The sequence below is a fragment of the Pollachius pollachius genome, assembly GCF_949987615.1.
Source record: "Pollachius pollachius genome assembly, chromosome: 10".
In the NCBI taxonomy this organism is placed as follows: Eukaryota; Metazoa; Chordata; class Actinopteri; order Gadiformes; family Gadidae; genus Pollachius; species Pollachius pollachius.
The window spans coordinates 16,258,969-16,372,872 of NC_136943.1; the positions used below are offsets into that span (position 1 = coordinate 16,258,969).

General features: G+C 43.6%; 4 protein-coding genes across 6 annotated transcripts; 2 read left to right on the plus strand and 2 right to left on the minus strand.

The window, feature by feature from the left end:
• Window positions 1-7,791: 7,791 nt before the first annotated feature.
• exosc3 (exosome component 3) lies at window positions 7,792-11,423 on the minus strand. The gene is made up of 4 exons (XM_079744483.1): window positions 11,166-11,423; window positions 10,472-10,621; window positions 10,051-10,202; window positions 7,792-8,186 (listed from the first exon to the last, which is right to left on the minus strand). Exons 1-4 carry the CDS (start codon window positions 11,388-11,390, stop codon window positions 7,979-7,981), a joined length of 735 nt encoding a protein of 244 aa, XP_079600609.1. The 5' UTR covers window positions 11,391-11,423; the 3' UTR covers window positions 7,792-7,978.
• Window positions 11,424-17,970: 6,547 nt separating this feature from the next.
• On the minus strand, window positions 17,971-40,531 carry tgfbi (transforming growth factor, beta-induced). The gene is made up of 17 exons (XM_079744553.1): window positions 40,379-40,531; window positions 40,131-40,229; window positions 34,090-34,154; window positions 33,416-33,573; window positions 32,764-32,928; window positions 31,966-32,112; window positions 29,570-29,711; window positions 28,904-29,116; window positions 28,220-28,357; window positions 27,764-27,906; window positions 24,179-24,315; window positions 22,804-22,934; window positions 21,566-21,690; window positions 20,920-21,022; window positions 19,697-19,776; window positions 19,358-19,382; window positions 17,971-18,841 (listed from the first exon to the last, which is right to left on the minus strand). The coding sequence occupies exons 1-17, from the start codon at window positions 40,495-40,497 to the stop codon at window positions 18,780-18,782; spliced, it is 2,052 nt and encodes a 683-aa protein (XP_079600679.1). The 5' UTR covers window positions 40,498-40,531; the 3' UTR covers window positions 17,971-18,779.
• An 11,586-nt stretch (window positions 40,532-52,117) lies between these two features.
• stard15 (StAR-related lipid transfer (START) domain containing 15) lies at window positions 52,118-64,266 on the plus strand (the record flags this gene model as incomplete). 3 transcript variants are annotated; one of them, XM_079745325.1, is made up of 7 exons in its annotated part: window positions 52,118-52,180; window positions 52,307-52,721; window positions 60,005-60,152; window positions 61,647-61,750; window positions 62,501-62,618; window positions 63,495-63,547; window positions 64,054-64,266. In XM_079745325.1, the coding sequence occupies exons 2-7, from the start codon at window positions 52,575-52,577 to the stop codon at window positions 64,264-64,266; spliced, it is 783 nt and encodes a 260-aa protein (XP_079601451.1). In that variant the 5' UTR covers window positions 52,118-52,180; window positions 52,307-52,574. The 3 variants fall into 3 exon arrangements, with proteins under 3 accessions (XP_079601451.1, XP_079601452.1, XP_079601450.1); XM_079745326.1 differs by lacking the exon at window positions 52,118-52,180 and having other exon boundaries at window positions 52,196-52,391; window positions 52,575-52,721; XM_079745324.1 differs by lacking the exon at window positions 52,118-52,180 and having other exon boundaries at window positions 52,196-52,721.
• Window positions 64,267-70,831: 6,565 nt separating this feature from the next.
• Window positions 70,832-109,935, plus strand: arap3 (ArfGAP with RhoGAP domain, ankyrin repeat and PH domain 3). Its single transcript, XM_079744697.1, has 35 exons — window positions 70,832-71,021; window positions 81,633-81,810; window positions 82,018-83,004; window positions 83,113-83,153; window positions 83,641-83,723; window positions 84,685-84,752; window positions 85,424-85,681; window positions 86,629-86,698; window positions 86,862-86,982; window positions 88,459-88,643; window positions 88,854-88,960; window positions 89,591-89,790; window positions 93,626-93,711; window positions 94,014-94,196; window positions 95,056-95,191; window positions 96,197-96,301; window positions 97,045-97,201; window positions 97,356-97,458; window positions 97,791-97,986; window positions 98,481-98,544; window positions 98,758-98,921; window positions 99,938-100,150; window positions 100,472-100,577; window positions 100,722-100,869; window positions 101,683-101,751; window positions 102,067-102,141; window positions 102,299-102,416; window positions 102,635-102,763; window positions 103,008-103,144; window positions 103,937-104,019; window positions 104,432-104,473; window positions 105,675-105,738; window positions 107,027-107,164; window positions 107,430-107,468; window positions 109,415-109,935. Exons 2-35 carry the CDS (start codon window positions 81,737-81,739, stop codon window positions 109,928-109,930), a joined length of 5,265 nt encoding a protein of 1,754 aa, XP_079600823.1. The 5' UTR covers window positions 70,832-71,021; window positions 81,633-81,736; the 3' UTR covers window positions 109,931-109,935.
• The last annotated feature ends 3,969 nt before the right edge of the window (window positions 109,936-113,904 follow it).

A 113,904-nucleotide genomic window follows, 5' to 3' on the forward strand; every position in this document is an offset into this window, starting at 1 on the left:
CCCTTCTCTCCTTATTATCCTCCCCTTGCTCTATTTCCATCTCTCACTTCTCTGACTTGCACCGCCTCTCCTCTGCATTCACCTTTCCTCTCTCCCTCTATTACTTTATCATATCTCTTCCTTATCCTTGCCTTCCCAACTCCATAAATAATTCCTATCGGTCCTACTGGTCAACTCAGGCAATAGTCATAATAATAATATAATAACGATAATTATATTCAGTGATATTTGAGGGCAGTAATATCTTCATCGCTCTGCTGAAATGCACCAGTGCTTTCTACCGTAGGTGTGATATTGGCATTGTGCGAATGGATATGCAATATGGATGTGATGATTATGACATACTACGTTTTATGCTGAATATTCCTGTATGGTTGACTCTGTAGTAGCCTTTCTCTTGCCGTAATAAACCTCGGACCTCATACCGATCCCCACATTACATTGCCTCAAACTGCATTTGGTCCTCAATAAATGAGGACATCAACACTGTCCTCTAAAGCAAAAAATATGGCCAGCTGGGCAGTGGTCTGTACTGAGCCAAACCTACAGCTGCGTGACTCACTTTTTCCACATTAGTCTGATCATTCTGGCATGTATTCATCAGGTTTGCTCAAGATCCCCTCAGCGGGACTGAAAACTGCTGTTCAGGAGGTTTGGAGCCTTTTGTCTCTGGCCTTCGCCCGTAATCCGGAAACCAATCATTTGATCCCAAACCGTGGTGTGTGAGGTTACTGTCTGCACCCCACTGCCAAGTTGTTTCTTAGACACTAGGTCAGGCAGTGTATGGGACTGTTGTGGTATATGTAGTATATGCTTTGATTGTTCTCAGCATCGCTGGTAAGACTTTACAATAAGGGGACATTAATTAACCATTAAGATTTGTTAATGCAGTAATAAGCATGAACTAATTAACATTTAACTAATGTTTCTAATCCTTTACTCCCACTAACAATAACGTCTTTCATTAACTGGTGATAATGATTGCCCCTGTTGTAAATTGTTACTGCCTCACTTTCTACTTAGCTTTGGATAAGAGCATCCTTTATGCTTTTTCGACTTTTATGACCTATAAACGTTGTTATATAGATTTATAGTCATGTTGGTTTAACCATACTGAAGTGTCAAATAATGCCGTACATGCATTTAGACATGTTCCCTGTTGACCGTCTGGGGCGGCTGTGCAGAGCACTAAACACTAGGGACGCCGGTTGCGATTTACTTCCGGGATTTATCTACGTAGAACAATCCGGATTTTCCATGTATGGTAATGCTACAACATGCTCTTCCGGAAGGTAACCAATCACAACGGAGTGGGATTGGCAGGAGGGGGCCAAGGGGGCGGAGAAGAACGAAGCCGAGTGTTGACAGAGAATGCTGAAAGCAAACAGATGAGAGGAAGAGTTTCCCGAAAATTGACATCGTTTTTTGTGCTGTGATTCGTGTCAGGTTGCTCTATAGGAGTCATTAATAAGAAATTAAGACCAGAAAAGTAGTATAATAGGAGATCAACATAAATTAACGGAGGTTTTTGGATTGAATCCCAGAAGGACAGGTGTCTCTTTAGCTGACGAAAAAGTTTTGTCCACGTGAGATAAGCATTTTCCAAGAAACTCCTCCTCATGATTGCTCGGAATAACAGAGCTGTAACTTCACTATGGATGTCCTTATACGACATTCTGTGTCGACACCACAGCAAACCTGCTCACACCTTTGTGGTACACTATGAAATATATATTGGTTTTCTGCAATATGGAGCACAACTATGTCCTACATATGGAAAAATATAGATGTATATTTATTGAATATTAATTTATTCATATATATGGAAAACTATATAAATATATAATAAGTTTTGATCTTTTTTCGGACTATCCTCTTCGGATCTCGTTCAATCAAATGAACAAATATTTTTGAGTCGGATAGCTGATTGATGAACGACCCACTCGCAGATAAGGATCATACGTACCGGATCATAGAAATAATGTGAGTCATATATACTATAGAAATTGTTTGGTTAAGTGGGATTGTAATTATTGGTACAATGAACTCCTCCTTATGCATGCTTGGAATAATGGGGCTATAACTTCCCCATTGAGTTTATTATACAACATCCTGTCTGGGCACCAGAGCAAACATACTCACACCTTTTTTGTTCTATTCATAGTACAACTATGTCCTACATCCGAGAAAAGCAGCGTTGTGTCTGCATTAACATTATCTGGTTTCAAACAAGACTGTTGTTTTTCCAAAATGTATCACGATATGTATGTATGTATGTATGTATAAATAAAAAACACTCCACTTCTCCATGTTGATAACAGCATTACAATTAGAAAAAAGAATGGGACAAAAATAAATCATTAGTTGAGATTTACTGCGAGTTAACTCTGACATTAACATTATCTGGTTTCAAACAAGACTGTTGTTTTTCCAAAATGTATCACGATATGTATGTATGTATGTATGTATAAATAAAAAACACTCCACTTCTCCATGTTGATAACAGCATTACAATTAGAAAAAAGAATGGGACAAAAATAAATCATTAGTTGAGATTTACTGCGAGTTAACTCTGACATTATTGCGATTAATCACGATTAAATATTTTTATAGTTTGACAGCACTAATATTTAAAAGAATATGATGTCAATACTGGCTTTGATGATATTATTATTATGAATCATATCACCCACACACAAAAACATTCAAGCATTTGAAATCACACAAAACTATTTATGTAGCTAAATAGACCTATTAACGTATACTAATTTCAGTATTGCATAATATTGCAATTGATGGAAATAGAAAGCATGCAAAATAATTCATATTTCTTGTAACATGAAATATTTTAAAAGGAGGGGAAAAGCGTGTGAATTTTTTATTTGTTAAAGTGTTCATTGCCAATACTCGAGTTCGAGGCCTTATAACCAACCTTTTAAAATAACGCATGCCATTGAAAAGTCACACGCAGTGGTTGAGCAAAGAGTGCCGGCCCTCCCTTTATACACAATTATTCAGGCCATGGCCAGTGGGAAACAGTGGAAATAAAAAGTATGCAACGCTGCTTATGATCCCAGTGTGTTTATTTAGTCTAAATGAAACATAACTGGAAAACATTATGTTTTTCCAAGATTTCTCTAAATTAGCCAAAAATAATATAAAAAATACATGATCTATGGACTTGTATGATCTTAAATTTAGCAAAGATCTTACATAACATAAAAAATTACCGACTTGTGCGGAAATCCAAATCTTTCAATATTCCATCAATAACAATTTCACTTGAAAATGGGTAAGGGACTGGAAACTACTCTGGGACGTAGAGATCACCCCTTAGGAAATGTTATATTTTGGGTCGATATCTCAAATAATGACATCAGAGTTCAATTTCAATAAAGGCACGTTCATGGTCCTGGTGATAGCGAGACGCCTCATCATTGATGATGCTAACGCTTAAGCATGTCCCCGACAGCGACCGTTCATGTGCACTGCGTTCGGAATCTAGAAGTTCTTCACAGAAAGTTTTTTTTATCAATAAAAAACGGTCAGAACTAAACAGAATTTAGTAGGATCAGTTTCAAGTTTGAACACCTTTATTTCCTTGTAGCCTATCACCTTCTCGTTCACTAGAACTTTCCGACGTCGCAAAAAATATTTTCCCCATAACTCCCAGTCATGTGAACGTGCTATAAGTGCTAATTATTCAATTCCCTCGCAAGTCCGTGTCAAAAGGAGACAGGAACTTAAATCCTGCCATTCACGTAAAGGACACCTCCCTTAATATGTGTTTGGTGAGCATATCTCATTACATGATGTCACAGTGTCAATTGAAAAAATATTTATTGCTCTCAGGTGTAATGGCCAATTTTGCCAGCAGATGGAACAAATAAAACACAAAAACGGCATCTTGTGTGTTTGTGTGTGTGTGTGCGTGTGTGTTTGTGTGTGTCTGTATCTTTGTGTGTGTCTCTCCCTGTATGTCTGGGTGTGCGTGTGTATCATGGACCTATTAAAGAAGTGTGTATGGGGAGAGTGGCGTTGGTAGGTTGTCACACATGGCTTAGCCACTAGATGGCGCTGGTAAAAACACGTTAGTAGAGAAATGTTCGGAATTACTGTGAGAGCAAATCTATGTTGGAATATCAAAGCAGAGCAGCATAACCTTGAGGTGAGATAACTAACTGTTTTTCATGTCTAAAAGTTCATTTTGAGACATGCAATGTTTTTAGTCTAACTCATTACACAATAGGGTATCAACAACATAATTAGTACCGTTTAAAAGTATAATGAGAGAGCTACAATTTAGTTAGCTTTCTTCGTAGCTATGCTAAAATATTTGGTTGCTAGCAGTGAAACTAACTAGCAGTGTAATTTGGGGTTGGTTGTCACAAATCTGGAGCACATTCTTGGCACATGCATGCATGCAATGATATAGCTTGTCCTTTTGTTCTTTTTAGATAAGAGAATGGGAAGAAATTATGTCAGGAAGATAAGTGATGGACAGACAGCGGCAGATGTGATACTCAGGGCAGTCAGGGAGGTCAGGATGGAGAACAAATCCATCAGGAGCACTGCAGAGAAGTTTGGTATAAATAAACACACACTTGCGAGATATTGCCAAAAAATAAGTCAAGCGGGGATGGAGGAGGATTGTGTTTGCCCGTCCCTGCCAGTAGGTTACCTCAAAAACTGAATAGTTTTCTGTGAAGAGCAGGAGAGTCAGGTGGAAAGATACATTTTGACTGCAGCAGCCATTTATTTTGGCCTCTTTCCTGTCGAAGTGCGGAAAATAGCATATATCTATGCAGTCGCCAACAATGTGCCTATTCGGCAAAATTGGGCTGAGAAAGAGATGGCTGGCGCAGACTGGTTTTCTGCACTTCTAAAGAGACACCAGTTTCTCTCGATCAGAACACCAGAGGCCACTAGCTTGGCCAGCTAGGAACATGCCAACGTTGTGCCTTTGACAGGCACAATGTCGGCATGTTATTCAATAATCTGGAGTAAGTGATAAGACAACACAAATTTCAGCCCCAGTCAATATGGAACATGGATGAAACTGGCACAACAACAGTACACAGGCCTAATAGAGAGGTAGCCAGGAGAGGTAACAAACAAGTGGGGTCATTGACCTCCGCCGAGAGGGGAGCCATACCTGTGCGATAGGCCCATACCTCCATATTTCATCTTCCCCAGAGTCCACTTCCATGACAATTGTCCACTTCCATGACAATTCTTTGACCCCCAGGAAGCATAGCAGGGGCATGTCCATCTTGCTGGATGAAGGAAGACCACTTCGTCCACTTTCTAAGGAATTTCATCAACCTTACCAGGTGCAGCAAGGAAAGGCCATGCCGCCTGCTCCTGGACAACCACAGTTCGCATTTATCAGTGGATGGGCTAAGTGTAGCCAAGGAAAATGGAATTGTAACGTTGTCCTTCCCCGCCCCCCCCCCCCCCCCCCCCCCCCCCCATTGCTCCCGACGCCTGCAGCCCCTTGATGTCTCTGTTTATGACCCTATGAAGACGTATGTCAACAAAGCCTCATCTGCCTGGATGCTGAACAACCCAGGACCAACCTCTTGACCCCCTTCCTGCACCTGTGACTAACAACCCTCTTGACCCTCCTCAAGCATCTGTGACTGACCAACTTCTTGACTGACCCAAGTCTAAATGCCCCAGCGGCTGCTTATGAGGTAGACATTATGACAGAGAACATGGATTTCAGCACAACCGAGTTAGACCCTGTGGTGCCAAGAACAAGTAGCACTGGTGTGTCTCCAGAACAGCTGAGGCCATTCTCAATGGCCCCACCCAGAAAGACCATCAGAAAAAGCAGGGAAGTTTATTCTTGTTTCCTGTGGCCGATAAGAAGAAATCATCTAAAAAGAGAAGGATGCAGCCCAGAAATGATTTCTCCTCTGACGAAGAGGATTGTTTTTGTCTGGCATGACGTGCAGGGGTGGGCCCACAAGGAGTGTAAACCTGCTCTGCCAGTTTTACACAGAGTTTGAATTGAATTGTCTTTAGGCTGTCAATTGTTAACTTCTGTTATGGGCATATATGGGTCAAATATAGCTTCAAGTTTTCATGAAGACAGACACACATACCTTTATTCTTTGTGTTCTGCTATCTTCAGCCTTATTTTATCTATTATGCAGGTTCATGCACACACACACACACACACACACACACACACACACACACACACACACACAAACGCACAAACTTTTTTTCATTCATCATATTGTTTTTTTTGAGCACTTCATCCTATCACCCTGGTGCTTTATTCAAAATAGTCAAATTGTACAATTAATGTAAATTAACTAAGAATTTGTAAATATTTACGTAAATTAAATGAAAATTAATGAAAACATGTTGCCTGTTCATTTGAAGTTCAAATGAAACTTTTTACATAATTTTTAAGAATATCTCACTTTGTGATTTTTATTCCATCATAGTTGTCACATTTGCACAAGCTGCATTTGACAGCCCACATCCTTTTAACCGAAAAGCAGAAACAGGCCTCTCCATTTGTACCCGACACACGAGGCTCCCTTTGTGTCCTGAAAGGGAATTTGTGCAGGGCATGTTTTTTGCGGAAACTAATCTTTGGCAGCTTGGGGAATGTCCACAATGTTGTTTCAGTGGGTTAAAGGGAAAGTATGCAACTTTGGCTACTTCTTCGCTGTTTTCTTGGTTTGCGCTCGCATTGAGCTTCCCCTACAGTTTCGGAGGACATATTTTACAACACTGTCGTAACAAGTCGTTGACGACCCTTCCCCATCCACTGCGAGAGAGAGAGCGAGAGAGAGCGAGAGCGAGAGCGAGAGAGAGAGATGCCGCTCGTCGTAATGGCAGAACATGGAATCTGTCAGGTTAATTTCAGGACTTTAAAAGCACCTACTGACTTCCTCTAACGAATTAACGAGTCAAAATGTTGAGATGGACGGTATTTGTTGTACCAGGGCAGTACGTTAGTGTCTTTTTCTTTCTTTCACGCTATACATTTTGAAAGACTTTATGTGTTACAATGAACCCATCCTCTTTTATAGTTGACGGGGAGATGTTATATCCTAGATTAGAATTGTTTTATCTTTGGTTGTTGGCAATCGGTTCAAGGGAAGCTCGAACTTGAAACAAATTCAAGGGTACAAAAAACATCTCCTGCGCATCACTGCAAGACTGCCTATCACTGCTGATATGGAGCAGAACTTTGCTAGTTGTTTAGATTTTCTGCTACAGAGCCCTGCCAGCCTTAAGGGGGAACTTTGCAACTTTTTTGGCTTAATTTACCAGGTTAAGAGTCATTGTGATGGTTCTATAAAGACCTAATTTTACCTTGAATAGATCGGAACCCCAGTGCAAATGTTCCTTTTCTTAAGCAGCATACATTTATATAATAAAGAAGGTTCTATATACAGGCCTATGTATATTTTACTATTTGTTCCATCTAAAGCAGTAAAGTAAGTCTTATACACAACATATTGTAAATTTTACAAATTTGGCTCTGAAATAGAAGGTGCTCCATTCACCCAAACCTTCTAAACCTTTTCTAGAAATAATCGTGCAGAATTAATAGTGTAATTTATTCAAAAGTAGAAAATAAAGCAATATGTACAGCAAAATCATGTCACAAATCATTGTTCTAATCTTTGAAAAAAACAACTGCCTGGCTAGGACAGGTCACCATTTCACACGCTCTGCACCTGCCTTGGTTTTTCTCTCCTCATATCCCCCTTTTAGTCTGTGCTCTCACCTGTATCCCCCCCCCCCCCCATTTCTGTGTATTTCTCCTTTTCTTCACCGTCCTTTATATTTCTCCATTTCCCTCGCTCTCCCTCCATTTATCTCTTTTTGTTGATCTCCCTCCCTATAACCTGCCTATCTGGCCATCCCTCTTTTCTCGCTGGCCTGTCTCTCTCTCTCCTTCCCTTACTAAAAGACCAAACCAAAAGAGCAGTCGAGGAGGGCTCCACTAGAGGTTTCCGTCGGCCACCCTCTTGAACAGGGTGCGTCTCTGCTGAGCCGTCATGTTCTCGCTGCTCTCCAGAAGGTTGGCCACGATCAGCGTCTTCTGGACCGTGGCCGCCCTTACCCACAGTCGGCCGTTCATCCCCAGCACCAGCTCACACGGGTACAGCTTCTCGAGGTCCTTCAAAATCTCATTCTGGGGGGTCAGCAGTCTGGGGAAGGAGGGTGGATAGAGGGAGAGAGAGAGGTGGAGGGAAGGGAGAGAAAGGTAGAGATGAAGAGAGGCGTAAAGAAATGATGGGGGGAGAGAGGAAGGCAGGTGGAGGAGATGTGAAGTGAGCAAACAGGCACAGGGTGTGGTGGTCAGTTTACACGACACATGTCAAACACGCATTTTACATATTGAATAAGGGCGGAATTGTACCCGATAGTGCCATCAGACATGGGAGTGTCCCTGCAAATGTATGATGAATAGATACATCATCCCACCAGCCTACCCAGTGGACTGTTCCAACTTGTAGGCGGATCTATCCATCATTCATGATCTGTTTGGACAACCCCACTTGAGACATCGCAAATGGGTAGAACTTTGGAACTGGCTCATAATGGTTTGTCAACATCCCACCTGGGTTTAAATTGGGGCAGGTATGGTTAAAACAAAATCAAATAGAGCATAACAGTGGCTTTTTCTTTAGAGTTCGGGAAGTACATTTCCAATTCATTTTTACTTTTGACTTTTTGTAAAATCCTTATATTAAGAGTTTTAAGCCTGGAACCAAGCCAATGGTTCGTCAAGGTAGTCGTGCCCATTAAACGTTTGAATTGGGGCAAAAAATAAATTGGAAAACAGAAGATAATGCAAAAGGTACAAGACTGTGTACATTATTTTTGTGAACGAGTGAAGGAACTCCTCAACCTCTGCTGACTGCAGTCACCGTGTAACAACGATACTCGTTTTTAATACATGTGAATTCAGTCTTGTATTCCAGTTACGTATTCATTAAACATTGTGCATTCCTTTGCTTTTATACTACCCAAATTACTAAAAAGCACTGTTAGTGCTATATCATATATTTCTGTACTTTTATTTTTATCATATTCTATATCAACATATTTTTCAACATGTACAGCTCATTTGCTCTAACCACAACTCAAACTTTACATTAATCTAAATCATGGTTGCTGCGGTAAGCGATCGAGTTCAGTAGCTGTATGCAGTCATTCACTTCCGCGTGTCCAGTAAACGCTTCCTCCTTCACAAAAAAACGAGCCGTTGCCCCGTTTAACTTGTGGCTTCTACAGGAGCAAATACCATTAATTCCCAATATAACGGCACATGGTTGATATAAATTGGATGGTGACGACATTAAGGCTTTTAATCAAAATCTCTATGATGAAAATGTATGGGATTTTTACTTCCGGAACCACACTGTTGCGCTCTATATGGCCTGTTTGCTTAAGCTGTTGAACACAGCATAGGGTAAAATACAGTCACTGATGCGTGGGCTGCTCGTTGATTGGCATGTGTCACGGTGGGAAGAGACGTGTACAATAGATGTAATTATCCACATGGTACGGTTGACCAATTGCAGGCAGTGGTGTATTAGAGTGTGTGGGAAAAGCTAAACTACTTCGTCTGACTCAGCAGATATATAGAAAAGGGAATGGGAGGTGAGTGCCACACTCAAGGCTGCGTGTTTGGCGGGGGTGAGGCCGTGAGGCTTCCCACACCCCTATGGTCTAACGCTACGGTGTGTGTAGATCGCAAAGCAACGTCTCAGCGGTGGTTTATTTGCCCTGCCGTCAGCCTCAGAGCGAGGGTTAGGCTTCCTGGACCCCGATATCCCGAACGCGTTTGCGCAGCGCGTTCACTCCACAACATTGCTCTTTATAGCGCTCCTACATTACGTCGGTACTAAAAAGTGTCACAACATTGCCGTGGGTCGTAACCATGGGGATAAAATGCCCAGCACCCCTCCTAAAACTCTCAGCCCAAAACACATTTCTGAAACTCCTTCACTTCCCAGCACTCAACAGCAGCGCCTCGCAGAGAGGGGCTGTCTCGGGGGTCTGTACCTGCGCACAAGTCCAAGAGACACCTTGAAGAGGAGGCCCCCGGCCCCGAACACCCCCAGGCCGTTGGCCCTTCCCGAGCTGTCAATGCACACCAGCTCTGGCTCCATGTCCTTGTTGGCTATGAGGAACTGAGCATAGACCAGGTCCCCCACCTTGGGAGGTCACCACACACACACACACACACACACACACACACACACACACACACACACACACACACACACACACACACACACACACACACACACACACACACAGTTTATCTCGATACAAGTGCTTTACACTCTTTCCACATTTTGGATTTACATGATAATTTTACACTTTGACAGGCTCATTAACTGTTAATCATGTCAAACCTTTTCGAAAAAGTCATTAAAATATGTCTTGCCATATACTTATAAGTAGTAATAGTCATACCAACCTGCACGTTAGGCCTGTTCCTCTTGGTCGCACCCTCGAACGCCAGATATGAGAGGGAGGCTTGCTCGCTCCCCCCCACGTCCACCTTAAAGACATCCCCTGATTTGGTCGTTACGATGCCAATCACACTCTCTCCTTTGACAGGAACGTACTGTTGGAGAGATAGATCGATTTCCATTAGTTAGGACCAACAGAATCTGCAATATGTTGTGGTTACCGTCTGCTCAACACTAGATCTCAAAGAAAAAAATCTGCTCGTCTTTGCACCTCCTTAAAGAGAGTGAAACAGGCAAAGGTTTAACATGGAACACACGAGGTAATGTCAACAGTGTTGTAATTATTATTCCTCCTAGCTAATGTATGATATTGGTTAGAGTTGAAGACTCCCAGCCAAAAGAATGTGACTTTGAACCCCAATGTTCAATCCTCTCGAGCAAGAAGACTAAGGGCTCATTCTGCTCCTCAAAGACCTGACTCAATGATGGTCAAACCTCTAACCTGTGCTGACACAAACGTCAAATGTTCAAGGATACATAGCTACAAGGCATTATTTACCATAAACATGTTTCGTAATGATTTTCGAAAAGGGGAACAATACAGAAGGTAAAGTAGGTAAATAACCCAAATGAGCTTTGCATCTGAAGACCAATCATATATTTAGATGTAATCATTTCATTATCAAAGTTGCAGTTCACCCGTCTCTGTTGAGAATCCACCCAGTACAGGTTAGGGTTTTTATGCCGCAGAACTCCACTTTTACAGACGACAACATCGTCTCCATTCCGCCGCAGTCCGGGGCCACAGATTATCTTCTCATCTTTTAGAGTATCGGTCAACGATATTGTATCAGTTTTAATAAAAGTAAACACATCTCCTGGCAATAGTACTGCACCAACTTTAATTTTTAAGCACGATTCCATGGCTTTGCTCTCATACGTTTGCCATGTGTTGTACAGACATCGGGGACAGCAATAACTGTGACACATGAAAACGAAGTAAAATCCTACAAGTAATGCAGCGTCCCCTACAGCAAAGGAATGGAAATAGTGGTTCGAAAACCAGAGGGTTTTGTTGAAGGACATCTTCAAGATGGGCCGGATGTCGTCCGTTTTTTTAAACTCTTGTGATAAAAGTTACTTATTTTACGTTTTGAATAACTACACCAAAAAAACAACAACGAGGAAGAGGTTAAATTGGGTTTACTGAAATCACAACGATTACAATTACAATACACCGAACTGGTATTGCTTTCATGAGGTGACTTAAGCAGAATAAGAAAGCGCCCTCTTCTTATCCTCACTCTGAGCCCTACTAAGGTAGAGTTTACACTCTTCTCAATCTGCGTTCTTGTATGTATTTGTGTTCTTGTGTCCCTATGAAACGTCGTATTTTGCGGAGCAACTACTGTCCCTCCCAATACACAAGTTTGCATATCGCAAATAACGAGAAAGGTCTAGGCAGGGCTGTAATTAAATTAGGCCCACTACACCATTCTTAATAAAAGGCGTATTAACATCCGGGGGCGTTCTAACTTTCATCTTTTTCTCGTCTATTTTATTTGCAGTAGCTACTACAACGAATCTAAATGAGCATTTAACGCTGAATTTGCTTAAAAATTTTAGAGTATTATGTAACTAAGTAATTATTTATGGAGTGATTATCAAAACAAACAAAGAGTTTTCCAAATAATGGTTTATTATTTATTTAAAAATAAAGATATATTTTTACTCCAGTGGTAGTAATTATTCAAATTACTAATTTAGAATTATTCTTTACTCTATGAAGATAAATATCAAATGCTAAGCAACGGAAGTCACTGGCTTTTGCAGTGTTTACCTACCTGTGGGCTATAACAATAAATGTACTGCATATAATGAAAAATGTACGTTCTTCAATGTCAATGCTGTCAGGAATCACTCATGTCATAGATGTAAACTTTTATTGCATGACACGGTAAGAACTATTTAGTTTGGCAGTATGGTTCCAGTCTTTTCTGTTGCTCCCGGCTGTATGATTTAAAGCATGGCATAGACATGTGAGATACAGAATACAAACAGCATATCAACATTTGCATCAGACATCTCAACCTATTGTATAACTTAGATACCATACAGAACAGAACCAACGCAGGTGGAGGCTTGGGTGTTGGTGGGCGAAATTCGGCTCAGCTTAACCTCGCAGAGTATGTGTTTGAGATGATCTTAAATTTACCGCCTATCATTGTATGTGCTTTTAATAGGACCGCTTTAGCAGTCAGCTGATAGGGGCACTACTTTAAGTAGCTCCAAAGGCGGAGGAACATGACAAATCACAGTAGTTCAAAACAGTTTGAACAAGTCTGGGAACAAGACTGCCAAAAACAGTAGTTCAAATAGTCTTGGTACTTTCAAGCCACACACACCCCCACACTTATTTGTTTATTTTTAATTAATTTGACGGTTTAATGCAGTTACCATTTGACACAGACACATGTTATTTTGCCCCCCAATAGTTATTATGCCACCAGAACATACAAATATTGCTAACTTTAAAATCAATGCTAAGCGAGGTAGGTTAAGTTTTAATCGATTATCAACTCCGGTAACAATACCAGTATGAATCACTACAGTATGAAAAATGACACAAATTATACTTCTTTTTAAAAAATAATGTATGTGTTTGGAAGATTTTCTGCTTCCCTCCTCACCTCACAGACCCAGAGCTACGCCCCTTCATTTGCCCTTTCATTTTCCCAATCAGCCCATGTCAATCCGTTAATTACTCCCTACCCTGCCACAGACTATTTAGGCCGCTCCTGTGACTAAGACCCTTTCCTTTGTTCAGAGACAATGAACATCTTAAGAGCGGTGCCTTCGAACGCCTTGTGTGCGTATACTAAGACATGCGAGTTTGTTTTGTGGTCAATGAATTTCGTTATGTAACCTTATAAGCTTGTTGGAAGATGTATTTAACTGAATTTGTGGCAATGCATTGTGGAGTTGTGTTGATGCACGTTTTGTTTGCTTCCTAGAAACCACAAAGATCCTACCTTAGCCACACACCTTAGCCACAAGCACATCCTACATTAGCCACGCACACCTAGTTACACATTATCATCCAACCTACACATTCCTACACACATCCATACAGTCCTGCCCGCACCTTTGGGCAATAAAACCTATAGACTTGGAACTCTTACTGGGCAACCCTGCGTTCTCACCGACACCCCCATTGGTCTCAATCCAGCATTGGACATTCCCAAAACCTCCTCTTCACTGCCTCTCAGACACAGTAGCTATCAGAGCAGTCGACGGACGACAATGGCGGAGGAAAAGCATGCCAACAACTGTGTAAAAAAGGTAATAAAATAAACGGAAGCAGTATGAAAGGGGTAGTTATTTTTTTATTATAAATATACATTTCATTTTGGATGAGTAGAACTGTCTGTATAAACAATGTTTTGTTCTCATTTACACAGCTCACCAAAGCCAGCCCCAGAGGCAACGTGATGCTTTTCGCTACTGTGGCATCACCACATATTTGTTTAAACTAATCAAACATGATAAAGAGAAAAGGGTGTTTTTTTGTATGGCAACGTCTCCGATTCACTTGGACGTGAAACTTTCTTTTAGGGAGCAGCACGTGACTGTATTAATGTAACAGAACAGAAGAAAGCAAAAAATAACCTTAAATCACCGCCTATGCAAATGACATGTAATTTTCAATCAGTTGACCCATGTTTGGTGGGAGCAGTTATACTGTGTAGAGGTAGCTGGATACGTACAGAGGTGGAGTTGTAACGATCACGGGGCAAGGTAGTGGACCCAAAAGAACGACAGGCTAACGGAACAGGTGTTTATTGAGAATCCAGGGGGGCTGGAGAATGGTGGGAACCCGGTACGGGTCCAGTGGGGTCCTGACGGAGGGGCTGGGGGCCGTGGAACTGGGGACGGCAGGTGTGTGGAGTTGATGCCGGCAGGTGTGTAGAGCTGAATGAAGGGAAGACTGGGTCCCACTAGGTGGCAGAAATGGACGGCGTGACAGTGGTGCTATTTTTTTTGTTCTCCACAAATAATTATGTGCACTTTGTTTATAAACGTTTGTTCATGTTGGCACATTGAATTTACAATAAAAACTTTATTTTTGCTATTTGCCTTTTAAAAAACGATGCTTTAAAATTGAGTAATTTACGGTGGGTAGCATATTGCTTGGTATGTCATACATGCTTCAATTTGGAATCAAACCCGGGTCTCACAGAGGGCAGGTAGGAAACATGTTCTACCACTCATACAATAATTGCTTACCTTTCGCACATCATTCAGGGATAAGCCTTTTGATGATGCATTCACCTCATAAATTATGACGCACCAAATACATATGACGCTATTAATAATAAAAAGATTTGTATCTGTATTGATATCGGCGATTTTGGCCGCGTACTTGGTATTGGATCCAAACCACTTTTTTTAGTATACGCTACCTTAGGGCCCGAGGCGGTTACGCAGCACAATGGGGGACACACTTATAACACTTTAGCTCCACCTTGTGGTCTGGCAACGATAAACCGCATGTTCTGTTCGTCTTCATGGTCTTCTATAATTGTTATCTTAGTTTCACATTCCGTTTTCATCATATTTTCTTGAACTGTGAATTAAATGTGTGGCTAAATCCGCTCATCTCATTGTTATCGAGTACTTTTCCATTGATCTTGTTTTGGCCTATACCTCTTCTTTGTTTTCTGAGATAGCATTATTCATTGACATAACATGATAAATAATAAATAAATAAATTATTTTTCAAGTAGTTAATCTAATACAAATATTACATGATATTGTAATATAATGATTGTGTTCACTATAATTATTTACTCCTAGGATCCACAGTGTGTTCCACATACACTAACCCTAATAGGTCAGGCTGACCCCATCAGCAGTCGTTATCACAGACTAGGCTGTATATTAGGAGCAAGGAAGGTGATAAAAAAGAGCTGCAAACAATCTATTGAACACAGTACGTTTCTGTAGTGTCCACATTGGTTGCCAGAGAGATAATTCAACAAATAACGAAAGTAAAGTGCCTTCGAAGCAAAAGCGCAAAGGCGAATATATCTTTGGGACCAGAAAGATCAGCCCAGGAACAGTCAGCAATAAACTTATTTGCTCATAATGAAATTATTTCATGCCTCACAATTTTTTCACTGAGATGCCCTCGGTTAACCAGAGCAAAGTGGGGTTCACATAAGTACACCGATCGACCTGTTTAGGGTTATTTACTTTTAAATACTTAATTTAAAAGATGATTAAACATTTGTGATTTGATATCCAACAGTTTCATTCAATATGTCGTTCTGCTTAGTGTACTGCAGCCTGTGTGCGTCTGTTTGGTCCTTGTATCTGCAGCGCCCCTACAGTATAGAAATGGAAACACAGGTCCGAGAGGGACCACTGTAGAGAGGTATGTAGGACTTAGTACTGATTTGTGTACTGCATGTCTATGTGTATTATGACCGTGTAGTGTGGCTGTACCGCTAGTTCAAAGGTACGTGTATACTTTGAGAAGTAATCTGTATCATGTTGTATAATCATGTAAACAAAGTAGGGGAGTTTGAACGGTAAAGTGTGATTTAAGAGATAAACGATTGTGATTATTTTCGTGAATTTTATATTTGGCCAGGAATTTCTCAAGGTTAATCTAGTTCAGGTGGTCAATGCTCATTGTTCAAATTTATAATATAATGGAAAATTCCTATTTTTTCCCAAAGCTCCAATAGTCATTCAAACTGTTATTTATTGATGCATTATGTTTAATGTGAATGGTTCATTTAAATAATCACCATGTGTTTTTATCAAATTTAGAGTGTTTATTGTGTGTATATTGGTAAAGTGTATACTGTCCATTTTTTCATTTGAAAGTAATAGTTGAAGTCAGCAAATTTTTTAATATTCTTAATAAAAAAGCAAGAGAGGGGTTTTGCTTTAAAGCAACACGAGAGGTTCATCTGAGGACAAATGTCCTCAGATGAGTCATCTCTCACATTTTCACTTACGAGGATGGTTGCTGCAGTGAAAGAAAGGATATTGGCCTACAGAATACGAAAATACAAAAAGCAAATCTGATTGGTATAAGAAGTTGTATCCAGCAGAGAGCGCCTGCTTTAAGTTACTCTAAAGTTTGGACTAAGATTAGGCTATTTAATTAATATTGCTAGGATTATCCCTACTTCTAGAGTTGCAACCGTTATTTACCCTTGCTAGTTTTCATTTATACATTTGTTTCTGTTAAATGGCCTGTTAAATGTTAAATCTTAGCAAAGAAAAGGGGCCTAAATTAATCGCGCCACACACTGGATGTATGAGTTGATATAGGCTATTGATTTCTAGAATGATTCCAGCAAACCTAATTTGGTAAGCATATCTATAATTCATGCTTTACTTCATGCTCCAAAAAGTGACCAGCTTTTCTCTCATATGAGGAGGATATAAGTGGGATAGTATCTCTTTAAAAAGCCTAACCTTAGGCAAACAGTTTTAAGTTCTCTGAGAACCATAAACCCTAAAGTAGGCCACGGTAGTGCTGAAGCCGGACTCACTAATGGACAGTTCAGCCGGCAGATGTTGCTTGGGTCACCGCGGGTTTGAGGAACGGCTTCTGTTTCCTGGAACTCAAACATCTGCAGAATAGACTAAGTAAGTGATCTGCACGGCTGTCCGTCCAACACACCAGTCCCAACTGTTATCTCACGATCGCAGTAAAAAGTAAAAGGGGAAATATTTCAGCCCTGCCTCAGCTGTAGGCCTATAGCCTACTTATTTAAAGAATACAACTTGGATTTGGCTGTTAATGAAGTATACACATTTATGTTCTGTTTTAATCCTTAATAATTGTGTAGGCCTTTGTTTGGCGCGCTCCAGTGGCTAGATGAAATTTATAACCTTCGTATCCCTTTTCTTTCGTTCAGAGTAGGCTACAGAGAGATCGGAAGTCTAGACAGATCGGGATCCATTCTCTGTTGCCGAGATCGGAGCCGGTTGAGTCACTCATGGAAAGAAATATAAACTTGCACGGTGGATGATGATGTGTAGTAGGGTTTAGTGTATCACCACATGTCGGCCACATGTGTTCAATAACAGACGAGGCCTTGGATCTGTTCCGGCTGTAAAACAAGAGGGGGACCTACAAGCCTGGGAACGCAGATGAATGCTAAGTCGTCATCAATAACTAATTTATTTAAGAGCTTATTTTGTTTGCAAGTAATTAAGCACAGGGATACTTATAAAATTGTTGCATGTAGCCTACGTCACGCCCACACACACGTACTAGATCTCGACACAAACATTCCATACACACATGCCGAACATGCAGCCTTACGAAGGGGACACACACACACACACACACACACACACACACACACACACACACACACACACACACACACACACACACACACACACACACACACACACACACACACACACACACACACAGGAAACCCACTCAGAGGTCCGCAAGCCCAAGTACTATTTCCTTTGGACGTGTGTGGTGTTGACATCACATGAACACCATTAACATGTCATACAGTAGGCCTATATCCCAGCACCTCACGGTTATTGCTCTTTGCGCTCGGGACAACTGCTGACGGACGGAGAAAGGGCATGATTTTATTTATTTTAATGGCTTGGGATGTTTTTGCCTACGATTCACCATCACCTTTGTGACGTTGATGTAGGGGTCAAATTAATCCACGTTGAAATCTGGGACTACAAAATTGCCGTTTTTAATTAGAATTGCATATTGATATTCTATGCGAGGTCATACACCCATAGATATTTCAGTGACAGTATTTTACAGATGAAGAGGACATGTGCATGGAATAATAAGAGTGAAATCATCAGCTATATCAAATAAAAGAAACTTAGAATTACGTAAAAACCACAAGCTACATTTTTCTCCTTAACTCTTTTCAATAGTCTCAACTTAAACCATGCAAACATGCTAAATACAATGCTTTATAAAAAAGACTTTCTCGATTTACACTTAAGATATTAAAAACTTATTTTGATGGCTATTGTTTGGTCATAGCTATTTTCCCTGATTTGGCTAACAACAATAAATGAAAACATTTATTAAGCGTCATTTTGCAATTTTCTAATTTATAAACAAGCCCTCATTCCATAAGTTAACCACATGCAGGGTTATAGAAGACGTCTAGTTCACGAATATTTACGACTTGATTTCCCTATATTGGTTGTTAGGACGAAATTGGTGGTGGCGGTTGGGGTGCAGTTCAGCTGTTCGGGGACAGGGGCGGGCTATTTCTCTTGTTTCAGATTCTACTGTCTTTGCGTCATCGTTCTGCTGGAGCGACTCTTCATCACCTTCTGGAAGAGGTCCTCTGAAACCACATTTAAACATGATTGAAACAGTTGAACAGTTGAAAACGTTTGGCCTCTATAAGGTAACACCAAATGTACTTTATTAATCCCAGACAGGAAATGTTGGTGCAGAAATAGAGTGCAGTAAAAATAATGAAAGATATTTTAAAGGATTCAAAGCAATTATATGCAAATAACTGCACAAAATATTAGAAAAAAACGTATGTATTATGAGTTTCAGGTATCGAGAGAGAGTTTCTAGATATGTTGTCGCTGATGGTGATAGCGTGGTAAAGGACTATGAGAGTTTTGTTTTGTACAAACTAAACTCCAATTCCAAGGTGTATTAATAGGTGTAGTCAGACATTTTAGTAGTCCAGCAGCAGCCTTACACTATTAATGTATGATGAAATGTAATGTATGGCTCATCTCCATAATTCTTGTTTCAATATTTACACGTGTGTGCTCTGAATTCTGGCACCTCGCAATCTCATATGTTTTTAATTCATTGACATGTCAAACAGATGCAGACTCACCATTCTTGAAGCCTCGGAGGATTGACTGTGAGAGGAAATTCAAACAGTCTTTAGATGGCCCTCAATAAGTTATGTCCTATGCCACATCCTCTAAATGTTTCCTATTTGTTTTATAACATGATATAACAATGATAAACTTGATTTCAGCAGCTCTATATTGCTTTTTTTAGGAATAAAGTACAGCAATCTAAACTTAATATTCGTAGAGCTTAAAACAAAGTTTACAAAGGGCTTCAAAATACACAATAAACATAAATACGTAGATAGAAAATCCCAAAAGTAATTTGTGGGTCCTAAACTACAGTAATGCTAGCCATAATATAGCCATGTTATACGTACAGGAGCCTTCCTCACTCTTGACGAAGCCGATCTGACTCCTGGTGCTGGCCCATCCGATTGTTCTCTGTCTACCCTAGAGGCTGGGTTGTGAAAACAACACAAAAAGGGAGGTTAATAAATGTCCTCTTAACAATGGTGAAGGGATTAAATCTCTCTTTTGACCTTTGTGTCACTGGGAACCTCCCAGTATAACTAGTCCCAAGACACATAGCCTTTGTACAGCCTTTATACAACACAATAGAAAGAGCTCTTTAAAAGCCCAATGTACCCTAGCTGGAAACATGTTTGTGTTGTCTTGTGGTCATGTGACTTACTTGTGGTGTAATGTCATTTGTTAGTGTGGTGACAACTAAAGGTTTCTGTCATCATGTGACATGTAATATGTTGCGTTCACCTCGCTGGAAATTATGGGGAAAACATTTTCGCGACGTCGGAAAGTTCGCATGAACGACACCTCATGACGCTGTTATGATTCTACTTCCGTTCGGCAACTCAGGCTAAATTTTGATAACCGAGTTGCCTAGTTGGTGACGTATGGTTTACTAGTGACGTGCATGAACATGGCAGAACATGAACGTTTTACTCAATATAAAATAATCAACCATCATATAACATACTTTACTATTCATTGACGTTGTAACCGTCTGTTGGCATCGACCTTGCTCAGTTTTAAACGTTGTGTACTGGTAAACTAGCTCTAGATAAGGGCAAGTGTTGCCTTCCATACAGTGGTAATACAACGTGTTTCTCATAAATATAAGCAAAAGTAGGTAATAGGCTACAAGGAAATAAGGGCGTTCGTACTTGAAACTGATCCTACTAGGTTCTGTTTAGTTCTGACTGGTTTTTAACGGATAAAAAACCCCTGCTGTGAAGAACTTTTAGATTCCCAACGCAGCCCACATGAACGGCTTCTGTCGGGAACACGCGTAAGCGTGAGCATCATCACTGGCGAGCCGTCTCGTTATCACCAGGACAGTGAACGCGCCTATACTCCTGGATGCTAGTGATGTCATCATGTGATGGTGAGGTGACATTCTCCTTGATGTTAGTGATGTCATCATGTGAAGTTGCGGTGACATACTCTTTGAGGTTAGTGATGTCATCATGTATTGGTGCGGTGAAATACTCTTTGAGGTTAGTGATGTCATCATGTATTGGTGCGGTGAAATACTCTGTGATGTTAGTGATGTCATCCTATGATGTCATGGGTCGGAACTCACGGAGGGGTTCGATGATGGAGTTGACCGCATGGACGACTCCGTTGGTGGCCATCAGATCCGCCTCCACCACTGGCACTCGGTTCACATACACCGTGTAGTTAAGCTGAAAACAAACGGCTAAGATTCAATATACACACTCAAGCAAACAGGTACGATTTAACATGCACACTCAAGTTTCAAGATACACACTCCAGCTTCACTGAACACTGTGGTTATGCTGAAAACAAACAGGTAAGATTTAATGTGCACACTCAAGCCTCAAGATAAACACTTAAGCTTCACTATACGCCGTGGGGTTATGCAGAAAACAAGTTTGATATCAAAGCATTGTACAGTGCTACACACTGGTGGTGGTGAGTGAGGTGCCCCCTTCAATGTAAAGCGTCTTTGAGGGTCTAGAAAAGCGCTATATAAATTCAATCAATTATTATTATTATTATTATTATTACATGCTATGTACAATACTTTAAAAATACTCCATGAGCCACACTTTCAAGATACACAAAACGTATTTTGAATATCAATATGATATCCGTGTGGTGTGTGTGTGTGTGTGGGGGGGGGGTCCTCATGGAGCATGTTTGCATGGTTTAAGTTGAAAAACAATTTAAACATGTCCACCAAAGTGGAGGAGAAAAGGGCCTACCATTCCCATCTCCAGCCTCTCTCCCAGCAGCGGCTGCATTCGAGTGTTGGACGTCACTCCCCCACTCACCAGCATGCCATCCCCCATATGTAACTTCAGCACCTGGCTCAGCTCCTGCCTGTTTTCTGGAGCAGATAGACAGACAGACAGGCAGGCAGGCAGACAGACAGGCAGACAGGCAGGACGACAGATACATAGACAGGGAGGGAGGCAGCCAGACACAGACGGAAAAACAGGGATGCAAACAGACAGACAGATAGACAGGTGGACACAGACAGACAGGCAGCAAGGCAGGGCGACACACAGACAGGCAGATAGACACATACACATACACAAAAGCTGTTAATGATGTCATGCAAAAAAAATAACATCCCTCATAACACCTTGGGACAACCTATTTACTCTGTGCTCTGTGAGTCTCTCCTCCAGGCTGTATTTCCATAGCCACGGGACACTGCTCTCTAAACAGACTCTAGTCTTGCTCCTCAATGCCTTTATTAGGCTAATATCCTACGTTCGTTCCTCCGGGTACAACAACAACAGCACTCGCACTCTCCAGCCATCCAGCTGTTCTGCCCCGGCTGAGGAATACAAATTGACGTGCTTGGGGGACTGTTGCTGTAAACCTTTAGCGCGACCGGAGTCATTGGCGCAAGGGCTGCCGTGTATAAACAACACAAGGCAATATTGTGCAGCTATTCTTTTTCCTTCCTGTCTTTTCTCCATTAAGTAATGCTTAAACCATTCATAGCCCCAGGCCGTTCCAACCCCACCACCCCCATAGTGCTACCATCTCCCCTGTGGTTTTCTGGACAAAGCCCATCCACTGTTTCCCACCCTGTCCACACAGTTCAGGTCCGGTCGGGATAGAGGGACCCCGGTGGCCCTGGAACAACTTGGACAACTTTGGCTCCCTAACTTATTTTGGTCAGAAAGTTCGACCCCAGCTCCTTATGTTGTTGTGGATCAGCTCCACTGCACATCGGTCTGACCCAATAAACATCTGCCTGTGATATCAATGTTCCAGGGAAGTAGCCAGTAGTTTGCCTGTGGCGTCTAAATCAACAGTCTGGTCAAATATAAGTTCATATACATATATATACATATATATATATATACCTTTTTCCCTTCACGAATTTTCATTTTTCACTCAAAGAGTTGCAGTAAAATATCTAGAGTTTAGGAGCCAGCGTTCTCCCGACACACCGATGGGTGACGTGGCCCTGTGGTGGACTTACGCAGGAGTCTGTTGAGCTCAGGTCTGGGCATAGCGTTGAAAGCGTCGTTGGTAGGAGCAAAGATGGTCAACAGATTCTGTTGGTTCATCAGCTCCGTCATACCAGCAGTCTGGAGTGCCCCTGTCAGCAGACTGGAGATAGAGATACAGAGAGGAAAGTTTCACCTAAGATAGATAGAAAGATGATCCCCAAAGAAATTCTAGTTTTTCAGTCGCATGGAAATCAATGTTTTTCAGTCGCATAGAAATTCACATGACAGGACATTCAGAACAGATTAGGGACCAAAAAAACCTGTTAAGAGACAGGTAGTGATTAGCAATAGCCTAATAGTAAAACATATATATCTTTAAGGTAGTAGTAGTAATGATGCAATTGTTAAGAATGTATCAATGTGTTTTTACTTTCAGTGGGCTGGGACTAAAACTGTCTTTACTTTATGCCCTCATTTGCTTTTTAACTGGGGAAATTAAACAATGTAAATCCTACTTTCTCTATTGGGGAAGCATTTAAGTGTGGCCATACTGCACAGCTGTGTGATTATGTCTTGTCTCATGACTATTAAAGGATCAAAGCATGGTGACAGTTAACTCCAAAATTAGGGCCAGACCTTTACTAGGATTTATCATTGTTATGTTTTTTTTGTCTGATTTTAACAGCTAGTTGAGCTCTTATAGATAATTACACTCCAAAATGCAGTGTGACTATTATCTTGTAGAGGCAATACAAAACAGACATATTTTATCATATAAACACTTATCTTCCCTCCCTGTTCCCTTACAGCGGTAAACCAACAACACACAAAGGACGTCACCTCAAAGATAATTTCTGTTTTATTTTAACAGTTCAACAAACAACCAAACAGACTAGAGACGTGTTATTGCCGGCAGATAATACGTCCAAACAATAAGTCTTGTGATTACAAAATATCCTCCTGGTTCTTCTAACCGATCCAAAGTCAAACCACTACCAACCAACGATGTTGTCGGGTCAACCATAAAGACTTTTTTCCTGAAGTATAAATCACTGCATGGTGCTCGATCCCGTTACTTTATGAGGACAACAACACAGGGAAAGTGAAATGAAAAGAAAATCCAAGGCAGCAGTGCATATGCCCTGACCCGTGGATCAAGGAGCGATGCTGTTAAAACCTCACTCTACAAGAATTACCAGCAAGACCATAAAACAGCCATAAAGAGACCTGGGGGGGGCATTCTTCATACCAAAAAAATAGAAACTTTGCGCTTTTATGACAGAGTAGTAAATTACCAACCCTGTTGGTCATCCTTCCCTGACCTAAACCCGAACACGCAGTAACCCTCTGAAAAAACGAAAAAACATAAAAAATAAGCTCTTGAGCTGGTCGACTGCTCCATACCTGAATCGGTCGTCTGCCTTCAGGACATCCATGATGGTTCCCATTGGTGGGGTGAGGACCTTGTCCATAGTCAACATGCTGCCGAAGCGGCCCATCTTGTCGTGGGCTGCGATGCAGGCGTTCTCAATGCATAGGTTCTGGACAGAGACACGGGAACCAAGACATCAAGGTCAAACCACTCAGAGGTAATTCGTAGCTTCAGATGCACCCGATGAAGCGGATTAGTCGATTGACAGGTCTCTTAGCTTTTTGAACATATTTTGCGTCAAATTAGGGTTATGTCTAGGATTATGGGATGCAAATGTGAACCAATAGTTAACCTATCTATATCGGGGTGTCAAAACATTGATGTAATGTTTTCCTCTTCAACCAGGTGTCCTAATGATTGCTAATGTTTGGTTACTTGCAAATTGCAATGGATTTTTTTAATAACTTCAATAGTACATAATTATAATTTCACATTGGATGTCAATCAATGCCTGTAAAGAGCCATGGTCAATTAAAACTATATAAACAGGGACCGATGTTCAGATCAGACGTGATATTGGCACAAGCAAATAACCCCCCCTCCCCAAAAGACTGCAATCATTCAGACTTCAACAAGACTGAACACAACGAGAGGTAACGAAGGGCATAGTAATGTAGTATTTATTTCAGGCTATGCCAAGTTGCCAAGTCTTTCCCTCAACTCCTTGAAAGGTTCTTTAATACTGTCGCCAAAATAACATCCCAAATAAAGAGATGACGAAACAGCATAGGGGCCAAGATGATCTAGTACACAGTCTGGTGGCTAAGGTGTTCCCAGCCAAAAGGTTCTGGGTTCAATCCCCAATATCTGCTGCTTAACCTTAGAAGTCCTTTTGAATGAGATTCCAAACCAACTACCTGTTCCTTAATGAATGTATCTAAAATAGGATTCACTGTAAGTTTCTTTGGAAAAGCAACATCTACTAAATAGTACAGTCCCTAGTACACTTTCTACCTTCTGCTCCATTGTGTACTTTAACCACTAAGTGAGTTCTTGGCTGGGTAACCTCCTCTTGTCTCTGCCCTGCCCTGTGGTGCGTCTCTTCCTGAAAGAGAGCTAAGGATCCCATCGTCTCAGAAACAAAGCAGTAGTGAGAGGCCACAGAGGGGTCACGGGTGCTCCTGTGGTGAACACTGGTGTCCATTTTGTCATTGCTTGTCGGTAATAAAACACACTCACCCACACACTGTAGACCCCCTCCCCGCCCCCCCCCACACACACACACACACACACACACACACACAGACAAACACACATAGAGTCTGGAAAGGATTAGCAGTCTTGGGACAGAGGAAGTATGTTGTTGGCTGCAGTGCTCATTAATGAGTGGTAACACGATTCTCTCTGACACCCAGGAGACCCGTGAACAATGCAGAACCTCTCTTCTTATGGGCTGCTACAACACACCGCAGATCCCAGCACGGGGATTCTCCAACATCTTTAAAGCTATGTCCGCCTTCTGCCGGTTTCCTAAGCTTTAGGCATGAGCTTGAAATGTCTACTCTAGCTAGAGTGCATTGTAGCATCGAGGAGTAAGCAAGATAATGGAAGTAGCTAGGAAAATAGGTATGATAAGGGAAGCTACGCAAAGGGTAGCTTAGAAACGTTGAGGGTTCATCAAAAATCAGGATTTTTTTTAAATATACACTTAAATTGTCACATTAGGATGCAATCCTTATCTTTTTCCAGCATTATATAAAAAAACTAGTTAATTTGATAAGCCTATAGGCTTGCATCTGAAAAGAAAATTGTCAAATGGAAAAAAATGTGGGTTGCGTTTTATAGACCAAATTAAAGCCGTTGGTACCGCCGCCACGCTGTAAAAGGAAATGTTTTCCTGCTCCGTCCCCTGAGTCTTGGCACATGAATCACCTATCTAATCAACGCTAAAACAGTAAACATGTGTAGATAATGAGCCTATTTCCACGGAAGAAGCTGCGTAATCAAAGCAGTTGCGTCTAAGATAAAAAAAATAATGGAATAAAGCTTATGTCAAATAAATAAACAAGCGTATAATGAGACGTTCTTGGCATTGACACCACCAGGTTTACTGTTGTTCTTTGTGGTTCTGTTCCTGCTGAAGCCGAAATTCAAGGCACATGGTTATGTGCATGTGGATTAGAAGTAACATTTCACAGGCCACTTCAAAGTGTCTAACAGAGTTAAACCGTCCTCTAAAAATCCCAAAAGATTTATCAAGTTATGTCAATAAGGTTGGCCTTGGGCATACGAAAATACTTCTTTAACAGGTTACGGAAAAAAATCGAACTGACAAACTCTTTTAACCAAACATTTGCATGTGAATATGGTTTGAGAAAGTCCTACACAATTGTCAAATATGATTCAATGCCTGGACTGGTATACAGTACATACAGTATATACAGTACAGGAACACATTTTTTGTATTATGCCTCAAGGTAAATGTTACTCTTATGTCACCGATAAAAATGTGTCCCATTTCTGGAAATAAATGTTGTTAATGTCGGTAATCTAGTACAGCAGATACTTTTAGCAGCTCACAGGGCAAAGACAAACACCATGCCATCGTGGCGATCAAAGTAGGTTATGTTGTCTTTTGCAATTACATTTAGCAGACGCTTTTATCCAAAGTAACTATTCCAAAGTAACAACCATTCAATCACACAGTCACATAGCGACTGGGGAGTCAACCATGCAAGGCGACAGCCAGCTCATTGGGAACAGTTAGGGTTAGGTGTCTTGCTCAGCGACACCTCGATACTCAGCTAGGAGGAGCCTTGGATTGGCCTAGCAACCTTCTGGTTACAAGCTCCACCTCCTGAGCTAAGTCTCCCCCAAGTCTTGTCTTTCAGTCTTTGGTTAACCATACGGCTTCCTGTCGGCCATAATTCTCTCATTCATTTTTCTAGCTACCTCATAAAGAAAATAAATGAATGAATGACGGAAAAATTACCAATTCAACCACATCAAAAGGCTTGTCAGACGGATACATAACATAACATCCACTCTTGGAAAGTCAGCCTTCCCAACGGGTTTCTGGCATCAGGAGAAAGTCTTCCTGTTTGACTGACGATCAGTCAGATCACCAGATCTCACCAAATAACCAAGCAAACAAGCAAGTCTGTGAGAACAAGCCCAAAGTCACTTACAATAAGCAGATGTCGAAACACTACAACCGATACTCCTGAGAAAGACAAAGGGCACCATTTCTCCTAAAACTGGCTACCGTTTCCAACAAGCATCAAAGACCAAGGACAGACCTAACTAGCAGCAGCAGAGGAACACCATCCAGGAGGGGTTCCCTATACGCCAGGGAAAGAAAGGGTGAGTCGGAGAGGAGGAAACACAAAGAGAGAGAGAGCGATAAAGGGAGAGAGAGAAAGGGGGAGATGGAAATAGGGCGATATGGAGAGATCGGGAAACAGGGAGAAATGTAAACAGAGAGACAGAAAAACGAATGACTAATCCAAATGCACAGCTCGTCCAGTTGTATATTGTAGCCGCACTGGGTTGAAGTCTATTACTGCAAATGTAATGTGACATTGTGATGATGGATTTGCGGTGAGGCTTCTACGTACGTTGCGGTACACAAAGACCCTGAGCTTGAGCCCCCCTAGGGTCTCGAGCTCCTGGCCGTGGTAGATAGACTTGGAGCTCAGCTGGGTCTTCAGGACATGGTTGTTCATCAACTTCCTCATCTCTCCGTCCATCGTCAAGCTCTCTAAAACCACACAACATCAGGGGTTACGATACATTCGGTTAGCACAACATAGAGCTAGCTCAACATAGGGTTAGAGTATATAAGGTTAGCACGATATATGGTTAGCAACATGAAGTTTGGTTAGATAGGGTTAGCACAGTATAACATAGACTAGGATACACACACACAAACACACACAAATGAAAACACAAAGATACACACTGAACACAGTGAGAGAGAGAGAGAGTTTGTGTGTGTGTGTGTGTGTGTGTGTGTGTGTGTGTGTGTGTGTGTGTGTGTGTGTAAAGGTCAAGCTAGAGGAGGGGGGCTGGACCTTTGAAGGCATCGTCCTGGGGGGCCAGCAGGGTCAGGGCCTCTGTCCCAGACAGAAGGGGTCCCAGGCCAGCGTCCAAAAACATTTGGTGGGCCTTGGTTACTGCAGAGCCCTCCATCAGCTCCAACAGGGTCTTAGCTAAGGACGAGACAAACCAGTTACAGACGACACCCACTACTACTACTACTACTTATACTACTATCTCCTATTACAACAAGCTTGTACTTCCAACTACTTACTACTTCTACTTCAGCAGTAGCTTTCCCAGCGGAAAGGTACTCGGTTCGATCCCCAAGGCCAGCAGCCAAACCCCTAGGCTTTCTTTCCTAGACGCTTCCGCACCGCACTACCAACCCCCTGCTGTGACCGTTTTACGATGTCTGCACAAGCCCTTCACATGTCGGAGTCGACCCCATTTTCGAAGTGTGTGGGAGCAGGACATAGTGTTCCTCCCTCCAAAGGGCCACAAAACGGAGGCGGAAGGAAAGTAAATAGGACAGGGCTTAAATACTACTGTAAGTCCCTTTGGATAAAAGCATCTGCTAAAATAACAAAAACAGTAGTGAAAAGAAATAGTACATTATTACTACACAGTATAAAGTAGAGAAAAATAGTATATATTGTCCGGTGCTCGCGCAATCGCGGTGGTCTACCTACCTGGGAGATTAGGCAGGGCGCTCATACCTGAGTCGGGGATTAGCAGCTCGTTGATGTAGTGGATGACGCCGTTGGTTCCCAGCTGGTCGGTCTTGGTGATGATGGCTTTGCCGTTGAGGGTCAAGTGATCTCCGTCGCAACCCACCTCCAGCACTGTGCCCTGCAGGGTCTCCATGGGCATGCCTGTGACGATGGACTCGGCGCACTGCATGTGCTTGAGGATGTGGTAGTTGAGCAGGTCTGCGAGGGGGGGGGGGGGAGATCAGTGGGGTTAGGAGTCAAGGGATCATGGGAAGACTATTGAGTCGTAATCAGTCTTTGAAAAACGGTGTCTATGTTACACTTCCTAAAGGTATTGCTGTGCAAAGGTGAGTGTGTCTGTTTGTCGTTATTTGTTGTGTTCAGAAATCGGTCTTTGCTTATCTGGGCGTACCTCTTTGTGCAAATAATCAGTCTCTATTTACTGGATGTATGTGCAAGTGTCTGTGTTTTTCTTGTATTTGTGCGTGATCTGTCAAAACTGCATGTGTGTGTCTTTGTGCATGTGCACTGTCCAATATGTGTATGCGTGTGTACGCGTGTGTTTGTGTGCACTGGCTTCGACCGGGGGACCAAACTACCCCTGGAGGAAGCGCCGTCACACTGTGTTGTGATGAGAAGCAGGCCTACTCAGCTGTCATGGGTTCTAGTCACCTCTCAGAGCCACAGGGTCTCCCAGGATGCGGTTCAGGGTGTCTGGGGGGATCTTCTCGAAGGCTTCGTTGGTCGGGGCGAACAACGTGTACTGCCCCTCACTCTCCAGCATGCTGGTCATCCCTGCTGCTGCCAAGGCCGTCTACACATAAACACACAAACGCATGCACGCGGAGCACACACACACAAGCACCCACATGGGCACGCATGCCGAGCACACACACACACACACACACACACACACACCCACACACACACACACACACACACACACACACACACACACACACACACACACACACACACACACAAACACATACATAGCACTGAGACCACAGTAAGCTTTTTTATTTGAAATTTTTTTTTTGTCCTATGTCATTCTTAGGTCAGAAAATGCTTACAACCCACAACCTCACACACACACACACACATACACACACACACACACACACACACACACACACACACAGACACACACACACACACACACACTGTTTTAACCCAACATCTGCCACTAATAAAAATGAGTGAAGTTTGACAGTGGCTGCAAATCCTGAGTCGGTTCCTATTTTACGTTTTTTTTAACAGGGACAATGCACATACAGTGGGGCAAAAAAGTATTTAGTCAGCCACCAATTGTGCAAGTTCTCCCACTTAAAAAGATGAGAGAGGCCTGTAATTTTCATCATAGGTATACCTCAGCTATGAGAGACAAAATGAAAAAAAAAATCTAGAAAATCAAATTGTCTGATTTTTAAAGAATTTATTTGCAAATTATGGTGGAAAATAAGTATTTGGTCAATAACAAAACGTCATCTCAATACTTTTTTACATGCCCTTTGTTGGCAATGACAGAGGTCAAACGTTTTCTGTAAGTCTTTACAAGGTTTTCACACACTGCTGCTGGTATTTTGGCCCATTCCTCCATGCAGATCTCCTCTAGAGCAGTGATGTTTTTGGGCCTTCGCTGGGCAACACAGACTTTCAACTCCCTCCAAAGATTTTCTATGGGGTTGAGATCTGGAGACTGGCTAGGCCACTCCAGGACCTTGAAATGCTTCTTACGAAGCCACTCCTTCGTTGCCCGGGCGGTGTGTTTGGGGTCATTGTCATGCTGAAAGACCCAGCCACGTTTCATCTTCAGTGCCCTTGCTGATGGAAGGAGGTTTTCACTCAAAATTTCACGATACATGGCCCCATTCATTCTTTCCGTCACACGGATCAGACGTCCTGGTCCCTTGGCAGAAAAACAGCCCCAAAGCATGATGTTTCCACCCCCATGCTTCACTGTAGGTATGGTGTTCTTTGGAGGCAACTCAGCATTCTTTCTCCTCCAAACACGACGAGTTGAGTTTTTACCAAAAAGTTCTATTTTGGTTTCATCTGACCATATGACATTCTCCCAATCCTGTTCTGGATCATCCAAATGCTCTTTAGCAAACTTCAAACGGGCCCGGACATGCACTGGCTTTAGCAGGGGGACACGTCTGGCACTGCAGGATTTGAGTCCCTGGCGGCGTAGTGTGTTAGTGATGGTAGCCTTTGTTACTTTGGTCCCAGCTCTCTGGAGGTCATTCACTAGGTCCCCCCGTGTGGTTCTGGGATTTTTGTTCACCGTTCTTGTGATCATTTTGAGCCCACAGGGTGAGATCTTGCGTGGAGCCCCAGATCGAGGGAGATTATCAGTGGTCTTGTATGTATTCCATTTCCTAATAATTGCTCCCACAGTTGATTTCTTCACACCAAGCTGCTTACCTATTGCAGATTCAGACTTCCCAGCCTGGTGCAGGTCTACAATTGTGTTTCTGGTGTCCTTTGACAGCTCTTTGGTCTTGGCCATAGTGGAGTTTGGAGTGTGACTGTTTGAGGTTGTGGACAGGTGTCTTTTATACTGATAAGGAGTTCAAACAGGTGCCATTAATACAGGTAACAAGTGGAGGACAGAGGAGCATCTTAAAGAAGAAGTTACAGGTCTGTGACAGCCAGAAATCTTGCTGGTTTGTAGGTGACCAAATACTTATTTTCCACCATAATTTGCAAATAAATTCTTAAAAAATCAGACAATGTGATTTTCTGGATTTCTTTTTTTCATTTTGTCTCTTATAGCTGAGGTTTACCTATGATGAAAATTACAGGCCTCTCTCGTCTTTTTAAGTGGGAGAACTTGCACAATTGGTGGCTGACTAAATACTTTTTTGCCCCACTGTATATATAATTGAGCAAGATTATAGCCAAAAGGCTTATTTAGAACTGTTGTCAAACCCTCAAATATCAATAGCTTATATGCCGGCCTTTCCTGAACATTTGATAAAACAGAGCAATGAGTGGCTGCTTGACTCGTCGACTGGTGATTGAGGGATCGATGGGTCGGCGTTCATCGGTTGGGCAACACTCACGCGCAGGGTCTCCAGGTCGTCATCTGTATCGATGAAACTGTGGACGTTGTTGGAGATGGCTGTAATGACGCGGTCCACCACGTGCACTATCCCGTTGGTGGCGTGCTGGTCGGTCTTGATCAGCCGCGCGCAGTTCACCGTCACGATCTGCAGGAAAGAATCATCGGGTCAGTATAGAGTCAGTCTGTCCATCGATTTGCTTGCCTGTATATCTATCGATTGAGCGATAGCTAGGTAGATAGACCAATCTATCTATCTATCTATTTATCCGTCAATTTCTATATCCCTGTATCTCTCTTCCGAGGTATCTATCTGTCTTTCTGAGTATCTATTTATTTATCTATCTATCTGTCTAGCGACCTGGCTACCATCTGGCTAAGCTCAGATAGTAGAGCGGGTGTACTTGTAACCGGAAGGTTGCTAGTTTGATCCCGATACCTCCTAAATGAGTGTTGAGGTGAGCTTATGCAAGTCACTTAACCCTAACTGCTTCCGACGAGCTGGCTGTAGCCTTGCATGGTTGCGTCAATGTGTGAATGTATGTATGGAAGTCCCTTTGGATAAAAGCGTCTAAATGTATCTGTCAGGCTTGCTTACTGTCTATCCAGTAATTTTGTCGGACTGGTTATCAATGTATTTATTTGATAATCTAATACTTTATTTATTTATACTTCTATTTATTTTAAATGAGTTGAACTTTACAGTTACTGGCTACCAGGGGTTTCAATGAGCCTGATTTGATTCCAATTGAAATGACCTCCCCCGTCGTCCTCTCCCCCTCCCCGTGGATCTCCTCACCCCGTTGGGGTAGTGATGGATGTGCACGTCAAAGTCCTGGTACATGGAGGTGAAGGAGGAGCCGTGCTTGAGGTCCTCACTGGTCAGCCTGCGGTCCACCATGTGGTAATGGAGCGCGTTGAGCAGCTCGATGTTCACGTTGCTCACCAGAGCATCCAGGATCTCCTGAAGGGGGCGACGCAAACGCAGAGCATGGAGAGGGTTAAAGCGGAAGCCTTTCTCCGTTTTCTTTAATTGGGGAAGTGCGCTTCACGTGCGTTGCGCAATCATTTCTAACAACAACTCCATTTCCATTTGCGGCGAAACAAGCATGGGGCAGTAGCCTACTCTCTCTTGTATTAGAAAATGGCAGGACGTGACGGTACACCTTTAAGGTGTTAAGGGGGTAACACATGCTGAGCCTTCATCAAAAGCAAGAGGTGGTTTAAGGGGAGTGTGTAAGTGTATGCTCAGGTACATGCACAATGCCAAGAATTGCTTATGTGTTTGAACGGAAGTGGACGTGTACTTAACACACGCACACACACACACACACACACACACACACACACACACACACACACACACACACACACACACACACACACACACACCACACACACACACACACACACGCACACACACACATTTGAGAGGGGGGGATGATACTTACATGGGGCAGGGCAGACCAGGCATTGTTGCTGGGGGCGAAGAAGGTGACGCTGCCAGGCCTGTCGATCTCCTCCTTCAGGTTGGCCCTGTCGGTGTACATCTGGGTGGTGGAGGCCCCCACCATGCCCAGGGTGCTGTATATGTCCACCAGGGGGAGCGCTGGGTTCAGGGAGGGGGATCAAAACGTTATCTCATATAATCTAACGCAATCTGATCGCATACAATGTAATCTATTGAAGAATATTCTATTCTGATCTAATCTGATCGAATCTGATCGAACAAAACCGGATTAGATTTATTGAATCTGTTTCTTTTTATATTTTATTATTGTTACCTAATGTAATCCAACCTACTGTAATCTAATGTGAATTTACATGATATAACATAATCTGATGAGATTCAACCTAATCTAACATAATATGATCCGATTTTATCTTCATTCATCTCATTTGATCTCATCTGATCAAATGTAACCTAATTTAATGTAATCTGATCAAATTGTATTGAGTTGAATGTTATCAAATTAAATCTGATCATAACCGCATCTCATTTTATTTTAGGTAATCTAATATCAGATAATGTCATATAGTTTGATATAGTGTAGTGTAATATGATATAATCTTATACAATATAATAATAAGTAATATAAAGCAGCCCTGCTATACATTCTCTTACCAGCAGGGCAACCCTTTTCTCCTGGGATCTTCTCGTAACCAGGGCAACACTCGTAGCTGATCACCCTGCAGACGGAATGGGAACAAAAGGTCAACACACCATAGTAACCTCAGCATAGAAATCTTACAATCTCATAGAAACCAAACCATGATAACATGATGAACACATCTATCCATCCCCTTCATCACACACATGGAAAGGTGGCATCGATTACACCGGACGACGCGGGTTCCATTCCAGAGGAAGGCCATTTTGCTGGGATAAGACGGCATTTTTTCCGAATACTGGCCCTTGCTGTAAGGGTTTTTGTTAAATGCTCTGACTAACAGAACCCAGCTGTGCACTAACAAATTATTCAGCATTTTGTACACCACTGGAAATCAAATGCATTTTAATATTGCAATATCTGTACTGCAGATGATTTGATCCAATACAGTCCAAATCTGCCAATGGGGGATATTTGGGAGATATAGAGTCTATTTTTCAATACACACAATATTCTCTCTCTCTCTCCCCCCCCCCCCTCTCTCTCTCTCCCCCCCCTCTCTCTTTCTCTCTCTCTCTCTCACTCTCTCTCGCTCTCCCCCCCCCCTCCCCCCTCTTTCTCTTTCTCTCTCTCTCTCTCTCTCTCTCTCTCTCTCTCGCTCTCTCTCTCTCTCTCGCTCTCTCTCTCTCTCTCTCTCTCTCTCTCTGTCTCTCTCTCTCTCTCTCTCTCTCTTGGTGACTCGTAAAATACTAATTTCCTCCAGGAAAGCAGAGGAATCTGCAGAAGGTAACCCGGTGGCGTGGGGGTCTCCAGGGGAGACTTGTGGTGAGGAGACCCAGGAGCTCCAGACCACAACACCAGCTGGGCCGGGGAGACCAGCTTTCTATCCTTGGGTGTCTGGCTCATGGCCGCTGGAGCCGAAGAGACCCTCCAGCGTCAACGCATTCCTATACGGTCCTAGCTGTTGTTAGTCTGTGTGTGCATGGTATATATACTGTAGAGGCATTGGTATATATACTGTAGAGGCATTGGTATATATACTTTAGAGGCATTGGTATATATACTGTAGAGGCACTGGTATATATACTGTAGAGGCATTGGTATATATACTGTAGAGGCATTGGTATATATACTGTAGAGGCATTGGCTAGGATAGGAATCTCCTTTGAAATGGAAATATCTGAAACGATCTGGAGCAACCTTTCAGGACTGACGTTTTCCAATATTTGGAATGTATTTTGGATTTGTTTCTTTAGGAACATAAATCTTCATTTCATATGTGTGCGGTGTAGTGAATTTTGCGAGTTACTATATCACAATTTCGTATCATATCGGAAAGCAATACCATAACAGTTATTATATATTCTAAGATTTAATGACTTTAACTAGACTTTATCTATGTTTGATTAATCTAGATGACCTTACTTTAACTACCTTATATCATCTCATTGCAGCAATGGGAAACTATTATGAGTTCAAAATATTATTGCTTAAGAAACCGTAGTAAACAACTAGCTGAAGAGGAAAGAGTGTAAGTGATAACAATTAAAGACACTAAGACCCCACACGTGAACATCTTGCTCTCATGAGGCCATATATCTGCTCAAAACATCACACGAACACACACACACACACACACACACACAAAGTACACAAAAGCATGCACTGCTGGGTCCTCCTGGAGCACGGCATGCACATGCTACACGCCATGATCACAGGATGGAAAAATACTGTAAACAGCCCACATGTCAAGACACACACACACACACACACACACACACACACACACACACACACACACATACACACACACTGCAAAGATGTCAGCAATCAGCTCCTGTGAGGGGGTAGGAATGTTTTGAAGATGTCGAGAGAAGGGGGGTCAGGGGGGATGGGGGAGGTAGAGGAAGAGAGGATGTCAGAGGGGGGAGGAGGAAGGGAGAGATGGGGATTAATAATGATGAAAGAAAGAGATGGGAGACTGGGTGAGGTAAAGGGAGAGGGGGAGGGAGGGAAAGATGGAGAAATAGAGAGAAGAAGGTTAGAGGAAGAGAGAAGACTATGAGAGCGGTTGGAATAGAGGGGGGGGGAGGGATGGAGAGAGAATGGGGAGACCAAGGTAAAAGCAAAACCGAGAGGGAGATGAAGAGCAGTGTGTGTGTGTGTGTGTGTGTGAGGGAGGGGGGTGCACTAAAGTGGTGTCTAGGGACGGAGCCAGGCTGATGGAGGAACCAGATGGGGGAACCTGACACATGGTCTCCACACAAACACAAGTGGAAGCCCCGGATCTCAGACAAAGTCAACAGGCCGAGGGCCCCCGAGTGCTGGGCTCTGCTGGGCGGCCCCCGGTACTGCGGCCCCCCCGGTACCAGTCAGCGCTGAGGCTGGAGAAACCCAGACGGAGATGCTCAGGTCCAGATGCACACGGCCGTGTGGAGTTGGAAGCTCTAGCTAGACTGAGGGACACTGGTGAGGAGAACGGGCCGTTAAGAACCAGCAGGCCACGCTGAGCCCAATGATGGAGACGGACCTGCAAGCAGATCATCCTGTCCCCGTTGAAAAGGGATGAGTTTGACTCGACCGTAAAAACAGACACAACACCATCGAGATGGGCCCTATCCAGCAAGACCGGGATCCAAGCGGAATGTGGCTTCGGTAAATGATGATATCTAGTATCTAAACATCGAGCAGATATTTCCAGAACTATGGTGCGATTTTGCGATAAATTCCCGCTTAAAGCAAACAGTCGTCAGACCCTCGAGGTGCCAAGCATTAACACAAAGGGAGAATGGGTCATATCAGTTGACTGAAGATGAAGCACTTCATGTGAGTGCATGTCTTGCCATGCTTGTGTTTGTTTACGTCTGAGAGGGGACAGCAGAGAGAAAGGGGTTTCTGTCAGTGCCAACTGTTCCATAGCAACGTTACAACTATCAGTTTGACCTTTAACCGCCCCCCCCAAACCTATCCCACCTCAACATCGCTCTACTGGAACCCCCCCCCCCCCCCCCCTCAACACAGCGCAGTGCCCGGCCCAGACACACAAAGACCAGGATTGTTCAGAGCAGAGCTTCCTAACACACCGCTAACCTTGTCTGTCCCTGCCCCTCCCACCATCCCCCAGTGGTGCTAGGCCGTCTGTAAAAGTCATTTAATAACCTCTGACAGAATGTGCGGGTTCTTTGTGTTTACCCAGGTCTTTTTGTGTTTTTATTTTTCAATGATGCTCTCTAAGACTCTGTGGAAACGTGAATCCAGTGTGTGTGTGTGTGTGTGTGTGTGTGTGTGTGTGTGTGGGGGGGGGGGGGGTCTCACTCCTTCTGCGATTGATGTGTGTGTGTGAGTGTGTGTTCAGGGCATCCGTTCAAACCTCGGCTACTTTCCTAACCTTGTCCTTTACAAGCAGCCATCCAGTCCAGAAACGCCTGCGGCTAAACCCACCCACTTCCTCTTGGTTTCCCCATTTCCTGTTGATATGAAATGAATGAATCACAGTAACTGCCATCAAAGTGAAGTTTACACTTCACCAATTCCTTCCATACTGGAGATAAGAGGCAAACACAGGAGTACTGTAGTTTATAAACACATATGCAGGCCCGCTCACATGCACACACACACACACACACACACACACACACACACACACACACACACACACACACACACTCACACACACACACACTCACTCACACACACACACACACAAACACACACACACTTAAATGGTTTCTATTGGACTCGATGAATGTGCAGATTAATCAGACGTCAGACTCTCCTCCGCCGGGACTGGCTGGGGGGAGGAGGGGGTCGGAACCCACCAACCCTTTCCACCGAAGCACAGCCCCGTGCCTACCTAACAAGTAACATCTGCACACACACACACAAGCTTCAGGGTTAATACCAATGCCAATCTAAACAGCCATACACTGACAAGGCACACTCTGTCTATCTTGCTCTCTCTCAGACACAAACACACACACACACACACACACACACACACACACACACACACACACACACACGAGGCAAGACAGAGGCTTTTACAGGTGACTTTTACAGGTGAGAGATTAGATAAATAAAGTGAACTGTATAAATTAATTAAAACAGCAGGGAAAAGAGGAGGGCTGGGGGGGAGTAGAGGATAAAGTTGTCTGGAGAGGTGATACAGGGAGGGGAGAGGGGGTGAGAGGGGGGGAGAGAAGTGGAGAGTCGATTGGGGAGGAGAAGAAAACGAGCTGCAAAGAGAAATTATTTAAAATAAATCAAAAGAGGCAGAGGGAAGTATTAACTGAATAGAAACAAACAAGGAAAAAATAGAACAAATGACGAAGGAAGATGGATAAAGGGAACAGCATGAGTAAAGAGGAACAGATACATTATATTACAGCTATGGTGGTGAATCATTTATGCTGACTGTCCTTTTTCATAACACAACCTCTTACAGATGTGGTCTTAGCCAGCCAAAAACACTGGAAAGAAACTGAGTTACGACCACAGTTTACGGCCCTGGTCGCTGTCAGAACCAGCTTTATTGTAACAGTGTTAGCCAAGATGCTATGACAGCTTCCCTTCAACCACCCTGATCGCTAACTAACAGACTAACCGTTAAGAACGATTTTCCTACCTCTGTTTATTTTGCCAGGGTATACTGTATAAGGAAAATGCCCCCCCTTCTTTTTTTCACAGATTTCATTAAAAGTTAATGGAGCATCACTGGATTTTATGCGCAACTTAAGCAGAGTTTCCAAGAGAGTAATAAAAGGAATAATGGCTGCCACTCTCGAATACCCGCGTGTTTGCAGTCATTATCACATTCATAAGATCAGAGTTAGAACCACAGGAGGCCTGTCTCCCTCTCGCTTTCTCTACCGCCCTCCCAGTTCCTCATATTCCTATCTTTCTTCTCAGTCTCTCTCTCTCTCTCCATATCGCAATTTCTCTCTCTCTGTCTCACTTTCTGTCACTGTCTCTCCCCATCCATATTCATCTTTATTTCTCTCTCTCGCCATCTCTATCTCATCTCTGTTGCTTTTTCTAATGTTTAACTTGTTGTTATTCAGGATGCAGGTCTGTAAACACTCTGGGGCAAAGCAAAACCAACGCTCATGCCGACAAGCACATACATACATACACACACACACACAAGCACACACATAGGGTCAAATATGTTTCATTGTGTCCTGTGGCACAGCTGGGCATCTGTTGTCTCCCCAAACTCAGATGCAGCCTCATTAAAATGTGTGTGCGGTGTGTGTGCTTATGTGTGGTTGTGTGTGAGAGCCTGTGTGAGCGTTTGTTTGCGCGTGCATGTCAGTGTGTGAGAGCGGGTTTGTGCATGTGAGCGTGTGTGTGCGAGTTGAGAAGTCTGTTTTATAACCAGCACTATAAATCACCGTGTAACATGGAAAGCATAAGCCTTAAATTATAACACCTCAAGTCGATACATTTTCGGATGTAAAATGTTCTTTCACTGCCAGTATAATAAATTAAGGAGAATTATTAAAATACACAACATTATTTCTTTGTTTGTAATAATTAGTTATCACAAATATATGACGCAATTCGCTGGCGTTGGGCCTATGGGTGAATGCGTTGCGCTATGCCACAGTGACATGACGGAATGTTCTTCCAATTGACAAATTAGTAATTAGTAACGTCATTCAGATGGGCTCTCTGGCAGAGGAAAGTTGGCAAAAGTGAACGAGGAATAACCTCCGGGGAGCTTGGACATTCCTCGGTAAAATTCCTTCCGTTGGAACCGCAGAGAGAAACAAACATTCAGAATACAGCCATGAGTTGCCGGGCGGTCGGCGACTAATTACACCAGATTTGTCAGATTTAATTTGAGATAAGATCATGGCATACTAAACCAAGGCTTAATAGGCCCATATTATACAAAAATAGAGCCGTATCAAATATAGGTGTTATTTATAAACACTTTCAATATTAAATCAATCATACATTATGAATATGAGTAATAAGTAACTCAATAAGTAACCAGAATTGAGTCACATACTACTTAATGAGAAATACATCTGTAGTAAATTGCACTCACGCCGGCTTGCCGCAGATCTTGCGTTGATACCACTGCTTACAGTTGGTGAAGTACTTCTTATCTGTCCCCTGGATCTTCTGCATGGCGCAAACATTGGGTCTAAACCAACAACAACATAGCGGTGGAATACAAGATTAGACATTGGGGAAACTACACGCAGAAAATCATTATTTATTCTTTACTTGAGGGGGATTCACTTTACGCAAAACTTTTACGCACGGCTTTTTTTGTTTTCTTGGGGGACTTACCCATGTGGCCTGCCTCTTATTCTGCTATGCATTAAAACTGCCTGGTAGGGAGATTTAGCACCAAGGCATATCGTCGCAATCAAGGTAAAGGCCAAAGCTAACAAAGTAAGATGCTTCATTTCGGCGACTAAAACGGAGCCCTTCTCCTCCACCCTCTACAATCCAGACAGCTCCACCAGCGCACCAACAGCTGTATTTATAGCACGGGTGTCTCTGGTGGGGGGAGGAGCCTCGTGCATTACTTCAGGATTGGAAAGACATGAAATATAAAGAAAAACGTCTCTATGTAATAAAGCAACAATCACCAACAATGCCAAGGATATATTTTCATTCCATTCATATTGTTGACCTCTATGAAATAGATAATGGCATGTTATTAAGAACAGAGGTTAATGAATTGAGACTATCAATGGTCACCTATAGTAATTATCAAGATCGTTTTCACGAATCATACTTTAGTTTCATATCTATAGACTTTAGAGTAATACCTAAAGTCAAACGCAGACAAGCTGAGATCTGGGTGAACGGTGATTTCACTTTCTTTCGATTCATGTTGATTTCGACGCAACAAATCGGTGAAAACTAACTCAGCAGTAGTAAACTGTAAAAAAAAACAAAAAAAAAAACACAGTGTCATTCAGGGTTTAAAATCAATACCGTGTAGAATGGCCACTGCAGAAACACACTTCATAAATCCAATTCTGATTTTTTTATCTAGACGAGCAAAGACAATTACTTCGGTTGAAATAGGAAACAGGCGTAACTCCACCCCATTTCGGTTGTTGGTTTCCGTCCATGGTTCTGTGCTGTCTCCCTTCAGAAGTTCTGTTATAACTAGTATGAAGGCTGGATCGCAGATTATTAGCAAGTGTATGAAACTATCATTTAAAGGATTGTGGTTGAGTTAGTACCCTTTAACCAACACAGCTGCAGCTCAGGAAATATTCTGCTTGGCTGCTAAAATGGTAAGTGATATTTAAAATGATCAACACAGTCACCTATTCACAGAAAAGAAAGGAGGGTGTGGGAAATATCTTCAACAACGACGAGAAAAATACCCAGTCCTTTATAATCTGTGTTCCCTGCACAATTACTCCGTTCTCTCTCTCGTATGCCTACAACAGTTGTCGTGTTTGTGCTGCAGGCTTATAGATCAGAAGTTGCCAAAGGAAAAATATATAAATATGTCTTCCCTCGTAGCTGAGAACTACTTTAAAACTTCTCCTGGGCCACCAGTACAAAGAAAGCTTATCTGTCTAGGAATTGGATCCCAACCACACAGAGGACTATGAATCTTCTTTGGTACAAAGGTTGTCAGATTTAAGCCTGAAGTGCCTGGAAAACACTTGGGGAAAGTACATTCAATCACTTTTTGTTTAGTTTTCCAAAGCACAATGGCTCTTGAGCAGAGCATCTGTGCGGCTGGTCGGATTCCAGCAGTCAACAAAAAACTTTTTTTCCTGGTCAAATTTTAATTGTCAATAGTTGACCTAATCACATTGTCATGTTAAATGAAATAATCAGTAGCCAACAGAAATAAAGTTTGGTGTTCCCTGTCACACACAGTTAAAATTGGCCAAAAGTAAAAACATCGGTTGAAGCCTTCTTGACTGCTGGACTGTATCAAGCTAAACGACAATTATTTGGACAACTTCTTTGAGACCATCTGTGTTGACTTTTATACAGATAAATGAAAATCATTCAAATACAAAATTGTGGATGACCTATACTCTGGCCTCACGGCTAAACCCACTCAGCCAGTGGGTTGAGAACAAGAAGAATACAAAAAACGTTTTGTATTTTAACACCAGTGTGTCACCCACGCAGGCAGTCACACAACCATTTACAATTTGGCAGTCCAGAGAGAGAGAATACAGCCAAACATACACTGAATCTGGAGTATCATGAACTGGAGGAGGGTAGAGGAAACAGGGATGGAGAGAAAGAGAGGGAGAGAGAGAGAGAGGGATGGAGAGAAAGGAGAAAAAGAGGGAGAGATTACTAATGTTACAACAAAGGGCTGAACTCCTACACATACAGTTTTAACCTGAATGGAAACATCTATTAAAACCTTTATGATGGAATATCCTTATGGACGTCCTCAGGTTTTTTTCTTCTTCCACGTACTTCCTAGCAGGCATCACGGGGACCCGTCTCAATCTGTTAGCCCACTCAGCAATACACCGCACCTCAGGGATTGTAACAACACAGTTCAGGGAAGATTTACAGCCTGTCCGAGGGATTTGACTTGAAACTGAACTAATATCCTCGGAATTGGATGCTTTCGGAGTGGCAGTTCTTATCGTGCTTCTTACAGGGTGCAAAAGGTCAATGTCTTTCAAGATATATCTCGCGTGATTGGGTGACTTCAACACACACACACACACACACACACACACACACACACACACACACACACACACACACACACACACACACACACACACACACACACACCCCAACAATGATGACAGAGTAGAAAGAAGTATGAATGTATCACAACAATAGTTGCCTAATGTCCCATTTCTAAGTTGTCTTTTATCCTATAATGTGTTCGGACAGATGCTCAGCAAAAACCTAGAGTGAGGGACATAAGAGCAATAAAAATGAATAAAGTACAAAATCTACCATTGCCTCTATTTAACTTGAATAGCCAAGACACAATAGGAGGCCGGAGAAAGAAATGTGAGCGTTTCTAAGACAAAAGTCTGTATCTGACCTCAAGGTCATGCTTGTTGAAATTGACAATTGAAATTTAGCGTTTTTAAATGCCCCTCATGGAGTCCAATGACTTCATCAGACCCCAGACCTTTCTTTTTCCCAGACATCTCCGTCTTGTCTCAGCCACAAACCACCGCACACTGAAAATGAGGAAAAAATCCAAACAACTATCCTGTGAACTTGTTCCACTCTCTATTACTAATCTTAAATGACTCACCAAGATCTGATTCAGAACTGTATTCAGTGACTGTGAGATTAAACCCAGTTTGAAGGCCCATATATGGTGGGCGGAAGGACACGTTACCGGTTGAATCCAATAGAGTACCGCCCACCAAAAGGTTTGGTTGCATTCGGTTGCCTCTCACCACTATTTCCCTGCAAGAGCGATCATTATAACACACTCAACGCATGGTGCACTGGAGCAAAACGTCTGTCTAGTAGACCTTCACTGCTAGAATACAGTGTAGGTTTGGGCTGCTCCTATTGGCAAGCAGCCAACGGACTTGCGTTGTAGTGGTCACATCCCATGGGCCAAAAGTAAACAGACTCTATTGTACAGAGAAGATACAGGGCGGATATCTTCTGCTCCATCCATACTCCATCCGTACTCGTCCATACTATTTTACATCTAACCATTTTGACATCTGACCTAATTCCCCTTTCCCATTCATAAATTAAGTTTATTCAGCACCAAACCATAATCCATGGTTTGTGTTAGTCACACATAATGCCATCATACTCACAGAAACCACACAGAAGAGCTTAGCCAGCTTTTGTTGAAGGATGTTCCTCACCCCCTGCCCTTCCCTTTTGCCTCTCTGTTCCCCAGAGAAGAGAGTGGGTTTATAGACACACTGTAATAAATGTTTTGGTAAAGACCTTCAAAGTATGGGGGGTCATTTTGATTCCACAGTGGGCGTGGAACCAGAAAGGCAGCTGGTAGTTTATAGAACAGAAAATAAGTTCACCATAGCTGGAAGGGCAGGGGGAGGGAGGGAAAGAGAGAGGGAGGGAGGGAGGGAGGGAGGGAGGGAGCGAAGATGGACGAACACTATTAACACTTGAACCCAAATTGGAGGAAAAAACTGAAGTGCTTTACCGAAAAGTTGACCCTATCAGGCAGCAGGAAGTCCGGTAATAGGGGATCAGTGTGTGGAAGGTTTGGCCTCATGGAAATTAGGCCTTCCCATAGCCTGGCCACACGCTCTTTCTCAGCTCAATTCAGAGGGCTTTATTGGCACGGGGAACTTAACGTTGCCACAAGACAAATACAAAAAAACGAATATCCAGGAAAAAATTAGACTATGTTACAGAAAAGTTTAAGCATCGTAGGGTTGACGATCTCTCTCTACCTCTCTATGTGTCTCTAATTACCTTACTCTCTTTCTTAAGACATTTATTTATGTATATTCTTTGTTTCTATCTTTCTGAAAATCATATCCTCTTTCTCATCTGCCTCTCATTTTCTCTCTCTCTCTCGCTACCCCTTCTCCCCCTCTCTCTCCTCTGCTCTCTACCCTCTCCCACTCTCCTCTCACTCTGTCTCTCTATCCTGTCTTGCTCTGCCGCTCTCTCTCTCTGTCAATCCTGAACACTGACGTTGAACAACCATTGGTGTGTGTGTGTGTGTGTGTGTGTGTGTGTGTGTGTGTGTGTGTGTGCATCTCTGTGTGCATGTTTGTTGACGGTTGAAGCTGTATTAGTGAATTTATTTAATTCATGAAACTTAAATGAAAGCTTAAATGTTCAAATACATATTTTAGAATATGTAGGAATAATATTATTTGTGTGTTCTAAAATAGCTATACAGTGTGTTTGTGTATGTTTGTTGGTCTTTTATATATGCATACACCATAGCTATTGTCTTTCCGGATTGCCCAAATACACTTCACAACACATTAAAAAATTCCCAAATAACATTTTAAACTAACAGATTTTCTTGTCAGTGAGCTAATATTTTCCATGGAGCGTTAGCCAGGAGTGTGTAGTGCTATGGGTGTCCACTCTACAGGGGGCAGACCAATAAATCTACCCCACCAACACTGCTTCCCTCCCTGGGTATCATAGCACTCCATTGACTGGGAGGTATTTTGTCGTCAGCCCTTTCCTATATTGGTTCTATTGAAGTGGTGAAGGTTGAGGAGCCTCTAGGCAGAGATGGGGTGGCCATGGAAGACCTGTCTTTAATCCATTGAACTAGAAGCAGAAGACAGATATTTGTCTCGGTGCAGTTTAGAGTTTGTGACTCTAAACTAAAGGACATCTGCATGCTAGCAAGTAATGCTAGGTTAAACTGTATATATTTTATTATTGCACAAATTTCTTAAATTTTATGCATTGTTAATAGTGAATGGAATTGATACATTGATATATTCATTAATCATGCAAAGTACTTGCATGATAAGTTTTCACTTTTGTCCGTTTTTTGATATACTCGACTTGAGTTATACTTCTGACACATGTTCCATATTTATGGAGTTTCTGTGTTTCTCTCCGAGTCATATGTGATTCTTAGGCTCATTATATGTGACGTATGTTAGTCTAATTTAATACCCCTAATTGCTGGCATAGTGTGAAGGCTGTATGTGACTCTGCCACAGACTGATCAAAATAGTAACCTTAAAACAAATTGAAATAGGATGGACACATTTACACAAATCACTGAAGTAACGGATGCATAAATCAACAAATCAGGGGGCAGAGATTGCCATACAACATGAACATTCCTTCTTTATGATGTATCAAATGTCTCGCTCAATTTGTCTGTTTAGAAGTCAGATTGAATAATGACTCATTTTAATTCAACGTAGCAAAACTCAAATTAAACAAAAGCCCTGCTGTCATTACGTGAGAAATCTCTAACTTTTCAAGTAACTCTTACTTCAAGATATCATCTCTTTTACTGTTTTCACCTTCCAGTGTTGACCCACGTCTAACCTACCAGCATCTCAAAAACACAGCCACTCTGTCATCGGTTGGGCCTTCTCCTATGCACCATTCTACATTAGTAGAAGTTTTCAAGACAGTTTACCTTGCCTTGCCTGTTTTTGTACTTAATACTAACATAAACCAACTGGAGAACAGCTGCCAACCCTGTTCCGAACCTTTATTCTAACCTTTACCCTTACCCTAATCATGACCTTAACCTTATGTCCTACTATTATAATAGCAGGCCTGTCGGACAAGTTGCTTCTCAACAGTTGGTCAAGTGTGCATCTGCAAAGCAGCCCGTCGCTCACACACACACAGCACGCACGCACACATACACACACCGCACGCACGCGTGCGGTGTGTGTATGTTCAGGTTAGACGTTCTGTCTATAGACTGTAGAAATTACGATAAAAGTGAAAAGACAATTTCTCACGTTGACAACGCAACGGCATCAAGTTTATTTTATCATATAAAAACCGTTAAATTCAAACATTGCGCCGACCACATTTCAACAAACATGTCTTGCGATCTTCAGGAGACAGCATCCCTATAACACAAAACAAAAACATGTCAATAACAGAAATATATCTATCAGGAGCGTAGGAATGAGTTTAACATTGGGGGGGGACACATATCGGAAACCTGACAGATCCGGTATAATTTTTAGGTGAGACAAATGCGCCTGTCTCCGATATTGGAGGGGACACGTCCCCTCCGTCCCCCCCGGTTCCTACGCCCTTGATATCTATAGAGTCCACCGCAAGACTACATTTTGTTGCTAAAATGTAATATTACTCTTCTCCTTGAGCCTCCAGAAATGTTGTAACACTTTGTTGCTCAAATTGAATATTACCCTCCTCCTTGAGCCACCCGAATTGTCTTGCATTATTGATATCCCCCCTCCCCATGCTGACTGTTTTATTTGTTTATTTTTCTAATGTTTCGTGTGCAGGCTGTGTGACTGTAGGCTACTGCTGCCTGTCTAGGCGAGGTTAAAAATAAAAAAAACATCTTAAACTCTCACGTCAGGTAGCCAATACACAATCTGCAATCTTGGCCTTGCACCCCACCTCCTCCCTCTCCCCCACACAAGCCGGTGCTTTATTTCACTGAAGTTACGTAGGTTTCTGCCATAGCTGTTGTTGCACTTAGTTTATTTCACTAAGGGGCTTCTGTAAACACACATTTTCAGTTTCAGAAAAAGCTGTTTGTTATTATTATCTTCAACTAAGCAATAGAAGTTGCCATGCATTTAAATATGTCAATGCACTTTGAGCCTTGAATAACAGTAAAAGCTATTGAATAATTGATTTGCATGCATAGAATACTCCACCTTCCATTGAACAATTACCTCTGTTACCCAAATGATATTGACTCATTTTATAATGTAATCAAATGCTCACACACTAGCTGCTTTCACACATTTGTGTAAGTCCGGATATTCTCCTGCTATTTTCCTGATGAGCCGCATATGTGAACAACATATCCTGACATTTGTACCCTGAAAATCACCTGAATAATACTATCCCTGATTCAACTACCCATTCTTTCTCCGGTAACGCAGTCGTTCGCGACGCCGATCTTCTTCGTCAGTTCTTCTATTTTTCTCTAACTCATGCTCCAATCTTTCATCAATCGATGCATCATTTCAGCAACATTTAAGATGATCGCGATGAGTTATGCCCGTTCTGTCTTCATGCTGTCTGTGGTCAAACCAAAGCTAGAGTGACTCTAGTTTGAATTATCCCTCTTCTTGCGAACTTAGACCCTACGTCATATCCCACTCCTTGTAAGCCCACCCCCCTAAACCCCCCATTGATTCTACTGATGTCTGAACGATATCGATGTCCGCATATAAAGCATAAAGTGTGAATCACCCTCAGGGTCAAATCTCCTGATATACAAATGCGACGAAAATGCGAAGGACATGTGTGAAAACGGCTTTTAAGAAGAAAATTATTATGCTCGCTTCATAATGTAAGGATAAAATGATTGCTTTATTACGTAATAGTTGAACCAAAATGTTAAAAGTTGTAACATTATGGGCAAAATGTTATTACATTATGCACTCAGAAATGTGTTACATAATCCACCAGGGTTTCCACGTTATAGGAATGGGTTAAATTAAAACTAGGTGGATGAGCGTGCACGCAATGCACACCCGCGGAAACTCTAGTCCTCAATAAAACCCTAATCATAATAGTAATCACTGTGGTGAACATTTTCAGCTTAAATTATATTTTCTCACCCTGCTTCATGACCATTAACACAGGTAACCTTCAAATCGTACCATCCGCTTTCTCTGAACCTTGTATTACATGGACTGTGCACGATCGTCTGAGACATACCTCTCTTGTAGATCATGCACGATGATTTAGAGAGAAAGTGAACCCCATTTGGGTGAAAACCAGTTTACCAAAAGGATCTTGCTTGATCCTCTCTTCTTCTTACTGCATTCATCCTGACTGAGATCTGTTGTTTTGTCGATGATACTCCTCCTTTCCTTTCACTGCCTTTCACCCCTTTGGAGGAGTGAAGTGAACTTAAGTCCCACCTGTTTAAAAAAAGATGTACCACAGAGATTTATACTTGGCCCTCTCCTCTTCTCACTGACATCCTAACAGGGAGTTTTCATTATGCCGATAGTAGTCTGCTGCTGCTGGATCGGCATCATTCGTACTCTCCATGTCTGTGCTGAAATGATCTTGAAGTAATAATAGTCTCAAGACAGATAGACAGACAGGCCGACAGACAGACAGACAGACAGACAGACAGACAGACAGACAGACAGACAGACAGACAGACAGACAGACAGAGAGGCCGACAGAGAGGCCGACAGTGAGTCAGTTGATAAATTATAAGCACACACACACACACACACACACACACACACACACACACACACACACACACACACACACACACACACACACACACACACACACACACACACACTAATAGCGGCTCTTTTGTGATCAAGGTTTTCTGGCAGACAGCTGTCTAGACCTGTTGCCACGGTAATAGCTGCTTTTTATCAACAGTAGTCAAAGCTATGTTTCAATCTTATGAACATGAAACATTTGTTACAGTTAATTCTGCTTTTGCTATTTCCCCTTTCTCCATTTTTGTATCCAAGGGTCCTTTTTTATTTAAATAATATTTGTCATTCTATGATAAAGGGAGGATTTCCTTGCCTTCCATTGCAAAAGTTCACCAGGTTAAATGGCTTGCAGGTTTCAACTCTTCAATAAATATTCTGGGATGATTTTCTTGGTCATGTGTGGGGGATCTGGCAGAGAATGCAGGATTGTGTTTATTGTTACCGTGCAGATGAGTTCTCCTGGGAAAACATCCTTAACCTTAAACACTAACATGTGTCAAGGTGCTTAGTGAATTCTTCCTCTTTGAACGAGGACCCCGCAAAGTCAGACATTCCAACAGGGTACCAGTAGACACGTTGTCAACATGTTGATGTAGGCTGTTTGTGTAGAGTTCACTAGGTCTCCTACCACAAACAGATGGTACATCAGTGAGTGTGTCTGTTGTACACAAACAGCGCCTAGTTGGTCAGTTGTTCGGAACAAACTGTTGTTTATTAAAAGTCAGAGTACATTAATAATCCATTAATTAACTTTAGAAAATGCAGTAACAAGCATCAACATTGATCATTAGAATAGGGGTTAGGGGTAGTGGGTTAAGGTTAGGGTTAACCCCAAACTTAACCATATTAAATAATGTACAAATGAATAAGTCAACATGAACACTATTTCCTTAGTTAACATGAACACAATTAGTAAACATACAATAAATTAGTTAAGGGTTACTGCACGAGAGTAAACTGTTAATTAACTCATGTTGACTAATGCTATTGTAAAGTGTAAACACAATAACATTCTCTCACTCTCAAATACCAAGAACCCATTGCCCTAGTATCTGTGTCTTTAGACGCAAAAGAGGAAACATACTATGATCTTACAAAGCCAGAGAACAAGGCTTTTACTTTAATGCAAAAAATAAGTTACCAGAATTTTTACCAGCAATTTAATCAAACTATACATATACAATAATAATAAATAAATACAATGTTGTATAATGAGATACGTAAGATAAAAGTACATAATAGTATTGTATTTTATCTATTATACATATTTTCTACAGCTCTGACCTGACATTTGCTTTCCTAGCTACCATTCAACAGGGCTGGCTTTGGACATGTGCAAATAGTCTAAACTGTGAAAGGTAAACAGTGAGGATGACTATATGCAGATGAAATGCTAATGTTTAATTCATCCAACGTGACGCAGCTAAATCCGGATCGGTTCCAACGGCCTGATACATTGTCTGTCCTCGGAGCGCCCAGCCATCTAACCCCTCACCTGCTGCTTCCTCCAGAGATCCCTCTGGAAAAAGTGTTACCTCAACTATCGCCGGGAGGATCAAAATGAATGAGGAAGGCAGTTGTACTAAGAAGCACAACTAGAAAACATCCTACTTAGCTCGCTAACCCACTGGAAAGGTTCATTAACCAGAAAAGATAAATTGAACTTTACTACCCCAAACAGGATATTCTGGTGTCACAGCAAATATGTAGCTGTTATAGCTATTTGAAAGTTCAAAAGATAACTCTAAATCTAATAATCATCCTGTCTGCTAACAAAATAACGACATAAGGACTAAAAACTATGGACCTATCAATTTGAAATCAAACTGAGGGAAATAGCAAAACCCTGAAGGGCTGATTATGGCTCCTCGTCGACGCAACGCAAGGGGGTTTACGGACCCCTTACGTCCTTGCGGGCCCTCCTTGCGTTGCATCGACATGGAAACTGAATCAGCCCTTAAAGGACTTCAAGGGTTTTACCTCTGCTCGATGCCAATGTGTTGAGTCGAAGCAGTCACCCCCTTGGTTGGGAACGCTCATTAAGAGAGTTGAGTCTAAACAAGGTCTTAAATGGTTTGCCTGATGTCATCCAGAGCCAGGCTGATGGATGATGTCCTACTACCGCCATGACATCACATGACTCGTCATCAGCTGCACTGCTGATAGGACAGATTGTGTGGTGTTTATTTCCATCCGCTTGAGAGTTTTGAGCGGGGAAGGTGGGTGCTTAATAATCGGAAGAAGAACAGGGCAAAGCTGGCATGCTCCTGTTCTGTCCGCACATGTTTCAAAGCAATTCAAAGCAGTTGTTTTTAGGATTTGTGATCACTCCGGACAAATACATCCATGTGAAGGTTTGTCTCACCACGTGTCATCAGGTGGAATTACTAATGACAAATTATAAAGTCAACTAGAATCTGCCACTTAACACTGTAGGTGCTGGGCTTCATGGTTACATAAGGCGTGCCTAATGCCCTATAGATCCTAGAACAAGTGCAGCTTTGTGCCTCGGAGGTCCGGTTACCAGGCAGTATGCTGAGAGGTCAAAGGCCGCCCATAGAGATGGAAGTAGGATTTACCAGTTTACGTTATTTTACATTGCGTGTCTGGGATCACGTCACATGACACACATACATGACATATGAACATGTTCACACATGCAGCACACATGTGTACGCAGACTCCATACACACACACACACGCACACACACATACACACACACACGACACACGACCCGCACACACACACACACACACACACACACACACACACGACACACGCCCCGCACACACACACACACAAACACATACACACACAAACAGACATAAAATACGCACATGTGCTGGCCTGCAACACAGACTGGCACACTCACTCCCTCACACGCTCACTTTTTTCCCCACACACCTTTTCTGTCTTTATCACAAACGTTTCTATGTCAAGTGTGCACAGTGCCCTCTGCCGGTCAGAGCCAAGTTGCATATTTAGTTCTAGTCTCGCATCAGTTCATATTTAATGTGATTTGTCGTGATACCTCGTGACGCCTAGTACAGTGTGGACAGCACGGTGTGTGGTATTAGATACGCATTCGCAGACAAGGAATAACCCTTGGGAGCCGTCACCTGATCTGTTATCCATCAGTCAGTCTGACTAAATGCAGCGAGCGTGTTCAAGTCTCCGCCTTCACCTGGAAACCGGGGAGGTATCCGTTTACGTGTCGCCTCACCTGGTCTATTCAACGGCGTTCTTGGTTGTGACGAATGATACCAGGTGAGGACTCGCAGACCCGGAGCACCCACACACCTGCTAACGGAGCAAAGAGAGAGGGACACACATCCAGGGAGGTTTAGTGGTGGTTGAGTAACAGTTTATTATTTTTTTTTTTTGCACTTTCAGTTGACTGTTTGGACTACCGGAAATATCTGCTTGCATTTCACTAGCATTCACCGTGCGTGAATTACACCGTGTTCCCCTCCGGCAAGTAAGTTGCGATTTGTTTTCGTTCGGTTGGCCTCAGTTGGTTAAAGAAAAAAAAAGAGAGAGAGAGAGAGAGGGGGGGGGGAGCAAATGCAAGGAAAAACGGCGGTGATTCGGCGTTTTAACAGCCAATAAAAAGGCCTGTTTTATTTTGTATTATTGCAACTTATATTGTATCCTGCACAAGATGCCTGTCCAAATCCCGGACGACACGGATTTCACTTCTTTCAAAGAACAATGCGAAAACCACGAGGGATGGCTTGCCCGCTACAACAAGGGAGGCGTGACCGTGTGGTGCAGAGCTGAGGAGTGCAACACGGTGCAGAAACTCAAGGCAAGTAGGGTGCATCTCTCCCGGTGCTGCCGCACTCCCCCTCGCTGCACTGCGGCGCCGCTGTATGCTCGAAACACAAAGATCAGTTTGAGGCTCAGCCCACGCTGGTAGCCTGGACTTAGGTAATGGTCCTGAACCCCGGAACCAAGATACAGATACCGAAATCGTCACATCACTAGTTATCATAGAGTAGCCTATCGCTCATACTCGTATTTATTTATTTATGCATGCATGTATGTATTTATTTATTTTTATTTGTTTGTTTGTTTGTTTATATCTAGCAATCTATCTTTCTACTGTATCTATGACTCATCTCGTTGTTTGACAGTATTTTCATGGTTTTGTTTCCCCTACAGAAGGTTCAGAACTACTCATTCCAAAACACATGAAAGTGTAGGCTATTACATCTCAACTGAGTCCCAAAACGACATCAGAGATGTACGTTTGGTGGACGTAAGAGATAAGAGACACCATCTCTTAAATTTGTGAACCTGGAGGCAGTAAATGCTATTCTAGGTTTAACTTGGTAAAGAACAACAAGTATTGATTGGTTATCAGAATTTGATCAATTCACTTATTGCTTGTGATTGTTTTTAGCACTAGATGGTAGGTCATCTCTGTTGATGTCATCTTCTTTGCGTTAGGTCATAGATCATCTCTCTGGTGATAGGTCCGGATAATTTGAGATTGAGCCCCGGAAGGACTGAACACTGATCTTGCTGTGAACTAGCCTGACACTTACTTGTCCAAACTTTTGTAATGTTTTAAAGACTAGGTGCTTGTAAGCGAGGTATCGCTGCACAATTTAAAAATAAGCAGACGCTTCTTGCAGGTTGACAGCAAATCAGTAAATAAGTTTCACAATATTACAAAAATAAGGAGTACAATAAAGGCGAATTAAGGTAAATAAATCTGCAAATTAGGTAGACTTTAAGGTAGCACCTTATGCTTACGCTATTCTGTGTGCTGAAGGAGTGATCACTAATGCCACTAATGGAAAAGTCAACAACCAAATGTTGGGAACTTACCTCTCGAGTATTCCCGACTGACCACACCAGCAAAAATGGGCATCCCAAAAACAAATTCTAGACTAGCTGACAGCGAAGATTAGGCAGAGTAGCCTAGCCTAGCAACAAAGAACACCAAAGGGGCATAGAATAGACTAGCCTAGCCCCCCCCCCCCCCCCCAGCCTGTATTGACCAAGTGACTGTACAGTAATTGACACACCTTGGTAATCCACAATTGCATAATTATAAGTAAAGTACAGATTTATGTTGTACATCACTTTAACAAGGCTGTTAAAAAATATGGACGCTGTGGATGTCATTTTTTTATTTTAAACTGATGAAATGTTTCCAACCAAACAAACCACAAACAGTCTTCACCTCTATGGTCACATGAGGTCATGACCAGTGTTCATGTGACCGGGTATGATCCTAGCGACCTCTACCAGTAATATCAGCGACCATCCTCATCTGTTGGTTTCTGTAGTACAGGGACTCTTAAATTTTCAATTCAATTTTATTTGTATAGCCCTTAATCACCATTACATTAGTCTCAAAGGGCTTAACAGGCCAAATACTTATGACACCCCCCTTTACCCAAGCCCCCACAAGGGCAAGAAAAAACTCCCTTGAATTAGCAAGGAAGAGGGATCAATAGTAGGGGGATCCCTTCTTCCAGGGATGGTCAGGAGTGCAATGGGTGCCATAATTGGCATATAGGTAAATACATGCACATCATATTAAATTGGTGATGTGGTGCTGGCCGGTTAACCATGAGGAGAGTCCAGGCATCCAGTCCAGTCACCGCAACACACTAGAACAGCGATCAACGATAGTCTGCACCGCAGGCAAACACACACACACACATACTCCCTGACTCACAAACACAGAGCGTAAAATGGTTAGGGTAAGGTTAGGGATGTGGCTAGCTAGACATATGATGCGTGCCTAGAGGGTAAATGTTGAAACTCATTAAAGTCAGTGCAAGGTAAAAGTCGTCATGTTTCATTCACAGGAATGGTCAAGGCATCCAGCTACCTGTATGTGGTCTAGCGTTTCTTTGTTTTTGAATAATATATATCACAACTTATGGCATCATTGACACGTAGCACGGAGTCTCCGCTAATAGAATAAGCAAAATCTGAATTGACTTGATGCATGACGTGTCACGTACAGCCCACATTATGCAAGGCTCATGCTGAAGGTAATGCATTAGAAAGCACTGGACAAGATAGTGTAATAGCTAGGGATGGGAGATTAACTCCCAAGTGAAGGGTACTGGGTATATCCCCATTGTCTAGACAAGCCTGCCTCTTTGTTCCAAGATACCCAAACTCTGCTCCTTAATTGTGTGTCTGAATTCCCTGTAGGTCGCTTTGGATAAAAGCGTCTGGTAAATGCCATCTACTGTTGTTATTGTAGATAATGGAGGCTGTAAGACAAGGTTGGACTTGCGAAAAGGATGAGCTCTTAATGCCTCAAGTTGGCTGGAATCATACCCCCCATCTTGACTTAGTTTTTTATATAAGTGTCATCAAGACACCCTTGAGAAATATGATTTTATGCAGGGGGTGATCAATCTACAAACCAGGTGGGCTTTTAGGCAGCAACATATGCTAGCCTAGCAGCAAAGAACACCACAGACTAGCCTAGCCAAGCAACAAAGAACACCAAAAGAGCACAGACTAGGCTTGCTAATCACCAAATGACACCAAAGTAGCAGAGCCTAGCGACAAAGTACACCAACGGAACACAGACAAGCCTTTCAGAATGGAGCAACAAAGGTACAGACTAGTCTAGCATTAATGGATACCATAGGGACACAGGCTATTTTAGCTCTGCATCATAGAGCACCATTGGTACACAGATTAGCCTAGCCTGGCTTCAATGAATACCATAGGGACACAGACTAGCCTAGCCTGACTTGGCTAGCCGAGAGCACCAACACAGCCTAGCCTACAAGTGGTGAACTCCATGACAATGGAGCCTAGCCAGGCTAACGGCACAGAACACAACAAAAGCACAGAACATAGAAACAAAGATTAGCTCAGCCTGACAGTGATGAACACAACAAGAACACTAGCATAGCCATGTTAAATGCCTCAGGTCTCTCCAGGAGTCTGCAGGCCACGGATGAACACATCAGCTTGCTGAAAGATTCAGGTGGAAAAGAGGATGGTCACTAGTGAGCTGGAACTTGAGTACCGTTAGTGTTGCTGAACCCCAGGGAGCCCTGCCAAGTTCTCTTCCAAGTAGGTTTTCTTACGTTACTCAGTTCCCACAAAAACACTGCCATGGCTTATTCAGATTACTTAATTGATCCGGGGTGACATGGTTGCTGGTGCTGAACTAAACTTCTGTGGTCCCTTAAAGTCTCCCATTAACATTCAACATAATGATAACGAAGAAAAGTATATAGATGTATCTAAAGCCAAAGTACAAATATATCGCCGCCACCTGATATTCTGGTTGTACTGGTTTAGCTCAGTGTTGGTTAAACCAATAATGTTTGCAGTATCCAAAACAACCTAATTATCAAAAATGGATGTTTCTGTCTTAATGTGATATTCTGGGAAAATGTTGGCCCCTAGACCTATTATGTTCAGTTCCCCTAAGACAGGGCCAAGACAATGAGGATGATTTTAGGAACGGGTTGAATAATTCAGTTGGTCTTACAGGAGCAGCCAGGCGCATCTTCTCATACATTAAATATTAAATGTTCGGCAGGCGGTGACAACACTACATACCAACGATAAGAGGGAGACAGTGAAGAGAAATTTGGAGGTTGTTGGTGTCATTGAACATTCTGACAGCTGGATGTGATGGAGGTGCCTTTTTTGCCTTAAAAAAAAGAAGTAGTAGTTTACATCTTCTGTTCAGTTTCAATCGGTTAAAGCTTGGGTTTAGACATACACAACGTTCCATTCTTGTAGTGCTCCGTATCGTTAGAGAATATCATTATTTCACGAGGTAATTCCATACTAATAATAAAACATAACAAATAATAATTCCCATAACTCCTGTATCACATTAACTATGATGTGAGTGTCCTTGCAAAATTGCTTTAGAGCTGTCTTCTTTTTATTTTTGAGAGGCAGAGAAATGGATTCATTAATGTTTAAGGGGGGTGCAGGAGAAGCGTGCTGATTGAGTTACATGCGGACTGTCTTTGCTGGGTTAGCCGGCTACAGTGTCTGATAGCTGCCGCTCAGGCCAGGGTACAGTAGGACACCGAATCGACCCTCATGAGATTACAACAGTGGAAAATGTTACAACCTACTTCCTCCATCCACTTGAATTCCACCACCGACCCACACCCCAACCCCCCTCACCGGAGTTTCTTCTTGCAATAAGCAGAATGAGGTCCTAAGTAGAAAACAGTTGTGTTGTTTGTTAACATAAACACTGTGTTGTGTTTAGGGTTAGGGTTAGTTCAAAACACATTGTTAAACAAATGGGGGGGACTGCAATTGTCCAAAACTTTGACTCTCAGTATTTAAACAGGTTTGTTTAAAGGAGACATACTATGGTGTTTTCCCAACAAGTAAACATTGTATTTGAGTTCCAGAAAACATGTTTTTGAAGCTGTTTGCTGGAAATAGCTTTTAGGAAAGAAAATCTTGCCTACCGCTATTCCCCTCTGTTTCAGTCCCTTCAGAATGCGCTGTTTCTGGTGTCTGTAGCTTTAATGCAAATGAGCTGCTGCCCATTGACCAATGAGCTGTTAGACTGAACCACAGCGTGGAGGAGAAGGGATTGTTGCCGTTTGCGGACTCCTGGAGCTCTATATCTATATAATATAATAATAATAATATTATTTATGGGTATTTATATAATATTCCTATATCTAAAATCACGACCAAAAGCTATGTGCGTCTCGGATGATATTATGAATCATAAAGACTGTTATGACGTCTCTGGTACGTCCACGACAAGTAAAGACTCGTAGTGGGGGATATCAACCATGCCTTGGTTGAGAAGAATTGGGGGAAAGGAACTTGGGCCTTGACTCTCTGAAGTCCATGAACTGCGACATGGAGGAGAAAGGGATTGTACTCCGGGAGCTGAGCTGCCGGACTGCCGCCGGGCTCCCCGCACCAGAGCTGTCTGGCATCTCCGGCGGGGGGAGCTCGGCGGCAGTCCTCCAGGGAAAGGGATTGTACTCCCCGAGCTGAGCGGCCGGGCTGCCGCAGAGTTCCCCCCGCCGGAGCTGCTCGTCCGCTGGTCCGCAAAATCTTACCTGTGCTCTGATTGGAGGGGAGTGGGGAAGTGGGCGGTAACATTCAACTGTGAAAACGCCCCCTTCCTATGTAGGAGGGGGCGCCGAAACTGACTTGCTCGTTTGGTAACCGTAGGCGGAGTACTTTCAGAAATGATTATCTCACTCAAAAAATCATGAAAATACTTTTTTCAAAGTTTGTATGAAATATATTTATTCCCTCCTCTATTGTTGTTTTCTCTGTCTCTGTCTCTTTTTCTCGCTCTCTCTGTCTCTTTCTCTCTCATATCATTAATAAGTAACTCTGATCAAGCATTATTAACCCTGCAAGAACACCAGTGCTCTGCGTCGTTTCTCCGTTATAACTGAAGAGACGTTAGACTGATGAATTGCTCAGAGGAGATAACGTGCTGCTTGGCTTCAATACGTCTGCACAGTAATTACCAGTGTTGGGGAGTAACGGAATACATGTACCGGCGTTGCTTATTCAGAATACAAATTATAACTAACTGTATTTCGTCACAGTTACAATTTAAATTGTTGGTAGTAAGAATAGTTACATTGTTGAATGTTGCTTTCACACCAACAGCATTTAGTGCGCACTAAACGAGTTTGGTCCCTTTGGTTCGCTACGTTTGCGTTGGTGTGAATGCAACCACCTCCCTTCGATGTGAACCAAATCAGCCGCCCGAGACCTCCCTGAGCAGCTGGTCTCGGTTCGCTTCCAAACGGACCTTGGTCCGTTACGGTTCGCTTGAGATGGGAAAGCGAACGCAGCTCGGTCCGATCCAGCTCTACAAAGCATACGCCCCTTTGGACGTAACAGGCACCCGCTCAGCCGCGCGCATTATGGGAGTTATTGTTTGATTAGCGGTAACTCCAAGACTAGCAGCAAATTGTCGGACCGTTGAGTCGAGGCTCAACATGGAGTCAAGAGGAGACGGATTGTCTATTGGGTATTTGGACAGACACTCACATAAAACGCATGCTGGAAAACACACATAAAAATGCTGATGCATTTAACACATTCAGCACCAGGATGAGGGAGAAGGAGTTCGACCGGTCCACAACTGTATGAAACAAATCAATATCACAACGAGTGCAGCCCGCTGGATATCCATGATTATTTACTTTCACAGACGCTTTCCCCCACTTTTTTATCTTTACCCCGCCCCAGACCTTTTTGACGAATGATTTCTCTCTCTCTCTCTCTCTCTCTCTCTCTCTCTCTCTCTCTCTCTCTCTCTCTCTCTCTCTCTCTCTCTTTATTTTAAGGTGATTTTATAGGCAACACCTATGCACTATACACGCTCAGTGAAATGTTTTTTGGGTAATAGCAAATATCTTTCGCATAAACATACCCTTATAGTCTTTACTCCTCTACAGCAAATTATATAATATAGTGCACTTTCAGGGAGACTTGGGCCTAACACATTCAGCCAGTTTAAACAGAAGAACACACCAGAATAGGCCTGTTTAGTAAGCAGGATTTGATGCCGCATTCCTACACTTATAAAATGCAATTCAATGTGGAAGTAATCCAAGTATTCAGAATACAATACTCAGATTGAGTGATGATACGGAATACGTTACATATTACATTTTTGGACATGTATTCTGTATTCTGTAACTGGATACATTTTAAAAGTATCCTTCCCAACACTGGTAATTACCCATTATATTGTTGTAGACCGTCTGCATCAAGCGGCCTCTGCCTCATTATGAACAAATGGCACTACAGTGCTGAATCGCCACTGCTGAATACTGCTCCATTTTCCCTTCCGTTTTGTTGATTTGGCCGACTAAGTTTTTATCCAAAGCGACTTATAAGCAAGGCTGGTCAATTATAAGCATGCCGTCAGGATTGAAGTCGCTACACAGTTAACAACATACTTCTGCATTACCTAGACGTGAAAAACGCAACCAAAAAAACACTGCAGAGGAGCTATAAGAATCAGAGTGAATTTATTAATTCGTTTTTGTTTCTTGTTCTGATGAGTTGTGAAGCCTTCAATTAGAATCCGCGTTTTAAAGGCCTCTCTCTCTGCACGGGTTTCAGATGCGGATCACGTGTAAAGACGTGCGGGCGGATACGGTGTATGACGTCCTCCATGACACCAGCTACCGCAAGAAGTGGGACACCAACATGATTGACACCTACGATATCGGACGACTCACCGTCAATGCAGACGTTGGCTACTACTCTTGTAAGGCTCACCATTTATTTACAAAGTGTTGATTTGCCTTCTATTTCTGGGGCGGTTGATGTGTACTTTGTTAACCAGTCTGGCTGTTTGGATATAAACGTTTAGGGGTTTACTTGACTGGTTGTTTGAAAGCATTTATTATATTGTAAAGGTGTAGTTTGTTTCCCCTTCTGGCCTGTTAGGATTCAGGGCAGTTTGGAAAACAGCACTCGATGCTTGATCTAACATCTAGCAAGTATTCAGAGTTACATTAAGGGAGTTGTGTACTTTAAGGGTGTAGAGGGAGAGCAAGAGAGAAATATCCAAAACAAACATAAGTGCATGGGAAACGGAGTGTGTGTGCCTGCATGCATGCGTGTTGTGTAAACCAGAAAGTGCATTGTAGGCCAAATCCCTGTTTAATGTAGGACAGTCGTATGCAGACAGAATCTGTCTCACAGAATATGAAATATAATCTAGTGTGACAAGAGGAGTCAAAGCCAACCCATTTGAGGACCATAGCTATCCTCAGAAGGTTGACTTATTGCCATGTGTGTTGATAAGACGTCTAGTGTATATTAATGTCCAAAACAAAAACATGTCATGTCAACTTAATAGAGGGGAACGTCCATATGTACTGGACAATTTCAATCCCTCCATGGGGTTGTAACAACACCACCCATTTGTATGACAGTATTTCGTGGCAGCAGGGGACAGGTACAGTGTCTGAGCGTAGAGAGAAAGGGACGTGGCATATCTCTATGTGGGATCCGGAGACCTTTGTTCATGATTTTATGTTGTGTATCTCGAGGAGTTCCAACACAACAAACAAAGAAACCGTTCTGGAAATCATAATAACGCGGTCGCCCCCTCGCAAACACAACCAACAGTAAACAGGAAACTGAACCTGAAACTTTACCCCGAACTCTACCCCCGAACTCTTCTCCACAGACCTTCCATTGCATACCTGTTGACCTAGTGGACAAACGCTATGAGCTCTGAGTAAAAGGGAAATCTAGGGATGGCGTGGAGACCTGAGCGACCAGTTTAAAATGGGACAATATGGAAGGCTGACCTGACCTGACATTGTTTACACTGCGCTTTATTACAGTTTTGTCTAATGGGATGCTATTCTTGTACCCTATGTATGCTTTTTTTGTGAAGCGGAACACAACAAACCAATGATAGATATCTGCATTGTTAATACTAGCACATTTTCCTAGAACCGTTTGGATGAAACATCCTAGCCACTAAACTATCCTCCCATCGTGTCATAATTATATTGATCTAATGTTAATTGATTATAAATGGTAACTCTCAGGGTAATATGGTTCCATTCCAACTGTTTGGAATCATCCATGATTCCAAAACAGATTCATCCACGCTTAGAATTTAATGTACGCAAAAAGTGTCCATGAAATGATTAGTAATCACATGTAAATAAAACTATTGGGAGTTGACCTAAACAAGGCATAATCTTACTTTGTCTTGTGTTTTTCACTCCTGTGTGCTCAGGGAAGTGTCCGAGTCCACTGAAGAACCGAGACTTTGTAACCATGAGGTCCTGGTTACCACTCGGCAACGACTACCTCATAATCAACTACTCTGTCAAACACCCCGTACGTCTTTCCTTCTCTACGTCTGTCCTTATTGCCTGTTGAATCGTTAATGTCGGATGTTCAAGACAAGAGAAGTTTTGGAAGCCTGCATCGGGCTCCTATTTTTATTTTCACCTGTGCGGGAATACTTTTTTCTAATTTCTTATATTAGCCCGGCAAACAGTGGCAGGCTTTAATTTGTTCACGGCAGTGGTAACAATGTAGCCACTGACTGCTGGTTTCGGAGCAATGGGACATGTATAGGGAAGTTGATTGTAGTAGAACCAATGGTGCCATTTAAACTCTAGGGTCCACTCCTTTCCTCTCCTCTTCTTGTCTACTCTGTTCAATTCTACGCCACTTGGTTCTACTTTACTCTGATCTACTCAACTTTTCTCCTTTACTCATCTTTTCTGTCGTACTTTACTCTGTTCTTCTCAACTTCCTTGTCTCTTCTTTCTTTGTGTCTACTTCTCTGCACTTCAATGTTCATTGATCACTCTAATTTTGGATCATTATGGGCACTTATCAATGACTTGGATTGTATTTTCTCTATTTTTTTTTTTTACTAGAAATCTGTTTTAATTAAAGAATGCAATTCACATTTCGTATTCAAAAGAAACCAGTGCATTTTTTTTTTACATTGTTTGTAGAGTTTTATTTTGGGGGTGAGGGTAAGAAAAAATAATGTGCTAGGCCAAAGGAATGATGTTTGAGACTGCTGCTGCTACGGAGTTGTGTGTTAAAGAACAACCATTCCACTCCTTACAGCAACACCCTCCCAAGAAGGACTACGTCAGAGCAGTCTCACTGCTCACCGGCTACCTGATCCAGTCCAACGGGCCAAGTAGCTGCACTCTCTACTACCTGACCCAGGTAGACCCCAAAGGTGAGGTCACCCTGTACCAACTGACCCTGGTAGACCTGTGAGGTGAGGTTACACCTGCTCACACCTGGGCAGAGGTGTATGCTTAGTGTTATATTTTTAGGTTATATTTGGCGGCATGAGCGCAGACACAGACACAGAGAAAGAGTATCTGAGATAGCAAACTACTTGACTGAGCTCCAGCAGTAGACACTGTTTTGAGAACACAGAAGCACCTTGTGAGTGTATATGGAGGGCTTCCCGCCGCTTTTACATAAGAGCAGTGCAAAGTAATGCAGTAAACGCACGCTGGGATCCAGTGCCTTGTGTGCCAGCAACCGTGCATTCGGAGGGCGCTCCGTGCTGGGAAACAGGAAGTCTTTGAAGCGCCAGCTCCCTCGCTGGGAGATGAATGTTTTATCCAAATCTGCAGACATCAGCACATTTCCCACCTCGCTCCCAGCTATCTGTCCTGGGTCATTATTATCTGCCGCCTACGATTTGCATGTGGGGAATATTAGCTGTTGTATGCTTTTGTGTGTGCATGTGTTGTAGTATGAATAGGTCTAGAGTGTTTGTGTCTATTGTGTGTTGTCTTGGAGAGCAGGATGTGTGTTTTGCATGAACCAGCTGTAATAATTTGTCAGTTTAGTCTGTGTACATGTGACTGTTTCTATATTCATTCTGTATTTTTGTTTTTGTGTGATAGATGGGAGAGAAGTGTGGGTGGGTGGGGGTGTGTGTGTGTGTGTGTGTGTGTGTGTGTCTATGCACGCACGCACACGCGTGCAGCGAAGCCAGGTGTGCTTTCAACTACTCCTGAGTGTATCAGCAATCAGAATGGCAACTCATACCCGGTGTGTGTGTTTTAACGGATGTGTTCTCTTGGTGTGTACGTAGGATCCCTGCCCAAGTGGGTGGTCAACAGAGCGTCCCAGTTTGTCGCTCCGAAGGTAACATCCATCTAACACGGCTATGATGTGCCTCCACTGTATTATATTATCTATACATGCGTTAACACAATCCCAATATTTATTGTTATTTACAAACTATTGGTATGTTATCTTGGTAAAGCATAGATTACCAAGTGATTGGTGAGGCCAAATAAATAAATAAATCACGTTTTTTGTTTGAGAACATAAATATGAAGCATAATTTAAAGCAAAAGCCCAAGCAGAAAATCAAGAATGGTCTAGTGTCGTCAAAATCATAGAGGCAGAGAATCTAGAATGATGTCAGCCAATTAGAACCTCATAGCAGCAGAAATCAATCTTAAGGTTTGAGCCAAACCAGTTGAAAACAGTTAGAGCCATAGGTGGCAGCAGGTAATCCAGACAGACCTATCTTCAGTTGGAACCAGCAAGAATAGTAGTTGCTGCATTCTAGACTATCTGAACCCCTCTCCATCCCTGATGAACAGCCGCACAACCACACCTCTTCCTCCTCCCGCTCCACCCAGGCCATGAAGAAGATCTACAAGGCGTCCCTGAAGTACCCCGAGTGGAAGCGGAAGCACAACCCCAGCCTGAAGCCCTGGATGTATCCCGAGCAGAACACACTGCCCTGCGTCAGCGTGGCCGACCTGACACTGCAGCGCGCAGACTCCCTGGAGAACATAGACGAGAGCAGCCTCAACGAGGAGAAGGCTCACCACAGTGAGGAGGAGGACTGAGGAGGAGGAGGAGGAGGAGGCTCACCACAGCGATGAGGAGGAGGAGGAGGAGGTGGAGGAGAGTAGGAGGCTCACCACAGCGATGAGGAGGACTGAGGAGGAGGAGGAGGAGGAGGAGGAGAGTAGGAGGAGGAGGAGGAGAGTAGGATGCTCACCACAGCGATGAGGGGGAGGAGGAGGAGGAGGAGAGAAGCTGCTGTTGTTCTCGTTAGCTATCGTTCCCCTTGCTTTCGGAATCTGTTCTGAGTGACAGATTGTCTGAGAATGGGATCTGAGTGTTTGGCTCACTGACTAAGCGTCTGTCTGACTAGTCTTGAGTGACTAGTCTGTCTTACTGGATGTCTGTCTGTCTGACTGACTTCCAGTCTGTCTTTCTGATAGTCCATCAGGATGAGATGGTTGTGTGTCTGTCCGTCTATCTCGGCCTAATCTTTCTGTCTGTCAATTAAGTTTATTTTCTTCTCTTTGCAAGTTGAGGGGGGAGAGAGGGAGGGAGGGAGGGAGGGAGGGAGAGGGAGAAATAAATATGACCTCTGCATGTATAGAACATTTAAGACAGAAATGAATGCATGTTGATTTGGTTCCTCTGAGTGTGAAATGCCGCTAACTTCCAGGAACATTCTGTATTACTCATTTATTTTGTCTGACCGTTTAACTGAAACTATTTTTTTCCTATCAAGCCTCAGCAAGATGTTTTTTTCCTTCTATTTGGGTATGTAAATATGATCTTATATATGATATTTAGTTTCCTTATGCAGTGAGATAAATAATTATATAATAAATAAACTATCAGTTACTTAATCTGCAGTGCCCTCTAGTGGTGAAGTTATGTAACTCCGTGCATGATTGCCTTAGAAGTGGAATTGGATGTGCACTATAACATAGGGGCTTAAAAGCTACCCTTCGCGCTTGTGCGACTGATTTTCAGGGTGTACTTGGATTGGTTAATAGATTGTGTACTTTGTTTGTATATGATTGCAATAAGCAAAATACTTGAACTCGCCTACCGGGCTGACTACAGTATCCAAAACAGACGACAGGAGGCTTCTACAATGACACAATGACATGTACAGAGAACAGTAACACACCAAATCTCAGGGGACGGGGAACAACGGGCAATCCTTTGTTTAGTTGTTGATGTAAAGACGTTCCCCCGTTTGTCAATAAACTTATTTTTCTGTCTCAAAATCAAATTCTGGCTTTTTCTTTGTGTGGTTATATTGGCCTATATTTATACAAAATGACAAAGTTGGTGTAAGCCTATATAGCAATAACATGACATGGCGTTTTCCATTCATATCTAAAATAGGAATACATTTCACCAATGTAGTTTAGGCCTACTAAAACTCCCACTTGATTAGTGAGCTTGTTTTTCCCCTCCGGCGTTGAGGGAATAGTTTATATATCCTCCTTTCCTACGTGGAAACACAGCTGTTGTCCAAACCCACTCAAATCGGTATTGTCTCAGCCGCTTCCGGTTTCCCGTCTGCATCACTGAGATTGTCGTTGGGCCCACAAAGAGGAAACTTAGCCGTTGTCCAACTTCTCACACTAGGGTCTCATTCAGGCCCCCGGTGCGTCTGTGCGTGTATGTTCTGCGTGGCCTATGACCGTTGTCAACGTGAGGGACGGCGCGCCCTGGCAGGCCTCGAGAAGGCACTGAAAGGCCGCCTGAAGCTGCTTGGTTAGTGTGTGGGGAAATAATGGTGAACAAATTTATAGACAAACGGAATTTTACAATAATTGTATTTACATAGACTGATGAAACTTTATTTTAATCTTCTGGGGTTTGGGGCTAGATCAATTTTCAACACGTGGTTTATTCAGATATACATTGTCAACGTCACCCTAGAGGTGGGTCATGAAGCATCTGACGAATAAAATTCAGTCTATATTGGTATGGGCGGAATGGTAAATAAACTACGCCCACAGGTTCTGATTTACTATCTTCTCTGTATAGAGCGCAACAGACAGTGTGGTTCCGGAAGTAAAAATCCTATTCATTCCCACCATAGAAATTTTGATTAAAAGCCATAATGTCCTAACCATCCGTATACTTACCAAGCGCGTTATATGGTTCTAAGAACAGTAGAGGAAAGGAACTGTCTGTTGATATAGAATATTTGATGAAAAGTAAAAATATATGATATAGCACTAGCAGTGCTTTTAAGTAATTTTGGTAGTATAAAAGCTAGGAATACATAATGTTACATGAATACGTAACTGGAATACAAGACTGAATTCACATTTATGTGAATGTATTCACATGTATGTGCATGTATAAATACGAGTAACGTTATTAAGCAGTGACTGCAGTCAGCAACGAAGGGACGTACCATGTCGATGACAACGCTAAACACTATGTGAAACCCTATGTATACAAACACACACATACACATGCACACACACAGAATATTGTGGCGACCACAGGTGTAGGCACTCGTTCAGTTGCGCAAGGGATTCTGGGGGGTTCATTTATCCTGGGGGTTTGGACCCTTTCGGGGACAGTGTGGTTGTTGGGTTGAGTGGGGTTAATGGGTTGGGGTAGTTAATTAGTTGTGTGTTGTTTAGTGTTGACATGTTGTGTGCCTCGTTCCCGCCACCGTCCCCGAGAGTGACGCGTTCGTGTAGTGGGTGCGCTGGTTTCCATGTTAGTGGTTCGTCGTCAATAAATGCAGTCTGTAGTCGTGCGGTGTATGGGGCACGGACTTGCATAATTGGTTCAACCTGGGCTCCCGTCTCGACCCCCCGTGCTGCGCGTCACAATATGACACAACTTGTCTTAACAATATAATTATGACAAAGGTTAAAAGATGCAAGAAACGCAGGAAACTATTGTGTTGGAACCATTGCGAAAAGGTTTGCTATAGGATGAGTAGTTCCTTCACTCGTTCCCAATAATAATACACAGTTTGTACCTTTGCCTTTTCTTCCGTTTCCCAAATTACTTTTTGCCCCAAATAAAATGTTTTATGGTCACGGCTACCTTGGCGAACAATTGGCTTGGTTCCAGGCTTAAAACTCTTTAAATAACGACTTAACGAAAAGTCGAAGGTGAAAATGAATGGGAAATTTACTTCCGGAACCAGGGCCCAGTTTCCCGAAAGCATCGTTAGCCTAAGTGGATCGGGCAGTGCGTCGTACGAGCATCGTTCAGTTTTCACACTGTTTCCCGAAAGCATCGTTGGTAACGGACGTCGTGAAAACGCTCGTAGCTAACGAGGGCTCCAGGGGGTACTCGGATGCTAAGAGTATCGTTAGCCTACTGTAGCCTCAGTGGCGTCACCAGCGGACACACATTGGATGTGTTTTATTAAAACACATCCAATACCACGGAATGCAGCTGGCGCAATTTCCCAACCAAAAACAGTGGTTACCGCCGATATATTACTCATAGACTACTGTTCGATTTAAACAGCAAAGATAGAGACATGTTAGAAGTCAACAACAACATAATTTATTGCAGTAATTTAAAATTCCAAAAATACATGCCCAGCCAAAATGTACCGATCAAACGCCACGTCGCAAGGCATTTAATAAAATCAAATGATTCCATTGCTCTTGTGTGGGAGGTCGCTTTCGAGCTGCACTTGCTGGCTCCCTCTGATTTTTATTTAACCATCGTGGTTGAAATGTCCTCATATTGATCAATGACAGAAGACATAGGCTACTGTAGACATGAATCATGCTGAGACCAGCGGTTGTCAGAGAATTTCTGCAGGCGTTTTTTGTTGCGATTGTTTGCATTAAGCATTGTAGGCGCTTCGGTGAGGCTGTGATGAAGTTCACTATTGGACCGTGTCTAGACAGTAACGAACATCCCTGACCATAGTTAATCGCATTTGTAGTCTACACTCAGACGTGAACTCATTATTGCAATCTTCATTCATAAAAAAAATTAAAACATTCGGGAGTATGCAATAATACAAATTATTCTAAAGAGGTCTAGACTCCGTCCGCAGCCCCGCCTTCCCCAGTGAACCAAGAAAGCCCGCGCCGTGACGAACGGGGGATTTGACCCCATCGGTTTTACACAGGAAACTTGAGATAAGAAGGTGAAATCGCCGGGCGTGCCAAGCTGCGACCGAACCGGCCAATTTATTTGTTACCATTCGTAGTGTTGATCAGCAGAGAAATAGTTAGCCAAAGACGTTGACGTCGCTTAGCAACCGAAGATGCTGGCGTTGTTGTGAAGGGCCCATGCAAGTGAGCGGAGCGTTCCACGGCATTGAGAAGAGCCGTGTCATAATAGCCCATATTTACGTCCTATATCCCCCCCCCCCCCCCCTCAACAACTTTAAGAGACCCCCACAGAGATGGAATCATAACTCGAACCCTGCCTATAGTCTACTTCATCCTGCCCAACAATATGGGCAGGATCTAAACCAAGCTCTCCTAATCGGGTCAGCAATAGCCGTGTGTCAATGCCTAGCCTCTGCGTTTGAATGATAATGAATGAATGGAACGTTGCATTTTTAATGTCTACAAATATTCTAGACTAGAGAGTGCGCGCCAATCAATGAAACCTGATGCGGAATCAGATGAAGTCGGCTCCCTTTGCTGCGCAAAGTATGTTTCAGAAATCAGCACATTAAGATAAATGTAGTTGTCACACAAGCTATTTTGGATTTTTGTAACATGGAATCTCAGTGTATGCACAGTGCGTTCAGGATTAGGACTGATATAGCATATGTCGGCCTAGGCCTTATCAATTGTGTTTTAATATCTTTAGCATTCATATTATTGCAGTCTATTCTTTTCGTAGGCTACTCTGCTGTAGGCCTTGATGGGGAGATTTTTTAACCCTTTTTAACCCAATTTTCCTGCGACATTCCTGCGTCTCCCCCTGCGTCATAGCCCGTTTCAGCACCGTGTCAGTGGACAGGTACAATCCTACGAACGTCGTGAGTGCAGTGAACGCGCGTTCATGTTAAGAGGAGTTTCGGGAAACGCTCCAAAGAAATTCACGATGGTTCGCAAGAATCATCGTGAGAATGATCGTACGAGCGAAGATCCATCGTTATCCGGAAACGAGGCCCTGAGCTGTTCAAAAAGGGGGCGGTCACTGTTACGCTCTATTGGCATTGGGCGGAATGTTAATGAAGCCACACCCTTATGGTGTATTCGAGATGCATCGTATATCACCCAAACGAGTTGCAAAGTGGGGAATCTCACAGCTTTCTTGCGACATTTCACAGAGGCACACCCCCTCTTGCTCGTATCCATCCGGGCTCCTGAGAGTCCACCGAGTTCAGCGAGGTTAATGGTGTGTTGGAGACGTCTCGTACACCACCCGCATGTGTTGCAGGGTGGGAAATCTCCCAGCTTTCTTGCGGCATTTCAACAAGGCACTCCCCCTTTTGGCCGCATCAACTCGGGATTCTGAGAGTCAACCGAGTTCAGTGAGGTTGACCGTAAGACTCGACAGACAAAGATGGCTGCGCCCATAGTTAGATGTATTTTCTTTGTATTTGTGCCACGTTGCTCTTTTTTAATGTGGATTTCAAAATGCTCAGACTATTATGATTACATTGCTGCTTATTCCGGTCACCAATTTATGCATTGCACGGACTTGCCGTGCGTGCAATACAATGTAAAGTTTTGTTGTTTGTTTTCGACCTGGTTTAATTTACATTACCACAATAACACTTGCATAAACCTCCATGTCATGCAGTGCTGCTTGCTGTGTGTGTAGGTTTTTATGTCTGGTTATTCTAACGTCTGACTTATTATACAGGCCGTACAGTTTCTTCATTCGTGTGTTGTGGTTGTTTTGTGGTTGCAGGGCCCTCCGGGTTTATCGGCATGGGAATTGGGAACGTTTGGAAATATTGGGCTAAGACATTGGTTTTGCTTCACTTCACCAAATGGGTTATGTTTAGTTCATTGTTGTTTGAAGAAAACATTAACGTCTTATCCCAGCAATCTAGCCTTATCTGAAGAATCTTCGAAAAGTAAACTTCAAAAAACGTGACTGCATTATTTCCTAATAAAACCATCAACACCTTTAACCATAAAGAGTTCAAGGTAATGTTACAATTTGCCATAAGGATTAATTTGTGTCTTCAATACAGGCTAGTCTCATTTATGCTAAGCACATCTTGATTGCAACGTCAAATACTGACAAATTATAGCCACAATTCAGACTCCCCATTACAGTACATACAAAAAAAACATTTCTAACACGACTTGGTGAATTGAATGTAAAGTGAACGACCTCATCATAAATGACCATCAAAAATGCAAAATACACACACACACACACACACACACACACACACACACACACACACACACACACACACACACACACACACACACACACACACACATCAATCGCTTCTTGTATTATGCTGGGGCTGGTGGTAATCTAGGCACCATAAACCAGGAGCTAAATCCGTCACTTCCTTTAAATTGAGGGATTTTGGCTGACAAGGAAGCCACAGCCCCTCCGGTTTTTTCACCCCCAGGCCCCACCACACTCTCCTCTGGAGATCGAGTAGTCTTCCTCTCCACATCGACCAGACGGCCGGCTCGGATAATTGAACAGCCCCTGTGCCTTTAAGAGTTTGAGAGCAGCTTTCTGGAGGACTTCGCTGAGCGTCGCAACGAAGTTACCGAGGTGTCCACCACCACACACCCACAAGTGTCTGTCCACACCAACCCGACCAAACTGAACGAACACAAGCGGGCTCCTAATTCCGTTAGAACACACACAGCGAGAGAATCGCACAGGCAGAGACCCGCTGAATATGGTAAGACTAACCAACTTCTATTTGTTCTAAAATCATTCATCGCATTCACCAGCCTTGTTGGTGATATCCTCTTTGATATCCTCTTTCCCTAGATGGGAAATAGTTGCATTCATCCGAATGTCAAGCGTCACTTGTGATAAGTCAGATATTATCTTTATTGCGGCTATGCTATGGAGTACAGCTTTGGTTCATTTGAAACGATGTATGTGATTTTGAAAGTGTGGTTATTATGCAGCGGCAATTTGTGCGCGCATATAAAGCTCCAGTCACTCTTTATACAGTCATGTCCTTAATGAGAAAGCTGCTGAATATCAATGGGAAAACGATGAAGGAATGCATGTCCTCCAACGCACCAAACCAGCCTATTATTATGTCAAAGATCTGACACCTGCAATAATTAACTATTATTTTGTTCCACCAAAGGAAATATTATCGGTGTCAAACAAAGTTAAATTTGTGTGTTCACGAGTATTTCATAAATGAGGAAGAATTGTTCAAAAATGCTCTGTGACCACCAATATAGTTAATATCTAAAAAGTAGTAAGTGTAGCTTACATATTGACAATACATGTTTTTGTTTGTTTTGTTTTCGTATTCCAGTACAACACAATGTTCCCTCAAACACAAATTGACTAGAGCAATTGATTATCGCTGTAATCAAGTGCAAATACGAATGTTGGCCAAGGGCATAGACAGTGACAAAGGCTGGGATGTACAGTAGCCTAATCCTACATATATATTAAAAAGCACAAGTTAGTGTCTAGTAGTAGTCAGCCCATAATCGTTGAAGGACTAAACTTCTCTGTTTCAATCCACAAGTTGGTCTGGCTCTGGTATTGCCTCATGAAACCAGTCATCAATTGCAGAGAACTGTGCTGAGCGTCACCGTTGGTGTGAAATAAATGGTTGTTATTGTGTATAGCTGCGCCGCTTGTGTCACTGTGTAGATGACTCAGATCTGACCCACTCCCAGTGACTACAGTGCTGACTGACTGGCAACCTGTGTCTGAACACATCTGTAAATGCGGCTGTTGGATATTTATTGGAACGGTCAAATGGGGTTGAGTCATGGTCTAACATTCGTCAAGCTGTTTCTGAATCTACTTATTTTTCATTATTTTTTGGATGACTGATTGCGAATTTCACTTCATATTTATTAATCAGACACTTTTATTTAAAGCTTTGTGCAACGATTTATTCATTTATATGAGGCCACGCACGTGTTATTTTATTAAAGTAGAGAGGGAGAAGGGGGGTGAGTGCTTTGCCCATAGGCGCCTAGAGTTCAGTGTTTAGTCCCAATTCATGTACTTTAACCACTGTCCACATGCCTTTTCAATGAGTTCTCGACACACGGTGGGAAAATTCATCTTCATGCAAACCAGCTTCCTCCATTTGATCCCTTATTCAGTTTTATCATTGGTCAGCTGCAGCTGTGCCCTCACTTGGGTCTTTGCTTGGTTCTCAGGGTCTGTCAAAGTTAGGTACCCCCCCCCCCCATCCCTCCCCACACCCAGTGTGTGTGTGTGTGTGTGTGTGTGTTTGTGTGTGTGTGTGTGTGAGACTTAACAACTGATCCCAGAGGCAAAGTTAGATTTGACAAAAATCAATCTTATTACCCATGTGTGTTTCACACCCACCTCCATCAGGCTGTTAGGTTGTAAAGTGTGGGTGTTGGTGTGTATTATTGCCTTTTCATGTTCTCACAGTACTCTGCTAAAGAGCTGCAGAATGCAAAGCCCTGCAGCGCTAATTATCATGTAGTCATCAGGCATTTTACTTTAATTGCTGATAAACCTTTTCATAAAGAGCAGGAGTTCTGATTCTCACGCACACGCACATACACAGCAAGGGAAATGCGCTTGTACTCCCTATCTCATTCTTACTCAAAGTGGTCTGGTTCCCCAGAAACAGAAACCACAGCTCCAGGCACTTCCCCTCCAAGGGCCGCTCAGGAGTATCCCTATCTCCCAATCTTATCTACATGTTTGTGTGCTCCAACTCTGGGGTGTCATTTTGGGTGGCGCTCTGTAAAGGCATAGCAGGACCGCGCCACATGATTACCACTTAAAAACTAAATGTATATAAAACAGATAAACAAAATCGATAATAAAAATGTGCATATGTGGAACAAGGGATGGCAGACAAACAGTGACCCGTAATAGTTATGTAATGCTGAAAATAATTCCCCGTCTTACACACCACTGATGTAAGACTGACGTGGGTTAGCATGGCGTGTGAATTCCTGCCTGTTTGAGTCATGCGTTGACTCAACAAAACTAAGTTTTGTAAGAAATGGCGTCTCCGAACAAAACCCAGTGGTGATGCCTTGGACGGATCAATCCAATCCACAATCCTCCACCATTCACCAAGTATGGCTCCTCCTGAGTCCCCCCACCAACACCACCTTATGGCCCAATCCCAATTCACCCCTGGGCCCTAGATGTATTTGTATCACCCTTGTAGGGTGTCCCGACTCTTGTTTGGGTAGAGGGGTAGGGCCAAGTGGTCAGGGTACATGGCGCTCCGAACTGAAGTTTTTCTGAGGCACACTCAAACCCGATTGGTATAAGAAGTTTCATAGAATACTTTGTGAATCATCGGTATGATTCACAAAGTATTTATTGTGTATTTAAATTTGTAAACGATTTCCAAGTGTTCATGTCGTCAAATTTCAATGACGATGACTTCTACTGATGTAGCAGCGTCTTGAAGGGTTGGCCCATTTCAAAGGGGAAGATTTCAACCCCTACCCCTTGTAACTCTGTTCCGAGGGGGCAAGCCGAAAACGAGGAGCACTCGAAAAACAGGGGGAGGGGAAAAAAAGAGAAATGGGATTAGGCCTTAGTCCTACTTACACCACCAACTCCACCAAAACCACCTCCTCAATTCCTGCTTCTTCCACTGTTAATTCCACCTTCTCCCCACCTCCACCACATCCCCCACTTGAGGACCTCCTTCCAATAGATTCTTCCTTGGGTGCGGTCGCCTGGTGCTGCTGTAGCAGCAACATTATTTTGTGACCAAACGGCAGGAAACCCTGTAACAAAAGAAGGGCCGTCCGCCTAAACAGTACTTTGTCAAACTGACACACACACAAGATGTGAATCTGTCCATCCCAGAATAAGCTACAGCTGCTAAGTCAGTTTCCTCTGGAGGGTCTTTGGGGGTAAGGGTCCCCTAGGTTAACGTGCCAAGAAAACCTTCAAAAGATTTATGTTGAGAAACCCAAGTCCTATCGGAACATTGTGGCTGTATCGTTGTTTTGGTGAACAGTGAGTCGGAAAGAGCACAGTTAGGGATACGATCTTCACAATGGTTGAAGAGCTGTATTGTTGTTAAGTGTCATAGGGGCGAAAACAAATCCATTGGAAGATGCTTGTTCATTGTTCAAACTACTTGTCAATCAAGGGATACATGGCCCTCCCTATTTAATATCATGATCCTACGTGTCAAGGAAACCCTTATCTTAAACCCACTGGGTTTTGGGTAAGGTAGAAACTGTTGTCCAGCTGTCCCCATGGATGCTGTTAGCATCCATGGGGACGATCTGATGCGTCTTAGAGAGCTAGGATAATTTTCTTAACTTATACCCTGTGATGTACATCTTTTTCTCACATGCACATATTCATGAATTCACAAACACGCACGCACGCACACACTTATTTACGAAATTACAACACATTCATGCTATCCCCAATGTAGGCATATTGTGTTTGTGACTATTGTTTGTCTGCAAAATGTAAGAAAGTAAACATACGGAAATTGTATTTTTTTTGCTAATACGATGGAGGTCAACCGCAGTGGTGGAACCGGAGTGTTAGCTAGCAAAGGAGCTAGCTGGCTACTAGCTAACACACAGACTGCACTCTGTAGAGCTGGACCCAGAGAAGGAACAATGGCATATTGTGTCTTACAATAGAGCTTCACTGTTATTTATACATTCTCTCTCTCTCTCTCTCTCTCTCTCTCTCTCTCTCTCTCTCTCTCTCTCTCTCTCTCTCTCTCTCTCTCTCTCTCTCTCTCTCTCTCTCTCTCTCTCTCTCTCTCTCTCTCTCTCTCTCTCTCTCTCTCTCTCTCTCTCTCTCTCTCCATTGAGTAAGAAAGCACCACCCCCACCTTTCCTTTTCCTCTCTCTGCCGCCCCCCCATCCCAACACACACACACTCATCAGTGGTGGTGGTCGCTTAGGTCTTCCTGTGATTTTTCTGATGCAGTGGGATGGAGCCATGAGGTCATTGGGACCGGACGCACATGCACGAAAGCATGCGCATACAGTCACATACAATATAAAGTTCTGTGTGAGTGGCTTCTTGGATGGAGGGAATGAATATTGAGCATCAGGTGTGGGGTCGGTTGTCTGACTGCATAATCATTGCGTGTTGTCTTACTTTTCAGTTTAGGGTATGTTGTGTTATTGTTTAGTGCAGTGCTTTATCATGTATCGCTTGTGTTTTTATTGCAGGGTTGTTGTTTTGTCTTGTGTTGTTTCATGTCTTCCTCATTGTGATGCTGTCTTGTGATTTTGTCATTTTGTTTTGAGCTGGGGTCTACTTCAATGGATTTATAAGTATGTTTTGTCATATTTTTTATTTTGATTTGATAATGTATGTTTTATAGAAAGATTGTGAACTGCAGCCATAGACTGGTGGGATGACGTTAATACAAGTTTCAGTCAATTTCATCATGTTTTCACATGCGCCTACAAATGTCAATCACACATCTCAGTGGGTTTTTCACTTCCACTACCATGTTTGTTGTAATCAAACCTTTCAAACGCGCAAGGTATTGTATTTAAACTGCCTGTCATGTGGTTTTATCTAGTAAATAGTAACAATTTCAGGTTGTCACGTATGTCTTGTCTGAAGCGTTTGTGACTTGGGATTCCTGGGACTGAAAACCTCAGTCCCACTCGGCCACTGAGCAGGGCAGGGAGACTGCTAGGCTTGATAGAGGAATTGTAGTGTAATATTATTAAGGGCTGTGTTTTAATTTGTCCCCATCTATGATGATAATTTTTCATTTTCTAATTAAATGATAATTCATTCAATTTAATTTATGTCTGTACTTTAAATTATACAAGATCAGACAGTATCTGTTAAGATTGTACTCTCTCAATCCCAGATGGGAAATTTGGGTAAAATTTAATAAAAATAACATTATTGTAAGGTATTTGCTATATATATATATATATATATATATATATATATATATATATATAGCAAATACCTTACAATAATGGTATTTGCTATATATATATATATATATATATATATATATATATATATATATATATATATATATATATATATATATATATATATATATATATATAGCAAATACCTTACAATAATGTACCTTACAATAATATATATATATATATGTTCACATTGCTCAGTCCTCATAAATAACTTCTCAAGTTGCACAGTGATGAGTCATGAAGGATTCAAACCCATTTTCCAAGGTAGGCCTAGTCCATGTCATGGGATAGGAACTAGAAAAATAACTAGCTAACCGTAAAAGGATAGGTTTTATTTTATTAATTCCAAAGGGAATTAACCAGGCCACTGTGAGTCGTTCTGTGCATGTGTGATTAAATGGCTGCTCTACAAAGGGCAGACAGGGAGACAGACGGACAGTTATGATACACGCACACCACATCTGTGCATGTTGGGGAGATGCCCTGTGCTGCAGTCAAAGAAGAGGATGTGTGAATCACATTCTCTTCTGAGCAGAAGCTTCCTCTAAGCAGCCCCTCCCGACCTCTTCAACTAAACGATGTGTTTTGGGCAAGTGGTACGAGCTGCAAGAGTATTGGGTTTGGTCATTGAGCCATCTGAAACATTGTTAGGAAGGAGGAAGTAATGGTTAATGAATTTCCCGTCTACTCAAGACTGAAATTACCTAATTTCAATGCTATTTGTGTTAAATCCATTGGCGCTACCAACATGGGAATATCATTGAAAAGTTTTTATGTATGTCTTATAGCAAGTGCACATGGGAAGAGACAAACGTGAGAAATCCAAACGTATCTCAGAAAACTTATATTTTATCTTCCACTATTTTTATCCTCAATGAGGTGCTTCGTACATAACCTTTGTGTCTGTATCAATGCATAGGGACACTCATTTTCGTATTTGATCATTATCGGTTCCTGATGCAATGCAGTTGAAGAGACACTTCCTGTCTGAAAGGTTGTTTTTTTTTAGCATTCTAAACAGATACAGTAGGAGGACCATTTTAACCCTTCACTTGCCAAACCTACGCCTTTACTTTAAAACAAGAAAAACAGTGGACACAATCCTCTGGTTTTCCCTCAGCTTTGATTGCCATAACGACCCCGCTGCAGGAAATTGGCGGGGTCACATGAATATTGTGTGTCTTTTGTCAAGGCGTAGTTCTCCTGACCTTTGAGCAGTTGCTTGCTTGTAATTTCTCTAATGGCGGAACTAAAGAATGTGTGGTCGGGTCCCTGCGGGTAACTGCCTGAGGTTAAACGCTTTGAAACATCACTGAAGATGTGAAAGTCTATCATAGAGGCTTTGTATGATGGCACTATGTAGACCCTCATTATACACGATCACAAACACATTCACATGCGCACAAACGCACTCCTCCTCCTATAAGACAGCGTATGTCGCCCAAGCTAAGGGCAGTCCCCCCTGGGCTGTGTGTGTGTGTGTGTGTGTGTGTGTGTGTGTGTGTGTGTGTGTGTGTGTGTGTGTGTGTGTGTGTGTGTGTGTGTGTGTGTGTGTGTGGCCTGCTGGGGTATGTGACCTTGTGCTCCAGTGTGAGTTGTTGCTGCTCACATCCTGAAAGTGGGCGGAATGCATGACGTTCAAACGGATACCTCTCCCTAAGTGGGGTGTTTGATCTTTGTCTGTGTGTGTGTGATAACTCTAACTGGACACTCTTTGTCCATGACTTTTTCCTCTGTGAGGTTTGGGGACGAGCTAGACTAACTAATGCTGAATCAGATCCCCATCACAATCTTGTCTTAACATGCAGAGCAACCAGACCAGTATAAATAGATTGACTGTCTTAACTGAGCATTTAGAGGCTGAAAAGTGTTTTGACAGTGTCTTGGCAAGATTTGCCTTGAGTAAAGCTAATCTCCAACAATGTGCCTTTGAGCTCCGCAGTGCCCTCCAACTGTTGGGGTTCATGGTTGGCCTGCGATAGAAGGCTTGCTGTGTGGAGAAGCCTCCAGATGTTGGATGACATCAGATGTATCCACAGCCACAGCGTTGATGTCTGAAACTCAATGTCTTTCCCAAAAAAACTGCAGAAAAAGGATAAAACCCCTGAGAAGGAACACAAGACTAATCTCTGTTTCTCCAAGCGCATTAGCTGGATACAAAACATAGACATATCTGCACTGATGTATCTCATTCTGCTTGGCCTTGACCATCCTAAATAAGAGGTATTTTTTTATGAATCCCAGCTGGGAAGGAAATAACAATCAAGCAACAAAGCGATCAAAGAGAGAAACAGTTTAAAAAGCAGTAGAAATGATATACAAATGCCGGGTGTATGTTTTGACATAGACATAATTGAGAACGACAAACGTCAAGCCCATGTTCAATCTCCATTGCTTGTTTCCCTCTTTCAGAGCAGGCCTGAATAGCAGCGACCATGTTTAACTATATCAGTTTTCTATAAGGGCTCTATGACAAACGCCACGGGGCACTATTCGCAGGAGGTCTTATCGCTGTCTGTAGCCAGGAGCCTTAAGCGTTGCAAGACAGCATTGCTCTATTTCTTCCATGACCATTGCCCACTGCTTTGACTTGTTGCCCAAGGTGCTTTTGCATTGCGCCACCAAATTATGAAACAAGATTTTAAGTCTATTCTACCGATCTCTCACACGCACGCACACACACGCACAGGCACACACACACACAGGCACACACACCACACACTTTTGCCACAGATGTGGGCCTTGCTTGTGCAGACACGGCAGACGAGACGGCCTGATAACTTGGTCCAGTGACAACAGGCTTTTAGTCGGCCAGAATGGGGGTCACGACCCAGAGGTCGAAGGGCAGGTGATGCATTCTCAGCCTGCCATTCTGCTATCTGGGCTGTCCCCTTCAAGTGCTATGGCCAGCCAGCCAAGGTTTGGCCGCCCTGGTGTCTGATTCACTATATTAATTATTCATTCAGCATGTGTGCTCCTCTGTCCCTGTGCCATTTAGTCATAGTTTGTATATTTTATTATTCTGTCATTTCTGGTGAAATAGCAAAGAGTATCTACAGTGTCTTAACAGCAATATGAAACATAGATATACATAATATTTAAAAACTGACAGTGTACATTATCATGTAAGAAAACCACAATGAAAACCAATTTTGAAGTTGACATAATGTGTGTGTTGGTGTGTCTGTGTGGGTTTAACAGGGTTGTGATAACGATATATAAAAATATAAGTGCCGCTTTTTTTCAGAATGATTATCTAACATGCTCCTCAGAACTGATGCGGCCCATTCATATTGTACTTGTTGTTGTTGTTGATCAAAGCAGCACATGTTTTACCATACTGTAGGCATGTGCTATAAGAACAATAAAACAGCAATTCTCTTTCCTTTAGAACAATCACAGGAAGAATCCGGGAGTCCTCCCCATGTTAAATTATTTGTTTATTTCAGGGGTTCGTTCACCCTTGACATATATAACATTCACATACACTGGACTTTCTCTTTTCCGTGTGGATTTAGCTTTAGACTGGTATTATCCAACAAGATTCAGTGTATTGGATTTCAAGTCTACACTTCCTATCAATTATGCACGCACATCACGCACATATCCAAATATGTTTACATTCAAATTCAGTTGCACACATTACATACATTGTGTCTATATTTGTTTTCTACAGCTTATATTTTGTATATAGATTTCTTTTTTGTATATGCTTTTGTACTTACTAGCATATTCCTATTTTTTTTTAATCTTACATTTAAATCAATTTCATTTGTTGACTTCCTGTGGTTCTGCTGCTATGCAGAATGACATCCAAATACCATTTTTGATTGAGTTTAAAGTTTAGCTTATCTGTTCTGCCCCCACGAGGAACTAACTGGAGGGTCTATTAAACCTCCCTGTGACCTGGACCTGGGCTGTCCTAGAAACTGGACAGGGGCGTAAGGCGAGACTGATGGATGAGCTGTAGCCAACGGGATTGAGTACAGAAACGTTCCTAGTAATGGGTTCACTCACATAACCATGCATGCATGCGAGGATAACACATCTTGGTTTTCCCCTGGCAAAAATGAATCACGTTTTGAAACTGGAACGGACGGCTGGAGTAACAACATAAACCATGCAACGACTGTCTAGGAGTAAAGAGCTTGAGTAATCTTTTAGTTTGCCGGATAAACAGCTCACATTAATGATTGAGTTTGAACTAATTACTAATCTGACATTTTCTTTCAACTTAATCTTTCCGCTCTTAAGCTTTTTGTTTGTTTGTTTGTTTGTTGGTTTGTTTTATGCTGGCATTTTATCTGACCATTCGGCCCTTATTGCCAACCGTCAATTACTCCTTACCAACCCTGAAAGGAGGAATCCTTCTTCTGTCTTCCTTCTCTGGATTCATCTCTTCTGGATTTTGGGAGCGTTTCCTTGGCCCTTCATAGGGCGTAGGGTTAGAGGATGTTATTGGACTTTAATTGTGATTGAGGACTATATAAAAATGACTTGACTTTGATTACCTCTGAGAGGAAATAACATTTTAGTACAAATATGTTGTTCCATTTCTCTGCTTCTTGTTGTTGGTTCCCATGGGCAAGGCATTCATCATGTCGCAGTGAGAAAGGGATTAGAGTCTGCCGTTGTCTTGTGCTCTTTGTTACTAAGATTCTTCCTGCAATCTTCAACAGGGCTAGATTACATTAGCAGCTTGCCAACCAGCATTACGACTAAATGAAGTGAGCCAGTATCTCCCTGGGTGTGCAGCGTTTAATTCACAACTATAGTAGTTGTATCAAGATCTGATCAGTGAAAATGGACATTTTACACTGTTGTCATCAAAGCCTGTCAAGCCATGTCTGGTTTCGCTCACTGTCTAATGCTGATAATCAATGATGATCATCACTGATAATCAATGATTGTTATAATAATCCCTGAGTACTCCCCTCCCGACTGTTTTTCGCTCCCAATGTATTTATAAAACTAAGTCAACTTTATTTGTATAGGTATTGTATACGTATGGTATTGCATGGTATAGTGAATAGTGGAAGGATCTAATCTTTCAATGGTATTTTATCACTATGAAATTAAAATATCGACTCATCATGATACTGGATAAAATGGAAAATGTCAGGACAAAATGATTGACAATGAAAAGACATGCCCTTAAATTGATCAAAAATATGAGGTTTGAAACATCTGAGAAAGGAAAACTAGTTTGAGTCTGACAGCATTCTTTTCATTTACTTCAATGCACTGACCCTCAGTTGGACTGAATGGTATTTCTTTTTCATAAGCAGGTTGTTATATTTTTCAATATCCTATACAATTCCCTGTGAATATCGTGATGATGTATATTTCTGTGTTGCCCAGCCCTACCCCTACCATGACACTCACTTACTGGTGTTTCTAATCTGGTCCAGATGGAGCGAGATGGAATGCTTGGTTGACCTCTTCCAGGTCCCAGTGATGGACATTTCTTCGCCTGCATGTTGTGGAGGAGACGTCCCGGCCCTTCCCAAAACCCATGTTGGTCGTTATGGCAACGTTGGATGGGAACACTCCAGTTGAGACTCTGCTGGCAACCATCCACCTAGGACGGTAGGTCACGTCGCGAGGCTGGGGTCTGAACAAGGGGGAAGTTGGCCATTGAAACAGAAACGCAGACACCATGGCTCTGAACTATCCTAAATGTATCTAAGATTTAAATTGTGGTCGTATGGAAATGGAAATGGTTTTGAAAGTTTTGAAAAACGTTTTATTTCAAAGTAATTTATTATGGGAGGAATTCTCTGTTTTCTTATGCAGATACCTGGACGCATTCTGTGATGCTGGTCTACTATTGGCCAGAGACCTCAACCACCTTGACAACGATGCCCTGGTCAGCCTGGGTATAGCTGCCACCGGACACCGGAAACGAATACTGCGATTGCTCAGCTACATTCAGAGGAGTAATGAAAATTCAATGAAAGAAACCCCAAAAGCCAATCAGAATCCAGGGGTGGAGCTTTCCATAGACCGTTGGCAGTCCGATTCAGACATTCACTCGTTGGAACCGGGAAAGGCGTGGCCCTCTCTAAATCAGACGAGACCGGATAATTTCGAGGCATTCCGCAACAGCTCAGCGCCCAACTTGGCAGCCATGTTGACAAACTCCCGCTCCGCCGACTTCCAGGGTGTTAGCGCAGACAAACCGGCTGGCGCCAAACCAGTGCCCAAACCTAGAACTGTCTTTAACCGACGCAGGACGGCCCCGGTACAGTTTTCCTCCACCGGGCCGGACCCCCCAGCTCAACCCCCCAGACGGCTCTCCCAGGAGTCAATCGCCTCAACCGTGTCAGAGGGTCCGAGCCCTCCCAGCCCCAGACCCCCCCCTCGTCACAGCCTGGCCCAGGTGGCTCGGAGGTCCAGTTGCAGTTCACTACAGTCGGACCCGGGGGGGACGATACCTCCCGTCCCCCCCAGACTGAACCGTGGGTGTTCCTCCGCCGTGTCAGAGGGGGTCTCCCAGCCTTCATGTTCCGCTGGACGGACCGACCACAAACAGATCATCGCCCCCCCCTCCTGCCTCCTCTTCACTCCCTCTAGCCCCGACCACACACACCGGCTCTCCGGAGCGTCCCCGTCCAACTCGCCCCGGAGTGACGGGATGGAGATGGTCTCCAACGAGATCTACTGTGGCACTTTACCTGCCTCTGTCTCCCCTAGTGGTGGGAGGACACACTGCAGCCAGCAGACCGTTCCCTTACCTCCGCCCAGACATCCGCTGGAGAGACGAACGTCTGACAGGAACAGGTAGAACACTGTGTTGTTAAGGAATACGAATAGATTTAATTAAGGAACGAGTCCATTGAATCTATATTGAATGAATGCTAATGCTTTGTGTTGTTTTTGGATTCGCAGCAGCAGCACTTTAAGTAACCGTTCCTCGGGGTCGACCAGGGGTGAGCACATCCTTTTCCTAAAGCACACAACAACAAAAACAGCAACAAAGACATCTTGCTTTACTGACACACAAACACACAAGTCTTCCACTACAGCTGGATTCATCTGACAATTAAGTGATATACTCTAAATTCCTGTGAGGTTCTTAAAGGATTGGGCTGGTTTACTAATACCCAATGTTACATTGTCTATGTCAAGATATAAATCAGCCATGATATAATTTTTCAACTCACCCCCTCTCGGGTGCACATCTTCCCAAATGGCTGCCCTGGTTAGCAACCTCTTCACATCCATTATAGTCCAAACAATCATCATGGTTCATTACCCCTTTAATCAACCATTAATGGATCATCAAGATTATAATCGATTCCACTGTGGCACCAATAACATACCCCAACTACTAACCAGTGTCTACACTGGTTAGTAGTTGTATATGTTCTGGATGATCAGCCTTCAATCAACAAACAATTATTGGTTCTTCAACAGCTTCGAATGAAGACCTGGACGACGAGATCAGCCCATACTGTGAAACCGTTTTCCAAAGCAGAAAACCGTCCTATCTGAATGAGGTGAGGTCCCAAAGCTTCTACTGTGTTGACATGATTATATCATGGTATATTATTAAAAAACATAGAGAAATAATCAAATATAGCTGGCACCAAGTCATCAGACACAGTTGCTGTGGCGTTAAACTATAAGCCTAAACATCAAACGGAATGCACAATCAACTGCCGCCCAGACAGAGCTCCACACATCCCCACCCACCTTACTGTGTGGGTCCCTAGGTCGTGACATCGAAGTCACTCTCAAAAGGCACTTCGTCGTCACAAAGATATAACTGGTTGGCAGAGACAGGCAAAACATAGGAATTTACTCTAGTTTTCTTCAAATAGCAGTCTTATTTCATTCACAGTAATAAAATGGCATAGATTACTATGTTGACAATCATAAAACACATGATACCATGTTTAAAACAAAAAGGCAGTTTGGGTTCAATGGCTCTTGAAAGCCCCCTAGTTTATCTCCTCAACGGGGCATGGAGAAATAACCTTGGGGTTGTGTTTAATTTCTGCTGTTCCTCTTTACAGACAAGGCAAGGCAACTTTATTTATGTAGCACTTTTCATACACGAGGCAGACTCAAAGGGCTTCACATAAAAACATCCTCATACAATAAAATGAAATAATAAAATAAAATAGCAAAGTAAAAGTCTTAATCTTATACATGGAGGATGTTGGAAGAAATGCAGCGTGAACATCATGCCCTAAAGAGTCCAATCATTCATGCTGAATGCATGAATCAGGCTGATTCATGCCTTTTTAGATGAGCTTATTGGGTCCAGATCTGTTTACTTGAAATTGAGTGTGTGTGTGTGTGTGCGTGTGTGTGTGTGTGTGTGTGTGTGTGTGTGTGGATATAGTGATGTAGAAGCTTGGTATGGTTCTGTGCTCTCATTCTGTGTGTACGTGTGGGAACATCTTTCAAACATCTTTGAAACAGTAACGTCTTTCATGTTATCTTTGTGACCAGGACCAGAGAACCAAGTCTAATGGCAGAGAGACCAGGAGAGACCAAGACCAAAGCCCTGAGGAAAACAGGTAATATTGTAATGGCATCGCACCTTCGCTATAGTATACTAGCATACTAGCATACCTGGCTGGGTTAAACAGGCAAAAATGTAACTTAATATACCTTCTGTCTAATCTGACTTTCTGTTGTGGCGGGAAGTGGGAGACAGTTATCGTAGAATAAAGAGAAAGGAGGCTTGTACAAATATGTAAAACATTTGAGCATATGGCAAGGGAGCTGAAATGCTCCCTTGCAATGTTGTTGGTTGGTTCTTGTTCCCTAAACCTTTCTCACAATTAGTTTGGCTTCTGAGGAAGTTTGGCTTCTGAGGAAGTTTGGCTTCTGAAGATGTTCGGCCTCTGAAGATAGTTTGACTTCTGAAGAAACAGACACACACAGGGGTACCTCTTGGTTATGTAGGTCGGTACCCAAAAGGTTTTACGGTTCTGTACCGAGCCCTGTATTGATTGATCACTGCAAGGTTGAACATATACACTTTGGTCAATTGTACATCTTTATATTTGATTTGATGTTTGATGTGTTTTTTTTCTATTTCTATATTACTATATATTTTTTATCAGTGTTTTGCAGTCAACCCGTGCCTAATTGCAAGAAATTCACCGCGCAGAATAAACCAATGACAAACACTGCTTTGACTTTGACTAGTTCTGACGTGGATTTGTGGATCTTTACTGCCCAGGTCCCACAAGCTGTCCTGGCACAAGCGTCTGTCCCAGGCCCTTCACACCACCAGCTGCACCACCGACGCCCAGGGCTACAGCACGGTGGGGGAGCCCACACCCCCCTCTCCTCCCTCACGCGGCCGGCCCAGCCCACGCCTGTACCCCGCGGAGACGGACGAGGACCTGGTCATCTCCCCCTACGCCAGCTTCACCTCCCTGTCCGAGCCCAGCGCCCCCATCATCTGCAGCTGGCTGGATAAGCTCTCCCCTCAAGGGTGCGTGGACGCCTGCCCATCGGTTCATTTGTTATTTATGGATGTTATAATGACAAACAGGCAGAGGCATACCGGAAGGTGATTGGTTTGAGCCCCAGTGTCCGCAATCTACCAATTAAGCAAGGTGCCCCCCATCAAATCACTCTGGGTAAAAGATACATAAGAGATACCTACAAAACATGAATACATAAAGTGAACACATTTCAATTAAAATAACAACAAATGACTTACTAAAGTGCCCGTCAATAATTAATTTAGATTATGTAGGACATCTCATGGGCTTAATTTGGTAAAATTGCAGAAAAATCTGTTGGTGCTGTAGCTTTTCAAAATTCAAACCAAATGAAGTAGGTTTGGTTGAACAATACCTCATCCATATTGTAAGGCATGGACAAAGAATGGTGTCTCAGTTAAGAGTAATCTTTGTCACGCTATATCCGTATCTACGATAGTAGATGTGTTACAAACCCATACATTATGTCAACGTGTTATGAATGTGCATGTCTATTGTTCTGTGTTTGTGAATGTGTGTATTTGTGTTTAAAACCGGCCCTCTCTCTTCTCTCATCGATGTGAAAGGCGACAGAGATTGGCCTTGGGTCTGAAGTTGCGCCTCCTTCTCTACCCTCCTCCTTACCTCTCCTCTCTCCTGAGGAGCTGTCTCTGCTTCCTCACTCTCCTTTCCTCCTCTTCCTCTGCTCGGTTTGTGCTTTTCCTCTTCCTGCTTTTGTTGTTTGTCAAACATCTTTTCCTGCTTCTGGTTCTGTTTTACCGCCAATTGTGGGCTCGTAGCTAGTTCTGTCTGCTAGCATAACAGGCAAAAACGGTCTAGAATATAGGTTGCATTTACATTATATGAATATACATAACATAAATATACATAATAAATGTTGTTCAGATGAAAGTATTCTCACATCATAATTTGATAATCTTTTTTTTTTTTTCAGCAATTACGTTTTCCAGAAACGCTATGTGAAGTTTGACGGCATAAACCTAATGTACTTTGGCAGCGAAAAGGTAAAAAACTGCATTCTTTTTTATTTGTTGAGCACTAATGAAATGTTTTTTTATGTTTTACAGTTGATCAAATAACTTCCCATCGATCCTCTGCTTTCATCGCATATTCAATGATTTTAATTTTGTAAATGTTCCTCATACATACATTTATTTTGAATATCAGGATATCTACCCCAAAGGAGTTATCCCATTGGCTGCCATCCAGATGGCCCGTTCTGCAAAAGACAACAAGTTTGAGATAGTGACCAACCACCGTATCTTTGTCTTCCGCGCTGATAATGAAGGTACACTCTCACACACACTCACACACACACATTCAGACTCTCAGACTCACAGACACACTCACACAGACTCAACGACAATCACACAGACACACACACACACCCACACACACACACACAAACACACCCACACAGAAAATGCATACTATGCACATGTGGCAATCATAGGCATGCAGACACGCAAGCACATTGAGCAAAGAGAACAAAAGCTCCCCAACTCAATGTCGTGTGGCCCCAACTCCCCTGCCATTACTGAGACAAAGCTGCCCCAGTAACCCTAGTGATGCTGGCGGCCACCTGAGTTCAGTGTCTAGGCTGCGATTAGTACTTCAGGACTAGGGAGGGATTGGGTGACTGTGACATGTATACCTCTATTGTTCCGTTGATTCAGAATTTGATTGGGATAGATAGAACACAATGGAACGAGACAGGAACGCGAGATGGAGGGGCGGCAATTGGATGGAGTGAATTTGAGTAACAATGGAAGACAAGATGAAATGAGATGGGGCGTCAAATGTCGGAGAGAGACTGTGAGTGGTCTTGATATTCTGTTTTAGAAGTGTAGGAGTTAATATCATAAACTGGCTAAGAAGTGAGTTAATATCCCTTACTGGCTTAGAGGTGGAGGTGTTAATACTGGGTAGAAGTGTGTTAATATCCCTTGTTGGCTTAGAAGTGGAGGAGTTAATGTCCCTTACTGGCTTAGAAGTGCAGGTGTTAATATGCTAAACTGGCTGAGAATGGAGGAGTCAAGTTAGATACAGTTGAAAGTATGTTGCAAGCCTTCCAGGCACATACAGAATTGTATTTTGCATTGTATTTTTCCCTAGTATATATTTGGGAGGGATAATATTAAAATAAACAAGTGGAAATGTTTGAAGGATACGGATTCAGCGCAGAGGTATTTCCCCTACATACTTCCTCTTTGTATAATTAACTCGGTCGGCTCCAGGTTTCAATTCTTGTTTACTTCATCCTTAATCTTACTTTATTGTTTTAACCAAGGAGGACACAATCAATGTATTATAGACGTACTTAAAAGACACTGCTTCCACCTCAAAGTCGATTGAAGTCTGACTCTGCACTCTGTTTCTACAGCACTTGGCTTTAGAACATAGCTTCTACTCCTTTCATTTTATTTTTTCGAAACTTTTTTGTATATTTATTCGGATCAGTTTGTGCCTCTTTTATGTACAGGAGAGTAAAGAAATAAGGTCTTCTAGATGACTCAATGTAACTGCTAATGTTTGCTAGATGACTCCCATCTGTAACAGTCAATAATTTTTGCTAAATGACTCCTTATGTCACTGTAAATAATGTCTGCTAAATGACACCATCTACCTGTAAACAATGTCTGCTAAATGACTCCTTTAACCTGTAAACAATGCCTTTCATATGACTACATGGATCTGTAAACAATGTCTGCTAAATGGCTCCACCTGTAAGCGTCCATCTTTGCGTGTCTTCCCCGGCCCCTAGTCCTGCGTCTGCGCTGGGTGAGCGCCCTCCAGGAGCGGGTCAAGAGGGAGCTGGTGTTTGGCCGGCAGCGCTACCGACCCGGGGCTCACTGCCAGAAGCACGGCTTCCTGGAGCTGAAGGGAACCAAGTCCAAGGTGTACACCGCCATCGCCACTGAACACATCTGGCTGTACAAGAGCGAACAGGTAACCCAGGATCACCAAGGACCGGCCCCTGCTGCCGTCTTAGAGGGAGGATTTGTGTTTTAAATGTCCTCTGAGCTGAGGTGGAGGCTAGACTGCTGTCGGACACGTGTGTGTGTGTGTGTGTGTGTGTGTGTGTGTGCCTAAGCACATACGTGTGGGTGTGTGTGCACTACCGTGTGTTAAGGTGTGCTGTTACCTCTGTGTGAACAGTGTTTCCAGGATGGGATCGGCATCACTCTGATCGAGGCCCGGGGCTCCACCATCAGGGACGCGAAACACAAAAGCTTTGAGCTCATCACTCCCTACAAAACATTTGGGTAAGTATCTCGCCACCATTTCACTGATGAGACTCCTGCATTTGTCTGAGGCTGAAGTAGGAATGCCATCAGAAAACAATTCCTGACTAACAGCATTAGACATCTTCTTGAGTAAAATACCCATTCTATCCAACGTTCTTCCTCTTCCTACCCCACCCTCTCCCCATATCATACCCTCTCCGTCCTCCCTCCCTCCTCCCCTTCCCCCTTCCTCCCCTTGCCCCTCCCTCCTCCTCCTCCCTCCTCCCCTTCCCCCTACCTCCTCCCCTTCCCCCTTCCTCCCCTTGCCCCTCCCTCCTCCTCCTCCCTCCTCCCCTTCCCCCTTCCCTCCCTCCTCCTCCTCCCTCCTCCCCTTCCCCCTCCTCCCCTTCCCCCTCCTCCTCCTCTCCCCCCTCCCTCTTCCCCCTTCCTCCCCCCTCCTCCCCTCCCCCCCTCCTCCCCACCCTCCTCCTCCTCCCTCCCCTCTCTCCTCCCCCTCCCCCCTCCTCCCCTCCCCCCCCCCCCTCCCCACCCTCCTCCTCCTCCCTCCCCTCTCTCCTCCCCCCTCCCCACCCTCCTCCTCCTCCATCCCCTCTCTCCTCCCCCCTCCCCCCTCCTCACCTTCCCCCTACCTCCTCCTCCTCCCTGTAGCTTCACGGCAGATTCGGACCAGGAGAAGCGGGCGTGGATGGAGTCTCTGCAGGAGTCCATTGCAGAGACTCTGTCGGACTACGAGGTGGCGGAGAAGATCTGGTCCAACCGCTCCAACAGGATGTGTGCAGACTGCAAGGCCGCCCATCCTGACTGGGCCTCCATCAACCTTTGTGTGGTCATCTGCAAGAACTGTGCAGGTTTGTGTGTGTGTGTGTGTGTGTGTGTGTTTGGATTTTTTGCTTTGGATTAGAAAATCCGAAGCAATTCGAATAATTTTCAATGGCAGTAAATACCCTAGTGCTCCGGCACACGTAAATAATGTACAAACTGTGCAAAACTATCTTCAACACGCCTCCTTGGACAGAATAACTAGAACCAGTGGAATATACACAACTCGACACACCGCTATTTACTACCAATGAAGTCGAAAAGGTGATTTGTGACCTCCCTAATAACAAAGCATGTGGACTAGATGGCGTCACATACGAAATGGTGAAAGCTACCAGACAAAAGACATGCCCAATCCTGACTAACATATTTAACACGTCTCAATAACGGCAAAGTATCAGAATCCTGGAAGGGGGCTTTAAAGATGGATAACATCCCTGATGACCCCTCCACTGGGAGCGATATCTCCTTACTACCGGCAATATACAAGGTATTCATGAAGTGTCCTGTCAGGAATCCTCCCCTGGCTAGTAGACACAGGAATACTCTCACCAAAGCAAAAGCCTACATAAATAGACAAGGGGTGAATGAGCCTGTCTTCTTTCTAATAACTGGCATCGATAGCGGAGAGCAAGAGCGGAGGCCTTGGTGTCCCGAACATTGAATGGCTCTATACCTCCTCCGGGACAGGTCATCTGCTGAACATAATACACAATAATGACGACCTGACGGTTAGGAGGCTGGCACGCAAATCATTGTTTCTACACCTACAACGCCGCAAGATACCCATCGCTTCCCAGAATGAACCCGAGTTCCCTGACGGAGCGAGAGCTCCCCTGACTGACAACATCATAACAGACCCGCAGATTTCAACACTAGCGATCCTGAAAGACGAGAACTCAGCCGAACATCTACAGATCAAACACGCAAGAGCCTCTCTTCTCCAGCGCATACTAACACGGAACGCGCTTAAGACCTTTAAGCATAGTGCTGTTAAAGTGAATTGGTTCCATCATAATGTACCTAACAATGATTACTTTAAAAGTAATCATTGCCAGGTAAAAGTAAAAATGTAGGTATTGTAAAGGCATGTAAGCTTAGCATAGATAACAGCAAGAGAACCACATGTAAACAAACCAGAAATGTTTTCAAAGAGTGTGTGAATGTTTAGTTCTGTAAGAGGTGGAAGACTTATTGACACACCAAGTGAAAGATTTATTGACACACCAGGTGAAAGATTTATTGCCACACCAGTTCTAGGCATCACTGTGCCAAGTAGTTTACTGTGATACCAAAGTTTGTCTGGTAAACAGTTGTTTAAGGACAAGGGGAAAAAATAATGTGATATATATATATATATATATATATATATATATATATATATATATATATATATATATATATATATAGTGATATGGAATCAGAGAGGCCATTCTTCATAGTAGCTCAAACATCGATCCAACTTTTTTATATAACAAATATTTTTTGAGAAGGTGAGACCAACGAGCCTTCCTGCCAAATAATGATGAAATATGAATAAACAGGTTGAAAATAATAAAAGGGCATGGTTACCCTTCAGGGGAGTACATTGCATCTCTGTAAGATATAATGCGGGTGTGAAGTAGATACCTGTAGAGGCATGACTCACTGCAGAACACACTGCCCCTGTTCAGGTTGAACTGCATTGTGTGTGTGTGTGTGTGTGTGTGTGTGTGTGTGTGTGTTCACATGCCAACGCACTTGTATCTATGATTATGTAAGTGTGATGGGGTTTGTTATCCCCTTGTGAGGTGTGTTATCTCTCTCTGCTCTGTCAGACACAACACAAACAACCTGTCCATCTTCCCAGGAGAGTGGCCCTCTCTGCTTGCAAAACGAGTGTTGATTCCCTGCCACAGAAAACTCTCCACCCAGCCGCAACAAAGGAGCAAATAGCAGGCCCTTAACAATAGCGCAAGTAGTAAACCAGGGGTCCACAATAAGATGCAGTCTTGTGTGCACGCAAGTAGTTGAAGGAATTTCCATCATGTTTGAAGGGAGAGGAAAAGTTCAGCCATGATTGGCACTCCATGTGCTTTGCTCCCTTTAAACAACATTCACAGGGAGTTCACAGTCTAAGGCCGTTGACTTATCAGATTCATCTAACTTGCACCCGATAGATGAATCACTACCACTCGGCAGTACACTAAGCCGAATACAAAACCTTATAAACTGACCTAAAAACCATTAAGATAATTAAATCTCTCTCCTAAACATTTCTCCTGCCACTGTGCTAGGAGATTCATTTGACCTCATTCACTCTTTAGTAGGAAACCGCTGGGGTTTCAGACTGATCTTTTCAACGTGTCATTTAGTTTAGGTGGATAATAAATTGGCAAACTAACATCAAACTGAAATCGCACTGCTGACAAACCATATTTATATCCTATCTATGGAAAAAACAGCAGCCAATGGGAGGTTTTTTTAGAGGTGGACGTTTTAGTTCCAGAGAGGAGATCCTGCTGAAGAGAGTGAAACAGGAAGGCACACCCGCAAACCAGGTCAATGGTCCAATAAAAATAGGCATACAGGCCGACATAGAGAGAAGTACACACACACACACACACACACACACACACACACACACACACACACACACACACACACACACACACACACACACACACACACACACACACACACACACACACACACACACACACACACACACACACACACACACACACACATGTATGTATGTATGTATGTATGTGTATATATATATGTATATATAATATATATATGTGTGTATATATATATATATATGTATATGTGTGTGCATGCATTTATGTATGTATGTATGTATGTATGTATATGTGTATATATATATATGTATATATAATATATATATATATATATATATATATATATATATATGTATGTATGTATGTATGTATGTATGTATGTATGTATGTATATATGTATATATATATATATATATGTATATGTGTGTGCATGCATTTATGTATGTATGTATGTATGTATGTATATAAAAATATATATATAGATGGGAAATGGATATGGATTCAGACACTATTTACAAAAAGGGCTGCTGAACAGGGAATTGCAACAAAACCCACAGTAGAGGAAGAGATAGTTGACTGTAATCCAGTACATCTATTTTATTGTATTTTAGTATATAGCCTGTTCAATAAATGCAATTAAAGTTGTGCATATTTTGCAATTATGCTCAAGCCTACTTAAAAACACTTGAATGACATGGAAGGGTTTTATGTATGAGATCCCATCACTTAAAAAGTAGAAATGATGTGGCCCAGGCCCACGACAAGACAAAACCATTTATAGGGCTGTGAGGAGGAACTACTTTCATACTGGGTTGTAACGCAATGTTATTGGTTAACAAGGGGGTTAGCTTTAAGCTGTAGGCATATTCTGTGGTCAGTGCCTTTTCATGTGAAATTATGGTGGGTGTTGCATACTCATGGAGTCCATTGGGACATACTTACTTCCTGGTGACTGTACATCTTAATCTCAATTAAAAGATCAATAAAATGCTGCAGCAGGGCATGATAGACAATAAAAATAGTTTCATAGATATCGCATATCGTTTTTACCAAATACTCAACAGTGCGGTACCGAAACAGCACTCAGTTTTCAGACGGCAGATAACTACTTAACAAATCTAGAAGAACTATGAACGTTTATATATTTTTTCATTTATGAAATTATCTGGGGGGGGGGGGCAAATAATATAGATGGTGTTCCGCTGGTGGCTGAACCCTGTAGTAAAGTGTGTGTGTGTGTGTGTGTGTGTGTGTGTGTGTGTGTGTGTGTGTGTGTGTGTGTGTGTGTGTGTGACGGCAGGGCAGCACAGGGGACTGGGAACCATGGTGTCTAAGGTGCAGAGCCTCAAGCTGGACACGAGTGTGTGGAGCAATGAGATCGTTCAGGTGAGACTCCGAGGGAATTCTGTCCTAGCTGGTCCTCAATAACTGTCGTCTCATGCTCCATTCATGGTTCATACATAGTTGAATAACCGTATAGTTGTGCTAAGAAAATCGTCTTATCTTATTGTTCAATGAAACACACTTTTAAAGAAGGCTGGAATGCAACAAGCACATGGCAATAAACTAAAAACTTGGTTTCACGAGTTGGGCCACAGACGATTTCATGACTGTATTTCTGAGGTATTGGGACTTTCAGTATCTCCTATCTTCTCCTCCTCTCCTCTTCCTTTTCCCGTTGGCTGCAGCTCTTCATCATGCTGGGGAACGACCGGGCCAATGAGTTCTGGTCTCCGCGTCTCTCCGTCTCTGAGGAGCTGGACTCCGATGCTGTGCCTGAGCAGCGCCGCAACTTCATCATCCAAAAGTACCGGGAGGGCCACTACCGCCATCCCCACCCCCGCTTCAGCAGCCAGGATCAGCTGCTCAAGGTGCCTCTCCTCTTCCTCCCCCTCTTCCTCTCCCACTCCCCCTCCTCTGCTTCCTTCTCATACCCTTCTCCCCCTCCTACTCTTCCTATTCATCCTCCTCATCCTCACTTTCATCCTCCTCCTCCTTGTATTCGTGCTTCAACTCGCCCCCCCCTGATCCGAGATTGGAGAGCAGAGTCAAGTTGCCAGGGTTACCAGTGTCTCACCGTATTTGAGGAACTTACAGGGATCCTGAGTTTTTCCCAAGAGCACTGCAGCAGGGAAGGTAATGATTGTATACCGAAACTAAGATGTGGAACACTGTAACCTTAACAAGTAGTCTGAAATGGCGTGTAAGGGCTTATCAACATCACAACGTTTGGTTGTCGGCTAGTCGGTTGACCAGCCAGAAGACAAACATGGGGTCCTGTCAGGCTGTTTCTCCCGCTCTCTGTGTGAGTGGGCGCCTGGACCAGCTGGAGGTCAGGCCGTGCCTGCTGTGGAATGTGTTTAAATAAAGGAACAGACAGAGAGAGAGAGAGACAGACAGAGAGAGAGAGAGAGACAGAGAGAGAGACAGGAGAGAAAAGCCTTCCCAAAAAACCTGTGCTTGTGTTTCCGTGGATCCCTTTTAATAAAGGTTTACCAAGTACCCCCTGGTCTGTCTGTCTGTCTCACTCACTCTCACTCTCACTCCCACTCTCAATTTCACCTTTTTCATCTTTCTGTTGGTGCCCTCCAATCTATCAAAACACACACAGCCACATTCCTCTCCCTTAATGATCTCATCCTATCACTTCATCATCGGCCCTGCCCAGTTTTTGCAGAATCTCCCTCCTTTATCTCTCTCACACCCTCTCCCCACCTCTCTCCCCCTCAGGTGTTGTGCACGGCTGTGACAGAGCAGAACCTCCTGAAGACCGTCACTCAGATTTTCGCAGAGGCTGAGGTGGTGCGGTTGGCCATCGCCAATGGTTACGACCGCCGCTTCCCCCCAGATCTGGCCGACAGTTCAGGTAAAAGCCCGGAGCTGACCAGAACCCTAACCCTAAAAAAGGGTTCAAAAGCAGGCCTTCGTAACTGCAATGAATACATGGGCTATGGTTGATAATTGTTGAGAGACTGGACTACGTATTTGTATCTTGTTACTAAAAGATCCCATTACATAGTTGCTGAAGATAGGATTGTACATTATTCATCCCAGCCATGATTTTGAGCTGTCCTGGCAAAGTGGAAGACATAGTTAGAAATTAAAACGGATAACAAATGAATACAAATAATGAAATACAGAAGATATTTATACATTTAAATGTTTCTAGGTTGTTTTACCCTTATTTGACTCGTCGTTTTAATGAGGGCTATAAGCGAAGTTAAAGTTTAAGCGAACATTTTTAGCAACCGCTTAAATAGTTTTTAGTCTGTATAAGGACAATCAAATCCCTACCTGTTGAATCATTTCAGCAGTGACTGGGACTGGGGCTGTCGTCAGCTACTCGAGGCAAGGGCTTGTTCCCTGTTTCTGGAATGTGGAGCAGCCTTTACCACAGTAAAACATTGGAAGAGTTAACACTACTATGGGGTGGGGGTGGCTTCTGTCACAAAAGAGCAGCATTCTGTGTGTTTGTGCGTACCAGCGACGATCAGCCATTCGGCTGAAGGATTAACAGTGTCCACTGGCTTGCCCGCAAAGCACAGCTCTTCAGAAACCGCAGGGCATGGATCAGCAGCACGTGAGAGTAGTATGTGGCGCTGGAGAGCTCCGTCTCTACGGTTCCCTTCCAAACTGTGGTGTTCCGTGTGTTCATGTTCACTCTTATTTACTCTTTCTGTTCTCTTCTCTATTTTGTCTCTCCTGTTATGCTCTCCTGTATTTGTTCTTATGCCTTCTCATGTACCCTCCTATGATCTTATCTTCATCCTATCTCTCTCTCCCCTCTCTTCAACTTTATCCCTGTATGTTCTCCCTGTATATACTCCAATGTGCCTTACTCTCCTCTTTCGTCTCCTCGTCTCCTCTGCAGACCCGGGTGTGTACGATGAGATAATGCAGGCGGTACTCCATTCCGGGTACCTCTATAAGTCCGGCTCCTCGAGTAGAGGCACCCTATCACGCAAGACCAGAGAAGGTAGGCTGCTGAACTTGGGCAGGGGGGTTTTAGAGGCTGAGTGTTAGGGGGTGTTGGAGGCGGAGGTTACAAAGAGAGGCTTTGGCACTGGTTTAATAGAGGAACCACTACCTCCTTCTTCTGCCCGCGGAACAAAAGCCTTTTTTTGGGAGCACAAGGTTTAGTTCTTTTTGTTTTTTTCGGAGCAGAGGCGTTGCATCACCATACCAACACATCCTGTAGAGTGGCCCTGAAGCTGTTGATATTCCTGGTCACTCAACACTCTCCGCACAGTCTTAAAAAAACAGTGACTCACTGCACCTTATATATTTCAGTTAAAGTAAATGTAAGAGAAGTGGTGTACGACGTGATAACTGGAAATCACAAGTCATAGAAACATAACATTTACGCAGAGCTATCCCTTTTTTCATTTTTCTATTTTTGTATCCGAAAGACTACATTCGCACACTGCACTTGCATGTTTTTTTCTAGTGGTTTCATGCAGCACTTAATACTGGCTAAGATGTTTTGCTCCGGGGCAGTATTCGGCTATAGTTTACTTCTTAGCGCTTCTAAGAAGTCGCTAGTGCCTTTGGAAGAAAAATGTAGTCTAGAACAGAACAGAAATGGCTGAGGGGGTCAATTTATTTTCCTCTCTTTTCCACTCCACTCTCTTGGATATATTTTTTTCAGCAGAGTAGAGTTCTACTGAGTTCTACTGAGTTCTACTGAGTTCTGACCTCCTGCTCTTCCGATCCTGGTAGATTTCCAGAAGTATTGGTGCACGGTGGACAAGTCGTTGCTCCTCTATGAGTCGGAGCGCAGCCCAGACCCCTGCTTGCAGATCTGGGTTAAGGACATCCTGTGTGTCGGAGTGAGCAGACCCCAAACCAGCAATAACAACAATGGCTTCATCGACAGGTAGGAGAGTAGATACTATCATGATTCTTTGGATTCACCTTTTTATTTTTAAACAAACGTTTCAATAAATCGGGACATCTTGCTTCCTTGAGCTGTGATTATTAGATACATGTTTGCATTTTTCACCTGAAGATTTGCTCCTTTGTCCTGCTAGGTTTCGCTACACCTTTGAGGTATACCTGAGCTCGGAAAAGCTTTACCAGTTTGGCCTGGAGACTCCTGATGCTCTGCAGAGCTGGGCCAAGGCCATCGGCAAGGTACCTTCTCTCATCTGGGTTCATCGTTTTGTATCGTGTTGAATTACAGTATCAGTGTTTGAATCCTGTAAATTATGATGCAGTGAAAGAAAAACACAGTGTAATCCTATTTGTGTTACATATATTGGGCCTATGTTACATTATGATATTGATATTTTTGCTGTGTCTATCAGTGTGACTGAGGTTAGTGACGACAGTAATCATCCATGAGCAAAATGCTGTAAATAACAGCTACTTAACCACCTTAACATCTATCTACTCTATGCCCCCTTGGATAAACGCTTGCGTAAAGGGATTTAATGATAACGGTGGATAATGCCGTAATGTTCCAGGCGGCTACGCCTCTCAGCTGCCATTGCCTGCTGACGCGGGAGTTTGAGCGTGTGGGGGTCCTGCGCTACAAGGCCATGCTGGACCCTCAGTGGAAGGAGGCGTATTTTGTGCTGCAGAAGTCCAACCTGTTTATCTGCCCCGGGAACGATGGAGCGGCGGAGGACATCATCAACCTCAACCGCCTGCAAGAGCTTAGTGAGTAGCAGTCTTTAATCCTATGACATTGCAAATGCTACATACAACAAGCACTAAACACTAGTAACTATTGTGAGCTAACGTTAAGTAACATGAAGCAAGCTAACATTAAATAATAATAAAAAGCAAGCTAGCGCAGAGTGACATATAGAAGTCACACTGAGCAAGCTAACTCTAAGACACATAAAACAAGATAACGCTCAACAATTTGAGCTTGGATGCACTGCTGAACACATCCCACATTCTCGCCTTTGAGCACAAATATTCAACTGCCGGGACAGCACTTTCTCCAGTCAAACACAGGTTATGCACCTGCTGTTTCTGATCTGAAGTTTCCCTTGAGATTTATACACACATTTAAAGCAACAGGACCCCCATTTGGAAAATTCATCGCCCATCGAATTCCAGGTGCAAATTTAAAGTATGATGTGGTTGAACTGACCACTTTCTGACTTGCTTCCCTAGCATAGCATTATCTCCTTTCTACTCCTCAGGTACGACGTCAGAGAGTGAGCACCATGACAAGAAGGACATCCTGGTGCTGGTGGAGAAGGGGAGGTGAGAGGGGGGAGATTAATCTTCAAATTAGAAGTTAGACAAGTGGAGCATAAATAGGAATGTGTCCATTTGTTCGTGGGACGTTAGCACGCCAGTCAGTTGGGATCCAGTCCTTTTGTCTCTGAGGGTTGTTTACCATGGTTGATGATAGCCCATGCAAGCCAGGTAGAGTAACTTCCTTCCCTCTCCCCTGTGGTCCTTCACCCCCATCAGGACTCTCCACCTGCAGGGTATGGGCCGGGCGGACTTCGCTCTGTGGTACTCGGACATCCAGCGGGCTGCGGGGGGAAAGGGCAACACCCTGAGGGAGCAGCAGCTCAGCCGCTCAGACATCCCCATCATAGTGGACAGCTGCATCGCCTTCATCACCCAGTATGGTGAGCAGACCCAGGACAACCGCCACGCAGCCGTCACTCAGGGTCTTTGAACTCTAGGGGCCGCCCTTTTTGTCCGGGCCCTGTAAAAGTCGTTTTACGCTCTACATATTCACCTGAGTAATTGTAATTAATTTGTCATAGCAATTTATTGAAACACATTTCTTTAAATGTTATATGGCTGACAAACTTCCCTCTGTTAAACCTCTCTGTGTCAAGTAAGTCCCACCGGTATTTCCTTATCCGTTAAATACGTAAATGATTAAATTGGTAAAGTAAATAAATAATTACATGCTAGATAAACCAAAAACCTAGAGGACTACAAAGTCAAAGTCAAATTGATTTATTTGTCCCTGATAAGCAGCAATAATAACAGTTAGTGATGAAAACACCATCAAAACACAAATGACAGAGACCAATAGATAAAAATACACAAAAATACATAAGATACAGTGCAAGATCGCTACATAGGAAGGCCAAGATAAGCAGTCGTCCAGGAGAACAGTGTGCAAAAGAGGCATAAAGTGCAATAGTGACATTACTTTGCAAATTCAGCATGTTCATGTCAGTACATACAAAGGAAAGTTTGTATCGTTTAGTCCTGTGAGTGGGAACTCACAGGACTAAACTAAAGGGAATTGCCGCACAGGTAATCCACAGAGAAATCCAAAGTTTTTTGCGACAATTGTAGGCCCAAGAGAAATTCCCCGGTATACTGGATTTTGGCTGAATGGGAATAGACGCCCATAGTATCAAGGATTAAATATATTGTCAGCATACAGTGGATCTCCATTGTTAAATTATCTCGTCATGGTAAAAGACAGACGTTGGCAAACGTTAAGGAATAAAATTCCAATCAAACAATCCACGAGACACTCAAGACGCGCAAACACCTGCTGCTTGTCACGACATGAGCAGCGCCACATCACTGTGTAAGCAATGAGACCTAGACGTGAGGACCCCCGACCAGAATCCAGTGGCGTTCTAACGGGTCCTCGGTTATGTGCGTGCACCCATAGGCCTCGGACACGAGGGAATCTACCGGAAGAACGGCGCCAAATCCCGGATCAAGCTTCTGATGGACGAGTTCCGCAAAGACGCCCGCAACGTGAAGCTGCGTATCGGGGACAACTTCATCGAGGACGTGACGGACGTGCTGAAGAGGTTCTTCCGGGAGGTGGACGACCCTATCTTCATGGCCGAGCTGCACCCTCTGTGGAAGGAGGCCGCCAGTGAGTGGACTGGCCCCAATCCCTCTACACTGGTTATGCTGCATACGGAGAACAGATTCGGTTCACGGTGTTCACAGTATACCTAGTTGACTCAAATTCAGTTTACAGATACAGTTAACACCGATCGAGTTTACTCAAATCCAGTTTTAGACCGGATCCAGATTTAGGATTTACACATGCAGAGAGAAACTAATTTATATATTTAAACAATATTGCTTTGTTTGAATGGTGTTTTAATGTTACTGTATCGTGTATAGTTACATTGTTTGATAGTGTTTTAATGTTACTGTATCTTGTATAGTTACATTGTTTGTTTTGTAGAACTCCCTCAGAAGTACAGCAGGCTGGACCGGTACAAGGAGATCATCCGCAGCCTGCCCAGAGTCAACAGAACCACACTGGCTGCCCTGGTTGGACACCTATACCGGTCAGCATGCACGCACATGAACACACACACACACACACACACACACACACACACACACACACACACACACACACACACACACATACACGCACGCGGGCGCGGTCCGCCTATAGACACACTGATGATCCACCCTTCTCTCTCCAGTGTGCAGCGGTGCGCGGACCTGAACCAGATGTGCACGAAGAACCTGTCTCTGCTGTTTGCCCCCAGCCTCTTCCAGACAGACGGGAAGGGGGAGCACGAGGTGAAGATCATGGAGGACCTCATAGACGAGTTCCTGTATGTCTTCGATGTGAGTAAGAGACCGGGTCATTCTGAAACTCCCAGAAACAGGAACATCTGCAGAGATGTTTAGGGCTTGAGGTCAACAGCAGCATATTTTTTGCCACTATAGCAGTGGAAGCGTTATTTCTGATAGGTTGTTCATCTGGTCATGTGAATATCTGGATATCTTTTCTTTGTTGACGTTTTGAATCTATTTTCATTTTTGCTACTAGTCTGGGGTACGTTTCCCAAAACAGTCAAGTTAACATTTTGCCGACATATTACTAAGCCCAGTGGTACTATGCAGCAGCCGAAGTACGAGTGTTTCCCAAAAATCTCCAGCTACCATAGCAATACGTAGCTGACCTCTTCGTTGATTAGCTGCGTACTTATCAGCTAATACATAGTGAACAGATGTTTTCTCAAGGCGGAGTTCAGAGTTGCTCTGAGGCATTCAATCAGTCACAGGTGGAAGCCTCACAAAACGGTTGATACTTTTATGTAAAAAAGATCATTCAAACAATGAATTTGGTTAGAATTCTGTTTTGTCTACACTTTTCTCTGGGATATGGATAGGTAAAAAATATACTTTTCTCCCCAATGCTGTGCAAGAGTCAAATGGCTGAGTGGTTAGAGCACTCTCCCTGAGAGTAACAGGTTTTGATGTTTTTTTGCCATCTTAATTGGAAATTACAAGATAGATATTTCATATTGAGGATTCAAACTGCTTACACTCAACCATTCATATTGAGGATTCAAACTGCTTACACTCAACCATTCCAAATACAGGTATTTGCCGTTTTAACCGCTCAGTTCATGGTGTGTGTGTGTGTGTCTTCAGATCGATGAGGAGCACCGCACGCAGATAGAGCTGGAGATGAGCCTCATCACAACATGGAAGGACACACAGGTAAACCTGCCGCCATGCATCCACTGTGACTTCATGTCATCAGTGTACGGTATCACAAAACTGTTGTTCTTTTATAGCTTTAGCATAGGTTGACCTTATCTAATCATTATACGATATCTTACCTACATTATTTGACTCAACCTTCAAATACATCATTTAAGTTACGAAGATGAAGCTGATGGATTTATGATCAAATCCAACGATGCCCATGCATCATTGTGCCACGTTTTGAGATTAAAAGCTGAGAAGACACTACAGGGGTGGACTTCATGACCGTGTGAGATGACTCCTGTGTCCTCTGTGTGTTTCCTCTAGCTTTCCCAGGCAGGAGACCTGATCATTGAGGTATATCTGGAGATGAAGATGCCGGACTGCTGCATCACCCTTAAGGTACCTGCCTTCAGCTCCCGCCGTTCATTGTCAGTATAAACAGTCCACCGCGGGCATTGGATGTGTATCTGAATGCACTGCTCTGGATGGGAGGCTCTGCTTTACTGATTCAATTACAGAAACAACCTATGTTTTATTTTTCCATTTTACCTAACAGGTTTCTCCCACCATGTGTGCTGAGGAATTGACCAACCAGGTGCTGTACATGCGTAACGTCCCGGCCGGCGACAAAGACGTATGGATGTCGTTCGAGGCCATCGAAGACGGACAGCTGGGTGAGACAGACGGCTATTTCCTCTTCTTCTTCTGTGTTTTGTCTTGCAATACTGGTGAGGAATACCACAGTCAACTTCTCCGTCTACCTCTGGAAATAAATACCAATAGACCAATAACAGTTCTATCTATCTAAGATGGATATAATCACAAGACACTCAAACAAAAACTCAAAGTTGAAATGCTTGGTTGTCATTTTGATTTTCTGTTATGTTTCTAGAGCGTCCTCTTCACCCTAAGGAGAAGGTTCTGGAACAAGCCCTTCAGTGGTGCAAGATGGCCGACCCCAGCTCCGCCTACCTAGTGGTCAAGAGGGTCCCTAAAGGAGAGGGCATCAACATCCTAACATGTAAATAAGACAAAGACATGCACGCACGCACACATTGTTGCTTGTTTATTTTGCAATTGCTAGGAGGTTCTTTTGCCAAAACCAAATGAAAAAGTGCCAATTGTTTTCTAACTTAATTTTTATTCCTTAATTGCAACCTGCAAACACCACCTCCCAGACAAGAATTCAATGCCAGTTGAGATGCGATGTCTGTTTGGACATTGACGTTGTGGGGAAGTGACTCTGACTCTTGGTGTTTCTCCAGCCTACAAGAGTGAGATCATGAAGTTCGGCCTGCTGAAGTGTCGCGAGGAGCCGCCCAAACTTCTCCAGGGCACCCGCTTCCAGGAGAGGTCCTTCCAGATCAAGGACCACAAGCTGCTGCTGCTCAAAGACAAGAAGGTAGAGCTCACCGGGAGTCACGGAGTCCAGTGGGGGAGAGGGTTGGGCTACCAAGTGCAAGTCCCTGATCTCGGGGGCCAGCAGTCCTACTATACAAAGGCCTGAACATTCTCAGGGGACTGCAGCATGTGAGCAAACACACCCATGTGTCTGCAAGGCCCTAGCAACATGCATTCAGAGCCCAGGTTTGCAACAGGATCGCTTGCAGACATAAGTGTTTTGACTAGTCCAGTGTTTTGACTAGTCAAAAGGAACTGCGTTTGATCCCCGTTGTCCATTCCTGAGAGAGTTGCCTAACTTGCCAACTCTCTCAACTTGCCTGCTCCTTAATGAAATGTTTCAGAATTAATTGTGAATCACTTTAGACGTAAGTGTCTGCTTAAAGGTTGCATCAGCGATGTTGGGGGACGTCACTTCTGTTGGTTTTTCAAGTGAGATCCCAAACAACTAGAGCCAGCTCGCCCTTCCCTTCCGTGTTTCATCCAGTAAAAATGATCATAAACGCAGCGCAAAACCCCAGAACACCCACCCCTTGTCGGCGATTGGTTGGAATACTATTTATTTTGGATTTTTGAGTGGTTGGTAGTATCATTTGTTTTTGTGTACGATCTGGGGGTATAGGTTGCCTACAGAGATGTGTTTTTTTGATGGCCTGCTTATGGAGCGGGCAGCTAGCGGATCGTGAGGAAAGATCATATGAATGTGATCATTTATGTTTCGCCTAGAATCCCTGACACAACCTTTAATGGCTCACTAGTAGTTAACGCTGATGTGGCATGTGTTTTTGTCCAGAGCATCAAGCCTGAGAAGGAGTGGGCTCTGAAGACCATGAAGATCTACATGGGGATCCGTAGGAAGCTGAAAGCCCCTGGCAGGTGGGTGTGTCACCCTGTGATGTGACATCACACCCTCTGGATCTTACCACCACAACCCAGATCTCAGTGTCTGAAGTCGCTGCCAAAATAAGTAGCAGTAATATCACTGTTCCGTTCAGTTCAGTTCAGTTTAGCTTTATTGTCCCAAAAAGGGAGACTTGTCTTGCAGTCATGTACACATAAAAAACACAATAGAACAACTGTTCTGTATATTATTTGGGATAACAGCAGTGCTATACTTTCTTAAACCCTGCTTGTGTAGTATTAACAAGGCGTGTATTGGGTGCGGAACAATCTTTGTACGGAATAGTTTTTTTGTTTTTTATTGTGAAATATTTATTTATTTATATTCTAAAACATTTTAAATAATTAAAATGTTAAAACAATAGATTGGTTCTGCTTCAATTCCTAGATGGGGTTTTACAGTGATCTCAGAAAAAGACAAACACCAACTGTAAGTAAAGTTTTAATTTGTTAACCACAATCACAACTGAAACAAACTTCTGAAAATGTTTTGCCACAATCTGTATACCAAGGCTTTGTGAAGTCTAAATAGGACCGTAATCTCTGAGCTGGTTGTACACTAAAACAACAACCAGTGCCCAGCAGGGTCAGATGGCTGATACGTGTGTGTGAGTGTGTGTGTGTGTCTGTGTGTGTGTGTGTGTGTGTTTGAGAACACTTCCTCTTTGTTTTCTCTGAATAGTTTGATACAACCTCGGATGTTGCATAAGATATTGCGAGTTGTGTGCGTTTGTGTGTCTGTGTGTTTAGATAGATAAAGTATTTGTTTGTGCAATATCGTGTGTGTGTGTGTGTGTGTGTGTGTGTGTGTGTGTGTGTGTGTGACTTGTTCGTGGTGTGGAATGCAGGTGGTTGGGTAACGTCTGCCTCCCCCCCACGGTGTTCCTCTCCCCACCACCTTTCCTGTGTCCTCGTCTTAACACCCCCTTCGTCCTCTCCTCCTCGACTCCTTTCCTGTGCCCTCTACTCCAAACCTCCTTTGTTCTCACCTCCTCCTCTCATGTCCTTATATCCTCGCCTCCTATTCCTCAGCTCCTGTGTCTTCATCTCCTGACCTAATGATTCCTCATCTCCTCACTTCCTGTGTCCTTATCTTTTCACCTCTTGTGTCCTCATCTCCTCACGTCCTGTGTCCTTATCTTTTCACCACCTGTGTCCTCATCTCCTCACTTCCTGTGCCCTTACCTTTTCACCTCCTGTGTCCTCATCTCCTCACCTCCTGTGTCCTCATCTCCTCACTTCCTGTGTCCTCATCTCCTCACCTCCTGTGTCCTCGTCTCCTTTCCCCCTGTGCCCTTGTCTCCTCTCCCCCCGTGTCCTCGTCTCCTCACCTCCTGTGTCCTCATCTCCTCACCTCCTGTGTCCTCATCTCCTCACCTCCTGTGTCCTCGTCTCCTTTCCCCCTGTGCCCTTGTCTCCTCTCCCCCTGTGTCCTCGTCTCCTCACCTCCTGTGTCCTCGTCTCCTCACCTCCTGTGTCCTCGTCTCCTTTCCCCCTGTGCCCTCGTCTCCTCACCTCCTGTGTCCTCGTCTCCTCACCATCTGTGCCCTCGTCTCCTCACCTCCTGTGTCCTCATCTCCTCACCTCCTGTGCCCTCGTCTCCTCACCTCCTGTGTCCTCTCTCTCCTCAGCTACCTGTGCTGCTGCTCTGAGGCGGACCTGTGGGACTGGGTGACCAGCTTCCTCAAGGCCCAGGTGGGTTCTCCTGTCTCCTCTCTGCGGCGCCTGGCCTCCAGACAGCAGCCTTATCCTCACCCCGGCTCCGGTTACCGTCTGCAGCGCCAACACACTTTGCAAACACAAAGCCGGCGTGTCACTTTACCTCGTCTGAGCTGACCACTTGGTAGTTAGTACAACAAGACGGATGTCCACTTGTACTGTTGTATTTTGAAAGTGCAGGCCGGAGTAAAATCTTGTTTACTTGCAGTTACTCCAGAGGCCATGCTTTCCCCCTCGAGAAGAGTATCAAAGGACCGACATTAGCCCACACTGCCACACAGCACCAGCTGGACTCTTGCTTTAGGGGAGCTTACTACATGTCCAACGCCTTTAGCTGTAGATTTCTCAATACATGTGTAAAGTCAGCAAACGACTAAAGAGGGCGAAAGGCATGATTACTCAGGGCAATTTGATTGGTTGAGAGGGAAGAAGCACTGTCCCAGCTGAGTTTGGGTCATGAATGAAGCTGGTTGGCTTTGGCTGCAGGTTGTTATTGATTGAGTGCCAGCAAGGCAGAGAATGGAAAGGGCCACGTTAACACAAAAAGCAGTTGCAATGCTGTTTCCTTTTCAATCCTGCCGAGGAGCAAATCTTACAAAATGTCTGTCTGTTTCGTTATTTACAGACAGTTATTCCTCATAACGCGCTTATTGTTTATAAGTGCTTTTCCTCGAGGAAAAGCACTTATAAACAATAAACCTACTGTGGGAGTTTTCTCTGTAGTGAGCCGCTATGGGTGTGTCTTGGGAGAGGGGATCCGCCCAACTTTACAGTTTAGCCTCGGGGTAGGAGCTTTCTGAGCCGCTCCTAACTAGTCTACGCTGATTTGATACGGGTTTGACGTGGGTCTTCGACACTAGATATAACATCGAGTATGTATTGTAGTGAAGTATGCATGTGGTGAAGGTTTTAGATTTTTAATCGAAAACACACTTTAACGTTACAGAAAAACAGGCTTATAGTTGCCCATTGCCTTTCACTGATGTTAATTCTTTACCCAGCGACATGTTCTCTGTAACCGCCCAGCTGCGTCAGTCTGTTTTGAGTGCTGGGTAGCCGCTACAAAGGTTCCTGTATGGGAACGGACGCAGAGGGGAACTAAGTGAGTGGGCGTGGCCAAAACACTGAGCCGATTTCCAGGAAGTCCCTCAGTTGGAACGCACCTGATGAATAATATTTGATTTTTAGGGAAATTTATTGTTATGTGTACGCATATATATATATCATTTTTTTACATTTCAAAACAATGTGTGTGTGTGTGCAGAACGATGACCGTTGCCCTCCCGTGTTGAGACGTCACTCCTCCTCTGACATCTCCAAGCAGAAGTTCGGCACCATGCCCCTCGTACCAATCAGAGGAGACGAGAGCAACTCCACCATGCTCTCGGCCAATCAGACGCTGGTAAACAGCTTGGAAGATATACGTGTGTGTTTGTGTGCGTGTGTCGGTATATTCTATATAGGTGTATAGGTGTGCCTGAATCAACAACACACAATGAGTAAACTAAATGATTTGGGTGTTTGGAGGTCTTTCTTTGTTTTTTGAAATATTGTTGCATTTTTTTCCTTGTTAAGCACATTGTATTGCTCTTTTACAGGAAAGAATGATATCAATAAGGTTCAATTTCTTCCTTTAGTATTGCTCATTGTTCTTCTGTTCCCCACAGAGGAAGTTACATGCCAGACGAACACTCTCCATGTTCTTTGTGAGTATTTTGTCTTATTTGTTTTTCTCAAATTCAAACCCAAAAGTACCACATGGGCCAACAACCATAACCATTTAATTTGGTTTAAATATTCCATTTGAGGCAAGTGATAGAGGCCGCAACTTCTAAAACGGTACAGCTGACAAGTTCATAAAGTCTTAATGCTAATGCTATCAACAACAGACAGGTTGCTAAGATAGAAATACAATTGGCGGGAAATCCTGCTGTTGTTTGATGTTGGAACTGAGGAGGTGTGTTAGAATTCATGAAATATTCATTTTAAGCCGATTTGCTGTCCGTCTTGTCCTGATAGCGATTCAGTAAACACTTTTCTTTAAAGAACACACTCTGGACACTGCCCTTCCTGCAGGAAGTCTTCCACTTCCTGTTCTAGGGTTTACGATGGGATGTTTGAAGTGCGGACAACAGGAAGCCAAGGATGCGGTGGTGGGGAGGGGGAGGTGGAAGACGTGTCTCCTAGTAACCCTAAGACCCCCCACATGCTCCCATGTCTTCTTAATCAAAAGGAAGGAAAAGGCTGAATATTTGAGCTGAGGGTTGATTTTAACGATGAATATATCCATGACAGTTTGCAGGGTTGGGGTCAGAGCTTAGACCCTTGAGCCACGCCCTGAAACAACACCATACTTCAGAGATTAGCCAGGTGAACTGGTCGTTATAAAGTGGGCTTGCTGCATGCCCCCAGGGTGACATTAACACGTGAACTGTTAGTCTTTTGTTCTTTAGACGCCTAGGAAATTGTCTGTATCTTACGGTTTCCGTCGTTACCCAGGACTTGGAAAACGGACAATAGCGGCCTTTCTTTTTGGAGAGGAAGCGGTTGTTTTGGACGTTGTTGGGGAGTTTGACCGCCGCCCTCCCGCTAATTTAGAGATGATCATAGATACGCCCCTTAATCTGCTGATGAATGGAACACGTACCAGTGGATGACTGTCTTATAGTTTAGTCAGTCAGGGAGTTTTTAAGTATGGTTCAATGCTCCACTTTGTAAGATCGGGACATGAGAAATCGTAGAGAATGCAATGATTAACCAACGGGCGTGATTCTAATATGACCCTAATGACCCTCAAAATCCTACCGTTACCTACCTGCCCCTCTACCTGCGTCATGTGCACATGACAGATTGGTTCCACGCTCCAGTCCTGAATCCCAGCTCTATGTGACTGAAATCACTGTCTCCCCCCTGTCTCCCCCCCGTCTCCCCCCCGTCTCCCCCCCGTCTCCCCCCCGTCTCCCCCCGTCTCCCCCCGTCTCCCCCCCGTCTCCCCCCCCGTCTCCCCCCTGTCTCCCCCGTCTCCCCCCCGTCTCCCCCCCGTCTCCCCCCGTCTCCCCCCCGTCTCCCCCTGTCTCCCCCCTGTCTCCCCCCTGTCTCCCCCGTCTCCCCCCCGTCTCCCCCTGTCTCCCCCTGTCTCCCCCGTCTCCCCCCGTCTCCCCCCCGTCTCCCCCCGTCTCCCCCCGTCTCCCCCCCGTCTCCCCCCGTCTCCCCCCCGTCTCCCCCCCGTCTCCCCCCGTCTCCCCCCCGTCTCCCCCCCGTCTCCCCCCGTCTCCCCCCGTCTCCCCCCCGTCTCCCCCCCGTCTCCCCCCTGTCTCCCCCCTGTCTCCCCCCCGTCTCCCCCCCGTCTCCCCCCCGTCTCCCCCCTGTCTCCCCCCTGTCTCCCCCGTCTCCCCCCGTCTCCCCCCGTCTCCCCCCGTCTCCCCCCTGTCTCCCCCCGTCTCCCCCCCGTCTCCCCCCTGTCTCCCCCCCGTCTCCCCCCGTCTCCCCCCTGTCTCCCCCCCGTCTCCCCCCCGTCTCCCCCCTGTCTCCCCCCTGTCTCCCCCCTGTCTCCCCCCCGTCTCCCCCCCGTCTCCCCCCCGTCTCCCCCCGTCTCCGCCGTCTCCCCCCGTCTCCCCCGTCTCCCTCCGTCTCCCCCCCGTCTCCCCCACAGCCCATGAAGGTGCAGCAGGACTCGGTGGAGGAGCGCCCCGAGTGCCCCTCCCCCCTCGCGCTCCCGGACCCCCAGGAGCCACTCTACGAGGAGGTGGGGGACTTCGGCCTGCAGGTCCTCCACTCCCTAGAGTCCAGCTTCCTGTCGGGCCGGTCCTCCAGCGACGGGCCGGGCCTCCCGCTCGGCCTGGTGAAGACCTGCTCCCTGGACTCGGACCCCCAGCCCCCCTCCTCCTTCTCCTCCGCCGGCGGCTCCCTGGACACGCTGGTCCAGAGCGGCACCAGCAGCTTTGATGGGGACCCCGGGTCCAGGCACAGTCTGGACTCTCTGTCCGGGTCCTCCCCCGACTCCTCCATCCTCCTCCTCCAGCCCCAGACGCAGTTGCAGCCCACAGCCAGGAGGGGGCAGCAGCGCCAGGGGCTGTGTACGCCCTCGCAGGAGCTGCTGCTTCAGGAGCTGTCGTCCGTCTTCAACAAGGATCCAGAAAACGGGGGCGAGAGACACTACGACGTCTGAGAGAGAGAGAGAGGAGAGAGAGAGAGAGCGAGAGAGAGAGAGCGAGAGAGAGAGAGAGAGAGAGAGAGAGAGAGAGCGAGAGAGAGAGAGCGAGAGAGAGAGAGAGAGAGAGAGAGAGAGAGAGAGAGAGAGAGAGAGAGAGAGAGAGAGAGAGAGAGGGGGGGGGGGGTGAGTACAAGTCGCCTCACTGGCATCCTGAAATGTTCTCACAATGCACTTCTTGGTTCTCACGTTCAATCTTTATTGATCATGCATCCGGTGCTGTTGATTCAGACTTGGAGCAAACGCATGGGGATGGGAACTCGCAACTCACCGACGGTATCGGTGCTCTGCTTTGCCCTGAGACAACCACCAACAGGGTGGGGTTGGAGCAGGGTTCTGACGGACGTAGAAACACCCACCAAAGGGGACGAAGCTGTCGAAACACGTGGGATAGTGATATATGCGAGTTGAACACGGAGTTACTGCCACACACTGTTTTTTGCCTAATGATGTAACCGAATGAGAGACGCTTTGATCAATTGTGAATGAAACGATGGGATCATCTTTTGTAATGCCTTTAATAACCCAGCTTTATACAGAAATCTATCCCAAAAAACTACTGACTAACTATATTAAAGTATCTTATCAGACGGATCGGAGAAGTATGTGTATATTGTATATTTACATCATATTATCTATTCGTAACAGAAACTGCTGTACAATAGATATATCGATTTAAAGATGTAGTCTACACACTTGAAATGCGTTCCTATTATATCTAGTCATAACGTTGTTCGACCATACATATCATAAAGAAAGGAAGTTGGGTTAAAGTTGAAGCATAATAAATAAAAGAACTTTCTTATTTTTGAATTAAATGGCCATCTGCTAGCACTAATTGTTATGTCTGTAAAATTAAATGTAAATAGTAGTGAGTGACTCACTGAGAACAAAAATCGAGGGAATTGCTTTACTTCTCAACAAAATGAAAGCTTGTTTTGTTTTTACCTGGTCTAATACTGGTAGGTTATCAATCCCTTTAGGAAGGAGAGATTTATTTGTTCATCTTTCATTTATTTTTATTTACTCACCTCAGTTCTGATTCACCCAACTATAATTTTATATCCGTTAATTTATTTATAAAATCCATATCTTTCATATATTTTTTACTTGACATCGACCAGGAAATGGAAAAAAACCGAGAAATAAGTGCAGTTTTCGCATTTATAAAAGTACTACTTGTTGTAGTTACGCATTGTCACCACAAGATATCAGTATAGATCTATTATAGATCTCCCGAGATCCGCATAGGATGGCGGTCAAAGAATAGCACAAAACAGACAGTATTACAACATTGATGTTCAAAAGGGAGTGAGAGTTAATGCATTTGTTTAACAATTCGCTTAAAATCGAACCATAATATGGCTAGAGCTTGGATGCATTTTACTGATGCAACTGAAAAGTACAAATACCACTTAATGATCTTAAATGCTTGTTTGCTTGCTTTACGATTCATTACTCTTACATTGTTATGTATATTTAGTATGATTCAATACTGCCAGCTTTTGGCATTTATGTTCAGTGGGGAGATCTTGTGTTGAATGTGTGTCATCTTACAATGCTATAAAACATACATGACAGACTTTATTAAAAAGTGCAAAAGTCTCACGGTATTAGGTTTACTGTTTATTTCATAGATGACTGAACATTGCTTGGCTTACAGGGGGGCTTTTAAGCTGAAATGGAGAGCGAGCCAAGACAAGAACTTCACGATGAAGTACACAAGTCACTTATGGAGATGTTTTCTATCATCCAATCTGCTGTGCTGTTGGCGCACACACACACACACACACACACACACACACACACACACACACACACACACACACACACACACACACACACACACACACACACACTTTATCATGTCTTTGCGCGGGTCGGCATATGTGCATGTGTGTAGCAAGAAAAGCAGGTTTTGGCTCCCCATTATTAGTGCAGAGCACACACACAACACCATTATAATAGTGTTTTGTGAAACTTTGTCATGTGTATGAGTCTGTATGCTTTTGTGCAGTGTGTTTGCATACGTGTATGCATGTGTGAGTGTGCGTGCATGCATATGTGTGTGGCTGATAGCAGGACATGACACCCACTAACCCCCTCCCTTCCCCTCACCTTTAAAAAAAAAAAAAAAGAGACCCAAAAACCTTTAGTGTATTGATTTCAGACTTCATCCTAAACCTTCCTAAATAAGTTAGTCCGGGCCCCTGCCTGACCCCTGAGCTTCTGCTCCTGCCGGGGCCTTTGAAGCGTGGAGCCCAGGGGTAAACCGATCGCCGCAGAGGGCAGGCACAGGCGTCCCCTAAGTGACAATACTGCCCCGGGGCCCACGGGGGGGGGGGGCAGAGGCTGGGACGTGCAAAGGGGGGGCCCCGGCGCATCGGCCCCGTCCCGAGCCCTCCTTGGGCCCCGGCGGGAAGAGAAATTTGTCTCGCTGCCACTTGCTAATGACCCCAGCATATGCCGAGGGAACTAGTGCAGCCCACCAGGTGTGACCAGAGAGGAGGGAGAGAGATAGAGATGGGAAGAAGAGATAGACAGAGATGATGCTTTAATTGACTTCGACACACACACTCTGGGTGGAGGTGGTGTGGTCCGGAGGTTCGAGTTTCCTGTGAGACGGAGTGTGTGTGTGTGTGTGTGTGTGTGTGATGGATGCGGTGAAGTTCAGGGAGGTCTGGTTTGAAACTCTTTCCGAGGTTTGAGATTACTCCGTTGTTTTTGATTGTGGGGGTTGTGTCGGAGAACCCCATTTGTTCAGGAGAAGTTGAAGTTTAGTCACCTGATGTGAATGTCCAGCCTGTATGAGGAGGAGGGAGCGATCGAGACAAAGAGCCAGAGACACACTGGGAGTGAGAGAGGGAGGCAGGAAGACGGAGAGAGGGCGAACAAGTCCTAACAAGAGCTGAGAGGATTAAGTTCATTCTCATTACCAGTCCGTCACCTAGTGAGTGACCCACACACACACACACGCACACACACACACACACACACACACACACACACACACACACACACACACACACACACACACACACATACACACATACACACATACATACATACATACATACATACATACATACATACATACACACACACACACACACGTCCAACATACATCAACACCCTCCCAAAACACCATGAACACATTCAAACGCAAATGTGTACATCAACGTGCGCGTTTATGTGCAGAAGTGTGTGGGCCTAAATGTTGGGACATGCAAGTGTTTTTATGTGTGTACGTTCATGCACGCATGTGTGTGTGTGTGTGTGTGTGTGTGTGTGTGTACATGTGTCACAATGCATTGTTCCCGTCTCCTCCATCCCAGTGCATCACAGCTGTGTGTGTGTGTGTGTGTGTGTGTGTGTGTGTGTGTGTGTGAGAGAGAGAGTGCGTGGCAGTACCCCCGGGCCAGGCCTAGTTCCCCAGCCCAAACAGAGCGCTGAGACCTTCCGCAGGGCCGTTCAGTTGCCCGGTCACATCCAGGTCCCGTTCCTGTATTTACTCCCCGCTCACGATGACCAATTAGCAGACAAAACACTCGTCTGGCCCTCACCCACCTTTTGTCCCCTTGGGAAGGCCCCCAGGGCGTCTGGGACACCTTGAGTCCTGCCTTACCTGCCCGACCACCTGATCACTCTGTCAACCTTTATTCATATAGAGCTTTTTTTTCAGACTGCAATACAAAGAGCTTAACCATCGAACCGACACAATAACTCCCAACTGTCTTCTGATTCCTGCTCTCTGTTCAGTCGTTTTTTAAATGAGGTGATACAGCACTTTCACTTCGTTTATTTGTTTTGATCAAATGGTTTTGTGGTTCTCTGCCTCACTCTTGCTTTGAAGGAAGGGATCTGCTAAATGTACAAAATCTGTATAAAAGAGAGGTAGATAAGTAATACAGGTATGTCTTTTGATTTGGGAT

What these genes read in the sequence shown, in the direction of transcription:
- arap3 (XM_079744697.1), top strand. Translation starts at nt 81,737, where the DNA reads ATGTTGGTCGTTATGGCAACGTTGGATGGGAACACTCCAGTTGAGACT. An exon ending in GGGCATCAACATCCTAACAT is followed by an intron (nt 102,764 to 103,007) that starts GTAAATAAGACA and finishes GTGTTTCTCCAG; the next exon opens with CCTACAAGAGTGAGATCATG. An exon ending in TGCTGCTCAAAGACAAGAAG is followed by an intron (nt 103,145 to 103,936) that starts GTAGAGCTCACC and finishes GTTTTTGTCCAG; the next exon opens with AGCATCAAGCCTGAGAAGGA.
- tgfbi (XM_079744553.1), bottom strand. Translation starts at nt 40,497, where the DNA reads ATGAAGCATCTTACTTTGTTAGCTTTGGCCTTTACCTTGATTGCGACG. An exon ending in AAGATCTGCGGCAAGCCGGC is followed by an intron (nt 34,155 to 40,130) that starts GTGAGTGCAATT and finishes TTCCGTCTGCAG; the next exon opens with GGTGATCAGCTACGAGTGTT. An exon ending in CAAGAGTGAGGAAGGCTCCT is followed by an intron (nt 19,383 to 19,696) that starts GTACGTATAACA and finishes TTCCTCTCACAG; the next exon opens with TCAATCCTCCGAGGCTTCAA.
- exosc3 (XM_079744483.1), bottom strand. Translation starts at nt 11,390, where the DNA reads ATGGAATCGTGCTTAAAAATTAAAGTTGGTGCAGTACTATTGCCAGGA. An exon ending in TGGATTCTCAACAGAGACGG is followed by an intron (nt 10,622 to 11,165) that starts GTGAACTGCAAC and finishes TCTCTCCAACAG; the next exon opens with TACGTTCCTGTCAAAGGAGA. An exon ending in TCTCTTGGACTTGTGCGCAG is followed by an intron (nt 8,187 to 10,050) that starts GTACAGACCCCC and finishes CTCCTTCCCCAG; the next exon opens with ACTGCTGACCCCCCAGAATG.